General features: G+C 42.4%; 2 protein-coding genes across 7 annotated transcripts; one reads left to right on the top strand and one right to left on the bottom strand.

The window, feature by feature from the left end:
- Positions 1-21,220: 21,220 nt before the first annotated feature.
- EIF2A (eukaryotic translation initiation factor 2A) lies at positions 21,221-74,078 on the bottom strand. 6 transcript variants are annotated; one of them, XM_079764108.1, is made up of 15 exons: positions 73,893-73,918; positions 70,261-70,333; positions 61,389-61,458; positions 52,651-52,725; positions 48,600-48,718; positions 46,725-46,824; positions 46,309-46,391; positions 43,692-43,765; positions 43,421-43,565; positions 43,112-43,228; positions 38,970-39,541; positions 28,682-28,795; positions 26,839-26,967; positions 24,806-24,871; positions 21,225-23,769 (listed from the first exon to the last, which is right to left on the bottom strand). In XM_079764108.1, the coding sequence occupies exons 3-15, from the start codon at positions 61,433-61,435 to the stop codon at positions 23,704-23,706; spliced, it is 1,707 nt and encodes a 568-aa protein (XP_079620234.1). In that variant the 5' UTR covers positions 61,436-61,458; positions 70,261-70,333; positions 73,893-73,918; the 3' UTR covers positions 21,225-23,703. The 6 variants fall into 6 exon arrangements, 5 of the variants coding, with proteins under 5 accessions (XP_079620236.1, XP_079620233.1, XP_079620235.1 ...); XR_013813146.1 differs by lacking the exon at positions 70,261-70,333 and having other exon boundaries at positions 21,230-21,442; positions 21,682-23,769; positions 73,893-74,078; XM_079764110.1 differs by lacking the exon at positions 48,600-48,718 and having other exon boundaries at positions 21,221-23,769; positions 73,893-73,919.
- Positions 74,079-74,264: 186 nt separating this feature from the next.
- On the top strand, positions 74,265-77,970 carry SERP1 (stress associated endoplasmic reticulum protein 1). The gene is made up of 3 exons (XM_079764266.1): positions 74,265-74,675; positions 74,912-74,987; positions 76,158-77,970. The coding sequence occupies exons 1-3, from the start codon at positions 74,592-74,594 to the stop codon at positions 76,196-76,198; spliced, it is 201 nt and encodes a 66-aa protein (XP_079620392.1). The 5' UTR covers positions 74,265-74,591; the 3' UTR covers positions 76,199-77,970.
- Positions 77,971-143,365: the final 65,395 nt, after the last annotated feature.

Consider the following 143,365-nt stretch of genomic DNA (forward strand, 5'->3'; position numbering starts at 1 on the left):
AACTTAGGTAGGGCTGCAAAAGCCCGCCACAAAAGTCTGGAAGTTAGGAAACAAAGAATTTTAGGAATATATATAAGGAGTAATCTCACTGTATATGGTGCTCAGGCTTTGGATCTTCGAACCCCCTGAGCCAGCAGCGCTGCCTTGGATAAAGGTTTCTTCTTTTCCTGAATCTTCTGAGTACCCGTTGTGTGTTTTCCGGTCGCCTGGTAAATTCTGCAACAGTATCATTAGCAGACCATTAAGCAAAATAGATTCTGAGTTCAGTATCAATCCATAAGTAAACAGGCCTTGTTGATGTCTTGGACAGCTGTCTACCTAATGTCAGCAGCTTCTCATGCTAGAAGACTTTGATGGCCATTGTCAGGTGGAGGTATGTCAGAGACGGGGGTAGATGTCTATTCATGGTTAGGTCCTTCACGTGGTCTTTTCCACAATGTTGGAGAGTGTCTTTTATTTGATGTCTTTCAAAGTGCCCCAGATCTCCAGATGTCAGTCAATGATCTTTAAAATTTTGTCTCCTGGGAGATCACTGTGGAAGGAAGCAGTTACCTATTGGGCATTTTCTTGAAGTGACTTTATCAAACCTTGTCAATACTTTAAGATGTCTCCTTTTAATAATTCAGCTCATAAGTTGTTTCATCTCACTTCAGCTTAAATGCACTAAGATGATGGCAAGGGGATGGGAAGAACCAAGCCACCATTTTGAGCATAGTTAAAGGTATAGGTAAATGTAGCTGAAACTGGTTTGGCTCAGTGGATAGAGCATCGGCCTGCGGACTCAAGGGTCCCAGGTTTGATTCCGGTCAAGGGCATGTACCTTGGTTGCGGGCACATCCCCAGTAGGGGGTGTGCAAGAGGCAGCTGATCGATGTTTCTCTCTCACCGATGTTTCTAACTCTCTATCCCTCTCTCTTCCTCTCTGTAAAGGTATAGGTAAATGCAGTTCTCGTCTCCTCCCAAAACCACATCAAAACTACAACCATCATTCAGAACTGCCTGAAATCTGGCTGAAGGGAAGTCCTACAACTAGGGAATTAAAGAAGAAGCCACATGGAGACTGGCCCTCTCAATATCCCCCACCCTCCAAAGATAGAGGCAATTTGCATGATTAAAAATCCTTCCCTTTCTCATTCTCAAAAAAAAAAAACAAAAAAAAACCATCCAGACCAATAATTCTTTCTTTTCTTTTGTTAATAGCTCCCTTGCCCCATCCTGCTTTGTATAAAAACCTTCCATTTTGTACAACCCCCTGGAGTGCCCTTCTAGTTGCTAGATGGGATGGTGCCAATTCATTAATTGTTTAATAAAGCCAATCAGATAATCAAATTTACTGGTTGAGCTGGGGGATACCTGAAACAAAGTAAAGACTCTTCTTTAAGATGAGAGGGAATTGGAATTCTAGCAACTTCTACACAAGGTTGGCTTCATGTGTTGGCAACCTGTGTAGTTGCACGGCTCCATGTTCTTAGAAGGGCACAGCACTTGGTTTAATGCTTTGCAATCACCATGTTAAAATTCTTAATTTTTGAATAAGAAAGTCTGCATTTTTATTTTTGTACTGGGCCCCACAACTGCCCAAGCCTGGTCACTTGTCAATATTACCCAATTCTCTGTCTAAATGCCTTGAGAAAGACTTTCATTGACAGTGTTTAAAATGCAAATGTCTGCTTAAATTTTGTGGTCGAAATAGTATATTACTTCAGTCATTAAATATGAATGGGTAGTCTCCATTATAGATTCAGGACTAAGGGGATGAGGCACAAGCCAGACACTTCAGGTTTCTTTAGTGGGTGTCTGATATTCCTGCTGGGAAGAAGAGGATGCAAAAACAAAACAGGCTGGACACAATAAAAGGTTCTCTCTGTGGTTACCACAATTCTGGGATTTGACCTGTTTAGCTTAAACTGAACGTAGAAAAATAAACAAAATTATGCCTAGAAGAAATTTTGCCTGAGAGTGTGTAAGACTTTTAAAACTAAAAATACATATGACTATATCACATGATCTCACTCATATGTGGGATATAATGATCAACATAAACTGATGAACAAAAATAGATCCAGAGACAAATGGCAGGGGGTGGGTGGGGGGGCAGTTAGAGATCAACCAAAGGACTTGTATGCATACATATTAGCATAACCAATGGACACAGACACTGGGTGGTGGAGGCTTGCCCTCGAGGGTAGGAGTGGTGGCGGGGGGTCAATCGGAGGGAAAAGGAGACATATGTAATACTTTAAACAATAAAAAAAAATCTCTATATATAAAGAGCTAGGGTCTGTAACGTCCAAAACAACCAAAGAGACGACTGAACACCAGGCTGCACACGCAGCAGGCTCGGGTGGGCAGGGACTGCTGAGCAGGCTGAACTGCTTACCTCTTAGAGAGAGAGGCGGGGCTGATCAGCAGCTGCCGAGGCTGCTGGCAAGGCCTGGAGACAGAAGCAGGGTCTGATCCGCAGCCTCTGTGGTAGCTGTTGATCAGCCCTTGCCTCTCTCTCTCTCCGGGCCTCGCCAGCATCTGTGCCTCTCTCTCTCTCTGAGAGGTCAGCAGTTCAGCCATCTCACCAGCAGCCTGGATGGCTGCTGATTAGCCCTGCCTCTCTGATCAGGCCTGGAGATAGGCCCAGAGAGGCTAACTGGCATAGAAACCAACCAATCAGAACCTAATCTGGGTGAACTGCGAGGAACCAATGGCTGCCTTGGAGGTGGAGCTTTTGACGCTGACTGGCATAGAAACCGACCAATCAGAACCTAATCTGGGTGAATTGCAAGGAGCCAATGGCTGCCTAGGAGGCAGAGGTTTTAATGCTGACTGGCATAGAAACTGACCAATCAGAACCTAATCTGGGTGAACTGTGAGGAGCCAATGGATGCCCAGGAGGTGGAGCATTTGATGCTAACTGGCATAGAAACTGGCCAATCAGAACCTAATCTGGGTGAACTGTGAAGGCAGAACCTAAGGTGGGAGCTGAGGAGGGGTTTTAAGGGCAATAGCTGTTTGGTGTAAGGTATAAGAAAATGGTTCAATTTTTTAATGACTGGTTTGGCAGTATAGTGCATATGACTAGCTATCAGTCCAGATATAGGGATTATGTATTTTTGTCTGCCAAGAAAACCTCCTGCTGAAAAAGGCTTTCCCCCTCCATTTAAGCAATCCTAACATATATAATCTATCTATGCTAATAAAAGGGTAATATGCTAATTAGACCAGGTCGACCAGCCATCTTCCAGGCGTCCAACTTCCTTCCGGATAAAGCCATGGTGGTGGGGGCTGAGGCAGAGGCAGTTAAGGGCGATCAGGCCAGCAGGGGAGGGCAGTGGGGGGTGAAATCAGGCCAGCAGGGGAGGGCAGTTGGGAGCATGATCTGGCCAGCAAGGGAGGGCAGTTGGAGGTGAGATCTGACCAGCAAGGGAGGGCAGTTGGGGAAGAGATCAGGCCAGCAGGGGAGGGCCGTTGAAGGCAAGATCAGGCCGGCAGGGGAGGGCAGTTGGGGGCAAGATTAGGCCAGCAGGGGAGGGCAGTTGGGAGTGAGATCAGGCTGGCAGGAGAGGGCAGTTAGGGGTGATAAGGCAGGCAGAGGCAGCTAGGGGCAATCAGGCTGGTAGGGGATAGCAGTTAGGGGCGAGATCAGGTTGGCAGGGGAGGGCAGTTAGGGGTGATCAAGCAGACAGGGAGAGACAGTTAGGGGCGATCAGGCAGGCAGGCAGAGAGGTTAGGGGTGATCAGACAGGCAGGCAGGTGAATGGTTAGGAGCCAGAGGTCCCAGATTGCGAGAGGAATGTGCAACTGCCGGACATCCCCCAAGGGGTCCCCGATTGGAGAGGGTGCAGGTTGGGCTGAGGGAACCCTCCCCGCTCCCGTGTACGAATTTCATGCACTGGGCCACTAGTCCTATATAATAAAAGAGTAATATGCAAATTGACCGTCACTCCAACACACAAGATGGCCACCCCATGTGGTCAAAGATGGATGCCCCCATGTGGACACAAGATGGCCACCACAAGATGGCCTGCAGGGGGGGCGGCAGTTGTGGGTGATCAGGCCAGCAGGGGAGGGCAGTTGGGGGAACCAGGCCAGCAGGGGTGGATAGTTAGGGCCAACCAGGCTGGCAAGGGAGGGCAGTTAGGGGTGACCAGGCTGGCAAGGGAGGGCAGTTAGGGGCAATTGGGCCGGCAGGGGAGCAGTTAGGCATTGATCAGGCTGGCAGGCAGAAGTGGTTAGGGTCAATCAGGCAGGCAGGTAGGCGAGCGGTTGGGAGCCAGCAGTCCTGGATTATGAGAGGGATTTCCGACTGCCCACTTAGGCCCGATCCCACCGGGATGGGGCCTAAACGGGCAGTCAGACAGCCCTTGAGGAATCCCAGATTGGAGAGGGTGCAGGCTGGGCTGAGGGACACACCCCTACCCACCCCCCCATGTACGAATTTCGTGCACTGGGCCTCTAGTATATATATAATAGGCTGAGGGGAAAAAATACATATGACTTTTCTTTGGAAAAAAAAAAGAAAACCACACACACACCTTAATTCCTAAAAGATTTGTGCAGGTATTTCCAAGTGCCTGATTTGCAACTATTCCTGGGTTCCATAGTACTTTTTCTTATTGCAAGAGTGCTCATCATCCCTGCATTCCTCTCTAGCTCAGGAAGCTGAGATGGTATCCTAGGTGTGATGCTCCAGTCTGTTTCCTTCACTTGTCTCTTTCTTTCCCTCTTTCTCTGTCCATCTCATGTATTATCATTTTCTCTAGAATGCCATTGTCTCTTTCCTTCCTGTTTCTATAGTTTGCTCAGTGATCTTACGAAAATCTTTCTTCTTTCCCTCTCTTCATTTTATTTGTAAACACAAAATTACCTCAATTATGGTTAAATTTAAGAATAGTGAAAATTTATATCAAGGGAAAGAGAAGATAAGTTTATATGTATGTGGTAAAGAACCAATAGCTAGAGCACACAAAAATGACCAAAAGCACCCTCAGGAATCTCCTAAAAATTCTTTATTTTCTTCATTTAAATTTACTTAAATAAAAGTTAACATTTAAATTTTCAAAAAAATTCTCATTCTATTTTCTTATATTTCTTATTCTGGCATTAATTTTAAAAAATTAAATTCTAAATTGCCTTAAAAAAATCAATGTATACCTAGTTCTTTTATTTAAGACTAGAGGCCCAGTGCACGAAATTCATGCACAGGGGGGTGGGGTGGTGTCCCTCAGCCCAGCCTGCACCCTCTCCAATCTGGGATCCCTCTCACAATCCAGGACTGCTGGCTCCCAACTGCTCACCTGCCTGCCTTCCTGATTGCCCCTAATTGCTTCCACTTGCCAGCCTGATCACTGCCCTAACCACTCCCCTACCAGCCTGATTGATGCCTAACTGTTCCCCTGCCAGCCTGTTTGCCCCTAACTGCCCTCCCCTTCAGGCCTGGTCACCCATAACTGCCATCCCCTGCAGGCTTGGTCCCCCCCAACTGCCCTCCCCTGCAGGCCTGGTCACCCACAACTGCCCTCCCTTGCAGGCCTGGATCGCCCCCAACTGCCCTTCCCTGCTGGCCATCTTGTGGTGGCCATCTTGTGTCCACATGGGGCAGGATCTTTGACCACATGGGGGCAGCCATCTTGTGTGTTGGAGTGATGATCAATCTGAATATTACTCTTTTATTAGATAGGATAGAGGCCTGGTGCACAGGTGGGGGCTGGCTGGTTTGCCTGAAGGGTGTCCTGGATCAGGGTGGGGGCTCCCTTGGGGTGTGGGGCGGCCTGGGCAAAGGGCCAGCCATGCACCCTGGCGACCCAAGTGAAGGCCCTGGTATCTGGGGTTTATTTATCTTCTACAATTGAAACTTTGAAGCCTGGAGCAGAGCCAAGCCTTCTGCTCCATGGCGGCAGCCATTTCTGTTGCGACTTATGTATCTTGTATAATTGAAACTTTGTAGCCTTAAGTGGAGGCCTGAGCCAGCCAGGGCTGCAGAAGCTTGGCTTCCTCCATTGCCGGGGGCAACCCTGGCCTCCTGCTCTTCCAGCTCCGTGGCTGCCGCCATTTATTTAGCTTCTATAATTGAAACTTTGTAGCCTTGAGTGGAGGCCTAGGCGGGCAAGGGCAGTCGGAAAGCTTGTCTTTCTTCATTGCTGGGGAAACCCAAGCCTCCCTCCTGCTCTCTGTGGCTGTAGCCATCTTGGTTGGATTTATTTGTATATTTGCTCCTGATTGGCTTGTGGGCATGGCTTGTGGGCGTGGCTTGTGGGTGTAGTGAAGGTACAGTCAATTTGCATATTACTCTTTTATTAGATAGGATTTTTATGGGCTCACCTCAGCACCAATAACCACTTATAGTATTACGTCTATGAGAAATACATTTCATTTTGTAAACAGTTAACCTACAAATAAACTCTTCAAACATAGTTCATTTGCAGCCAATAGGAGATCACTGACAGAACTCAGAGGAAGTGTAGAAATAAGGCTAAAGAGGATTAATTCCAGAAATTTGGCAAAAATAAAACACACACACAAACACACACACACACAAGAAATCTGGCAATGAAAAAAAAGCAGCATCACAGGCTATTAAATTGGCAAGTTTTAAGTAAGTGAACATACGAGTGTATGTGTATTTTCCAGATATGTTCTAAAATTTCTAACTATTTGTTAATTCTCATATACCCTGATCTTTGGAATCCTCTAGTGGCCATATCAGGAATAGTGTTTTGGGTAAACCTATTAAATGCTTTTAACTTTCAAATTAATTTAAAATATAAAGATATCATATATTATAAAATATAAAAAAACATCGGACATGTGCTTTTCTGACTTAAATTTAAGATAGCAAAATAAGCACATGCATTTGCCTCTCTCCTTTCTCAGCAGCTCAGAGACACGTCAGGAAAGTGCTAGAAGCAATGAATCCATCACATTGGTAAGAAAGCAGTTGACCAGAGACTACAAACTCTAAAAAACAGAAAGTAGATGGAACCATACTAATTAGTTTACTTATCATTTCCAAAACATACTAGGAAAAAGGTGCAGACAGAAGCTGGTGAAGCCCTAGAGGGTCTCCAAGAACCAAATAAAGCAATATAAAGGGAAGGAGTGGGCTGTAAAGTTGAACTTGAGTAACTAATTAGAATAGGCAGTTGGCCCCCTTTCAGGAGTGGCCTTCAGTGTAAACAGGTCTCCACAACTGCAGCAACATCCATGCCTGACAACCTTAGAGATTCTGCAAAGCTGAGCTGTCCCTATGGAATGGCAATCTTATTGCAGGGGCCTGGGACTGACACCTGAATGATGGTAGGACTACAGGCAGTCTCAGGACAATGGCTGTTAATGGAGGGTATCTTTAGGTAACCAGCTGAAGAGCCATAAATAATATGCACACCTTTCTATTTATTTTTTGAAAACTCAACATCTTTTTTCACATGTTTCTTAGACTTTCTGATATAAAATTTCTTTTGAAACAGGTATATTATTTTTACTTGGTAGGGGATATAAGTTCAGGAAGTATACAATTTAGTTTTTAAAAAGTGGCATAACATGTTATCTGAAGCAGGTTGGCCCATGAACTTCTCTCATTAATGTTTTAAGCAATAAATGTTCAATCTATATAAAAATTAATCTGGCCTATTACCTTATTTTTTATATATTTTATTGATTTTTTGCAGAGAGGAAGGGAGAGGAATAGAGAGTTAGAAACATCAATGAGAGAGAAACATCGATCAGCTGCTTCCTGCACACCTCCTGCTGGGGATGTGCCTGCAACCAAGGTACATGCCCTTGACGGGAATCAAACCTGGGACCCTTGAGTCCGCAGGCCAACGCTCTATCCACTGAGCCAAACCTGTTAGGGCCTTATTTTTTAAAAAATATATTTTTAGATTTCAGAGAGGAAGGGAGAGGGAGAGATAGAAACATCAATGATGAGAGAGAATCATTGATTGGCTGCCTTGTGCACGCCCCACACTGGAGAGCAGGCCCACAACCCAGACATGAGCCTGGACTGGGAATCGAACTGTGACCTCCTGGTTCATAGGTTGATGCTAAGCCACTCAGCCACGCCAGATGGGGTACCTTATTTCTTTTTTTAAATAGAATTTATTGGCGTGTGATTGGTTAATATAATTACATAGGTTCAGGTGTATAATTCTATAAATACATCATATGTATATTGTATTGTGTGTTCATCACCCCAAAGTCACCAGTTATCCCCCTATTCCCTCTCTATCTGCCCTCATCCCCATTTCCCTCTGGTAATTACAAAACTGTTACCTGTGTCTATGAGTTTGTTTGTTTGCTTAATCCTTTCACCTTATTTCTTTAAAAAAAAAAAGTTTAGGTGTCAAAATGCCAATTGGCACACTCACCTAATAAAAACAATAGTCTCAATAATAGTACCAAATGTGAAAACTGGCTCCAGCTGGCTTGTTCAGTGGGTAGAGCATCACCCTGCACACCAAAGGGTTGTGGGTTAGATTCCTGGTCAAGAGCATGTACTTGCATTGCAGGTTTGGGTCAGGGCACCTGAGGAGACAACTAATTGATATGTCTCTCTCACATCTATTTTTCTCTCTCTCCCCCCTCCCTTCCTTCCATTCTCTCTAAAAAAATAAAATAGAATCAACGGAAAAAAATATCCTTGGATGAGGATTAACAACAAAAACAAAAAAGTGAAAACTGATTGAGAAAAAATTATCAAACAGGTGAGGTTACTGAAGAAAAATATAATAAAGGAGTATTTGAAATTCTTACTATGATGTGACCCAGCAATTCCACTTCTAGGAATTTATGTAGTGAAGAATATAAGAAGCAAAATAACTATATATTATGATTATTTCCTTGTTACTTTGTATTATTGTACCGTGGGGTTAGCAAACCTTTTTTGTAAAGAGCCAGAGAATACATGTTCTAGAGTTTGCAAAGCAGATGGGCTATTGCAACTATTCAACTCTGCAGTTGTAGCCTGAAAGCAACTGAGGTTGTATTCAATAAAACTTTTTTAAAGACACAGAAATCTGAATTTCATACAGTTTTCAGATCACCAAATAATTGCTTGATTTTTCCAACCATTTAAAAATGTAAAAACGAATCTGTGCCACACAGGATTTAGCCTAGGGGCTGTTGTTTGCTGATCCCTGTTCTACAGTATCATATTTTAAAAGGCTGCATAAATTCCATTCTATAATTAAAATAATTCACTATTATAAGCAGCACTAGGATGAACTTTTTTTTTTGTAGTATGGCTTTATACACATCCCTATTTCCTTAGGACAAATTTCTACAGGTGAACTATCTGGGTCAAAGGGATATATAAAGTTGTAAGCAACCCTACCCCTCTTTTTTGATTTCTTCCTTTGACTTAATCTTTCTTGTCTTTTCATCACCCCCATTTTTTATTTCATCCTCTTTCAGTTCAAATTATTTTGTTTTATCTTTTTTAGCTTTCTTTTTAAAATACAAAGCCAGTGAAGTGTCATTGACCCAGATGATTTTGTCCTAGCCACTCAACTGAAGCTGAGAAAAGCTGTAAAGTTGATGGTGTTGCTGTCCCTACTTTCACTGAGTTTACAATGAAAGATAACTACTCTACCCAATATGACTGCATTGCACTGCAGAATAAACATTTTATAATGACACACAAATGAAAGAGAAAAGAACAGGATGGTAAATATTTCCATCACTGTTTATGGAAGGAAAATCCAAATGATTCTGCCTGGGCCTGTCCTCTGCTTAGCTGCCAACCATGATAAATGTGATAAAGCATAAATAAACAAAGCAAACTTTTGTCCTATATAGAGCACCCCAAATAGATATACGTTAAATCTTTTTTTCCATGAAGTCTTCCTGATTAATTGGTTGTCCTTGACTTTTAAACAACCTGAAATTTGTACACCCGCCCTGTATTAGTCTGCTTCGGTTGGGTGTCTTAAACAGTAGAAATTGCTTATCTCTCAATTCTGAAGGCTGAACATCCAAGATCAAGGTGCCTGCACAGTGAAGTTCTGGTGAGACATCTCTTCTTGCCTTGCAGACAACTGCCTTCTAAGTCCTCACATGGCAGAGAGAGAGAGAAGGAGGAGGAGGAGGAGGAGGAGGAGGAGGAGGAGGAGGAGGAGGAGGAGGAGGATGGGAGGAGGAGGAGAAAGAGGAGGAAGAGGAGGAGGAGGATGGGAGGAGGAGGAGGAAGAGGAGGAAGAGGAGGAGGAGGAGGATGGGAGGAGGAGGAGGAAGAGGAGGAGGAGGAGGAGGAGGAGAGAGCAAGCGAGCTTTCTGGTGTCTTCCAAGGGCACTAATCCCATGATGATGGCCCAATCCTCATAAGCTCATCTAACTCTAATTCCCCACCCCCACCCCAAAAGGTTCTATCTCTGAATACCATAACATTGGGCTTCAACATGAAGTTTGGGGGGATATAAACATTCAATTTATAACACACCCCAGCCTATCTTTCTTATGCCAGCAGGAGGCTTGGGTTTCCCCAGCAATGGAGGAAGCCAAGCTTCCCACCACCCCCAACCCCCCAGCCTGCCCTGGCCTCCGCTCAAGGCTACAAAGTTTTAATTATAGAAGATAAATAAGTCCCAGATACCAGGGCCTCCGCTTGGGTCACCGGGGTGTGTGGCCAGCCTGCAAACCACCACAGGCCCCTCGCCCAGGCCACCCCATGCCCCAAGGGAACCCCCACCCTGATCCAGGACACCCTTCAGGGCAAACCAGCCAGCCCCCATCCGTGCACCAGGCCTCTATCCCATCTAATAAAAGAGTAATATGCAAATTGACCATCACTCAAACACACAAAATGGCTGCCCCTATGTGGTCAAAGATGGCTGCCCCCATGTGGACACAAGATGGCCAGCAGGAGAGGGCAGTGGGGAGGGACCAGGCCTGCAAGGGAGGACAGTTAGGGGCAATCAGGCTGGCAAGGGAGCAGTTAGGCATCAATCAGGCTGGCAGGGGAGTGGTTAGGGGGTGATCAGGCTGGCAGGCAGAAGTGGTTAGGGGCAATCAGGCAGGCAGGCAGGCGAGCAGTTGGGAGCCAGCACTCCTGGATTGTGAGAGGGCAGTCGGACATTGCTCGAGGGGTCCCAGATTGGTGAGGGTGCAGGCTGGGCTGAGGGACACACACCCCCATGCATGAATTTTGTGCACCGGGCCTCTAGTATACTAATAACAAAATATCAGTAATAGAAAAGAAATGATCCCATTTACAATTGTAACGAAAAGAATAAAATATCAAGGAATAAATTGAACAAAGATGGTCAAGGACCTGTACACTGAAAACTACAAGATGTTGTTGAAAAAAATTGAAGACATAAAGAAATAGAGCCTGACTGGCATGGACCAGTGGTTGAGCATCAAACTATGAACCAGGAGGTTAAGGTTTGATCCCCAGTCATGAGTTGTGGGCTCGATCCCTAGTGGAGGGCATGTAGGAGGCAGCCAATCAATTATTCTCTCTCATCATTGATATTTCTCTCTCTCTCCCTCTCCCTTCCTCTCTAAAATCAATAAAAATATATTTTAAAAATAAGAAATAGGAAGATATTCTGTGCTCATGGATTGGAAGAATTAATATAGTTAAAATGCCCATATTACCTAATGGAATATACAAATTTAATGCAATTTCTATCAAAATCCCAGTGTCCTGTTCACAGAACTAGAACAAAAAATATCCTCAAATTTGTATGGAATACAAAAGACTGGAATAGGCAAAGCAATCCTGAAAAAAAAAAAAAAGGAGAAGAAGAAAGCCAGAGGTATCACACTTCCTGACTTGAAACTATACTACAAAACTACAATAATCAAGACAACATGATATCAGCAAAAAATAGACACACAGACCAATGGAACATAACTGAGAGCTTAGGAATAAACCCATATATACAGGGTGTCCCTAAAAAATGTATACACACTTTGAATGATTATAAAGTCAGTGTTTATTAACATAGTTTATTTTCAATTTTTAAAAGAATCTACAGAAATGAATAATTACTTTTGCCAATGCCTGTTTTTAAACTGATGACCATTCAGGTCCAGGCACTGCTGATAATGTGAAGCAATGGAATCACAAACATCAAGAATAATTTCCTGCCAAAACCGGTTTGGCTCAGTGGATAGAGCATCGGCCTGCCGACTCAAAGGTCCCGGGTTTGATTCCGGTCAAGGGCATGTACCTTGGTTGCGGGCACATCCCCAGTAGGGGGTGTGCAAGAGGCAGCTGATCGATGTTTCTCTCTCATCGATATTTCTAACTCTCTATCCCTCTCTCTTCCTCTCTGTAAAAAATCAATAAAATATATTTAAAAAAAAAGAATAATTTCCTTCAGTATTTGTTCATCCTCAATTGGTTTAACTGTTGCATTTTGTATCGTAAACTTTATCTTTTATGTATCCCCATAAAAAAAAAAGTCTAGCCCTAGTTGGTTTGGCTCAGTGAATAGAGCGTCAGTCAGCAGACTGAAGGGTCCCAGTTCAATTCCAGTCAAGGGCACATGCCTGGGTTGTGGGCTCGATCCTCAGTAGGGGGCGTGCAGGAGACACCCGATCAAAGATTCTCTCTCATCATTGATGTTTCTCTCTCTCCGTCTCCCTTCCTCTCTAAAATAAATACAAATATATATATATATATATCCTCTATAATAAAGATGTAATATGCAAATTGACCGTCACTCCAACACACAAGATGGCTGCCCCATGTGGTCAAAGATGGCCACTCCCATGTGGACACAAGATGGCCACCACAAGATGGCCAGCAGGGAAGGGCAGTTGTGGATGATCGGGCCGGCAGGGGAGGGCAGTTGGGAGGGACCAGGCCTGAAGGGGAGGGCAGTTGGGGGTGATCAGGCCAGCAGGGGAGGGCAGTTGGGGGGGCGATCAGGCCAGCAGGGGAGGGCAGATAGGGGTGAATGGGCTGGCAGAGGAGAGCAGTTAGGCATAAATCAGGCTGGCAGGGGAGTGGTTAGGGGGCGATCAGGCTGACAGGCAGAACTGGTTGGGGCAATCAGGCAGGCAGGCAGGCGAGCGGTTGGGAGCCAGCAGTCCTGGATTGTGAGAGGGCAGTCGGACATCCCTTGAGGGGTCCCAGATTTGAGAGGGTGCAGGCAGGGCTGAGGGACACACACCCCCCCATACACAAATTTCTTGCACCGGGCTTCTAATATATATATATTAGTGACCCGGTGCATGGATTCATGCACATTAAAAGGGATTAATTAGAGGAAATAATTTAATATTGCTATTTGCCCTTTCTCTATAATAGAAGTGTCAGAGATGAAAGAAAATTAGTAAAATGTATATGAAAACCTTCCTCCTGTCAGAGTCTGGGGCACACCATGGGACCCAGAGTCAAGTACCCACCCACCCACATGCACCTCAAAATTGTGTGAGACCCAGACCCGGCCGGCTCCCCCACATTGGGCTAGATCCAGACCTGGCCAGTCCCACACTTGTCAAGCCCCACCAGGGGGCAGGGGACGTAGCCTCAGGTCCCCTGGCCCGGCGCCAGGATGAGGGGCGTGGCCTGAGGTCCCCCAGCCCAGACTGGGGCGGGGGGCATGCCTTGAGGTCCTTTGTCAAGCCCCGCCAGGTGGGGGACACAGCCTGAGATCCCCTGTCAAGCCCCACCGGCAGGGCAGGCGCAGCCTCAGGTCCCCCATCAAGCCCTGCTGGGTGGGGGCGCGGCCAAAGTTCCCCGACCCAGCACTGGGGGTGCATCTTGAGGTCTCCTGTCAAGCCCCGTTGGGTAGGGGGCATGGCCTGAGGTCCCCTGTCAAGCCCTGCCGGGCGGGGGATGCGGTCTGAGGTCCCCTGGCTTGGTGCCGGGGTGGGGGGTGCGGCCTGAAGTCCCCTGTCAAGCCCCACCTGGTCAGGAGCATGGCCTGAGGTCCCCCAGCCTGGCGCTGGGGCGGGGGAGCAGCCTGAGGTCCCCTAACCCAGCACCAGGACGGGAAGTGCACCTTGAGGTCCCCCTTCAAGCCTTGCCGGTTGGGGGCATGGCCTGAGGTCCCCTGTCAAGCCCTGCTGGGTGGGGGACACGGCCTGAGGTCCCCTGTCAAGCCCCACGGGAGTGGGGGAGGGCGTAGCCTCAGGTCCCTGCTGATTGCTTGTTAAGGCTCCTTATGGGAACTTGGCCTCAGCTGTGGGTGCAGCCATCTTTGTGATGGAGTGATGGTCAATTAGCATATTCCCTCTTTATTAGATAGGATAACTAGTGGCACTTTAGGATAACTTTTCTTTGTTCAAAGCTTGGTCTGGCTTCACCCATTATTTCAAATCAGTTAAACCTAAAAAGAAGTGAAAATTAAGTGAGTTATCAGCTGTTAAAGTATGTATACATTTTTTGGAACACCCTATATATGTGCAACTAATTTTTGACAAAGGAGCCGAAAGCACAATGGAGAAAAGAGTCTCTTCAACAAATGATGTTGGGAAAACTCAAAAGGCACATGCAAAAGAATGGAACTGCTATGTGACACCATATACTGAAATGAACTGAAACAGGTTAAAGACTTGAATATAAGACCTGAAACAATAAAATACATAGAAAAAATAGGCGCTAAACTTGTGGACCTTGGTCTCAGAAGAGTTTTTGTAATCTTAACCCCAAATGCAAGGGTAGTAGAAGCAAAAATAAATAAATGGGACTACATCAAACTAAAGAGCTTCAGTACATTAAAACATTTTGATAAGTGGTCAATCTCCAAAATATAAATAACTCATACAAGTCCTAGCTAGTTTGGCTCAGTGGATAGAGCATCAGCCTGCAGTGTGAAGGGTCTCGGGTTTGATTCTGGTCAAGGGCACATGCCCAAGTTGTAGGTTCGATCCCCAGTAAGGGGCATGCAGGAGGCACCCAATCAATTATTCTCTCGCATCATTGATGTTTCTCTCTCTCTCTCTCCCTCCCTCTCTGAAATCAATAAAAATATATATCAGAAGGTGTATGAAAAGATGTTTACATCACTAATTATAAGGGAAATGCAAATATAATCCACAATGAGAAACTGCCTTATACCTATTAGAATGGCTATTATCAATAAGATAAGAAATAACAAGTGTTGGATTGAATATGGAGAAAAGGGAACTCCCATACACTGCTGCTGTGAATGTAAATTGCTGCAGCCACTATGGAAAGCAGTGTGTATGGAGATTCCTAAAAAAAATTAAGAATAAAGCTGCCATATGACCTAGCAATTGGTCTTCTGGGTATCTACCCAGAAAATTTGAAAATGTAATCACAATTTGTTGCTGGTGGAGAAGGGAGCAGGAACAGATGAATAGGTGGAACACCAAGGATTTTTAGGGCAGTAAAAAAGTATTGTTTATAATTGTGGATATATGTCATTATGCATATGTCCAAACCCATAGAATGTACAATACCAAGAGTGCACCCAAAAGTACTAGGTAAACTATGAAATTTGGGTGATTATGATGTGTCAACATAGGCTTATCCTTGGTTAACCCTTTGCACTCACTTGCTTTTTTCTCGATTCCTTTATTCTAATGCTAACCGTGTCGAGTCACACTCGACATCCAAGTGCAAAAGGTTAAAAAAATATACAATTCAGGTGTGAATGATGTTGACACAGGAAAGGCTATGCATGTGTGAGGGCAAGGGATATCTCTCTCTCTGTCTCTGTCTGTCTCTCTCTCTCTCTATATATATATATACACAGTATATATATATCTTCCCTATCAGTTTTGTTGTAAATCCAGAACTGTTCTAAAAAAAAAATCAATTCTTTGAAAAAGAAAAAGATGTATGTACCCCTATGTTCATTGCAGCATTACTCACAGCTAGAGCCCAGTGCATGAAACTGTGCACGGGTGCAGTCCCTAGGCCTGGCCAGCGATTGAAGCACGAGCATCTGGCGTTGAAGGGCAGGTCCCAGCTGACCTCTGGGCCCTGGGCAACGCCTGGGCCCCCGCGCCCCCGCACACCCCCCTCTACCAGAGTCATGGTGCCCGAGTCCTCACGTGGAGTTGTGGTGAGTGTGGCTGGACGCCGCAGGCCGGGGTGCATGCAGCGTGGGCCTCTGGACCGCCCAGCAGCGCCGCACGGAAGCCAGGTGGGCAGCATGCTCTCTCCCAGCCGGCCTCGCAGACTGGCTCCTGTGCGAACCCACGGGGAGCCCAACCAGCCCCTGTGGTCCTGGCGGCTGTGGCCTGGCTCACCCGCAAGAGGCCACACGGGTGCAGGGCAGGCTCCTCATGGGTGCCTGGCACCTGAGCGTGAGGGCTTCCCGGGCACTCGAGCCCTGGCGTCCGGGGGAGGGTAGCAGGGGGAGTGAGAGCAAGCTCAGTGGATACCCCACATTCTCACTGCACCTCTGTCCCCATCACCCCCGCCCCCAGCTAGCTGGTGAGAGGTTGCAGTGCGTCGCTGATGCCTGCCATGTTCCGCACCGCCCTGGTGGTCAACGCACATCATAGGGAGCGGTGGAACTCCTGCACTCCCAGTCGAACAACGGCCCGAGGGGACAATTTACATATTAGGCTTTTATTATATAAGGAGGCTAGCCAAGACATGGACACAACCTAAGTGTCCTTTGATGTTTGATTGCATAAAGATGTGATGCATATGTATAATGAAATACCAATCAGCCATAAAAGATAAAATATTACCATTTATGACAACATGGGTAGATCATGGGAGTATTATACTAAGTGAAATAAGTCAGACGGAAAAGGACGAGAACCATATATGTTATTTCACTCATATGTGAAATCTATACCAATAAGAGAGAAATATGGTAATTGACTCTCACTCCACGACGCCCACAGGCAATCAGGAGGGAATATGCAAATTAGCGGGACAAAGATGGCAGCGGCCACATAGCCAGCTTGAGCGGGTGGGAGGCTTGGGTCGCCCCCAGCAACAGAGGAAGCCAAGCTTCCCACCTGCCCTGGCCGACCGCTGAAGGAGGGGCCTGTGGGCGGAGGCCACGGAGCCAGCCTGAGTGCATGGGAGGTGGGGTTGCCCGGGCCGGCCACTAAGGGAGGGGCCCGCAAATGGCCCTCAGCCCCTCACCTAGGCTGGCCACACCACCATGGGGTGAGGGTCCCCACTGGGGGCATGGCCAGCCTGAAAACTGCCCTCAGCCTCTTACCCAGACTGGCCACACCCCCATGGGGTGAGGGTCCTCACTGGGGGCATGGCCAGCCTGAAAACTGCCCTCAGCCTCTTACCCAGACTGGCCACACCCCCATGGGGTGAGGGTCCTCGCTGATGGCATGCAAAAAGCCATCAGCCTCTCAACCAGGCTGGCCAGGCACCGCAGCGGGGACCCTCAACCTGAAGGGGGTGTGGCCAGCCTGAGAATGGCACTCAGCCCCTCACCCAGGCTGGCCACGCCCCCATGGGGTGAGGGTCCCCGCTGGAGGGCGTGGCCAGCCTGCAAACAGCCATCAGCCCCTCACCCAGGCTGGCTACACCCCACCAGCGGGGAACCTCACCCCATGGGGGTGTGGCTGGCCTGCGGCCTGCAACCTGCCCCAGGCCCTCGCCCAGGCTGGCACTGTCCCCAGTGGGGACCCCCACCCCAATGGGGGCGTGGCCAGCCTGCAAACCACCACAGGCCCCTTGCCCAGGCTGCCCCGCCCCCCAAGGGAACCCCCACCCTGATCCGGGACACCCTTCAGGACAAACCAGCTGGCCCCCACCCATGCACCAGGCCTCTATCCTATATAATAAAGAGGTAATATGCAAATTGACCATCACTCCAACACACAAGATGGCCATCCCCATGTGGTCAAAATGGCCGATCCCATGTGGACACAAGATGGCCACCACAAGATGCCCAGCAGGGGAGGGCAGTTGGGGGCGACCCAGGCCTGCAGGGGAGGACAGTTGGGGGGATCAGGCCTACAGGGAAGAGCAGTTGCGGGGGACCCGGCCTGCAGGGGAGGGAAGTTAGCGGTGGCCAGGCTGGCAAGGGAGGGCAGTTAGGGGTGACCAGGCTTGCAGGGGAGGGCAGTTAGGGGCAATTAGGCTGGCAGTTAGGCATCGATCAGGCTGGCAGGGGAGTGGTTAGGGGATGATCATGTTGGCAGGCAGAAGCGGTTAGGGGCAATCAGGCAGGCAGGCAGGCAAGCGAGTGGTTGGGAGCCAGCAGTCCTGGATTGTGAGAGGGATCCCAGATTGGAGAGGGTGCATTCTGGGCTGATGGACACCCCCTCCCTCCCTGTGCACGAATTTAATGCACTGGGCCTCTAGTATAAAATAAAGTAACAAATGAACAAAAACAAACAAAACAAATCACAAACCTACAGATACTAAGAGAATGATGGTTAGAGGGAAAGGGAATTCCAGGGGTAGGATGAAGATGGTAAAGCAGATCAAATATATGGTGACAGAAGGATACTAGACCTCAGGTGGGTGAGCACATGATAAGAGTATATAAATGTCATAGTATAGCTAGCTGTATACCTGAAATTTACATTATTAACCAGTGCTATCCCAATACATTTTAAAATTCATCTTAACACTGATAAAAGAATGAATTTACTAGGTGTGCCAAAAGTGAAAAATATTTAGCAAACCTATGCTCACAGGTTTGTTGTGTTCAAATGTAAGCAACAGCATACATTAAAATCCTATGAAACATTATTTAATGAATAGTCCACAGGGTAAGATGCAAAACATTAATATTTTAATCTCTATAAGGATGAACACACCCTACAACAGAAAAAAAAATCACTTGACTTCCAGATATATTTTCATGAATGTATTAACACTGTAGGAGATTGAATAGCATAGGCTAGGTATGTGGTTCCCAAACTTTGCTAACACACTGGAATCACCTGGGGAATCGTTAAAGAATATGATAGAAAACAGTATGTATGGAGGTTCCTAAAAAATTAAGAATGGAGCTGCCATATGACCCAGCAACTGGTCTTCTGGGTATCTATGATCAGTCTTTGTTATTTAGTTGGCATGAAGGAGGACTTGGGCATTGGATGTTGTAAAAGTGTCCCACATGACTCTATTGTGCAACAAAACTTGGAAATCACTAGACTAAGTTACCCTGGGGATTTTAAAAAAATCTCCAAACTCTCAATGACTTAAAAGTAAAAGTTTATTTCTTATTCATGCTACAAGTCCAATGTGAAGAGATGCACCATCTCCAATCCCAGGCCTCAGGGTCCACCACAACAGGGAGGCATGAAAACCCATCTATTGGCTCTTAAATGACTCACTTCACTTCTCCCTAACATTTCAGTGGCTGAAGCAAGCCACCCAGCCATGCCGTACTTCGAGGATGTGGAAGTATAATTCTCCACATGCCCAGGAGATGGGAACAAGAAATATCAGAATAATACTGGTATCTTCCATCTTTTAATTTTTATTTATCCTCACCCAAGGAAATGTTTTTATCGATTTTAGAGAGAGGGAGAGATATATTGACATGAGAAACATTGATAGGCTGCCTCACGCATGGATCCTGACCTGGGACTGAACCCACAACCCAGGTATGTTGACCTGATTGGGAATCAAACCCATAACCTTTTAGTGTATGGGATGATGCTCCAACCAACCAGGCCAGGGATCTCCCATCTTTTTAAAATCAGTGTATGCTTGTTTTAATGATTTCCCCTGGTGCTAAAGACTGAATGTTTTTGTTTCCCTAAAATTTACATTGAAACTTAATTCCCAAGGTGATGTTATTTGGAGGTGGGGCACCTGGAGGTGATTAGGTCATGAGGGCAAAGCCCTAATGAATGGGACCTATGCCCTTACAAGAGAACCCAAAGAGCTTCCTCCTCATGGCCACACAGCAAGATGGCTATGAACCACCTCACCAGACATCAAACCTACAGGTGTTTTGATCTTAAACTTCACAGCCTCTAGAACTATGAGAAATGTTTCTGCTGTTTATAAGGCACCCAGTCTATGGTATTTTGTTTTGGGAGCCTGGATGAACTAAGACACCTTGCCACATCTTTTGGTATTAGGCCTCAATTCTTCAATTTCATGAACCTATCTTACATCTACAAATAACTTGACATTACTGAATGGTACATTGTATTTCCTTTATAGCCTGCACTGTACTTGAATTAATCAAGTAGTTTTAAAAATGGTGTGATGGTCATTACTTCTAAATCTGGTTTGACTGCCCTCACCGGTTTGGCTCAGTGGATAGTGTTGGCCCATGGACTGAAGGGTCCGGGTTTGATTCTAGTCAAGGTCAAGGGCATGTACTTTGGTTGCAGGCTCAATCCCTGGCCCTGGTCGGGGCTCACGTGGGAGGCAACCAATCGATGTTTCTCTCTCTGTGTCTCTCCCTCTCCCTTCTACTCTCTCTAAAAATCAATGGAAAAATATCCTTGAGTGAGGATTAACAAAATAAAAAATAAATCTGGTTTGACTATTGTATTGGTAGCTGCAGATGACCCCGAGAAATAGGCACCTGCTGTCAACTTATTCCACTACTAGAGGCCCAGTGCACGAAATCTGTGCACAGAGGGGGGGGGTCCCCCCTCAGCCTAGCCTGCACCCTCTCCAATCCGGGACCACTGGCTCCTAACTGCTCACCTGCCTGCCTGCCTGATCACCCATAACTGTCCCCCCGCAATGGCCTGGTCACCCCCAACTGTCCCCTCTGCCGGCCTGGTCGACCCTAACTGCCCCCCCCTGCCAGCCTGGCCGCCCCACGCAGCCTGCTGTTCAGTCATTTGGTCGCCCCTCACTGCCCCCCTACTGGCCTGGTCGCCCCACACATCCTGCTGCTCAGTCATTCAGTTGGCCCTCACTAACCCCCCTGCTGGCCTGGTCGCCCCATGCAGCCTGTTCGGTCATCCATTTGGTTGCGACAGTCGCTTAGGCTTTTATATATATATATAGATTCCTCCTTCCTTCAAGAACAAAACACTTTAATTCTTGCCAGTTTGCTCTGCTCTGAATATTAATGTATTTACACAGGTGGAGGAACCCAGAAATTGCTTTGAATTCCCCCTTGAATAAGAATTCTTGCTCGGCTGGTGTGACTCAGAGGTTGAGCGTTGATCTATGAACCTCTTTTATCATGGTTTGTTTTCTGGTCAGGGCACATGCCCAGGTTGGGGGCATGATCCCCAGTGGCCAGGGGTGGGGGTGGGGGGGAGGCATGCAGGAGGCAGCAGACCAATGATTCTCATCATTGATGTTTCTATCTCTCTCCCTCTCCCTTCCTCTCTGAAATAAAAAATATATATATTAAACTTTTTTCTTAATATTTCTACCTTTCTAGTATTTTACTAAATCAAAGAAATACAAGAGTCTGCCCTTAATGTTTTTTAAAAAATGTTTTTATTGATTTTAGAGAGGGACAGAGATAGACACATTGATGAATGAAAAACGTCATCTATACGCTGCCTCCTACTGATTGAGTTTGCAATCCAGGCATGCGCCCTAACCGGGAATCGAACCAGTGACCTCTTGGTTCATGGGTCAACACTCGACCACTGAGCCACACTACCAGATCCCCCTTATTCAGTTTTTTTTAAAAAAATATATTTTATTGATTTTTCACAGAGAGGAAGGGAGAGGGAGAGGGATAGTTAGAAACATCTATGAGAGAGAAACATCGATTCAGCTGCCTCCTGCACACTCCCCACTGGGGATGTGCCCGCAACCAAGGTACATGCCCTTGACCGGAATCGAACCTGGGAACATTCAGTCCGCAGGCCGAGGCTCTATCCACTGAGCCAAACTGGCCAGGGCCCCCTTATTCAGTTTTTCTTTCTATGGTTTCAGTTACTTGTGGTCAATTGTGTTCTGAATATATTAAATGGAAAATTCCAAAAATAAACCATTCACAAGTTTTAAACTGCACACCACTCTATCAGTAGGGTAATGAAATCTCACCACTCTGCCTGGGTTGTGAATCATCTCCATGTCCAGCGTATCCATGCTGTATATGCTATAATCCACCCAATCGTTAGCCACTTAATGGCTGTCTTAGTTATCAGATTGGTTATCAGAGAGAAAGAGACCACATTCATGTAACTTTTATTACAGTATATTGTTATAGTTGTCCTATTTTATTATTATTAATAATCTCTTACTGTGCCTAGTTTATAAGTTAAACTTTATCACAGGTATGTATGTGTAGGAAAAAAATGTATACGCAGGATTCAGTACTATCTGCAGTTTCAGGCATCCACTGTGGGTCTAGGAACGTATCCCACTTGGATAAAAGGGGACTACTGTATTTTAAATCTCATTTCAAGCAGATTTTCATTGTCATACACTCTTTTTTATTTTTACCACCTAACTCTTACTCCCAGAGGATAATGTATTTAAAAGAAAAACCAAACAAAATAGGTAGTCAAAGAACACCTCAGTGATTTTTATACTGATGTGTGCTCAGTAATTTTTTACAAAGAATTAAATGGATTAAATCATTACAGAAATAAAGAAAATTCTTTAAAAAAATGAGTCTAAGAATTTTGATGGGAACAGTAACTCTGGTGAAAATAACAAAGTTTCTATGATACTATCTCTGAGATAAACATTTTATAAATGATTAATAAGTTTACTATAAACTGTGCTATAAATGGGAATTAATTAAAACAACTGTTAGGCTTCTAAGCCAAAAAAACATTATACTGTTTCAGAATGCATTATTTAACATTTTATTATAAAAATATTTTTTAAAGTAATATATTATAAAAGTAATCTGTATCAATTTCTAATATCAGAAATAAATGTTGAAAGCAATTATATGTACATATATGCACACATACACTCCAAACACAAAACATTTAAAATGCCAAATTTAATGCATTCGATCTTGACCAAAGCTTGATAGAAACTTTGGGGCATCAGCAAACACAGTCATCTGTTTGTGTGTCTCTCTCAAGGTGTTTCTGGATTCTTTTCCTTTACATACCAGATTAAATATTAGCCCTGGAAAATGAAAACCTATATCAATGCAAATAAAATAAAAATAATTTCAAATGTAAACCTGATGAAAATAATTAACTGTAATATGAATTGGTTTTGATAATCAAATGTCTTGCATTATCATTATATCATTTTTTCATCATATGAAAATACAACCAAAACAATCACAGTCCATGTTTGGAACACATTTACCTCATCCTCAGATCTCTAGGTTTATAATTTGAAATACCAAAATAAAATATTTTACTCTATTTTTAAAGTCTATATTTACTTTAGAACTAAGAAAAACTTTACTTCAGATAATACAAATAATATGAATAACTTAACTCATTTACTATAACATGATTTTTAAGGATTTATTTAAAATTTTGATAATACAGTAATATTTTAGGATAAAAAAGCCATATTATATATTAAATAGCAATTTTCCTAAACTTGCCTTCTAAATTAATAAAGGATTTCTTGAGTGAAAAACTTATAACAAAGCCAAAATTGATTAAATTTAAAATGTCTTTATTCATTTATATGGTAAATACTCTCTCCTCCTAAAAAACAATGACATTTGTCTTTTAATATGTCAAACTTAGCTAGATAATTCATGTGTCTTTTTTTTATTTCATGTTAACATGATCTAAAATGCAAAACACAAAAATCAATTTTAATAGGCATTATTAAATAATTTCACACATATGCAGAACTTTGGAAAATGGTTAAAATTAGAGATGAATGTTAAATGTGGGCACATAAACATTCCGTATACACCAATGAACGTAACAGAAGACGAGTTCCCACTGATTTCTGGTAACCAACTTCCTTTCTGTGACTCTTTAAATACCCAATTCCAAATCTTCCAGCTCCCGGAGAAGGGCTTTTTCTTTTTGAATTTTCTCCAACTATAAAAGTTTAAAACAATAAAGTTATTAAAAAGGAAATAAAATAATTATTGGCTCCATAGCCAAATAGCAAAGAAGAAAATATTTAGAGAGAATATAGCTGACAGTTTATCAGATCCACTGGTAAATAGATTTAAAAATACAGATTGGATGCCCAGCCAGTGTTGTTCAGTGGTTAAGTGTTGACCTATGAACCAGGAAGTCCAGTCAGGGCACATGAGAGTAGAGGACATGCAGGAGGCAGCCAATCAATGATTCTATCTCATGACTGATGTTTCTATCTCCCTCTTCCTTCCTCTCTGAAAATCAATTAAAAAAATAAAAATAAAATAGAAGTGCAGATTGTAAACATGTTCTAATTTATAATCTGGCATGAATCATGGGGGCAAAGGAAAGAAGCTGTCTTTAAGTCCTTTTTTCCCCCCCAATATATTTTTATTTATTTCAGAGAGGAAGGGAGAGGGAGAAAGATAGAAACATTAATGATGAAAGAGAATTATTAATCAGCTGCCTCCTGCATGCCCCCCACTGGGGATCGAACCCACAATCCTGGCATGTGCCCTGACCAGCAATTGAACCATGACCTCCTGGTTTACAGATCCATGCTCAACCACTGAGCAACATCAGCTAGGCCAGAAGCTGCCTTACTTTAGGTCCAGTAAAATTTCCAGTCTACATCTGGGCTTAAAAGTGCTGAGGAAAGGAAGAGGGAAGGGCAAAAAAAGAGCAGTGCAACCTGAGACACAGGAAAGAAGAGAATCTTCTATTTGTCTAACATAATAAATGCTCTTATTTTCAGCAGCAATAGCATTAAAACACCTCTTAGAAGTAGTGACTTTCTCAGTCACCATGATCTACTTCATGCCTCCCTCTATCCCTGTTTGAGAATAAAAACATTAAAAAAATATATGGCATATATTTTCCCAGAGACGTTTTTAAAACCTAAGTGCTCTTTTACCCAGTGAAACAATTGCTTATAATAAAAAGAGGAAGAGTAGTCATGACGATGAGCTCAAATTAAAAATGCAGAAAAGACCTGATTTTTTTCTAGCTGTTTTCCAGTTGCTGCTTGTTCTTTCAGTTGTTCGATTGCTTTCAGTTTCTACAAATATCAAGAGGAAGAAAGAGTAAGTCATTTTAGAATGCAAATGTCCTTATTAACAACTCAATTATATGAATGTGAAACCTGAATAAGGAGAATCAATTATCTTACATTTGTATTAAGAATAGTCTGTTAAAATGCTAAGGTAAACTATTTTTTAAAATTAAATGCAAAATTAGGTATGTTAACAATATAGGGAATAAAGGGGGGATATAAAGTACAGCATAGGGAAAGTAGTCAATGATCCTATCTAATAAAAGAGTAATATGCAAATTGATCATACTCTGCTACACCCATAAGCCACGCCCGCCAGCCAATCAGGAGCGAGTATGCAAATTAACCCAACCAAGATGGCTGTGGCCACGGAGTGAGCAGGAGGCTTGGCTCCGTTCAAGGCTACAAAGTTTCAATTATAGAAGATAAATAAATCCCAGATACCAGGGCCTCCGCTTGGGTTGCCGGGGGGATGTGTGGCCGGCCTGCAAACCACCACAGGCCCTTCGCCCAGGCCATCCCATGCCCCAAGGGAACCCCACCCTGATCCGGGACACCCATCAGGGCAAACCAGCTGGCCCCCACCAGTGCACCAGGCCTCTATCCTATCTAATAAAAGAGTAATATGCAAATTGACCATCAGTCCAACACACAAGATGGCTACCCCATGTGGACTCAAGATGGCCGTCACAAGATGGCCAATAGGGGAGGGCAGTTGGGAGGGACGAGGTCTGCAAGGGAGGGCAGTTGTGGGCAATCAGGCCAGCAGGGGAGGGCAGTTGGGAGGGACCAGACCTGCAAGGGAGGGCAGTTAGGTGTGACCAGGCCAGCAGAGGAGGGAAGTTGGGGGCAACCGGGCCTGCAGGAAAGGGCAGGTGGGGGGGGGGGGGACCCAGGCCTGCAGGGGAGGGCAGTTAGGGGTGAGCAGGCCTGGGTCCCCCAAGGGAAGGGCAGTTAGGGGCAAACAGGCTGGCAGGGGAGTGTTAGGGGGAGATCAGGCTGGCAGGCAGAAGCGGTTAGGGGCAATCAGGAAGGCAGGCAGGCGAGCAGTTGGGAGCCAGCAGTCCTGCCCGTTTAGGCCGGGCAGTTGGACATCCCCTGAGGGGTTTCAGATTGGAGAGGGTGCAGGCTGGGCTAAGGGACACACCCCGCCGTGCACGAATTTCGTGCACCGGGCCTCTAGTATTGTACTAAGTATGCATGGTGGCAGGTGGGTACCATCCTTATTGGGGGGCGAGGAATCACTTCATAAGTTATATAAATGTCTGACCACTATGCTGTACACCTGAAACTAATATAATATTGACTATCAACTTTAATTGAAAAACTTAAAAATAAATAAATAAATAAAATATGCTCCAGCTTGTGGGAAAAAAGAATATACATTTGGTGAAATATTTTCCAGCCTTTTAATTAATGTTATACTGGTATATGTATATGTGTGTGTGTATATATGTACATGATATATGTAAATATATCACCAACTTCACTATTTATTTTAGCACCTCATTGTACTAGGATGACATCTTTGGCTTTAAGGGAAAATTAATAGTGCAACCTGGGAAGGGCTCTAGAGACCTGATTTTACCTCCACATCTGGTTGCAATTTGACAAGCTAATCAACTTCTTTCTGTCTCTATTTGCTCATCCTTAAAACTGGAAATAAGGTCTGTTCCTACTTGTCTCATAAGTGTCTAATAAAATGCTAAGTATAAAAGTATTCAGCATATTTCTGTACAAATCTACATTATTTATTATTTCAAAATCAATAATGAAAAGACTAATAGGCATTAGACAATTGTAAATAGAACTTAAATCAGCGCCATTCCTGTGACAGCATTTCATAGTGAGAAAGCAACAAGAACTGCTATAAACTTCTTAGATGCCTATTTAGGAGTCTAAATATTACTTTCTTTATAGAATCCTCACACATTTCTTTCAATAAACACATCTGACTTGCACTGAATTCTCACCTTCTTTAGGTTCTTGATTTTTTTGTCTACCTCAGGGTCTCCAGAAGTTTGTTGAGAGACAGTATTTTGAGCTGAGCTGTGTGATGTAGGTGTAGGTGACAAATCCAGACTCTTGTCACTTCTTGCTTCCTGCAGGAAAAATTCAATTGTCTAAAATGAAAACATTGTCTTGGTATATAACATGAAGAAACCAAAATGTGATTTTAATCTTTTATGCTACATTTTATATAAAGAAGAGATCTGAATTGAAGGTCTGATAAAATATGTGACACTGTACCACAATAAATATAATGCAGCTTAAAAAAGTACCACAGTACAATGAGACAGACAAAAGGTTTTTATATAATATTTGTCACAGGGAACACTTTGTTAGATCTAGAATTTAAAGTAACATATAAAAATATATTTTTTAAATGTTATGTTATCCTAATATATAAAAACCAAAACCAAGGGTCTGTAACGTCCAAAACGACCGAAGGCTCAACCGAATGCCAGGCTGCGCATGCAGCAGGTTCCGGTGGGCAGGGACTGGCGAGTGAGCTGAACTGCTGACCTCTCCAGGGAGAGAGGTGGGGCTGATCAGTGGCTACCGCGGCCACTGGCGAGGCCAAGGCTGCAGATCAGACCCTGCTTCTCTCTCTCTCCGGGCCTTGCCAGCAGCCGTGTCACTCGGAGAGATCAGTAGTTCAGCCCGCTTGCCAGCAGCCTGGGGTGGCTATTGATCAGCCCCACCTCTCTGATCAGGCCCGGAGATGCTGACTGGCATAGAAACTGACCACTCAGAACCTAATGGGAGTGAACTGCGAAGGCAGAACCTAAGGTGGGGGCTGAGGAGGGGTTTTAAGGGCAACAGCTGTTTGGTGTAAGGTGTAAGAAAGCAGTTCAATTTTTTAATGACCGGTTTGGCAGTATAGTGCATATGGCTGACTATCAGTCCAGATATAGGGATTATGTATTTTTGTCTGCCAAGAGCATCTCCTCCTGCTGAAAAAGGCTTCCCCACCCATTTAAGCAATCATATCCTTTATAATCTACCTACACTAATAAAAGAGTAATATGCTAATTAAACCAGGTCTATCAGCCACCTTCTGGACGTCAGACTTCCTTCCAGACAAAGCCATGGTGGTGGGGACCGAGGCAGAGGCAGTTAGGGGCAATCAGGTCGGCAGGGGAGGGCAGTTGGGGGCAAGATCAGGCTGGCAGGGGAGGGCAGTTGGGGGCGAGATCAGGCCAGCAGGGGAGGGCAGCTAGGGGTGATCAGGCAGGCAGAGGTAGTTAGGGGCGAGATCAGGCTGGCAGTGGAGGGCATTTAGGGGTGATCAGGCAGACAGAGGCAGTTGGGGGCGAGATTAGGCTGGCAGGGGAGGGCAGTTAGGGGCGATCTGGCAGGCAGGCAGAGGCAGTTAGGGGCAATCAGGCAGGCAGGTAGAGAGGTTAGGGGCGATCAGGCAGGCAGGCAGGTGAATGGTTAGGAGCCAGAGGTCCTGGATTGTGAGAGCGATGTCCGATTGGCAGTTGGACATCCCCCAAGGGGTCCCTGATTGGAGAGTGTGCAGGCTGGGGTGAGGGAACTGTCCCCTGTGTATGAATTTTGTGCGCCAGGCCATTCGTACTACATAATACCATTAGGGTTTCAGGTTTTAAGATCAGATCCAGTTTGCTTACTCTCCTATTATATACATAAGAATACTTAAAAATTCATAGTCAAAACAAAGACATTCTAAGTAAGTTTAACTCCAACATTTTTTGACAACATACCAGTCAAATCTTTAGGATGACAAAACTTTAAGGCTTAAAGCTAATTTAACAGATTTTTTTTTAAGAGATCAGTACCCCCAAATACCTGCTTTGCAGCTTTCTTAGCTTCATGTTTCCTTTGATTTTTAAGGGCTGTTTTTGATAATGGCTTATCATTTCCTGGTTGTGGTTTCATATTCTGAGGTGGTTCCTCCTCATGCTATGGAAAATGTAAAAGAAACAATTTTGAAATAGAGTACATATTTTAAAAAACATATACAACAAATTACACAATTTGCTAGTATGGGATAAAGTTACTTAATCAAATTTAAGATTACCAGCAAAGAATATTTCAAAACTTTGATAAGTAGTAGGCACATTCCAACTGTCAGGATGGATTTAATGAGGTTCTTCCTATCAGTTGAGAGATATATATTACATAAGAACTGGAAAAATTCAATTTTGTTTACACAATGGAATTTATTTACTTCAATTTTTTAAAATTGAGTTTTACAGAGAAGAAGGTTGTGAGGGAGAGAGAGACATCAATCAGTTACCTCCTGCATGTGCCCTGATCGGGGACTGAATTCACCAACTTTTGGTGTATGGGACAATGCTCCATCCAACTGAGCCACCTGGCCAAGGCTGGAATTTTTTCTTTTTTTTGTATTACTACTGACACATGACCCTTATGAAATTAAATTAGATACCAACAATAGCTTCTTCTGGAATCTTTTTGGATCTGACTACAGCAAACAGAAACCCAGTTTCCTCATTTATTTTCTTTGAACCAAGAATTATTTGCTAGATCTTCGCTTGCAAAATCAGAGATTAGAAGACTAAAAATAAAAGCAAATAGAAAACCTACAACAGACATCAAGAAAATAGATCAAATAGGAAGGAATAAGTTACTGCATAATTATAAATCTATGATTAACACAATGAAGTGGTCTATAAAAAACTAACTAACTAGTCAGATTATACAATGAAAATAGTCATTTCCATCACCAGATATAAGTATAGGATTGAGGAGCATCTAATGTAGAAGATGGGACTATCAATATATATAAAAAGCCAGCAACCGTAATGCTGTAATGACCGAAACAACCGGTTGCTATGATGCCACCTACGGCCAGCGAACAGGCTCGATCAGGGGGTGGGACAGGCTGGCCAACTGCCTGCGGCCCCTCCCCCAACCGGCCCCACCTCAGATAGGCCCCCACCACCCTGATTGGCCCGCGGCTCCTTCCCCCAGCCAGCTCTGCCCCCAACTGGCCCCCACACTCTGATCAGGGGCAGGGCCAGCTGGCCAATCACCCATGGCCCCTTCCCCAGGCCGCTGGCCTCCGATCACCCCTCCCCACGGCCCACAGCCCCTCCTCAGGGCCGGCACCACCCCCAATCAGCCCCCATCACCCCTCCCCCCAGCTAGCTCTGCCCCTGATTGGACCCCCCCACAGCAATCAGGTGTGGGACTGGCCAACCAACCTCCCACAGCTCCTCCCCTGGCTGATGAACCCCAATCAGCTCCCCCACACCTTCGGTGGAGGGCCAGCTGGCCCACAGCCCACAGCCCCTCCCTACAGCCGGCCCCGCCACCAACCTGCCCCCCCACACCAAATGAGGGTGGGGCCGACCGGCCAATCGCCTGTGGCCCCTCCCCACAGCTGGCCCAACCCTGATCGGGCTCTGATCAGGGTGGGCTGGCCGGCCAACCTCCTGTCGTCTTCTCCTCCTGACAGGCCCGACCCCGATCCACCCCAACTGGGGCTGGGTTGGCCAGAACCCACCTGTGCATGAATCTGTGTACTAGGCCTCTAGTCCTATCTAACAGAAGGGTAATATGCAAATTGACTGTCACTCCAACACACAAGCGGGCTGCCCCAATGTGGACACAAGATGTCCGCCACAAGATGGCCAGCAGGGGAGGGCAGTTGTGGGCGATCAGGCCTGCAGGGGAGGGCAATTGGGAAGGACCAGGCCTGCAAGGGAGGGCAGTTGGGGGGAACCAGGTCAGCAGGGGAGGGCAGTTGAGGGGAACCAGGCCGGCAGAAGAGGGCAGTTAGGGGCAACCAGGCCTGCAGGGGAGGGCAGTTGGGAGCGACCAGACCTGCAATGGAGGGCAGTTGGGGGGGGACCAGGCCTGTAGGGGAGGGCTGTTGGGGGGGGTACCAGGCCTGTAGGGGAGAACAGTTAAGGGCGACCAGTCTGGCAGAGGAGGACAGTTAGGGGTGAGCAGGCCGGCAGGGGAGGGAAGTTAGGGGCAATCGGGCCTGCAGGGGAGCAGTTAGGCGTCGACCAGGCTGGGAGGGGAGTGGTTAGTAGTGATTAGGCTGGCAGGCAGAAGCAGTTAGGGGCAATCAGGCAGGCAGGCAAGTGGTTGGGAGCAAGCAGTCCCGGATTGTGAGAGGGATGTCCAACTGCCCATTTAGGCCCGATCCTACTGGGATTGGGCCTAAACAGGCAGTCAGGCATCCCTCAAGGGGTCCCAGAGTGGAGATGGTGCAGGCTGGGCTGAGGGACCCCCCTGCCCCAACCCCCCCGTGCATGAAATTCGTGCACCGGGCCTCTAGTAGTAAATAACACTGTATTGTATAATTGAAATTTACTAAGAGAGAACGGAAATGTTTTTACCCAAAACAAAAAAAATTATCTAACAATTGATTCTACCTACATTGCTATTATCTTAGTTTTTAACTGTCTCTTTAGGCTTTATCATACTTGCACATCAAAGGACCAGATCTTCATTGAACTTGAAAGTGCTATGAGGAAATGGGCAGGGCTCAAACATTTAAGATACAGAGGAGTAAGTTGGAAACCATAGTGACTTTATCTTAACAGCTTCATTAACTATTTCAGATCAAGTTCTATGCATATACATATCCTACTTGAAGCCATTGAGTATGGAGTGGGGCAAAAGGAGGTTTATAGTGAGTACGTGAAACACATAATTTATTCCTGAATTATTATTATTTATTGTACAAGAGGCACGGTGCACAAATTCATGCATGGGTGGGGTCCCTCGGCCTGGCCGGCGATCAGGGCCACAGGAGGTTGGCTGCAGGGAGAGGTTGCAGGAGGTTAGCCAGCAGGGGGAGGGCCCGCGGGAGGTTGGCTGGCCACTGAAGGATAGCTGTGGGAACGCACTGACCACCAGGGTGCCGCTCCTGCGTTAAGTGTCTGCCCCTTGGTGGTCAGTGAGCATCATAGCAGCCAGTCGTTTGGTCGCTTAGGCTTTTATATATATAGACTAGAGGCCTGGTGCATGAAATTCGTGCACGGGTAGGGTCCCTAGGCTTGGTCGGCAATCAGAGCTGATCTGTCCGGCCCCCGCTTGCACCTGCCTTGGCCTGCCGCCGCCTGCTCACCTGACCCACCATCCTGCTGTGGTCCTGCTCTTGTCAGGCACATTGGGGCTGGCAGCGCCTCCACTGCCGCCCGCTGCCAGCACTGCGTCGCGGCGGCCCGACATGTTCCACACCGCCCTGTTTGTCAGCATACGTCTAGCTCCCGTTGGGCCGAACTCCTGCCCGTGGGGACAATTTGCACATTAGCCTTTTATTATATAGGATTATTTCCTTTTGTTTTTAATTTTTTTTTTTAATTTCAGAGATGCTTTCAGCGAAGAAGGGAGAGAAAGAGAGAAATAGAAACATCAATGATGAGAGAATCATTGATCAGCTGCCTACTGACTAGGAATTGAACCGTGACCTCCTGATTCATATGTCAATGCTGAATCAGTGAGCCACACCAGCTGGGCTATTATATTATTTTCGATACATAAAACTTTAAAAATATGTTTGCCTCACCCTGTATTTAGAAACCCTCATTTGTAGAACAGAGAAATTTGGAGGATAAACCTCTGTCACTTCTGTTTTTGGTCTCCACTCTGAGTACAATGAGAGTTAAGATAAACTACAATGTGCTGAACATTTGTTTTATACATCAGAATCCTTTCAATAAGGGGCTCTTGTATAGTACCTTGCTTCGACAGAAAAGTTTCTACTCAGTTCAAAAAACTTCAAAAAATGACAAAGCTGCCTGGCTGGCAGGGCTCAGGGGTTGAGCATTGACATATGAACCAGGAGGTCACGGTTCCATTCCTAGTCAGGGCACATGCCTGGGTTGCAGGCTTGATCCCCAATGTGAGGTATGCAGGAGGCAGCTGATCAATGATTCCTTCTCATCATTGATGTTTCTATCTCTCCCTTTCTCTCTGAAATCAATAAAAATATTTTAAAAATGACAAAGCAATTAAGTAATGATGAAAGAAGAAAGAATAAGTTACAAATCTCTTCCACACCATGTAGCCACTGACAGACTTTTAGTTAAGACAAAACAAAAATCCACACAGCACTAATGCACCGTGAGCTTTTCTGGCTTTAGTTCTATGTTACCACTGTACATATTTCATCCTTACTAATAAAATGTGTTTCTTTGCCCGGCCAGAGTAGCTCAGTTGACTGCAGGTTTTATTCCTGATCAGGGCACATTCCTGGTTTTGGGTTTGATCCACTGTGGGGGCATGTACGAAAGGCAATCCTATACAATAAAAGCCTAATATGCAAATTGTCCCCTCGGGGGGTCGTCCGACTGCTCGCTATGACATGTGCTGACCGCCAGGGGGCAGCGTGGAACATGGCGGGCATCAGGGACACACTGCCACTTCTTGCCGGCTCTCTGGGAGCGGGGTTGATGGAGATGGAGGTGTGGTGAGAATGCAGGCTGCCTGCTGACCTCACTCTCACTCCCCTGCTACTCTCCACCTGGACAACAGGGCTCCAGAGCCGGGGAGGCCCCTGTGCTCAGGTGCTGGGCACCCGCAAGGAGCTTGCCCCACACCTGCACGGCCTCTTTTGGGTGAGCGGGCCTCAGCCACTGGGACCACAGTGGCTGGTTGGGCTCCCGTGGGTTCACGCAGGAGCCTGTCTGCAAGGCCGGCTGGGAGAAAGCACGCTGCCTGCCCAGCTTTCATGCAGTGCTGCTGGGCACCTGAGAGGCCCACGCTGCACCCCGGCCCGCGGCATCCAGCCGCGCTCACTGCATCTCCGTGTGGGGACTCGGGTGCTGTGACTCAGGTGGAGGGGGGTCTGCGGGGGCCTGGAAGCCCAGGTGCTACCCAGGGCCCAGAGGTCAGTTGGGACCTTCCCTACCATGCCAGACTCGCGTTTCTATCACTGGCCAGGCCTAGGGACCACACCCATGCACAAATTAATTCACCAGGCCTCTAGTTGATGTTTCTGTATCTCTCTTTCTCTCTTGAAGCATGTCCTCGGGTGAGGATTAAAATGCCTATATAATAAAGAGGTAATATGCAAATTGACCATCACTCCAACACACAAGATGGCCAGCAAGGGAGGGCAGTTGGGGGTGACCAGGCCGGCAGAAGAGGGCAGTTGGGGGAGGGGGACCAGGCCTGCAGGGGGGGGCCATTGGGGGAGACCAGGCCTACAGGGGAGGGCACTTAGGGGTGACCGGGCCGGCAGGGGAGGGTAGTTAGGGGCAACCAGGCCTTCAGGGGAGGGAAGTTTGGGGAACAGGACTGCAGGGGAGGGCAGTTGGGAGGGACAAGGCCTGCAGGGGAGGGAAGTTGGGGGGACCAGGCCTGCTGGGGAGGGCAGCTTGGGGCAACTAGGCCTGCAGGGGAGGGCAGTTAGGGGCAATCAGGCCAGCAGAGGAGCAGTTGGGCTGGCAGGGAAGTGGTTAGAGGGTGATCAGGCTGGCAGGCAGAAGCAATTAGGGGGAATTAGGCAGGCAGGCATGAGAGCAGTTGGGAGCCAGCAGATCTGGATTGTGAGAGGGATGTCTGACTGCCTGTTTAGGCCCAATCCCACCATCGGGATCGGGCCTAAACGGGCAGTCGGACATCTCTTGAGGGATCCCAAATTGAAGAGAGTGCAGGCTGGGTTGAGGAGCATCCCCCGCCCCCGTGCACGAATTTCTTGTACCGGGGCCTCTAGTCAATAAATAAAGTAAAATTTATTTCTTCAGTTACATTAATTTTTATGTGACTGTTTTAATGAACACATAATAAAAGTGAAGGTATTTTTTTTGAAAACCAATAAATACTTAAGTATAATCCTATCTAATAAAAGAGTAATATGCAAATTAACCACCACTCCGCTACACCCACAAGTCACGCCCACCAGCCAATCAGGAGCAAATATGCAAATAAATCCAACCAAGATAGCTACAGCCACAGAGAGCAGGAGGGAGGCTTGGGTTTCCCCGGCAATGAAGGAAGCCAAGCTTTCCGCCTGCCCTTGCCAGCCTAGGCCTCCACTCAAGGCTACAAAGTTTCAATGATAGAAGATAAATAAATCCAAACAGAAATGGCGGCAGCCACAGAGCTGGAAAGAGCAGGAGGCTAGGGTTGCCCCTGGCAATGGAGGAAGCCAAGCTTTCCACACACCCTGGATGGCCCAGGCCTCTGCTTAAGGCTACAAAGTTACAATTATAGAAGACACATAAATCCCAACAGAAATAGCTGCCGCCATGGAGCAAGCAGAAGGCTTGGCTCCGCTCCAGGCTACAAAGTTTCAATTGTAGAAGATAAATAAAGCCCAGATACCAGGGCCTCCGCTTGAGTCACCAGGGGGCGTGGCCGGCCTGCAAACCACCACAGGCCCCTTGCCCAGGCTGCCCCATGACCCAAGGGAACCCCCACCCTGATCTGGGACATCCTTCAGGGCAAACCAGCCGGCCCTCACCCGTGCACCAGGCCTTTATCCTATCTAATAAAAGAGTAATATGCAGATTGACCATCACTCCAACACACAAAATGGCCGCCACAAGATGGCCAGAAGGGGAGGGCAGTTGGGAGGGACTTAGGCCTGGAACGGAGGGCAGTTGGGGGCGATCAAGCCTGCAGGGGAGGGCAGTTAGGGGTGACCAAGCCAGCAGAGGAGGGAAGTTGGGGGCGACCAGGCCTGCAGGAAAGGGCAGTTGGGAGGGACCCAGGCCTGCAGGGGAGAGCAGTTGGGGGAACCAGGCCTGCAGCCCTCCCCCTGGCTAGCCCCACCCCTGAGCACCCCCCTGCACCCCAAGGCAGTTAGAGGTGACCCGGCCTGCAGTGGAGGGCAGTTAGGGGCAAACAGGCTGGCAGGGGAGCAGTTAGGCATCAATCAGGCTGGCAGGGGAGTGGTTAGAAGGTGATCAGGCTGGCAGGCAGAAGGGGTTAGGGGCAATCAGTAAGGCAGGCAGACGAGCAGTTGGGAGCCAGCAGTCCTGTATTGTGAAAGGGATCCCCGATTGGAGAGGGTGCAGGCTGGGCTGAGGGACACCTTTCCCACACGTGCACAAATTTTGTGCACTGGGCCTCTAGTCTATATATATAAAAAGCAAGCAACCAGAATGGCATGACGATCGTAATGACCAATCACTATGATACCCACTGTGGCCAGCAAATCGGCCCAATCAGGTACATATGTCTCCTTTTTCCCCCATTGACCCACGAGCTCTCTATGTGGTTCTGTGAGGCTGATCCCTGGCCAGCATTGCAGCTTTACTTATTCCTTTGCTCAAACCTGCTCTTTTCCTATTCTTCCCAGTTACTTTCTCAAAAGTATCCTTTAGTAAGTACTGCCCACTACCAGAATCTCCCACCCCGATCAAGGTCAGGGCCAGCCAGCCAAACGCCCCACCAACTTACCTCCAGCCAGCCCCACCCCTGATCAGCCTGCCCCACCATGATAGGCCCACAGCCCGTCCCCCTGGCCGGCCCCACCCCTGATCGCCCCCCACCCCAATAGGGGGGCAGGGCTGGCCAGCCAACCTCCTGCAGCCCCTCCCCACGGCTGGCCTCACCCCCAATGGGCCACCACCACCCTGATCAGCCTGCAGCCCTCCCCCTGGCTAGCCCCACCCTTGAGCGCCCCCCCTGCACCCCAATAGGGGGTGGGGCCGGCCAGCCAACCTCCCACAGCCTTTTCCCCAGGCCCCTAGTTGGCACCCCCATCCCATTCGGGGGTGGGGGTGGCCAGCCCACGGCCCACAGCCCCTCCCTATGGTCAGCCCTGCCCCCAATCGGCCTCCCAACTCCAGTCTGGAGCAGGGCCCACTGGCCAATTGCCTGCATCCCCTCCCTCCAGCCGCCTGCATCCCCTCCCTCCAGCCAGCCAGCCCTGGTTGGCCCAGTTTGGGGTGGGCCGGCCAGTCAACCTCCCGTCATCTCCTCCTCCTGACAGGCCCAGCCCCAATGTGCCCCGATTGGGGCCGGATTGGCCGGACCCCACCTGTGCACGAATTCATGCACTGCAGGGGGGGTCCCTCAGCCCGGCCTGCCCCCTCTCACAGTTCGGGAGCCCTCAGGGACGGGAGGTGACCCAGCGATCAGGGGAAGGCGACACCCCCATCACACCTCTGCTGCTCTCACTGCCAGCGGCGCAAGCCTTGGCCAGCCCTGGTTAACTCAGCCTCGGGCGGCCCGGGGCGGCTGGTCAGCCGCCATCTGAGGCTTGCCTGCGCCTCGAGCTGGCCCTGGGCAGCTGGGGGTCTGAGGGGACTGGGTGCTGCCATCTTGGAGCTGTGGGCGCCACCATCTTTGAGGGTGGGGCAGTCAATTAGCATATTCCCTGCTCATTGGCTGTGGGCGCCACCATCTTTGAGGGTGGGGCAGTCAATTAGCATATTCCCTCCTTATTGGCTGTGGGCGCCGCCATCTTAGCATATTCCCTCTTTATTAGATAGGATGTTTATTTATAAAAAAAGTTACTTTTTGCCTGGCTGGTTTCGCTCAGTGGATGGAGGTCGAGTTGGCCTGTGGACTAAAGGGTCCCAGGTTTAATTCTGGCCGGGGGCACATGCCCAGGTTGTGGGCTCGATCCCCGCCAGTGGGGGCAGTCAGTGATCCTCTCTCATCACTGATGTTTCTCTCTCTCTCCCTTTCTCTCTGAAATAAAAAAAATATATATATTTTAAAAAGTAACTTTTTTCTTCAAGGGGAAAAATCCCAAAATTTTTATTTCTGTCTGTTATGTAATCCCCTCCTTTTGTGAAGTTATCAACTAGAATATCTTTGTTTCTAGTAATTTCTTTGCCATTTACCTAATTCCTGTAATTAGATACAAACAAAAATTTCTCATTAGCGGTTACTTTGACTAAAATGATTTATTAGGATCACATAATTATCATGTCACATACAAAAGCAAAAGCTTAGTGAAAATCTTAAATGCTGAAAAATTTTGGATTTAAGGAGTTCTTACCTAGTTTTATCACAATTTTCAAAGTATAATCTTTCTATATTAATTTCTTTACCTTCCTCCACCAAAACAAACTAATTTTATGGATCAGAGAATAAAAATATACACCAGTTCAGAATTTCTTCCTCTTGTGCTATCTGACACAAATTTAGAAAGCAGGATAGGTTGGTTATTCCTGTTTTCATTTTAGGTAAGAAAAATCTCAATATACATGGGGCAAATCTGATTACAATATACTTTCTTTTTTGACCTAATAAAAAAATAATAAATAGGACTTATTTGGTTAAATAAGTTTTTATATATATTTACTAAATAATACAACAAAAATTTTCAACAGAACCTTTTAAGAAGTTACAGACCACTGCTACCTTTTAAGGAGGACAGTGGTTCTTTTATTTTTGAGAGGGTGAGGAGTGGCAAAAGGAAAAAGTATTACTTCCCTGAGTGCTTAGTAATGAGGTAGCTGTATAGCACCGTTTACTTGGAACAGTCCCAGCCTGTTGTATTGTCACCTTTCTAATAGATAATAGAAAGACTTACAGAGCACCTTTATTCCTTAATATCACCACAGAAACTTAGGTCATTTACAAATGCCTTCTCCTGAGCTCTGAAATGCTAACATTTTAAAGCACGTAAGAATTTGAACAATACTCTGGTCATAAGTTTACAACAAAGTTGGGAATTGATGGCCTAAGGACAATAAATGTTTTGTTTGAGCAACAGTGTTTCAGAAACTGAGAAATTTTACATAAACATGTAGACTTGTTTAGTCTTGAAAAACCAAACATTTTGGCATAGTGGGACTAAAATCTCCTATGGAAACAATGAGCTACTGCTGTGTGGTTGCTGTGGCCTTTAAAAAGGGCATGATCTCTTCCAGTCACCATGGTCTTACACTGCCAGACTAACTGGCAGGCCTTTGAATCTGAGCCCATCGCCTACAAAGCCGGTATGTTATACTCATAGTTATCTTTCCCAGACATGCAAAATGTGAATTGTTTCAAATTAACTACTCTATCAATCTAATATGAGCTGTTCACCATTTTCAGCAATAGTTTCTCCATGGTTTCTACCCTAGAATTTATATTCTCATCAGGTACTAAGTAACACAAGCATATGCCTGAGGAAAAAGAGGTCTAGACAGTTCCACACACTGGAAAACCTTTTCCCACTAAAGTAGTAAGTTTGACTTACCAGTTTGGAGTTGGTAGTTGGTTTATTTCTTAAAGCTGGGGGTCTGTAAGCTGTTGCCGTTTTAGGTTCTTCACTGGGTACGTCACTTGGAACAGCTTGGTAAGTTATTGTTTTTGCTGGAAATATTCCATCTAAAAATGGCTGCCAAGAAACCTGCCATAATTCCACATTTGATGGCACATCATACTTGTGCAAGACTGAGCCAGTGTAATGCCAAATCTTGTACCCATTATTAACACGTAACCTGGGAGCACATGTAGCTGTTAAAATATGCTCACCATCTGGGCACCAAGCAAAATATGTAGAATCAGAGGCCACTGGTTTAGAAATAAGTTTGTAGTTTTTAACATCCCATACTTCCATCTGTCCCCTCAGATTTCCAAATCCAGCCAGTACTAATATATGCCCATGAGGACTATAGTAGGCTGCGTTACGAGGACCAGTTCCAAAGTCAAACACAGGATCACATTTCAAGTTGAAAATTGTTGCTTTGGCAGGCATAAAACCATAAACAGCACAAAACTCAGTAGAATTAGAATTCCAAACCACATCATAGATGGGGCCACTTTTTGCTGGAAAAATAATATAAAACCCAAATTAGCACTAATTATATGAACATAATATTTATTAGCACTAATTATAAGCACATAACACTCAAACATGTCAAACAGTAAATAAACAAAAAAACTCGAAAATTTCATGGTATGTTAAAATTAAAATATTTTTACATGATATACAGTATATAAAAATTAATGTATAATCATAAATTTAAAAATCCCTAATAAACCTTCATTTTTTTTACATTTTGGCAATGTGGGCTCACAGTAGCATAAGTTATTACTACTATTTATTAACAACTAGTTTTTATTGAACTAGGTAGTAGTATATACATATAGTAGTAAAAATATGAGCTATATAAAAAGACACACCACAAAAATAAACCCCTCTACACTAAAGGCAAACCTCTGGTATATTTCTTTTCTTTTTTTTGGTTAATCTTCACCCAATAGTATTTTTTCCATTGATTTTTAGATAAAGTGGAAGGGAGGGAGGAAGGAGGAAAGAGGGAGAGAAAGAGAGGGAAAGAGAGACACATTGATTTGTTGCCTCCCACAAGCACGTTGACATAGCGGGGGATTGCAACTGAACCTGGGTCTATGCCCTTGGTCAGGAATCTGCGTGGGGACTGACACTCTAACCACTGAACTACATCCACCAGGGCATATCTGGTACATTTATTGCATATGCTTTCTGAATATTTTTGTTGAAATTAAGTTTCTCTCTTAAACACATACAAAAAAACCCCAAAGTTCTATAACTTTTATATATTCAAATGTATCCCTTTCCCCCTCAAAACTTCCATCTTTAGAAAGTCTTTTTCCATTTTTAGAAAAAAAATCACAAATATTTGCTTCTAGTTCTATAATTTTAGATATAATTTTTTGGCCCAACTGGATTTTCTTTTGGTGAAGAGGCAGCATTACTATTTTTTTTTTTTTTTTAAGAGAGGAAGAGGGAGAGAGAGAGAAACATTGATGTGAGAAATATTCATCAGTTGCCTTCGGCAGACCAGGAATCAAACCTACAACCCCACCATTTGCCCTGATTAGGAATTGAACCGGTGACCTTCCAGTGCACAGAAAGAGGCAACACTATTAATGTTTTGTTCCAAATAGCTAGACAGTTGTCCCCATACCTCCTTATTAAAAAATCCGTATTTTCCACCATTGATTCAAATGCTGACTTTCTTACACAGAAGCAGCAATGGAAATGTGCATCTCTTTCCGGGTTCTGTTCTGTTTCATTGTTTACCAGTCTACCAACCAGCCAGAACCAAAGTGCCTTAATTACAACTGCCTTACATCTTACTATCCAATAGTATAAGAATCCCCCCCACTCTATTCTTCTTTTGCAGTTTTCAAAACATTGTTGCAAGTTTATTTTTCAATATCAAGTTTAGAATCAGCTTGCCTAGTTAAATATACTGGCATTTTAATTTCATTTTTAGATCAATTTGGAGAGAAATGACATCTTTATAAAATTCTTAAAGGTTACAGTTTGTTCCTCAGAAGTTTTTTTCCCCATCAGACCTATACTATTTGTTTTTTGTTGCTATACACATATGAAATCTTTCCTTCCATTATGTCTAAGTGGTTGTTGTTTATATGCTGACTTCATCTATGAGCAGAGATGACTTTGTTTCTTCCTTTTAAAATTGCATACTTGCCCTAGCCGGTTTGGCTCAGTGGATAGTGTTGGTCTGTGGACTGAAGTGTCCTGGGTTCGAGTCCCGGTCAGGGCATATGCCTGGGTTGCAGGCTCGATCCCTAGTAGGGGGCATGCAGGAGGCAGCCGATCAATGATTTTCTCTCATCACTATCTCTTTCTCCTTCTCCCTTCCTCTCTGAAATCAATAAAAAAAAATATTTTTTAAAAATAAAATAAAATTGCATACTTGCCTTGGCCGGTTTGTCTCAGTGTCTAGGAGCATGGTCCGTGGACCAAAGGGTCTCGGGTTCCATTCCCAGTCAAGGGCATGTATCTGGGCTGCAGGTTCGATCCCTGGCCCTGGTTGAGGTGTGTGCAGGAGGCAACCAATCTTGATGTTTTTTTCTCTCTCTCCCCTTGTCTCCCTCCCTTCCTCTCTCTTACACACTCTCTCTAAAAATCAATGGAAAAAAATATCCTTGGGTGAGGATTAAAAACTAAAAATAAATAAGACTGCATACTTTATCTTTTAAAAAAAATACGTATTTTTATTGATTTTAGAGAGGAAGGAGATAGAAACATCAATAATGAGAAAGAATCGGCTGCCTCCTGCATGCCCCCTACTGAGGATGGAGCCCACAACGTGGGCATGTGCCCCGACCAAGAATGGAACTGTGACCTCCTGATTCACAGGTCGAAGCTCAACCACTGAGCCACCAGCCGGGCTATATATGTTATCTTTTGATCAGTTACACTAAGTAGATCTTTCAGAATGTTAACTAAGAGTGGAACGGGGAGTCACCCTTGTTTTGTTTGTGACTTCACTAGAAAGTTTTCTTTACATGTTCAATTCAAAATGAAAAAAATTAGGGAGTTGCCAGAATTTTAGATCTGTATTATTCTATAGTTAATTTAGCTCAACAAAACAAAGATGAAGTACTAACATTCTTCAGTACTGAAGATGGTGCTAAACTCACTAGCTCAACTTGCTGTCCTAATAAGTTCAAAGTCCCCAAAGAGCTATAGCAATTGAATTGCCTAACTTAGGAAGTTTCCTACTAAAGAACTAGCATAACTAAATTAACTGGGTTACGGCAAAATCAGGTGTGTCTGGAAATGATTTTAAGTTTCTTAATCAAGAGGAATCCTATCTAATAAAGAGGGAATATGCTAATTGACCCTCACACCATCGCAAAGATGGTGGCGCCCGCAGCCAATAAGGAGGGAATATGCTAATTGACTGCCCCGCCCTCAGAGATGGCGGCTCCCACAGCCAGTAAGGAGAGAATATGCTAATTGACTGCCACCCCCTCAAAGATGGCGGTGCCCACAACCACAAGATGGCACACCCAGTCCCCTCAGGCCCCCAGCCTCCCAGGGCCAGCCCGAGGCGCAGCAAGCCTCGGATGGTGGCTGCCCAGCCGCCCAGGTAACCAGGGCTGGCCAGGGCTTGTGCTGCTGGCAGTGGCAGCAGCAGAGGTGTGATGGGGGCGTTGCCTTCCCCTGATCACCAGGTTGCCTCCCGCCCCTGAGGGCTCCCGGACTGTGAGAGGGGGCAGGCCAGGCTGAGGGACCCCCTACTCCAGTGCATGAATTTTCATGCACGGGGCCTCTAGTTTTATTATAAAGGTTATAAGACATGTTAGTCTTATCACCTGATCAAGAATTTAGGTTTCATCATCTTTTTAAAAAACATTATTTTCACTGATTTCAGAGAGAGGAAGGGAGGAGAGACAGAAACATCAATGTGAGAGAGAATCATTGATCAGCTGCCTTTTGCATACCCCCCACTGGGGATTACGTGACTGGGAATTGAATCATGACCTCCTCCTGGTTCATAGGTCAACACTCAGCCACTGAACCATGCCAGCTGGGCTATATCATCTTTTTCACTGTCCCTGTTTTTATCAAAGGAAGATGGCTGATATACTCACGTAATTGCACCACAGCACTTTCTCCGTTTGTTGCAATATAGTGCAGCGTTTGTTCACCATAGTAGGAAGCTCCTGTCTTGTCAACATCTGTACTAGCTATTACTAACACAGCAGTAGCTGTAACAGTAAAAACTTAAATTAGATTTAAAACCCAAATTAACCTAATGGTGATAAAAAATATATTAAATAATATAACAGAGCCATGTAAAAGTTCATTAAATAAGCATTGATACATTCTCCTATACACAAAGGAATCAAGTCTAAATCAATACTTGATAAACAAAATGAGAGAAAATATATTTATCATACCTTTTTTATTCCATAGCATTGTAACCTTATCTGCCTTAAAGAAACTTTTATTGGCTAAAGCTGCATGAGGCCCATCAAAGTTGGGGTACTGATATAATCGAACAAATGAAGGTGCACCCTTACTTCCTGGAACGTAAACAGCCACCTATGATACACAGACACGAATAATTTAATTTACGAAGCATACAAACTAAGATGGATATCACTAAAAACTAAGAAAAAAGGTAATCTTATAATATTCCACATAAACAAACAAAAACATAGCCATTACCTTGTATGGTTGGGGTCCAGGTGATAACACAAAATCATTAATTTTTTGCAAATGCAATTTATTTGCAATTGTATCTAAGAAAAAAGGAAAAGGTGTTAGATTGATGAGAGATGCTAATAGTGAATGCTAAATTCTGAATGCATTTTAAAAGGTTAGTGTAACTATACACAATACTGCTCATTGTAGTCTCATATAGGTGAGGCGGAGCAAAGTAGTGGAAAAAGCATGGGTGGGAGTAGACAGACTTACACTTGAATTCCTACTCAGTCACTTATTAGCTGTGTGAGTTTGGGCAAGTAATGAGATTATACACCTAATTCCTAGTGATTGATTTTTAAGAGCATAGTATCAGGCACATAGTAAGTATTTAATAAACATCAGTTCCCTTCTCTTCAACTTCTGAAATAAAGTAGTTTTAGAGCCCATTAGATGGGAAAGATTACTTTAGCCTAATGTAAAATGTGGATACAGATATTCTGTAACTAATTACATGACAATAATGATCACAAGAGTAACAATGGTGGACATTTTTTTGAGTTCTAACTCTGTGCCAGGCAGTCAGAACCCATGTTATGAATAATACTGCTTCCCTAGTTAATGAGATCAAGAGCTGTTATTCTTCCTTTGTTCAAATTCAGAGATCAACAGCTCTTCAAAAGTAGCACACCAAACTGCCAAATTGCAGCCTCCTTCTTTTGGCATGCTCACAAAGAGGCTGGCCAGATAAGCCAGGAAGTGAACCCAAAATCAGTGGGGGCTGAAATGAGACTCAAAAGCAAGATAATGAAGTGTACAGCTATAACGATAACGTGAATAGTGCCACCTTTGGTATATGTGAATGGAGTTACCAATTCCTCCTCTATTGTAATATACTCAAAAGTGTACAGTCACTAATAGGATACCCCAAGGACAAAAGAAACTGCAAAACTTTTTCTTTGAATTATTTTCAGTAATCATGTTATTGGTATTACTGTTGGTATTGCTATTCTAAGAATATTATGTGGTTCATGTGAAAAAAAGCAAATGAAATTCCAGAGAACCAGGATCCCTGGTATTGGCAAAAGGTAATACATATATATAAGATATAAAAGAAAGAAAAAGGCCTAAAAACAATGATCAACACAACAATAATAAGAACCCCTATACACCCATATTGTGGTCTCTAAATACCATTTTCCACTCAAAGAAACTAGAGTATTTCAAAGAACTGACTGATTCTAGGTATACAGCAGGAAATAATAAACATGGTAGTCTCAGAACAGCTTGTCTTACCATATAGCAAAATAGTCATTAACAACTAATTGACCAATCATGGGATAATTTGAGCATCAATAAGAATAATAATTGCAATGGACTAAAAACATGTTTAAATTTATAGTTCATAAAGATGAACTATATAGTTCATAAAGGGGAGGGGGGCAGGGGAACAATTGGTTGCAATGAAGATTGCCAGAGAAAGAACTCATTATTTCAAAAGCGATAAAAGGAAAGAATATTGACCCTGCCTTTCCTATATATATAGTACTACTAGGCAATCAAATAGTAGATGAAAAAATTTCTCTTTATAGAAGTAGTACAGCTAATAAATAAGAGGGGAGGAGGATAATCAGAATATCACCAATTTGCAACCACTCATGAAATAATGGATCTAGGCACTGAACGTTAATGTCAGTTAACCCTACAAAATTAAAGACAGTAAGACAGTATGTGCTACTTGATAAAATAATTCAATACTGTCTTATGATGTAGTCTTACCCTCATCTCTCCCAGAAAAGATGCTGAAATTGACCAACACTAGATCCAAATGAGTTACTAATAGGGGACAGATGAACAAGTTAAATTACAGGATGGGATACAATTCAAACTATGGGAAAATATATAGGACAAGTAACAAACTGCAAGAGGGGAAAAAAGAGATGGAGAGAGAACCTGTAGCTTAAAAAAAACTTAAAAGATACATCAGTCAATTGCAATGTGAAAAATCTTATTTGGATCATAAGTTTTAAAAAAACTGTAACATTTGTGATTATTAGAAATTTAACACAGAACAGATATTTTATAGTCTGGGATAATGGTCTTTTGGCTAAGTTATAAAAAATTCAAGAGTCCTAATCTTCTGAGATACATACTGAAATACTTATCGGTAAAATTATATGATCTCTAGGATTTGTTGTAGCAGAGTAAGAGGGATGGAAGATGGACAGATGGATAAGATAGGATTGGCAATGAGTTTATGGTTATTGGAACTAGGTGTCTAATTTTGTGTTTCAAATTCTACACAATAAAACATTCACTTGTATCACAGAATTTCAATAGCAAATAAATACAGAAAGAGACATTTAAAATGTCTTGGTTTAATAGAAATTTAGGGAATAAGAAGTTATTATAAAAGAAAATTTTTGCGTTATAAAATTTCACTAGAGTTTATGTTATTCAAATGAATAACTATAATAGTAATTTTAATATATTTTATGTTTACATATAGTATGTATATAAATATACAGCAATGTATTAATATATTAACAGTATTTTAGAGAACTCTATGATACATATAAAGCAATAAAAACTATATACATTTATAGTAAATAATAAAATTATTTCATAAATATTTCCATACTGAAATTGTTACTTTCAAAGAAATGAACTTCATTGTTAACATTTCGGGCACAAATAGTTTCATCTTCTGACCAGGATGGACACCTACATTGAAAAGAAAATATAAAAAAACATTTAAATAGAATGTAATACCACATGTTAAAGTTTGTAATATTGCTTACTATTTAAGGAAAAATACTTATAATATGATGTTAAGTCAGTTACTAATAGTTTTAGTATATATAATAGACAAAATACTAATAAACAAAAGAAAGATCAAGTGTTTATTACATTCCTATATGCAAATTTCTTAATAGATCTCGATTTTGGTCTGAGAAGTTATTTTCTAAACCAATACCAAAGAAACAAGTATTATAACAATGAAGATATTTAAAATATTTTGTAAATAATAATAAGTATTCTAAAACATTTACTTACCAATTTTGCATCTTTTTCTGGATGAAAGCCTTCAAACATGTTCCAGTTTTGACATCATAAAGTTGTAGGTTGGGAACCCCAGCTGTGCCATCTTTAGAAGCTGAAGTAGAAACAACATTTTTTATAGTAATTGTCTCCTAACACTAGTAAAAAAGATGTCATTTTTAGAAACAATTTGAACAAGATTATACAGATCAAGTAAGAGAGTTGCTTGAAATTAACTTTCTGCACTATCTTTAATATGGATTTACTCACCCATTCCTAAAGCCATAACAATATGACAGCTGTTTGAGCAAAAGTTCAGCATTTCTGAAATGAGGTCATTACTATGGATTTTAAGAATATTTAAAAGAGATTTCTTGTTTAGTCAGGTTTACTGTTAAGTAGATTAAATTGTGTTATATGAAAGCTTGTATCTATAAGTCACACACACAATTATATAACTCATGATTTTCAATTTCCCTTTTATTTACTTGGAAAAAGAAGATTCATTAGAGTCTATGCCTCTTGGAAGAACACACCCAAGAGGTTTACAATCCAACAAGGAACTATTATAATATTTTGCTAAATATCCACATAACTAGAACACATTTCTCTTATTTATTTTAATTAATTTATTTTTATAAATTTTTACTGATTTCAGAGAGAAGGGAGAGGGAGAGATAGAAACATCAAGGATGAGAGAGACTCATTGATTGGCTGCCTCCTGCATGTGCTCCACTGGGGATCCAGCCCGCAACCTGGTTCATTGATCAACGCTCAACCACTGAGCAACACGGGCCAGCTAAAATAAACATTTTAAATAATCATTATAAGTGAAAGAGGAAGTACAGTAGATTCAACATCTAAGAAATGTATATGGTATGACAAAGAATAATGGTGTGCCATTGTCTAACACTTTTAGAGATATATGTGAACATTTTATTAGCTGTGCTTCATAGATGAGTAATAAAATACTGGGAATTGGTATCGGGGTTTATTTTAAGAAACATATTCTAGATTCAGATACACATTATTTAAGAATTTAATAAGATGATGAAAACAAAATACTTACACAGTGTCTGGCACATGAGTATTCAACGTTATCTACTAGAAAAAGAAACATGGCCCAGCCGGCGTAGCTTAGTGGTTGAGCATTAACTTATGAACCAGGAGAGGTCAGGGTTTGATTCCTGGTCAGGGCACATACCCAGGTTGCGGGCCTGATCCCCAGTGGGGGGCATGCAGGAGGCAGCTCATCAATGATTCTCACTCATCAATGATGTTTCTATCTCTCTCTCCTTTTCCCTTCCTCTCTCTGAAATCAATAAAAACATTTTTAAATGCTTTTATTTTGAAGGTTATTATTATTATTAATTTTTGAGATCTTCTCTATCCAGTGTTATTTACTTTCTAAAATTTCCCTTGGCTCTTTCTTTTGCTCTATTTCATGATGGATCGTTTCACTAACCTACTATACCTTGAAATTATTTAAAGTACATTATATTTCGCCGAAACCGGTTTGGCTCAGTGGATAGAGCGTCGGCCTGCAGACTGAAAGGTCCCAGGTTTGATTCCGGTCAAGGGCATGTACATTGGTTGTGGGCACATCCCCAGTAGGGGGTGTGCAGGAGGCAGCTGATCGATGTTTCTCTCTCATCAATGTTTCTAACTCTCTATCCCTCTCCCTTCCTCTCTGTAAAAAAAAATCAATAAAATATATTTAAAAAAATAATAATAAAGTACATTATATTTAGGGAATACAAGATTCACTAATTCACATGTTATTTACTATCATAAAGACTAATTACTTTCTTATAAGTTATAAATTCTCATTGTTTCCCACTGAATTGAATTGGGCCTGTTAGAATATTTTTATAGTTGGAAAATACTTACTAGTGTAAGGTTGCCACGTTGCCAGGACAGTGTTTTTTGGTGAGAATTCAAGGCAAACTGTCTTAGGGAGGTCGAAGGAGTGCAGTAGTCCCTTGTTAGTGACACTGATAATATTTATTCTGGTTTCAAAAGAAATTATTTCAGCAACAAAATACTGTTTCACAATAGCCAGCACTATCAAAACTATTTAACTCTTTCAAATATAGATCACTCTTTAAGTGTCTATTTTTCATAAAATCAATTTTCAGTTAGTTCTAGAAAATATCCAATAAACACCTTAACTGATAAGGCTGGTGTTCAGAAATTACATGCAATTAATAGAAAGATACAATCACAACAGGATTTTAATTGAACAGAGCTACCTAAAGACAAGATGTATCAAACCAAAGAGAAAACAGAGGTGCTAAAACAAAAGCATATTTTATTTAATTTTTATTGTTGGCTTAACTAACATTTATTTCTTAAAGTTCTGGAGCCTAAGAAGTCCATGATGAAGGTGCTAGAGACTTAGGTTTCTGATGAGAGCCTTTGTAGAAAGCTGCCTTCTTTCTGAGTTCTCACATCGCACAGAAAAAGTATGTTTTAAGTAGGTATGTTTTTATTGATATTTAGTGAAAGAGGAAGAGGAATAGAAAGATAGAAACATCGATGAAAGAAAAACATTGACCAGCTGCTTCCTGCATGCTACCCCTCCCCCCACCCACTAGGGATCGAGCCTCCAACCCAGGTATGTGCCCTACCTGGGAATTGGAGTGACCTCTTGGTTTATGGGTTGTTGCTCAACCACTGAGCCACACTGGGTGGGCAGAAAAAGTATATTTTAAAAACTGAGTAGTCCCTGAGGAAATCAGCAGAGACTTTGAATGCCTATTAAAATTTTACAACCAGTCTTGAAAAGATAGACTGTAAGAGTTATTTTGGTATGATAATGATAAATATTAGAATAATTGTACCAGACTCCATTTTCTATGATGCTCTCTATGTACCCTGTTCTAGTCTAATCACTTTATGCACATTTTCTTATTTCATCCTCACAACACCTTATAAAATAGCTATTATCATCTCAATTTTACAAATGGTGAAACTGATTTGACGAAAAATTAAATGATTTGATGATTTGTCCAAGATCATACTACTGATAAATGCCAGAGCTAACCTTTAAAACCAGCTTAGTGACTTGCTATTATGTATTCTTTGGGGTTAAAAAAAAGAGAGAGAGATAATCCATTTTATTCCAGAAATTCCTTAAAGTTACTTTGTTCTACTCAAGTTTGAGGACACTGTGTCAGGATAAGCAGAAATTGGTAAGAATGCGATTACTGCATATTGTTTTAACACACAGACACATGAGATTTTTTACAACTTATTGTGAATTTCATATTTTAGAATACATAAAGCTTTCTTTTTTGTAGTTGATAACCTTGAATAGTTATTCTTAGCATGTTTAATGAAGGGTGTTTATTTTGAATTTTTTTAAAAATCACATATTTAAGGAAAAATCACCTAGAGTTTCTGACTTAGTTAACCATGAATTCAGCAAAGACCACATACACTACATGTTTTTCCTGCCCCAGGAACAGGATATGTCTTTGACCCACAGCACTTTAAGGAAATAAATGCTAGAACCAGGTACAGAAACTATCTATTAAAAAGATGGCCATAACATATGGAGACATATTAAAAATATTCAGGGTTGATGCCCGGCTGGTGTTTTCCCTTCCTTTCTGAAATCAATAAAAAAATATATTTTTTAAATATTAAAAAAATAAAAAATATTCCGAGTTGAACCCAATAGAAAACCAAGTGGAGATGTGAAATAGATAAAGTAATTATAATAACTACCAAGGTAAAAACAGATTTATTCAATAAACTCTAAGATAACAGAATAGGGTTACCAAAAAAAGATAACAGACAACGAAAAGAAGTATGGTAGGTCCCATTAGACAGTAAATTTCTATGAACTCATTACTTAAATAGCATAAATTAAAATATGGATTTAAAAAAATAAAAGCCAAATACCCACAACAGGTTCACCAAAATATAAATAAGTAAAATAAATAATAAAATCTTGAGAGTACATTTTTCATTGAGGCTGAGATTCAGATTGTCAACATTGTAGATAAGACTCAACATGATTATATACTTAATAATTTGAGAGTAGTAGTTTATTGGTTGGATTTAATAACTTAAAAAATAAAAAAACTGATTAATATTTTTAATAAAAGCTAATTCTGCCAGCTTAGAGTCATAAAAAGTGAATCAACTAATGTAATACAATCTTTTTAGCATTAATTTTTCAAAATCATGTGTTTAATCCAATCTGACCTGATAGTTGAAAGACTTCAGAATATATTACCACTGTGTAAAAATCATTTAAAATGTACTTTTGGAACTAATGTATGTATTTTCCCCATTAAAAAAATAACACGCTAAGATATTATATCTGGTTAAAAACAACAAAATAACTTCAAACCAAGCAACAAATATTTGGGCATCTTTCTGATTCTGTTAACTGATATTTTATACTGACTCTGGAAAAATTCAAAAGGACTGGTTTTCTTAGTAAAATATGAGCATTTCATCAAAATACTGTTTTTTGCAAGATCAATTTTGTAATCTGATTATTTTACGTAATACTAGAGGCCTGGTGCACGAAATTCATACACGAGGTGGGGGTGTCCCTCAGCCCGGCTTGCACCCTCTCCAATCTGGGACCCCCTCGGGGGATAACCAGCAGTCGGACATCCCTCTCACAATCCGGGATGGCTGGCTCCTAACCACTCGCCTGCCTACCTGCCTGATTGGCCCCTAATTGCTTCTGCCTGCCAGCCTGATTGCCCCCTAACCGCTCCCCTGCCAGTCTGATTGACGCTTAATTGCTCCCCTGCTGGCCTGATCGCCCACAACTGCCCTTCCCTGCCGCGACCCGCCTCCTCCTCCTTGACCCGCCTCCTCCACGGGAGGTGGCAGAAATGCCGGGACCAGCCTCCTTCACGCCACGTAGAGCCGTGGGACCCCAAGGTCTTATTGTGTGAAGTGGCCGCCAGGCCCCACCTCTGCTGTGCGTGCAGCCATCTTGTGACGACCATCTTGTGACGACATGAGGGCGTGACACCATCTAGGCCAGGCGTCCTCAAACTAGCGCCCGTGGGCCACATGCGGGTGTTTTTGCCATTTTGTTTTTTTACTTCAAAATAAGTTATGTGCAGTGTGCATAGGAATTTGTTCATAGTTTTTTTTAAACTATAGTCCGGCCCTCCAACGGTCTGAGGGACAGTGAACTGGCCCCCTGTTTAAAAAGTTTGAGGACCCCTGATCTAGGCTATTATTAGTATAGACTATACTAAACATACTTTTGATTACTTATGTATATTAATATAAACTATATTAAACATATTTTTAATGCCTTACAAATCCTATATAATAAGAGGCTAATATGCAAATTGTCCCCTTGACCAGGAGTTTGACCAGGTAGTGGAGCCGGCCGGCCAACCACTCCTGGCCCCTCCCCCAGGCCGGCCCCGCCCCTGATCGGCTTCCCCCACCTCAATTGGGGCAGGGCCGCTGGCCAACCTCCCACGTCCCTTCCCAAACCCCCCTCCTCCCCCGCAGGCCCGGCCCAATCGTCCCTGATCAGGGTGGGCCAGATGGACCCCACCTGTGCACCAATTCATGCACCAGGCTTCTAGTACTTAGATAAACAAGCAAGAATTATTTTCTAAGTGTTAGTGCGGAACTTAAAAAAACTCAATAACCAAAAGAACTATTTAAAACAACCTCTCAGGTTATTCAGCATTAAATTAATTTCCCTTTCTCATATGTTACTTTTAAATTCTAAGTAATTATATATCTCAAATGAATCAGGCATATATGTATAAACAAACAACTTTGGAGGTAGGCCATGGAAGTTATGTTGGAGGTAATACCTAACTGCATCATGACATCAAAAGATGGACTTTATTAATGATACCCAAATACATATTACTCTAATAATGCTGGTTATGTTTCACATTCATGACACACATAAAATTTTACATAAATGAACACTAACTTTTCTCCGTTGCCCCAGGCAAACAAGGTCCCATCCTTACTAAAGGTATAGACTTTGCAATTTTTCCCAGATTCCCTGAAAAGGACAATAAAAAAAAGTTTAAGTTAATAAGCATTAATACTTAAAAAAACAACTGATTAAAAATTCACAATCTTACTACTAATTTAATAACTAAGAACACATATAAATTTTAGAAAATAATTCCAAAATGCTTTTGTCTACCAAAATACTTTATCTCTTAAAATGCAGGTTCAACAAACACTGTAAAGTAAGCTGGAAATTTATTTTATACCAACAGGTCAATATTAAGGGGGGGGGGGGGGAAGCTCTTTAGGGTGAATATCTAGTTTGTGTGACAACCCTAAAATGTAAATGAATGTGGAAGTTTCAGCTATCAGCCCTGAAACTGAGAGGGTGAAGGATTTCAAAAGGAAGACTTTGTGAAGAAGGTCCCAGGCCACTTGCATAAAAAACAATGGTGAATAGAATATCCTCAAGTGGCTAAGAAGTGCCCCTGGATTTAATATGTAGAGACAGAAAGTATAACATGACGATCTTCACATTAAATAAATGCAGATGCAGGATTCCGCAGAAAACACTGACTTTTTGGCAATATTCTACCAAATGGTCAACACTCTAAGTACTGTATCTCTCAACTGGAGATGGCTACTATGATTTCCCAGTGATAGTGAGGATCCAAACAGAAATTGTATGTGTGTACATGTTGATGTCCATGGTTAGTCATATTAGATTAGAACTTCATGGCTAATAAATATTTGAATTATTAAACAACAGTGCATTGAAAATTAACCACGACACCCCTTTTAAACAAGGTATTATCTTTGCATTAATTTATCTGAACATGACATTTGTGTTTCTGCAATCACACATTAATGGCAGCTTATACACATTTTGTGGTTACCAAAATATTATTTTTTATCTCTTACAATAAACAGCTATGACCAAGATGTCCTTCATCCTATATTGCAAAAATCATTTCTGAATCTTAAGCAGAACTTTACAATTATCATAGTCAATTCCACACAGGTTTGGGTCTATTATTCCAGCCTACAGAGATGTATTTACATCTTGATTTTTCTTTTTTAGGACACTAGTTATTCCTTACAGCTTTATGGAATGTATAAAGTATAAAACATCATCCTAAGCTATCATTTAAATTAAGTATTAAGAATGCTGAATGAGCTCTTAAGATCCTGTGGCTCACCAACAGTCCTTCCCTCAAACTAAAATCAACTCACTAATCAGCTGATTTCACAGCTCTTAACCAAAGACAACTTTGTCATTACCATCATATAACCAAAAAACTTTTGTCGACCTAGCAGGTTTGGCTCAGTGGATAGAGCATTGGCACGCAGACCCCGTCCCAGGTTAAATTCCGGTCAAGGGCACATACCTTGGTTGCATGCTCGATCCCTGGCCCTGGTCAAGGGGCATTCAGGAGGTAACCAATTGATGAGTCTCTCTCACACTGATGTTTCTCTCTCTCTGTCTCTCCTCCCTCCCTTGCACTCTCTAAAATTCAATGGAAAAAATATCCTTGGATGAGGATTAACAACAAAAAGACTATCATTTCTCAGATACTTTGCCAAAATCATGTTCATAGTTCTATTCTGATGTGTCTGGAAATTCTACTCAGAAAGGAAATGAGTTAAACTTAAAACAATTTGTTCTTAGCAAGCTCATTTTGATTCTAATAATCAGTCCTTTATATCATGATTATAAATTGTCCTTTTAATAACTTATTCTAGAATAGTGTTTAAGGTTGAAAGCAAGCTTACTAGATTACAGAATTCAGAATTTAATTATTTTTCAATCTTGGCTATTGGGAAATTTTGTCTATTTCTTTCTGATATAATCATTTATTTTTAACATATTTTACTGATTTCAGAGAGGAAGGGTGAGGGAGAGAGATAGAAATATCAATGATGAGAGAATCACTGATTGGCTGCCTCCTGCACACCACCCCCGCAACTGGGGATTGAGCCCACAACCCCGGCATGTGCCCTTGACCGGAATCAAACCCCAGACCCTTCAGTCCACAGGCTGATGCTTTATCTACTGAGCCAAACTCGCTAGGGCCTTCTGGTATAATCTTTTAAATGAAAAACTTAAAATATATACACAAAAAAAGAGAAAGAGTATGATAACCCACCCATGTGCCTATCACCAAGCTTAAATAATTAACTCATGGCCAATTTATTTTATTTACTCCCTACCTTTATATTTAATGCCAGAATATTTTTTTAAATTTAAAACAAAATCTTTATTTTTAAGAGTATTAGAGATGTCCCCATTGCCCCCTCCACCCGGTTCCCACCCTGCCCCAGGCCTTCACCACCCTATTGTCTGTGTCCATAGGCAATGCATACATGCATATAAAATAATTGGTTAATCTCTTACTGCCTCCCCTCCCCACATCCCTCTGAGATTTGTCAGTCTGTTCCATATTTCCATGCCTCTGATTCTATTTTATTCACGTTTATTTTATTCATTAGATTTCTTGTTCATTTATTTTGATTTTTAGATTCAACTGTTGATAGGTATGTATTTATAGTTATTTTGTTATTCATATTTTTTATCTATTTTTGGTTCTTCTTCTTCCTCTTAAAAGAATACCCTCCAACATTTCATGTAATACTGGTTTTGTTTTGATGAACTCCTTTAGCTTTTTCTTGTCTGCAAAGCTCTTTATCTGACCCTCAATTCTGAATGATAATTTTGCTGGGTAGAGTAATCTTGGTTATAGGTCCTTACATTTAATCCCTTTGAATATTTCTTGCCACTCCCTTCTGGACTGCAGTTTCTGTTGAGAAATAAGCTGACAGTTGTATGGGCACTCTCTTGTAGGTAACTAACTGCTTTTCTCTTGCTGTCTACTATGTGCACTGGCTCTGGGTCCTCTGGGAGATGCAAAGTCAGCCACTGCCTGGGGCCACATGGCAGGAGCTACAGAGGGATCTGCAGATGGCTGCTACTTGTATTGAGTTTGGAAGTGCCTAGGTGAGGTCCAGCTGTTAAGCAATACAGGCTGGTGCTAGTGCTGGGTCTTGGACCTTTTATTGATAGGTTTGGGGCACACTGTCGCCAGCTGCTGCTTGTTTGAGAGATTTTAGCAAAGTCTGAAGCCTGAGCCAGGACAGGCCATTCACATGGAAAAGGTTCTGCAAAGAGCTTGGGTGGGGCTGAAAATTGGATGGGGTGGGGGGTCTCAGGGAATCACTAGGGCAGAGCAAACAGTGTGGGCCACGCTAATGGAAACTCAGATATGGCTGCCAGTCAGCTCTGTCACAGGGTAGGTCCCAGCACAGAAACAATGACCCCTGTGAACACCCCCATTTGGGAGAAAGTCAACCCCGAGTTCCTGCCCTGATGCCAGGCAGTTCAGTTCCTCCTCATATGTCCCTGGATCCCCCAAAGCCGCTACCTGGCACTGGAGCTCAGAGGAAGCAGAATCATGTAAGAACTGCCTGAGGTTCCAGCATTTCTGTGTCACTCATCACAATCTGTGCTGGTTTTTATAGCCTGAAGTTATGGGGACCCTTAACTTCCCAGCTCTGGAATCCTGGGCTGGGGGTCTGGTATGGAGTTGGGACCCCCTGCTTCTCATGGGAGACCTCTGCAGTGGGGATATCCCTCCCATTTAAAAACATACCACACATGGGTGACCAGCCCATTCTGTGCCTCCACCCCTCCTATCATTCTCAATGTACTCTCTTCTTTACTTCTTTAGTTGTACGACTTCTATTCAGCCAGATTTCAGGTGGTTCTGAATGATGGTTGTTCTGTATTTTAGATGTAATTTTCATGTGGTTGTGGGAGGCTGTGAGTACCAGCATTTATATATGCCACCATCTTGGTTCCCTCTCCTCAATGCCAGAATATTTTAAAGCAAAACCAATTTCATACCATTTTACACTATAGTTTAGTATACATCTCTAAGTGATGAGGACATTTTAAAAAACATAATCAGCTTCATGCTACTTCATCTCACAATATCAACAATAACTCCTTATTCTCATTTAACTAGAGGCCCAGTGCATGATTAAATCATGCATGTGTAGGGTCCCCTAGGCCTAACCTGCCATCCAGGCCATATCCACTGCCCCGCAAAGCCTAGCACGCTCCGCGGACACTGCTAGCAGCCTGCTCCCCGCTTTTGATGGCAGGGGGTCTGCTGGTGCTGGAGCAGACACACAGCTCCCCGCTTTCGATCGCGGGGGAGCTGGCTGTCTGTCTGCTGGTGCACCAGGCCTTTTGAAAGCCTCCGGCACGGCGGAGGCTTTCGAAAGGCCTGGTGCCAGAGCGGACAGCCAGCCAGCTCCCCTGCTTTCGCTCCCCGCTTTTGATGGTCCGCAGCAGGACGTGGGCTCACTGCCCCAGAGGCCCCTTCTGTGCCGCAGCACAGCCATGGCTCAGCATCCTGCCGGCCCAATTGGCCAACCCGGCCATCCCAAGTTCCGCCCCCTGCGCCTCCCGCTGGCCCAATCGTGGGCGTAGCGGAGTGATGGTAATTTACATATTACCCTTTTATTATGTAGGATACCCAGTACTGGATATGTGGTTTTTTCATAGCTCCTCATGTCATTCTAATGTCCAATAAATTTGAGACCCATTCATCCAAAAGCTTGATTAGAGCCAGTTTTTGTTGTTGTTTTCTACCTTCATAGAAGGTAAGTACCATGTCATACTGCTTCCTTATTCTACTCTTAATGATGCTGAGATTGTACTGGACCCATGGTCGGCAAACTGCGGCTCACGAGCCACATGTGGCTCTTTTGGCCCCTTGAGTGTGGCTCTTCCACAAAATACCACGGCCTGGGCAAGTCTATTTTGAAGAAGTGGCGTTAGAAGAAGTTTAAGTTTAAAAAATTTTGGCTCTCAAAAGAAATTTCAATCGTTGTACTGTTGACATTTGGCTCTGTTGACGAATGAGTTTGCCGACCACTGTCCTAACACCACTGGTTGTCTCAGACTCTTCATGAGTGAGGACCATATTTTAGCATGGCTTCCATTATGCCAAGTGCAGTAGCAGAAGAGCAGCTCTGGCATTCAGATACACCCTAACACACCAAGAGAAGCTGTGGCTGCAGATATACTTCTTACTCTTCCCCACAGCAGATTGTTTGGAAGCACAGTGGTTCATATAGCCTCTCTGGAGACATTCTGCATGACCAAGCAACCTGGCTGTACTCTGGGAATCTGTGGTTAGCTCAGTGTACCCCATACCATATTTGCTTTTACTTCTTCAGCTCATTTCCGATCCCCCTCATTCTTGAAGCCTTAGGCTGCATACCGCAATGAAGTCCAGCACAAAAGTTGTGGCACAGATTCCTGTTTTCTAGAGTAGTGCTTTTCAAATCACCTGAGGACTAACAACAACAACAACTCCACTTCTTGGCCCCCACCTCAGATTTAATAAGTCAGAAAATCTGGGGAGAACCAAGATAAACACATGTACTCACAACCACAGTGCCTCTCACAAACACATCAAAATTACATCTAAAATACAGAACAACCATCATCCAGAATGCCTGAAAGCTGGCTGAATGGAAGTCCTACATCTAGAGAAGTAAACACTCTGAGAATGGTAAGAGGGGCAGAGGCACAGAATGGGCTGGACCAGTACCCACGTGTACCACTTTTTTAACTGGGAGGGAAATCTTCTCTGTGGAGGGCCCCTGTGAGGAGCAAGGGGTCCCAGCCCCACACTAGACCCCAGCCCAGGATCCCAGCACTAGGAAAAGAAGTCCCCATAACTATGGGCTGTAAAAACCAGCAGGGATTGTGGCTGAGTGACACGGAGGATGCTGGAGACGCAGCTGTTCCTCTTAAAGGGCTAGCACATGAACTGAACTTACAAGATCCTGCTTCCTCTGAGCTCCAGCACCAGGGCGAGGCTCTGGGGGACAGACACATATAAGGAGGAACTGGATGTCTGGCACTGAGACAGGAATTCAGGGGCAGCTTTCTCCCAGACGGACATGCTTGCAGGGGTCATTGTTCCTATGCTGGGACCTCCCCAGCCACAGGGCTGGTTGGCAGCTATTTCTGTTTGCTCCACCCTGGTGATTCCCTGAGACCATGACCCATTTAATTTGCAGCCCCTCCCAAACTGTGTGCAGTGACTTTTGCATATAAATGGCCTGTCCTTGCTCAGGCTACACACTTTGCTAAACTCTCTCAAACAAGCTGCAGCTGGGCCAGGAGCCCCAAATCTATCAATAAAAGGCCCAAGACCCGGCACTAGCACCAACATGCATTGATTCACAGCTTGGCCTCCCCTGGGGACTTCCAACATAATATAAATAGGAGGAATCTACAGATCTCTCTGTAGCCCCAGCCACATGGCCCCGGGCAGTGGCTAACTTTGCATTGTCCTGGAGACTCAAGAACCAGTGCACCCAGTGGCCAGCATCAGACCATACCAGATTATAACTCTACACACCCACAAGCGACACTCAAGGGGCAGACTCAGTGAGCACAAAAGCCCCACTGAAGAAAGTCCTGCTCCATAGGAGTGTCTCCTGCACAGAAGTTCTTCCACTGTAATTGCAGTTGGTCCTCACAGCCAATTGGCTGGGAGGTCAATTCCTCCCAGTGACACCAACAGCAATCAAATCTCAACTACAAGACTCTGCACAGAGCCCACAAAGGGGTGCACCTAGAGTGCCCAGCTCAGGTGATTGGGGAGGCTGAACCATTGGGCCCCATAGGACACCTACTACACAAGGCCACTCTACCAACTCAAGAAGACATAACAGTTCTACCCAATACATAGAAACAAACACAGGGAAGCAGCCAAAATGCGGAGACAAAGAAACATGTCACAAATGAAAGAAATGGAAGAAAGCAAACTACTGGATGTAGAGTTCAAAACCACGGTTATAAGGTTACTCAAGAATCTTCATGAGACCTTCAAGGGACTAAGTGAGACTTTCAAGGATCTTAGTGAGAATGCCAAAAAAATGGAAAAATGAACCAGTCAGAAATTAAGCATACACTGACAGAAATAAAGAATAATATACCAGGACTCAACAGTAGAGTAGAGGATCCCAAAAATCAATGATTTGAAATATGAGGAAGCAAAAAACACCCAATCAGAAGAGCATATAGAAAAAAGAATCCAAAAATATGAAGATAGTGTAAGACAAGCATGTCAAACTGAAAGGCTAACACGTCCAGAAGTCATCTGGAAAGACGTCCGGTCTAATTAGCATATTATGCTTTTATTATTATAAAATAGATTTTAAAAGTAATGACCGAGAACCACATCAATCTTTAATTGTTGACCAGTAAGTTTTAGAGGAAGGGTTTTGAGGAAAGTGTTTACTATTATATACTTGACATGTCTTAATCCTTTTAGTCATAATTCTTCTTTTGAAAAAAATGTTTTTTAAAATTGATTTTAGAGAGAGAGAAGAAGGGAGAGAGAGAGAAAGAGCAACACTGATGTAAGAGAAAAACATTAATCGGTTGCCTCCTGCACATGGCCAACCAGGGATCAAACCTGCAAACCCAGGTATGTGCCCTGACCGGGAATCCATCTCGCCACTTTTTTGTATGGGAGGACACTCGAACCAACTGAGCCACCTGGCCAGGGCAGTCATAATTCTTTTGAATGCTCAAACTTTCCCATCTTAGGCTAGTGTGAACCCCTTCAAGTTGACTTCTGTGATCCTTTAATAAAACTCTATTACTAGCTTTCTGGCATTAGATGTCTCTAGCTCAACTTATAAATTTTCTGTCCTAGACCTGGAGTTAGCCACTTCTCCAAGAGACTGGTTCATTTTAGTGAAGAATGGTGTTTAGAGATAACATCAGAATACCTGATGCAGAGGTATTCTCCGCCGCTAGGTTATCGCTATTTCTAGACCTTTTCAGTGGACAGAACTAGAAAATACAAGTGATTTTATGGGGAAAAAAAAAATCATGAATAAAGTTAATTTTTTAAAAATCATGAATTCATATTGACAAATGCTGTTTTGTTGGAAATCTTGGTTCCTTAATGACATTGTTTTATCTTATAATAGATTTAAAATGATAGTATCAATTTTGTGTTCATAAAACTATTGAATGCATTTAAGAATTTTTCAGGTTATCATTTAGTTATGCTACCCACTTAACATAAAAGCAATGTTCACTTGTTTCCATTTTATTATTTTTCTTAAATTTAAAACAATATCATGGTCCAAAGTTAAAACTATATCTACACCAAAGTTCATTCACAGACATGTCCCTTGAGTCCTGTAATTCTCTTCCCTCCTATAGATAATCACTTTGGTTCATTTTTGGTTTGCCCATTGTTCCTTTTGGAGAAAAATACATCTATACCTATTTTAGTTGTATATTATATAGATATATTCATTTTTTCCTTCCTTTTTTATACCTTTTTCATCTGTGACTTCATTAAAATTACAGGCAGTGTTTTATTTTAAGTTTTTCCTCATTCTCTAAGACAAAATTCTTTGAAGGTATTGGTTGACCTCAATTACACTACTGTCTACACCTTTTCTTTTAAACATGCTTAAGCTATTACTTTCAAATCTAAAGATCATTTTTCTTTATAGAATATATGCATTCTTTCTAATTTCTGTTAACATTATACAATATACCACAAGAAACTAGCCATTTTTTCTCCTTCTCAGAATATAACAACAACAAAAATAATTTAGAATGTATTACATAGTTCCAGCTAACATCACTCAACTAAACCATACCTTGGAAGCACTGTACTCTCTGTAAAATGTGGTGGTCCATTCACCATGTACAGTCCTTCTGATCCTCGGACTAAAAAATAAAATGAAAAGAATCACCGTGACTCTGTTAATAAATAGTTACCACAAACGTCTTAAAAAACAAAAAGCTTTCAGTCAAAATATTAATAAAATTATGAAACATTTCTTAGACTTATAGAATGTTAGTGTGAAAAGGGCACATTTTTCTTACCCTAATGCATGAAATCATATAACTGCTGAGAATAAATAGGTAATGTAATAGACCGAATGTTTGTGTCCACCCCAAATCCTCAAGTTGACACCCTAATCCCAATGTGATATTTAAAGGTGGGCTCTTTGGGAGGTAGTTAGATCACAAGGGCAGAGCTCTCATAAATGAGATGGATTAGTGCTCTTATAAGAAGAGCCCAGCAAGCTAGCTAGCTCTCTGTCATGTCAGGACACAGTAAGTAATTGGTAGTCTACAACCTGGAGGAGGGCCCTCAGTGGAACCCAACCATGCTGGCACCCTGATCTCAGACTTCCAACTCTAGAACAGTGAGAAATAAATTTGTTGTTTATAAGTTACCCAATTTGTTATAGCAGTCCAAACTAAGACAGGTAATACCCCTGATTTCTTTTCCTATAAAGCATATTCATTTAGTCTCTAAGGAGACTACTTCAATAAATCCATTTTTACTATTTTATAAGAAATACTAGAAGCCCGTTGCACGAAGTTTCATGCAAAAGACCTTCCTTCACCTGGCTGCTGGCACCAGTTTTCCGCCAGCACCAGTTTTCCTCTGGCCACCCGCTGATCGGAGCGCCGTTTCCTCTGGCCGCCACGATCGGCCACCCTGAGTTCCTCCAGCGCCGCCGGTGGGGTGACCAATCGTGCTGGCGGGAGGCACTCCGATCGGCAGGTGGCCAGAGGAAAACTGGTGCCGGCAGCCACGCAATCAGCCACCCCGAGTTCCGCCACCGGTGCCTTCTGCTGGCCCATGGGTTCTCCCGCAGCACCGGCCGTTGGGGCCGGCAGGAGGAACGGGGGGCGGGAACTCGTGAGTCCACCCCAAGTCCCGCCCCCAGCCTCCCAACGGCCCAATCATGGGCGTAGCGGAGTGATGGTAATTTGCATATTACCATTTTATTAGGTAGGATATGCAAGTATACTGAGATATAACATTCATTCTTATATTCCTTCATTCAAATGAAAAAAGTGATCTTGGTGTTATATGTTCACATTTTTATTTACTGACTAGTGGTCTGGTGCACGAAATTCGGGCACATTAAAAGGGATTAATTAGAGGAAATAATTTAATATTGCTATTTGCCCTTTCTCTATAATAGAAGTGTCAGAGATGAAAGAAAATTAGTAAAATGTATATGAAAACCTTCCTCCTGTCAGAGTCTGGGGCGCACCATGGGACCCAGAGTCAAGTCCCCGCCCACCCACATGCGCCTCAAAATTGTGTGAGACCCAGACCCGGCTGCCCCCATCCCCCATTGGGCTAGATCCAGACCTGGCCAGTCCCACCCTTGTCAAACCCCACCAGGCAGGGGACGTAGCCTTAGGTCCCCTGGCCCGGTGGCAGGGCGGGGGCATGGCCTGAGGTCCTCCAGCCCAGACCCAGGCGGGGGGCGGGGGGGTGCCTTGAGGTCCCCCGTCAAGCCCTGCCAGGCGGAGGGGGGGGCGCAGCCTCAGGCCCCCCGGCCCGGCACTGGAAGGGGGGCACAGCCTCAAGTCCCCCGTCAAGCCTCACCGGCAGGGGGGTGCAACCTCAGGTCCCCTGTCAAGCCCCACTGGGCGGGGGGCGCGGCCTGAGTTCCCCCGACCCAGCACTGGGGGTGCACCTTCAGGTCCCCTGCCAAGCCCCGCCAGGCAGGGGGGCGCAGCCTCAGGTCCCCTGGCCCAGCACCAGAACGGGAAACGCACCTTGAGGTCCCCTGTCAAGCCCCGCCAGGCAGGAGGGTGCAGCCTCAGGTCCCCTGGCCTGGTGCTGGGGTGGGGGGCGCAGCCTGAGGTCCCCCAGCCTGGCGCTGGGGCAGGGGAGCAGCCTGAGATCCCCTAGCCCAGCACCAGGACGGGAAGCACACCTTGAGGTCCCCTGCCAAGCCCCACGGAGGCAGGGGAGCGTGTAGCCTCAGGTCCCTGCTGATTGCTCGTTAAGGCTCCTTATGGGAACTTGGCCTCAGCTGTGGGTGCAGCCATCTTTGTGACAGAGTGATGGTCAATTAGCATATTCCCTCTTTATTAGATAGGATTGATTTCAGAGAGAGAGGGAGAGAGAAACATCAATTTGTTGTTACACTTATTTATGCATTTATTGGTTGCTTCTTGTGTGTGCCCTGACCAGGAATCAAACCTGCAACCTCTGCATATTAGGATGATGGCTCTAACCAACTGAGTTACCTGGCTAGGGCTATTTTCACATTTTTAATCTCATTTTCAGAATGTGTTGATGTTGGAAACAGAATTAGAAGCTGAGTCTAAGTTCAATCTTCTTTGTATCAGCTTAATTTTTCAAGTAACTTTTACAAATAAAAACTCAAAATCTTAACTGCTATCAGTGAAAATGTAGCTGTGCTATAATAGAAAGGACCTGAACTCAAAGGCAGACTTTTGTTTCTATCTGGCTGTGAATCCCTGGCTACATCACCTCTAAATCTGTTCCCTAATCTATAAAAATGAAAACATTAGAACAGAGGGTGGCTGTGTGCTTTATATAGACTAAAGGCCCAGTGCACTAATTCATGCATGGGTGGGATCTGACCAGCCAGGCCCCAGGGGCCGATCAGGTCCGCGCCAGCCGGGGTGTGTGGGGGGTGGGCGCAGAAGGTCAGGCTGGTTGGCCGGCCACAGTGCTCATCATAGCTACCGGTCGTTCCAGTCGCTTGGTTTTTATATATATAGATAATGACATAAAAATACAGCATATATTCAAAGCTCTTAAAAATGTAAGGCATGCCTGGGCGGCATGGCTCAGTGGTTGAACATCAACCCATGAACTAGGTCACAGTTCGATTCCTGGTCAGGGCACGTGCCCAGCTTGCAGGCTCCATCCCAGTGTGGGATGTGTGGGAGGTAGCCAATTGATGATTCTCTCTCATCATTGATGTTTCTAGCTCTCTCTCCCTCTTCCTTCCTCTCTGAAATCAATAAAAATGTAAGGCATTATTAATATATTTATACTTTCTCAAACTAAGAAAGCAAGTGGGATTAGACACATTCACTTACAAAGTCTCCAATGATAGTAATGTCCTAAAATATTGTGTGAACAAAATTCAAGATTTAATAAGCATAAACATCTATAGAACTAGATTATACTTTTGAAAATGGCTGAATTAGAAGCTTCTAAAGCTGAATCAACTAAATTCATTCACTCTTCAACAAATGCTTATTGGGAGAAAACAACAAGAAGAACAAAAAACTACCTCCCAGAACCTATGTTGAAATACTAGAAAGATACAACAGGGAGAAAAATCAGCCTTGTCCCTGACCTCATTAATCAAATAATTAGTCAAATATATGGACTGCTATAACTGTGTGTAGTGCTACAAAAAAAAGATATAAGGGGCTAATAGAGTGAATATTCTATATAATAGAGTGAACTGTTCTCTTTGCTTCTTAACTGCTATTCATCTTTCAGATGTCAGCAGACAAATTACTTAATCAAGGACATGTTCCATAACATTCCATTAAAAAAAAAAACACTCTTTATTATTCACTCTACTAGCCCCTTATATCTTTCCTTTGTAGCACTACACACAGTTATAGAAGTCCATATATTTGACTAATTATTTAAAACTCCATGGCAAGAGAGATGACCAAGCATCAGAGGAAGGGAAAGAAGGCATGTGTGGCTAGAAGGAGATGGAGGTGGGGAATAAAACAGGGCTCAGACCAAGGAGAATTTTGTGGCCTAAGTTAGGCAGTGCTGGTCTCTCACCATAGCCTAAGAATGGTGGGAGACTTTAAGAGGATTTTAAAAACCAGATTTGCATTTTGAAAAGGTCAGTTTAAACTAGAAGGGAGTAAGAGTGGACATGAAGAGACCAATCAAGACAGTTCTACAGTAGTCCCACAGGAGAGATTAAGAAAACTTGGGCTAGGGTGGGGCAGTGGAAATGGAAGGTAGAGAATGAGTGTTCAATATCCTATCTAATAAAGAGGGAATATGCTAATTGACCGTCACACCCTCACAAAGATGACGACACCCACAGCCAATAAGGAGGGAATATGCTAACTGACTGCCACGCCCTCAAAGATTGTGGTGCCCACAGCCACAAGATGGCGGCGCCCAGTCCCCTCAGCCCCGCTGGGGCGGCTCCACGCACCTGCCTCCGGAGTCCCCCAGTTCCCTCAGCCCCCCAGCTGCTCAGGGCCAGCCTGAGGCACAGGCAAGCCTCGGATGGCGGCTGCCCAGCCACCCAGGACCGGTCGAGGCTTGCGCTGCCGGCAGTGGCAGCAGCAGAGGTGTGATGGGGGCGTCGCCTTCCCCGATCACTGGGTCACCTCCCGCCCCTGAGGGCTCCCGGACTGTGAGAGGGGGCAGGCCGGGCTGAGGGACACCCCACCCAATGCATGAATTTTCATGCACCGGGCCTCTAGTGTAAGATATAAAATAAGACTTATCCTAGAGATTTACTATTTTATGAGCTAGAGTTACTATTTTATGAGCTAGAATTCAGCAATAGCAGAAGAGCTGAAAAGAACAAAAGTTTTACTGAGGTCCATGGCCACAATTACAGCTGCTTTCTTTTCTGCTAGCTATTCACAAATCTTCCACTCTTCTCTTGGTTACTGGGAAAACAGCCAAGTTGGTAGAGAGGGGCTACTCTTGGCTCCAACTCTAGTCCATATTTCCTTTTCCTTCTCCAGGGACAGTTCTCAGATCACTAATATTCTACCTGAGAATTAATTAACTCAATTTTTAGCTATCAAAAGTAATATAATTTTCACTCCCAAAGAAAATAATTTAAAGTTAGAATGAAAGTAAAAGAATTTGCCTGGCTGGTGTGGCTCAGTGGTTGAGTGTCAACCTATGATCCAGGTCATGATTTGATTCTCAGTCTGGGCCCATGTTTGAATTGTACGCTCGATCCCCAGTGTGAGGTGTACAGGAGGCAGCTGATTAATGTTTCTCTTTCATCATTGATGCTTCTATCTCTCCCTCCCTTTCCCTTCCTCTCTGAAATCAATAAAGAAATACATTTAAAATATTTTTAAAAAGCTCTATCTGGTTTGGCTCAGTGGATAGAGCATAGGCCCATGGCATGAAGGGTCCCAGGTTCGATTCCAGTCAAGGGTATGTACCTCGGTTGCAGGCTTGATCCCCAGATCTGGTTGGGGCACATGCAGGAGGCAACGAATGGATGTGATGTGTCTCCCTCATGTTATGTTTCTGTCTCTCCCCCTCCCTTCTATTCTCTCTAAAAATCAATGGAAAAATATCCTTGGGTGAGGATTAACAAAAATAATAATAATAAAAACGATGAAGTTCAATTCTTTAGCATGAAAACTTTTTTTATAATATATTTTTATTGATTTCAGAGAGTAAGGGAAAGAGAGATAGAAACATCAATGATGAGACAGAATTGTGACCTCTTGGTTCATCAGTCGACACTCAACCACTGAGCTACACTGGCGGGGCTAGCATGAAAATTCTTAATCACTTCTTGGCCTTTTGACTATTCTCACTACACAGGCAAAACAATGCTATTTCGTATCATCAAAATCAATCATCTGCTGCAATGTCATGTATGATACAGTTTAAAAGAGAACAGGACATCCTTTTCTTAATACTGTAATTAATTTTTTAACAAACATTTATTTGAGGGATTAATAAAAAATGCACTTCCCAAACTAAGGAGTTCAATTACCAGATTTCACTTTAACTAGGTTATTTAACATTTTGTTAGTCTAATGAGGTCCCTCCCACAAGCTGCAGTGGCAACTGCACACACTGAGAGCTCTCTTTCAGAAACCACGTGCAGGCATAGGAAAACAAAATGGCGTATCACCAATGCAGTCCCAGTTAAGCTGCAAAGTAATTAGAAAATATGCCATATGGTGATATAATCAAACCATGTTATGGTCTATTGACTTAACTGCTGACCCCATATGCTTGAGGTAACTGGCAAAAAAGAAAAAAGCTTTGCTCAACTTGGCTTCTTATGTTCTCATGGCACTTGTAACTAGTAACCTTGGTCCTCATACTTGTATTACCATTATCACTGACCACAATGCTTACTTGGGGAAAACTGAAATTTCAGGGTTTTCAAAACAACCAGTATAAGGCTTTCTTTCCTTTTCTAAATTCTTATTTCATACCTACACCCCAAACTAAGATAGGCAAAAGACCCTACAGGAGTTGCCAGACTAAATGCTTGTGTACTCCACCCCTCAAATTCATATGTTGAAATTTAACCCCTAATTCGATCGCATCTGGAGGTGAGACCTTTGTGAGGTAACATAAGTGTCCTTATCAAAGAGACTCCAGGGAGGTCCCCTGCCTCTCCCGCCATTTGAGGACACAGAGGAAACTGGACATGAGTGCTCACTAGACACTGAATCTACAGGTGCCTTTATCTTGGACTCCGTGGTCTCCAGACTGTGAGAAACAAATTTATATTGTTTATAAGCCTGTGATCTTTTATTCTAGGAGACCAAATGGACTAAGACAGAAATAGGGGGGGAGGGGAGTGGAAATCCCACCTAACCCACAGTCTTTCATGTAAATTAATCCAAATCTTAAAAGGCAACACTTGACAGAGAAGTCAGTGTGAAAAGGGTCGTGTTTTTCCTGCTCAATTAGCATTCAGTCTCATGTGGTTTTCAATTCCTGGTTTGAATATGTTTCTGGAAAAGTGAAAATCTTGAGTCAAACTAATCAACTGCTTTTCAACACGCACATATTCCCATTCAACATAGAGAACACTTTAAAAACAAAAATACAAAGGTTACATGTGCTATGATTCCATTTATATAACACTCTTGAAATGGACAAAAGTATCATGATAGAGGACAAATCAGTGGTTGCCACGGGTTAGAGTTTGAAGCAGGTGATGGAGCAGTTCTATATTCTGACAGTGGCGATTACATCAATCTACACATGATAAATTTTCTTAAGACTATACACACATACACATAAACTGGTGAAATCCAAACAAAGACTATAGTTTAGTAAATACTACTGTGCTAGGGTCAATTTTTTGGTTTTGATAACATACTATGATTATATAAGACTTCATTGGGGAAAACTAGGTGAAGGGTCCGTGGAAAGTCTATTTACTGTTTTTGCAACTTCTTATACTTAAATTATATCAAAATAAAGGGTCACTAAAAAGCCTATCTTTTTTGGTAATGCTTTGTTCACAATACAACAAGAAATTAAACTAATTAAAAGTTTTGCAACATTCTTCAAAAATTTTAAGTTAAAATGAAAAATTGAATAGACCAAGATTTTTGTAATAAGGTAAAGAACATATTCGATGAGACAGAAGAACTCATTAAATTAGACAAACCTTCTTTGTACATGATGCTTTACAATAGATATACCTATTTTAGGGGGACTAATTATCCATTGAATCCATCACAAAAATCACACAAAGTTGTTCCAGTTTTGTTTATACATATAAACATTATTCAAAACAAATATTTTACTTCACACCTCCCTTCATAGAAGCGTAACTATGAGAAAGTACTGCAAGATATTTTGGTACCACTAAAGATACTTTACTGTATTTAATCATTTTGAGCAACTTTTTATACAAATTTGAATAAACAGATATACAAAGTTTATTAGAAGAAACACAAAATCAAGAATCATAACAGAATATAAACTGTATTACAAGTTAATAAAAGCAAAATAATAAATTCAAAACAAATTCTTCAATAATTAGAAGTGACTGAAACAATGAATAGAATGTGGAGCTAACTTAATAATGTATTGAGACTTGATATGATTTCTTATTTTTAATGATTTCCCTTTTCAATCAAAGGGAATGTGGCAATATGTCCAATTAGAAAGAAAAATCAAGAATGTAAACAGTTTTTGTCATTAAACAAATAAGTGCCAGTTTCACAAAAAATAACGATTTAAAAATAATTATATTAAATATTGTACATACATATTTTCCAAACTTACTATCCTTTCCAGATACGCATGTACAATTTTAATATATTTTATTGATTTTTTACAGAGAGGAAGGAAGAGGGATAGAGAGCTAGAAACGTCGATGAGAGAGAAACATCGACCAGCTGCCTCCTGCACACCCCGCACTGGGGATGTGCCCGCAACCAATGTACATGCCCTTGACCGGAATCGAACCCGAGACCCTTCAGTCGCAGACTGACGCTCTATCCACTGAGCCAAACCGGTTTCGGCCGCATGTACAATTTATTGCTCTAGGCCTGAGTTAATATGAGAAAACTACTGGGCTTCAACTAACAAGAGTCCTATGGCAGGGATATGGTGATTATTATAATACTAGAGGCCTGGTGCACAAAATTCATACACGGGGGTGGGGGGGGGGTGGGGAAGGAGTTTCCCTCAGCCTGGCCTGTGCCCTCTTATAGTCTGGGAGCCCTGCAATCAACTGCCCCAAAGAGGGGGTCCCCGCCCACCTGCTGCAGCGCCCCCACCACTGGATAGCCTGGACCTCCCTCTTTGGGGCAATCAACTGCGCCCTGCAGAGGGAGGCCCTGCTCACCTGCTTCAGCCCACCGGCCAGTGGAGTGGGCCTCCCTGTTTGGGGCAATTGTGGAGCTCCCTGATTTACTGATCACCCTGAAGGCCGGTGGCCTGGGCTACTCTCTGCAGGGCGATCATGGGGCGATGGCCGGGCCCCTGATCAATTGCATTGCACCCACCTTGGCTGGCCTGGCGCCAATGGGTGTCATAGCATGGTCGTCCGGATGGTCACCAGATGGTCGTTCCGCTGTTCTGCCGTTTGGTCGATTTGCATAATACGCTTTTACTATTATAGATAACTAGAGGCACGGTGCACGAAATTCGTGCACAGGAGGGGGGGTCCCCTCAGCCCAGCCTGCACCCTCTCCAATCCGGGACCCCTCGGGGGACGTCCCTCTCACAATCTGGGACCACTGGCTCCTAACTGCTCACCTGCCTGCCTGATCGCCCCTAACTGCCCCCCCCTGCCAGCCTGGTTGCCCCTAACTGCTCCCCCGCTGACCTGGTCTCCCCTTACTGCCCCCCCCCTGCTGACCTGGTCACCCCCAACTGCCCCCTCGCTGGCCTGGTCGCCCCCAACTTCCCCCCCACTGACCTGGTCACCCCCAACTGTGCCCCCCTGCTGGCCTGGTCACCCCACACAGCCTGCTGTTTAGTTGTTTGGTCGTTCCCCACTAACCCCCCTGCCAGCCTGGTTGCCCCACACAGCCTGTTGTTCAGTTGGTCGTCCCTCACTGCCCCCCCTTCAGGCCTTGTCGCCCCACGCAGCCTGCTTTTCGGTCATTATTGTTACTGTGACAGCATCCTGGATAATTTACATATTACTCTATTATTAGTATAGATACTCTTTTCAACCTTTACATTCACTGAAGTACATATCAATTTAGAAAAAAAATGACTTAATTTTTAATAAATTATCTCAATGGCCTCAATTAAGCAAGCTGACTAGACAATATGGGTTTCATGTTCTTTGGCATCCAAACAACATGAAACCCATATCAATCCCCCCTTTTTAGATTACTCTAATTTTCCTTTGAAAACTATCCAGGGGTGAGAATATAACTTGGTCCTGGTGATCTGATTTAAAAATGACCGAATCAAAGATGAGCAAGAGCCAAGCCAAGCTTAAGACAGCCAGCCTTGTGACTAGCAACAATGTGCTCTTTCCTTTGGGGCTACTGGTTTAGTTGAATGTAGACCTTGAGCTATCATGTAGAATGTTAGCCTCAGAATGAATTTAGTTGTGAAGAAATCAAGAGCACAGGGATGAAGAAACACAGATTTTTGGAGTCATGCAAATACCTAGATGCATCAATACTGAAGCTTGAAGGTTACATAAAGTTTTCTAAAAAAAAAAAAAATCCCTTTGTCATTTCCAATTAAGTCATGACTAATAAAAATTTACTGAATAATCTCTAAATTATTCACAACTACAAATCCCGTGAGTCTAAGTTTTTAAAAGATTCTGGAAGTAAAATAACCTATTGTTAACTAAAATATCTATATTAAAGTGTTTAAAGATTAATCATGTGGATGAAAAAGAGGGGTCCTATGGAAAGTAATCTCACAGGGTGATCAGATCATAAATTGCTAACTGGGAAGTCATGGTGGGTAGTCATGTACAGACATATAACATTTTAGTAAAAGGTTTATCTCTGCCTTAAGCAATCCCTGCCCACTGTTTCTGTGCATCTATGTTAGCACACCTTTGAAATAAGCACCCCTAAGCATTTAGTATTCTCAAATTGTGAGTAGCATACAAGCTAACCTTTATAAAGCTAGAGGAAAAAAACCTAATCTATATATATAAAAGCCTAAGCGATTGAATGACCGAATGACCAGTTGATAGGTCGCTATGACGCGCACTGACAATCAGGGGGCAGATGCTCAATGCAGGAGCTTCCCCCTGGTGGTCAGTGTGCTCCCACAGCCAACCTTCTGCAGTCCCTCAGGCCAACCGGCTCCGACAGGGCTGGCTGGCCAACCTCCCACAGTCTCTCTCCCCAGCCGGCCAACCTCTTGCGGCCCTGATCAGCCCCGATCGTCGGCCAGGCCGAGGGACCCCACCCATGCATGAATTTGTGCACCGGGCTTCTAGTTTAATTATATAATTATGCCTTTTAAATAGTATCTGCCTGGCATATTACCTAACAAATTATAGTCAGTATTTGATAAATGTTTGATGAATAAACTATAGTAGACAGGTTGAATGTGAGTGGGCACAATGCATAATAACAAAGATCTTAAAATGTAGTATAATGTAGATCAAGCATGTCAAACTCGCAGCTCACAGGTCGCATGCAGCCCACAATGAATATTTTTGTGGCCCAGCCAATAGAACGGTATGTAAGAAATGTTTTAATAAAAATGTCGTTACTTAATTTTTACAATATCCTGTTATACATAATTAATAACAAACTACGTTTACTAATGACTGATTACTATATTTATTACTATAATCATGTTGCATTCATTTCCCTTAAGCACTTTACACGCAAGCGCACCATTTCTCTCCACTAATAGTAGCAGTAGGTATTTTAGCAGCAGATTGCCACATCATTAGTCTTGTTCTGACTTGTTTGGTGTGCGTAACAGGAAATATTTTGCTTTTGGAGAACAAGAAAAATAGGTTTATTTGCGTTACACTTATTAATTTGTGCAGTTATTCGGTGTCTGGTAAGTTAATGTTCAAGAAAAAATAGAACTTTCTATTAAAATGTTCTATTATTTTATGTTAACCATTACTCATTTATTTCAGCCCTTTGTATTCAGCATGTCTCTATCGAAATAAACCTGTTTCTATGAAAATTGAAGCTTTTGTTTTTTTGCAGCCCACATAAACTTAAACCTTGTTTATTTGGCCCGTGTTAGCCTTTGAGTTTGACATGCTTGATGTAGATCTTAAAATGTAGAAGAATGCAAAAACTAAAAAGGTTTCTTTCAAGTCTCAGGAGCAAATAATCCTTTTCCATAAAAGTAAACATCCTGTCTTTTAATGACTTCCTTTTCCTTCTACATAAGTTATTAAGCCGCTGGTGATTTAATCAAAGCCTTCTTCACCCCGCCCCCCCCCCCCAATTGTCCCCTTCTTATTTGATGCTCACATGAGACTCCCAGCCATTACCCTAGTCCAGAGTCTTCCCTGACACTGTCCAAGACTAAGTTTATTATCTTCTCCAACATTATAAACTCTGCCTCAGCTTCAAAATCTCAGGAATCCTCTAACATTCTAATGCTAAAATGCTCATAACCATTTCAACGCCAAACACTGCTATATTATCTCTTTAATGCTCACTGCTACCATCCCAGACCACACGCACTGCCACAGTTCCACTCTTTCAAGTCCTACAAATTTCATCAAAGCAGGGAGTACAAAACTCGGTATTATTTTAATTCACGTGTTCTTCCTGCGTGGTCAGGCTAGTGGACTCAGTCACGTGTTTATAAAGCTAAATGATTTCACTGTCAACAAAGCCTGTCAACAGGTAAGGGTTCCTACAATACTAGTATTGCAAACCCAGGGTGTAACAAATCCAACTAGCATTTTCAGTTCTTATCACGCTTCCTCTAATCCCGCAGAACTTTAAACGGCAGGAAAGAATGATGGATAGGCAAAAGGGAAAGGAAACGCAGAAGCGCAGAGGCGGGGACTTCACTTCCGATTGCCACGCAACACGAAAAAAAACCCAACGGTCCCTCCGGCTCTTTCGCAATCTACAAGAAAGGGCCGGATCGGACTCCAAGCCCACGGACAAAGACACGAAAAATAAACGGCTCTGAAGGAACAGACCCTGGCTCGTTCAGAACTCACCTGTTAAAAGCGGCGTGTACGGCGCCATCTCGTCCCGGAAAGAGAAACCTATGCACTCGGGTCAGAGTTCACGAGGGCCAAACCCGGCCCCTACACGTCCACTCCGGCGTGGGCACGGCAACTTAGTATTTCCGGGGTCACCAGACTCGGGGCCAATCACTTCCTTTTAGAGACCGCAGCAGCGAAGGAACCTCAAGGCGCACGCGCCACGCTGGGGGCAGGGTGGGCGGGACGCATTTTTACAGAACTCGGGAGGGCCGGGCCAGGGCCCCTGCGCCCGCCTTCACCCTCGCTCTCCCCCTCCTGCCGGCGGGGCCCGCACTTCCGCGGGGCGGAGTCCTCCCAGTGCTGACGTTGGCAGCCGAACCGAAGTAGTTCGAGCTGACGGGTTACGAGGTCCACTTGTTTCGTTTCCTCCTCTTTCACTCCGCGCTCCCGGCGGCGGCGGTGCGAGCCTCCTCCGGGCCTGCTGCCCTCCCGCGCTCCAGCCTCGCTCGCCGGCGCGCCCGGGTTCCCAGGCAGCCGGCGCCCCACGCCCGCGGGCGCTCCGCACCGCGCCCGCCGCTCAGGCCCAACCGAGCGCCCGCCGGAGACCCTCCCCGTCCCCGCGGCGCGGCGCCGGGAGCGGGGCGTCGCAGCGGCCCGAGGGGGAGCGAGCGAGGCCAAGGGGTGGTTTGGGGTAGTGGTGGCGCCGCGAAGATGGTCGCCAAACAGCGGATCCGTATGGCCAACGAGAAGCACAGCAAGAACATCACCCAGCGCGGCAACGTAGCCAAGACCTCGGTAAGCGAAGAGCGGACGCGCCTCGGTGCCGCCGTCAGGGCCACGTCGAGTCCTCCCCGACCCGGCCGGCTGCGGGGGCCCGAGGCCGCGAGCTGGACACCGCGTTGGGGGTTTCGGGAGGGGGTGCGGGAGCTGGCGGCTCGGGAACGGGGGAGACTCCGCCGGAGAGCGGGCTGTGGGAGTCCTGGGTCGCAGTGGTTTTCTGCGTGTGAAACGGTGGGTTTTCCTTTTTGCAGAGAAATGCTCCCGAAGAGAAGGCCTCTGTAGGACCCTGGCTATTGGCTCTCTTCATTTTCGTTGTTTGTGGTTCCGGTAAGTGCCGTGGGGGCCGCCGTCGGGTGGGCTGTTGGATGGCGGGTTTGGGATGACGTGGTGACCTCTCAGTGGTGAGTCTTCGCCGCGTAGTTCTCAACCCACCTGCCGCGAGCTCCACATACTCTGTCTCAGCTGAACAGATTTACTTGTCCCACATATGCACAGAGGGTGGTGCTCCAGAAACTTCTCCCAGCTTGGCTGTGCCCACGGGATATTAGAAAAGGAGGTCGTCGGGTTCTTAGCAATGATCAAGCTGTTAGAAATGTAGACCAAAACAAAAAAGCAAAAACATCTCAGAGAAGGAAATCGGATGCTTTGCAATTCCATTATCAATACCTTTGCAAAAAAAGAAACTTTTGAACATTATGTACATATGGATTTCTAACGTAATGTAACATATCCCGGAATCTAACATTATGTCAAAAGCTGGGTATATTTTAGGGTAAAGCTAGTGCGAAGAACGGATTCGCTATAAAAGAAACGTGGCAATTTAATATGTGACAAATGGTTTTAGATTAATAAAAGAAACATTTGACATATGGTAGAAAAATTCGTTATCAGGGCAGCCTGCTGTTATAGACTCATGCCTCTGCAAATGTATTACAGAATATCATTTGTTTTCTTATGTAAGCTGTTGATATTGAAGCACATGTTTCTGCATTTCAAATTTTGACATTCTAACTTTATTGAGGTTTCTTTTAAACATTTCACTTTGCCTGTCTCCTAAACTTACCAGTTGGAAGCTTTCCTGATAGATGGCCAAGAGCCAAGCAATTTATATAACCTAAAGATGATTGGATTTCAGCCTTGTGAGAATGAGGAAACATGCATGTTATAGGCCAGGCCTTCAGGGGACATGTAATATTTAGTGATAAACCAAAATAATTCTGTGCTTGAAAAACCTGTTTGCTTTGGTACTTTAAATCCTTTCTAAAATGATTGCTACTGTCAAACTCTCTGGGACATTAAAATATAACACTCAGAAACTGAGATTTTAAAAAATAACTTCTGAACATTTGTTTAATATGGTAGGCCTGTCTACATTATTACAATGAAGTTACATAGCATTTGCAAGTTATTATTTAAGGGTACCCTACCTTAATATTTGCCCCTTGCCAGACCAATTTATTCAAAGCATGTTTTAATATTTGCTCTTTCTCTTTACAGCAATTTTCCAGATTATTCAAAGTATCAGGATGGGCATGTGAAGAGACTGACCTTAAGATGTTTCCATTCTCCTGTGAATTTTAACTTGAACTCATTCCCGATGTTTGATACCCTGGTTAAAAACAATTCAGTAAATCATCCTGCCTCAGAATTATTTTTCATATCATCATTCATGTGTCATTCCAAGGTTTTTTCACAAGTCATTCCAAATTTTCTAGTCCATACCACAGTGCCTTGCAAAAGCACCACATGAATAAAGCAATAAAATTTTGATTGTTAAGCTACATTAGTGGACCCTACTTATTCAGTCATTAAAGAGTAAGTTTTTTAATGTGGTTATTAAGACAGTATACAGTATTGGTAATTAGATTAAGTCTGTGAGGACAGGGTCTAGATTTTGTTAACCCTAATGAGTACATGCAGTTAGCTTAATTTAAAATTTGGAATCTTACGGTTTTTATATAGCTAGGCACTTATTACAATATCTTGAATTGAAAGCACACTCCCATATAGGGTCATGGACCTGTGCTGTAATAAGGTGCTTTTAAGTGGAACAACTATACAGTTAGCCTAGTTTTCCCATAATCTATAGCACCTAGGAAATTCCAAAAGCTTCTAAATGCCTAATGTAAAAGATGCTTATAGCCATGTTTACTTTAATATTATTTCTGTTACACTACCTTGGATTTTGCATGAGTGAATATACTAACCTGAGATATCATAAGAAAACAACTTGGTTGAGCATTTTGTAACTTAGTCACTTCAGTTTCACTAAAAGCTATCATGGTGGAGTAAAGTCAGGGAAGGTTTTGTTTATCTCACCAATGATTTCATCAGAATTACTTTAATGTATCAAAGGGGTCTACTATGGTAGACAACGTCCAAGGGGGAAAATACTACTAAAAATGGATGCCTCATCAGAACACACTGTTGAGCCCAATGTGCCATAAGACGTCTTAGCATGTTATTAGCACTTTTAGCATCAAAAAGGCACAAACTAAAAAGTTACACCTAGTTTGGAAATGCTTTTTCTAGATTTATGATTAAAATTGTTGGGTTTCTAGATACATCAGACTAATGTATCATCTGGAATTAAATGGATGTACTGATAAGGGATCAGTCCTTAGTTTTCCCTTTGTTGTGTAATTTTATAGGTTATGATCAGACTTCCATTGTAATAATGGTAAGGGTAGTAAGAAGGCAGATTTGGGGTTTTCTGGTACTGTTAAAAACTGAAATTATTGGCTATTTAAGTACTTAGTCATAACTTGATGAAAAAAAGCCTGAGAGATGTCTGTTAATTGGAAAGAAAGCTGCTTGTTTGCTTTGTTTAATTGCCTCAGGATATTTCTTTTAAAATAAGCTGTTTTAAGAGGAACAGAAAGGGAAATCTGCTACCTAGTCTATACTCAGTGTGAACCTCAGAGAGAGCTTCTGATGCCCCAAGGTATGGGAGAGAGTGAGGGAGGGGAGTGGTAAGGATTGTCAGGAATTTGACTATAGAATAGGAAAAGCATCAGCTGACCTGGGGCAGCAGGTTTTATCTTCATTGTTACCTGCCTTTCTCACCCAGGAAGTCAACTCCTATACTTGTTTCCCTCTTTGAAACAAGTATCTTGGTTAATTTCTAGTTTATTGTAACTTTTAAAATGAAAGTTATTGTTCTAAGTTCATAGCAGGTGCCTTATTCTTTGCTTTGAGTCAAACCATTCCATATCAGAATTTCCCTTGGTGTATCATAGATAATTGACTTTTAGATGGTGGTGGTGTCTTTTAATGTACAATGTCTATTAATTTGACTGTTAAATTACTATAGCTAGCAATCATTTTACATATGTAAAGTTGCATTCCCTTTGTATTTCATGTGTAATTTTCCAATTGAGTGCATTTTATATTAAGGATGGATTATGCATGTTTGGGTCAATGAAAGCTATGTCTTAATTGATTTTTTCTTTAAAAATAAAAGTTCCCTGGATATTTTATGCCTTCTAAAAGAAAATGATTTTACAGAGTTCTTTTTTTTAATAAGAATTTTTTGAACCAAATTGATTGCTGGAAATCAAGATCACAAGTGCTCTCCAGAGTTCTTATCTGAGTGCACTTTTTACAATTAATAGAAAATGATTTTAAAGACTGCCCAGTATTATGTTGTACTTGAGATAAAACAAATAGTACCCAAATGCACAGATTTAAAGTTTATAATTAGGAATAGGTAGCAAGAAAAATATATAAAAGCACAATTAATTAAATACTTCCCCACCTAGGGTTTACCCTCATCTAATGTTTATCCAAGTCTGATTCAAGGAAGAAGCACGGTTCTTTTGAACTCCCTTTCCTAATTGAATTTTAAAAATATATATTTATTGATTCCAGAGAGGAATGGGGAGGAAGAGAGAGAGAGAGAAACATCAATGATGAGAGAGAATCATTAATCAGCTACCTCCTGCACACCTCCCACTGGGGATGGAGCCCACATCCTGGGCATGTGCCCTGACCAGAATTGAACTGTGACCTCCTGGTTCATAGGCCGACCCTCAACCACTGAGCCACACTGGCTGGGTTCCCAATTGAATTTTATATGTCATCTAATATTGAGCACAGTATGAGAGTGAATGCTTTGTTGCAGTTGTCTACATTATCCAATTACTCTGTACTTTAGCTACAACATTTCAAAGAGTTGTCAAGGATTACATTGTATCTGTTGGGTTGTATATAATGCTCAAAATAATTGAGTGAGCTTCCAGATTAAGTAAAAGATTTTCATTGTAACAGGATACACTGTAATGGGCTTTTGACTTACATTAAAGAAATATGTATACTCAAGTGCAAAGCATCCTTTACAGATAAATAAAAAAATCCATGGTTCTTCTCACCAAGTTTTGTTGGTACAAAGGACTACCATATAGTGCTGGATTATGTTCTTGGAGGTTCAACAAACTTATTGTGCGTTAGCACCTGTAAAATTTAGAATATCATCAAATTTTATACTTAAAAATTGTTCTGAAGTTTGATTTGCCTTTACCTTTTTAGTTCTTCACTTGTTTTAGACACAAACCACAACTTCAAGATGTAGGAGTTGGGTTCAACAGCATGCGCAATATCACTCCCTCAGAATCCTTCCTTGTCTAGACATAGTCCTTGTACTGCTTTATCTTCAAGTTGAATTTAGACAAAATGTCCTAATTTGGAAAAGTACTAGTATGCAATAAAAGGCTATAAAGTAAGCTGAAGGGGAAAAGTCAACTGTCTGGACTTAGATAATCCAAAGTAAATTCATATCTATTAGAATCAAAGATGGAAAGGACATGGGAAATTCTGTCCAACTGCCTCACTTTACAGATATATAAAAAAAATTAATTCAGTGAATATTGAGTAACTTACATGCTGGGTAGAGAGCTATGAATACAGAGTCCTGACACTTAGATCTTGTAATCCAGTAGTGAGGGAAAAGACAATGATGACCATAATTGTGGTAAGTATTTCAAAGGAGAGGTAAAACCCGATAAATGGTTTCCGCCCTCACAGAGCTAACCAAGGTAGAGCAGAAACTAGAAACAAGGTTTTCTGCCTCAGTGTACCCTGCGGAAACCTAGGGATGACTGCGAAGCGTCCACACAGAACACTTCTGTTTCCATGACTCTTCTGTTCTTAGAAAAGCTCTTAATTTTTTTTTCATGTTGCTAATTCAAAGGAAGAGAGGGGGAAAAAAGAACTTGTCCCTTTATGGATGCAATTTCTTTTGAAAATGAGTTTGTGACAAATTTAGTGCTGGCATTTCCTGTGCAGCACAAAAATACAAAGATCAAGTCAGTAGTGTTATCCACTGTAACATTCAAGCGTACACTTTTTAAAATATTTTGCTATAATTTTATTGTAATTTATTTTTAAAATGTTCATCTGTGATGTTGAAAAATATTTGATAATTTAGTCAAAAAATGCCTTCATCTGCTCTCCATAGGTGCTTTTTATAACAAAGGTTCAGTGAATAAATCAAAGGTTCAGTGACTTCCAATGTGCAAATTTCTACTTTGCAGTGCAGACAGAATTAGAACAAATCTGCAAATTTAAATAATTAAAACTGTGATTTCAGTGTCATTAAATAGGTTATAACAGGTTTTTCTTCTTTCCTCACTGGAGAAAGTCTCTAACAGGAGAATGAGAATAATTGATTTTAGAGCTGGAAGGAACTTTAGAAATGATCTTGATTAACCCTTTATTTTAAAGTTGAAATTATGGCCTAGAGAAGTTACCTTTCCCATTACCAATGAGCCCGTAGCAGAGCAAGGATTAGAAAACTGGCTCTTTAGTGTTCTGAGTGCCAAGGAATTATTGTTGTGTAGGAATGTCTCCTTTTACTTTAGGAGATTATATATTAATCTCAGGAAACCCCATGAGTATTCCATTAAGGTAAATCGGAAGATTTACTAAACTTCAATGGATTCCCACTGCCACTGGGATGGAAATAACTCTAGCTTGGTTTTCAGGACACTTCCCAGTACGGCAACAACCTACCTTTTCAGCCTTGTTCCCCACGGCTTCCCTCCATAGACCTGTTCCAGCCCAGAGTCTGCTTTCATTTTTCAGATATCTTGAACTTTAAGTGTTTTTATTCAGTTTACCTTCATCACAATACTACCTATCCCTCAAAGTCCAGCTTAAATCTCGCCTCCTCTGTGAAGTTTTCCCTGGCCATGGAAATCAGAAACACTTTCTTTGGGATTTATGACTCTGGATCAGGTAGTATTTATTATATTGGCATGTTTATTCGTTTTCTTTTTTAATTTTATTTCTTAGTTTCTCAGAGAATGGAATCCTTAAGAACAAGTGCGCCCTCCCTCCCCCCCCCCCCCCATCTCTCATCTACTCTCACCACCCTCAAGGTTAGTATGAAACTTTACACACATAGAGAGAGCTCACCTTTTTAGTTGAGTGATCAAGTGTAAGAGAATGAGGAATGCCCTATTATATCAGAACCTTTAAAATAATAACATGTTTTATAAAATCTACCACTGATAAAACCATTATCTCAATGTTTTCCAATCCTGACGACCTCTGCTTAATGGCTGGGCTCAGCACCAGAATTCAGCCTGCCCTTGAAACGAACTCTCCCAGGATATGTTTGATATTTGGAAATATATCAATTAGAGGTATTTGTCCTTCAGTCATATTTGAGGACCTGTTCATAGTTGGTGCCACTGAGAAAACCAAAAGGTGTTTTATAAAGAAAGCTGACACCTCACCACACCGGTCTGTCCAGTTATAAGGAAAAACTCAAACAACCATGCTTGCTATTTACAGCAGGTGTTTGGGGCTTTCAACTGGCTCTGTGCTGCCTTATCCTAGGTCGCAGGAGGGGCAAGGATGCTACAATATGTGCCCTTCACACCAGACCATGAAACCAGAATGGCTCGGTACTCCCAGATCCAGATCCAGTCTCTGGCAGGGATAGCTTGTTCTGTCTTCAGAAAGGAATTTTCTACAGTAAGGCCACGTTGGCTGGCATTTAAGATGTGACAGGATTACTAAATTTTAGATTTCATACATTGTGCAAAGGAGATTCCCAGGGCCTGTCTGGAAAAATGCCATCCACATACACATGCAGAGCTTGGAAAGAGCACTTAGTTTGGGAAGAGTGCTTACCTCCTGGCACCTGGGAGTGCCCCTTAGACCAGATTCTAAGGCTCAAGTTTCATCTGGGATTGAGATAGATTATAATTTCTGACAAAACCCAAATCATAAACACTGGGAGTACCCAAGCATGTTTCTGCCTACCTCCAGCCTTGGTTACTCCTGCACACCCGACCTGTTAATTCCAGGTGGATGACCTGAAGAAGGAAGGTGCTACAGAGAATGAAAACCATCTCAGAACCCTGAAGTCATTTCTGCTTGATTGAGAACAACAATCAGAATGTTTTTCAAGGTGAAATCCCTTTCTTTTGCTAAACATTACATGACAGTCCGTCTGACTGACAGGAAAAGCAGACCAGTGCAGTTTAACACCCAGCCTGTGTTGGAGGTCTAAAAGGAGTACTCTATGGCCAGAGGACCAACAATAACCTGGGATCCTGTTAGGAATGCAGAATCTCAGGCCCCACACAAGCCATTAAATTAGAATTTTCATCTTCACAGAATCCCCAGGTGAATTGTATGCAAATTAAGCATGGAGCAGTGTTCAAGAGGGCTCAGCATTCTAGTTCCAGGGCCTTAAACAAATTCCCAAATTCCGCAGGCTTCTCTGTGACATGCAACTGTTATGAAACCTAATGACAGTGACTTTGTGAATTGCCAAAACAAAGGGTGGAAGGCCTTCCTCACTGAAAACAAAAAGGACCTGCAGCCTCTGTATTTTATTTGGCAGGAAGGGCATTGCCAACTTCCTTAGGATCACTTGCTACTTATACATCTTGTGTCCTAACATGTGACCTATCTTTGAAAATGTCCCCTGTGCACTTGAGAAGCATGTATATTCCTTAGCTTTTGGGTGAAATGTTCTGAAGATGTCAATTAGTTCCATCCGAACTAGTGAGTCCTTTAGGATTGCTGTTTCCTGGTTGATTTTTTTCTAGATGATTTCCAGTGAATTCCTATGATTGTATTGTTGTCCATCTCTCCCTTGATATCCTCCAGAAGTTTTTTTTTTATATACATTTGGATACTCCTGTATTGGGTGCATATATGTTTACCAGAATTATAGCCTCTTATTGTATCGATCTCTTTAGTATTACGAAGTGGCCTTCCTTATCTCTTGTTATGGCCTTTGAGATCTACTTTGTCAGATAGAAGGATTGCTTCCCAGTTCCTTTTTTAAATTTCCATTTGCCTGAAAAATTTTTTCCCATCCCTTCACGTTCAGTCTGGGTGGGTCTTTTGTTCTGAGGTGGGTCTTTTGTAGACAGCATATATACGGGTCATTTTTTCTTATGCAATCAGCTACCATATGTCTTTTGACTGGAACATTTAATCCATTTACATTTAAGGTTATTATTGATAGGTACTTGTTTGTTGCCATTTTTATTCTTTAAGCCTGTGTTCCTTCCTTCTTTTCTATTTCTTCTTTTTAGAATAGTTCCTTTAGCATTTCTTGCATTGCTGTTTGGTGGCAATAAACTCCCTTAGCCTTTTTTGTCTGTGAAGCTCCTGATTTCACCTTCAATTTTGAATGATAGCCTTGCTGGATAGAGTATTCTGGATTCAATTCCTTGCTTTTCATCACTTTGTATACCTCATGCCATTTCCTGATGTGTTTCTGTTGAGAAACCAGTTGATAGTCTCATGGGAGATCCCTTGTAGGTAACTTTCTGCCTCTCTCTTGCAGTCTTTTAGATTTTTTCTTTTTATTTTACATTTGCCAATTTAATTATGATATGTCTTTGGGATTCTCTGTGCTTCCCAAAGTCAGGGAAGTTTTCTGTGGTTATTTCTTCAAACAGGTTTTCCACTCCTTGCTCAGCTTCCTGTCCTTCTCTGCTTGGGTGTTTTATTCTACCTTGACTTCTAACTTGCTGATTCTGTCCTCAGCTTCTAGTCTACTGTTGAAATTTTCTATGGTTTTCTTTATTGCAGCTATGTCATTTTTCATTTCCTATTGATTCTTATTCATGTTGGCGTATTTCTCATTCAGCTCCTTATAATTCTCATTGAGTTGCTCTTCCTTCTCATTCAGAAGTTTGAGCATCCTTATAACCATTACTCTGAATTCTTTCTCTGACAAATTACTTGCCCCTATTTCATTTAGTTCCTTTTCTGGTGATTCTTTTCTTTTTTGGCAGGAGGTTATTTCTTTGTCTACCCATTTTTGCTGTTCCTTTCTATTTGTTTCTATGTCTTAGATCAAACTTCTATGCCACCCAGATTTTTTTGGTTGGTCTTATGTAGTATATGTTTTGTGAAACCCAGTGGTTCAGTCTCTCAGGTCTCCTGGGCTGGGTTCTAGGAAGGCCCCCTACTTGTGATGTTTGGGTTCTCCTGTTGTAGCTGGGTCTTGAATGTAATTGTCCTGTTTGTGGATGGAGTCTCCACTCAGGGTGTCTGATTATGTGGCTCACTCTGTATCATGTCATGCCAGCCATTGTGGAGGTGCTGACCGAACAGCACAAAATACAACAGGATAAGACACAACACAGAAAGAACAGAAAAAGAATCTACACAAGAGCCCAATAGCCACAACAAAAGTGACCCCCAGAAAGAGAAAATTAGGAAAGAGAAAATAGAGCAAAAATGATAGGAGAAAAAAAAGAAAAAAATATGGGGAGAAAACACAACAGAACAAACAAACAAATAAACCAAAAGGCACAAACAAAAAACACCCAGAAAAGGGGGGAGGGGGAAGAATCTATAGGTGCAGAGCTTAAATAAAGAAATTAAGGTTAAAGAATTAGAGGAATGGGGAAAGGACCATGGTTTAGAATAGAGGAGGGAGAAAAGAAATGAGAAGACAAGGGAAAAAAAGTTTGAAAAGGAGAATAGAGGAGAGAGCAGATAGGCCTAACTTTAGGAAATGAAGCAAGTTAAAACATTAGGAGAAGAAGAAATGAGCCAGAGGAGGAAAAAATTGAGTAGTGATGAAAAAGAAAAGAGAAAGGGAAATTGAGTAAGAGTAGGGAAGATGAAATTAGATATATTAATAAACCCAACAGAGACTAGAATTATAACAAATCAATAAAGCAGATAAAGAGGAGCAATTTTTAAAAAGGGAGGAAAACTAAAAAGGAGAAAAGAGAAGAATACAGGAGGGAAAAAAGAGAAGAGAGGAAGAAAAGGTGTAAAAAATAATAAAAAAAATAATAAAGTGAAGTGTCATTCACTTCAGCTGAGTTTTAATGCCCCATGGGAGCTGGCTTAGGACCCCACTCTTCTGTTCAGTCTGCCAATTCGGGGCTTCCAATTAGGTACATAGGTCCTAACCACTGTCAGGCACTGTCTTTTGGCTTTTAGCACTGCTTGAAGCTCCAAGCAATCCACTGGCCCACTGCTGTGTCTGTCTCCACAGGCCTTGGCTACAAGCAGGTGGGGCCTATCTGCCAGCTGTCAATCTTAATCACTCAAGCATCTGTTTCTGACAGGGGTTGGTGCTGTTTTGCTTTCAGGGAATATAGTGGGTGTTTTTTCCTGTCCCAGAGCTACTCCTCCTCGAGTGGCCCAAAATATTACTCTGCCTTTGGTTAGTCAGAGATCCTTTTATGGAGACCAGTGGGATCAGCTGGGACCCTGGAGTTTTTATCAGTCTGGTCCCCAGAATAGCAAAGCGGATGGCCCCTCTTTCAATCCAGTCACTGAAGATTCCTTAAGACTGTTCAAACCCATAAGCTTGGCCTCAGCCTTTGTTTCCTCTGTAAAGCTCAAAATGTAGGGTGTAGCAGGCTGTATCACCTGCCCTCAGGCTATTGGGAGGGGCTAGCTCCTCTGCAGAGAAATGGCCATTTAGCTTTGGAAGCCTATGAATGTCCCAATGCAGAACTCCTGGCTACTGCTTTTCCACTTCTCCCTGCCCTGCTTCCCTCCCCTGCCGCTCCTCAAGCACTTCAAGTCTGTGCCTTCCTCTCTGCACCAAAGCCTCAGGTGAGTAGTTGCAACGGAAAACTCCCGTGTTCTGGGTTTAGAGATTAAAAACAAAAGCAAAATAAAACAAAACAAAAACAATCATGAAACATCAGCTTTCTCTCCCACCAGCACCGCGCTGCTTTCCCCTTTTGTGGGGGCCGCCTTTCGTGGCTGTGGTCTCGGGTCCACGGGTCCAGACTCCCCGGAAACCAGCAGTTGGCTGTTACGCATGCCACTGCAGGACGTAGTTCTGGTGATCAGCCTGGGCCAGGCTTCTATTTTTCTGAGGGAACAGATTTTCCTGTAAGGCAGCTTCCCTCTCAGCCTGCCAGCCTGCCAACCGCTCACAACCTAGCAGCCCTTCCTACAGGTCTCCAGGTGTTTTCTGTCCTTCCTAACTATAGGTCACCTCCTCAGCTGGGCCTCACTTGTTAATTCCAGATGAATATTTTCCATTTTAGTTGTATTTCCAGTCTAGCCCTGGGATAAGGTGCACTATTAGGTCTGCCTATTAGGTTGCCATTTTCTCCCTCCCTCCCCCCTCTCTATCCCCCCCCCAACTTTATATTTATGTGACCTTGGGCAATCTATTTAATGCTGTTTTCTCAGCTATAAAATGAAATAAACGAGTGAATACAAGTAAAGCACATAGAAAAGAGACTGGCATAATAAGATGCCCCCAAATCACCTGATATATTTTCTCCCCTAGACTTGGAATCAGCAATTTTTCCAAGGAGCTGTGGATCTTTTTTGAAAACATGGTATTTAGATCTCACAGTCTGAATGCTAGGGGAGATCATTGCTACTGTGCTCTCACTGCTTCTAAGACTTTTGTTGAACAAAGCTAGAAAAAAAGTATTTTTAAGAAAAAATACATCATAAGTTTATATTGATATTTCCAATTCAAATGTAAAATTACAGGTTTTCATTTACTTCTTGAACATTATATTTATACTAGAGGCCCGGTGCATAAAATTCTCAAAACTGCCTGGTACTGGCACAAGAACAGACATATAGACCACTGGAACAGAACAGAGAACACAGAAATTGATCCAAGCCATTACGCTTAATTAATATTTGACAAAGCAGACAAGAGCATACAATGGAGTCGAGAAAGTCTCTTCAATAAATGGTGTTGGGAAAATTGGACAGATACATGCAAAAAAAAAAAAAATGAAACTAGACCACCAACTTACACAATACACAAAATAAACTCAAAATGGATAAAAGACTTAAACGTAAGATGGGAAACCATAAAAATCTTAGAAGAATCCATAGGCAGCAAAATATCAGACATATGTTGTAGCAATATCTTTACCGATACAGCTCCTAGGGCAATGGAAACTAAGGAGAAAATAAACAAATGGGACTACATCAAAATAAAAAGCTTCTGCACAACAAAAGAAACTACCAACAAAACATCAAGAAAAACCAGTGCATGGGAAAACTTATTTGCCAATGTTATATCCAATAAGGGCCTAATCTCCAAAATTTATAGGGAACTAATAAAAAGAAGATAAACAATCAAATAAAAAAATGGGCAAACGACCTAAATAGACACTTTCCGAAAGTGGACATACAGAAGGCCACGAGCCATATAAAAACATGCTCAAAGTCACTAATAATCTGAGACATGCAAATCAAAATGACAATGAGATACCATCTCACACCTGTCAGAATGGTTATCATCAAGACATAGACAAAGAACAAGTGCTGGCGAAGATGTGGAGAAAAAGGAACCCTCGTGCACTGCTGGTGGGAATGCAGACTGGTGCAGCCACTGTGGAGAACATATGGGGTTTCCTCAAAAATTAAAAATGGAACTCCCATTTGACCCAGTGATCCCACTTCTAGGAATATATCCCAAGAAACCAGATACACCAATCAGAAAGGACATATACATTCCTATATTCATAGCAGCACAATTTACAATAGCTAAGATTTGGAAACAGCCTAAGTGCCCATCAGCAGATGAGTGGATTAAAAAACTGTGGTACAGCTACACAATGGAATACTATGCTGCTGCAAAAAAGAAGGAATTCTTACCATTTGCATCAGCATGGATGGAACTGGAGAGCATTATGCTAAGCGAAATAAGCCAGTCAGAGAAAGAGAAGTATCACATGATCTCACTCATTTGTGGAATATAATGAACAACATAAACTGATGAACAAAAATAGATACAGAAACAGAGAAGCATTGGACAGACTGCCAAACTTCAGTGGGAAGGCAGGGGAGGGGTGAGGGAGTAAGAGATCGACCAAAGGACTTGTATGCATGCATATAAGCATAACCAACGGACACAGACACCAGGTGGGTGAGGGCATGTGCTGTGGGTACGGGTGGCCCAGGAGAGGTCAATGGGGGGGGGGGGGGGGAGGAGACATATATAATACTTTAAACAACAAAAAATTTTAAAAAAATAGATGAATGGATAAAGAAGATGTGGTGCATGTATACAATGAATTATTATTTTGCAATAAAAAGAATAAAATCTTCCCATTTGGGAAAACATGGAGGGACTTAGAGGTTATTGTACTGAGTGAAATAAGTCAGACAAAGACAGACACCATATGAATTCACTTATATGTGGAATCTAAAAACAAAACAAATGAATAAACAAAACAAAATGGAAACAGACACATAGCTATAGAGAACAAGCTGATAATTGTCGAAGGATAGGGGAGGAGATGGCTCCCGGTACCCCCGGAGGCCCGGGCGGGGGATGGAAGGCAGGTGGAGGGGACACCCCAGAAGCACATCATCCACGGCCCCTCCGCACTGACCGGAGGCACCTGTGAGCCCAGAAATCCGAGAGTGGATAAGACACCGCATCCCCTCCAATCCCCGGAAGCACCCGGGGCTCCATCCTGCGCCGGAATGCCTCCGCCAGCCCCTCTCTCCACTCTGCACTGCAGACTCAGCCGGAGCAGACTTCTGCACTCAGCTCTGCAGGGAGGGGAAGGGATGGAAAGACAGAGAGAAACATCCATGTGAGAGAAACATCCATGTGAGAGAAACACGTCCACTGGTTGCCTCCTGCACAAGCTCGGACCAGGGTACGGGCCAGGGAGGAGCCTGCAACCGAGCCTGCTGGAGAAGCCCCGAGATCCTTTGCCCCTTTTATTTGAGGAACTCCTTTGGATGACACAAAACTACTTGATCACTCAAGACAAAACCACTCTAGGGCAGCGGCGCCGACCTTTCGGAGCTCACGGACCCCGGTTGGGATCGCGGCTCTAGAGGAGCCCTGGTGATGGCCAGAGGCCAGCAGTGCCTGCAGGCCGTGCCCCGCGGGTGAGCCCGCAGTGCGCGGGTTTGCCGGGGCCGGCCTCCGCGCCGTCTAGGCTCCGGGCTGTGCCGGCGCCTCCGGCCGGGGCCTGCTAACCGGCCTCTCCCTCCGGCCGGCCCGCCGCGCCCGCTCTCGCTGCTTCCTCCTCCTGCTGCTCTTCCCCCGGCTCCCAGGACGGCGGGTTCGATTTTGCCGAAACTCTCCTGGACGAAAACAGCTGTGGCCAGCGGCCTGCGCGCCACCTGCGCGAGGGCTTCTGCAAGGAGCGCGGGCAGCGGGCCCGCCAGGACCTGGGCGCGCAGGGCGGCGGCGGCAGGACCTACGTGCCATCTATGAGGCCACCCCGTCCCCGGCATGGGCGGCCTGCTGCCGTCTGCGGCCAAGCAGGGAGCCTGCTTCGAGGTGATTCTCATCTCGGATGCCCACACCGTGGTCGCGGAGAGCGCTCTGCGCCGCCACGTCCTCAGCAACCCGGCCCGGCCCCTCGCGCCGGGGCTGCTGGCGGCGGCCCTGCCACACGCACAGCTGCGCGGTGCCCCCCGCGTGTGCCAGCACCAGGGGCTCAGCGACTCCCTGCGCGTGCGGGCCCGGGACGGCGTGCACTTCGAGCGCCTTTTCTTTTTCTTCTTTTCTTTTTTAAATATATTTTATTGATTTTTCACAGAGAGGAAGAGAGAGGGACAGAGAGCTAGAAACATCGATGAGAGAGAAACATCGACCAGCTGCCTCCTGCACACCTCCCACTGGGGATGTGCCCGCAACTGAGGTACATGCCCTTGACCGGAATCGAACCTGGGACCTTTCAGTCCGCAGGCCGACGCTCTATCCACTGAGCCACACCGGTTTTGGCTTCGAGCGCCTTTTCTACGTGGGCGCCGGCGCCAAGGACTTCAGTCCCACGGGGCTGCTGGCCAGCGGCGACGGGGCCTCCTGCGCCCCGGCCACCCCAGGCACCGCCTCACCCCGGGGGCGCAGAGGGCCGAGCCCAGCTCGTTCCGCCCGCCCCGGGGGCCCTGGGAGACCGGCCGTGACGGCGCCTCCCGTCCGCGGCGGGTGCTGACGGCGAGCTGAGACGGCTGCCTGCAGGGGGCGCCCCGACGAGGCGTGGGGAAGGGAGAGCGGGAAAGACGATCTAGTTTTACAGCTTCCGTCCCCTTTCGCTTTGGTATGTCCCTCTGGGAATTTCTAGAATTCCAGCCCGTCCATTCGGGGGCGGAAGGAGGGAGCTGGGAGCCGTCCCTATCTGTGAAGTTAAACCAGCTTGGCTGCCTCTCTCAGATCCACGGCAAACAGTTACATTCTGGAGTCTGACCCAATCCGGGTGCTGGGCGTGCCTGGGAAGGCAGCATCGTTTCCTAAAAGCTTGTCCTCTGCACCGAAGGAAGAGGTTCCCTTTCAGGCGAGAGAACTTGAACTGCTGCCCGGCCCCGCAACTTCCCCTCTCCAAGTCCTAGGTCAAGGAGAAATCCCTCACGCAGAGGACTGCCCTCGGAAAGAGAGGAAGCTTTCCGGCGACAGCCCCGGGCCTCGATCTCGCTGCACCTACAGCGATCCCACACCACATCCCTTTTCTTGTCTCCCTTCCCCCGCCCATCCGGCCAGCAACCCCAAAGGAAGAAAAGCCAGATGGAACAGTCGCCCCCTGGTGGTGGAATGCGGTAACACACTGTCCGGCTTGGGTCGGACCAGCCAGGAACCTCGCAGCTGTGCCTGGGTGCTTTCTTGTAACCCAGCCTCGTCTATGCAGCAAGGTCAGGGACTTAACCAAAGTCACCTCCATGGACTGGGCCCTCTGCGGCCCCCTCCTCTCACATGGAACAGAAAGCCATGATGTTTTAAAGCAGAGCCAAAGAAACCCAAGCCCCTCCTCATTGGTGTTTTAGAGCTATTAAAGCAGGCAAGGGGGGAAAAAATGGAGGGACAAAATATAAACAAATAAAATTAATAATTAAAAAAATAATGCTGCAATGAACATTTGTTTTTGTGTGAACATATGCTTCTATTTCTCTTGGATATATGCTTAGGAATAGAATGCTTGGTCAAATGGTAACTACGTTTAAATTTTTGAGGATTGCCAGATTTCCAAAGTTGCTGCACTACTTTACATTCCCACCAGCAGGGTATGAGAGTTCCAGTTTGTCTACATCCTTGTCAACATTTATTATTCTTTGTATTTTTTATCCTAGTGGATGTGAAGTGGTATCTCACTGTGGTTTTAATTTGCATTTCCCTGATGGCTAGTGATTTCCATGTTCTTATTGGCCATGTGCATATCTTCTTTGGTGAAATATCTATGTAGATCCTCATGCTCATTTTTATTTTATTTTGGTAAGAACATTTAATACAAGATCTCTTTTGACCATTTAAAATTGAATTATTTATTTTTATTATTGAATTGTAAGAACTCTTTATATAATTCTAGATACAACTCCTTTGTCAGATAAATGATTTGCAAATATATTTCCCAGTCTACAGATTGTCTTTTTAAATAAAAGTTTTAAATTTAGGTTTTTTTGAAGCACAAAGTTTTAAATTTAGATGAAGTCCAACTTATCTATTTCTTTTGTTGCTTATGCTTTTGGTGTCATATCCAAGAATCCATTGCCAAATTCAAGGTCATAAAGATCTATCCCTATGTTTTCTTCTAAGGGTTTCAAAGTTTTGGCTCTTAGATCTTTAGTCAATTTTGATTTAATTTTTGTATATAGTGTGATGTCCATTTCTGAGATGGTTTAACAAGCATCCAATTTTATTCTTTTGTGTGTGGCTATCCAGTTGTCCCAGCACCATTTCTTGAAAAGGCTATTGTTTCTCCATAGAATTGTTTTGGCATCCTTGTTGAAAACAATTGACCCATTTATACATGTTTTGTCCCCCCCCCCCCCCCGGACTTTCCATTGATCAACATGGCTAGCTTACAACTTACTCTTGCTTTAGAATAAGTTGTGAAATCAGGAGGTATGAGTCATCTAACTTTGCTCTTCTTTTTCAAGATTATTTTGAGTATAATGGGTCCCTTGAGTTTCCATATGAATTTTATGATCTGTTTGTCAATTGCTACAAAATAGCCAGCTGGCATCCTGGGAGGGATGGTGTTGAATCCATAGATCAATTTGGGGAGCATTGCCATTTTAGCAATATTAAATCTTCCGATTTAAGAACATGGGATACATTTTCAGTTATTTAGGTTTCCTTGCATTTCTTTGAACAATGTCTTGAGTTTTTGGAGTATACATTTTTCACTTTTGTTACATTTATTCCTAAGTACTTTATTTTTTATTCCATTTAAATGGAATTATTTTCTTTTCTTACACATTTCATTTATTTATTGATTTTAGAGAGAGAGGAAGGGAGGGGAGGAGGAGGAGGACGAGGAGAGAGAGAGAGAGAGACATAGACTTGTTGTTCCACTCATTTATCATTCACTGGTTGACTCTTGCATGTGCCCTGACCAGGGGTTGATCCCACAATCTTGATGTATCCGGATATGCTCTAACCAACTGAGCTATCTGGCTAGGACCAGAATTCTTTTCTTTTTTAAAAAAATTTAACAAATCTTTATTGTTCAGATTATTACAGTTGTTCCTTTTTCCCCCCATAGCTCCCCTCCACCTGGTTCCCATCCCACCCTCTTCCCTTACCTCCCCCTCACTGTCCTCATCCACAGGTGTACGATTTTTGTCCAGTCTCTTCCCGCACCCCCCACACCCCTTTCCCCCTGAGAGTTGTCAGTCCACTCCCTTTCTATGCCCCTGATTCTATTATATTCACCAGTTTATTCTGTACATCATATTTTTAATTCACTTGGTTTTTAGATTCACTTGTTGATAGATATGTATTTGTTGTTCATAATTTTTATCTTTACCTTTTTCTTCTTCCTCTTCTTAGAGAATACCTTTCAGCATTTCATATAATACTGGTTTGGTATTGATGAACTCCTTTAGCTTTTGCTTATCTGTGAAGCTCTTTAGCTGCCCTTCAATTCTGAATGTCAGCTTGGCTGGGTAGAGTACTCTTGGTTGTAGGTTCTCATCACTTTGACTATTTCTTGCCACTCCCGTCTGGCCTGCATAGTTTCTGTTGAGAAATCAGCTGACAATCCTATGGGTGCTCCCTTGTAGGTAATTAACTGTTTTTCTCTTGCTGCTTTTAATATTCTCTCTTTGTCTTTTGCTCTTGGCATTTTAATTATGATGTGTCTTGGTGTGGTCCTCTTTGGATTCCTCTTGTTTGGGGTTCTGTGCGCTTCCTGGACTTGTAAGTCTATTTCTTTCACCAGGTGGGGGAAGTTTTCAGTCATTATTTCTTCAAATAGGTTTTCAGTATCTTGCTCTCTCTCTTCTTCTGGCACCCCCATAATTCTGATGTTGGTACGCTTGAAGTTGTCCCAGAGGCTTCTTACACTATCTTCAAATTTTTGGATTCTTTGTTGACTAATGAGTTTGCCGACCACTGCATAAGACATTACCCTTACCCAGAAGTTTTGACTTCAGGTTAAAGACATTAGTACATTATTAAAATGTTTTTAAAGTGTTTTTCCCTAAGGCAGTGGTCGGCAAACTCATTAGTCAACAGAGTGGCAAACCGCGGCTTGTGAGCTGCATGTGGCTCGCAAGCCACAGTTTGCCGACCACTGCCCTAGGCTCTCCTCCTGCTTTTTAATATTTTTTCTAGAAGCTGCTCTACTTGGGTATTTTTTCCTACCTTGTCTTCTAGCTCACTTATGCGGTCCTCTGCTTCTTCTAGTCTACTCTTGATGCTTTCTGTTGAGTTCTTCACAGCAGCGATGTCATTTTTCATTTCTTCTTGGTTCTTCTTCATTTCCTCTGGGTTCTTACACATATTGTCGAATTTGTCTTCCATTCTTTTCAGCCACCTTATGACCATTTCTCTGAATTCTTTCTCTGACAGGTTGCTTGCCTCCATTTCGTTTACTTCCTTTTCTGGTGAGCCTGCTTTTCTTTCATATGCGGGCTGTTTCTGGACAAATTCAAAAAGAGCTGTAAGCACTTGAAGACATTTTAAAGGTAATTAAAGCTTAACACATCCAATAGGACAATGAAACAGTTCAACAGAAGAGAATATGGACAGTCATGGCCAAGTTCATGAAGGCACAGGCAAAGCGATGCCACAGCTACTGACTGGAAGACTGAACACAGGACACAGTCAGGTTGTATGACTCATCCAGATTTCTCTTTAATATTAAATATGAAAAATATATGTAAAGTATAATTATGGTATATTAAAAGAACTATAAGAACTGAAAAAAATGATGGCGGAATAAACAGACGTGTCCAGAGCCTTGTCCCGGAGCAGAAAGAAAGAACAGCTGAAGGTCACACGGGGAGTGTTTGTTGGCGAGTTAAGGGACAGTTATACTCAAGGAGAAGGTGGGAGGGTGCTGGACAGGGTTTCCCTGACTGGGCAGCCCCCACTGCTGCTGGGTTCCCTCCCAGAGCCACTGGTTCAGATGCGGAGACTGCACCATCTTGAAGGGGAAAGTGGATGTTATCGGAAGCCTGAAAATCTACAACTGCGGCACCCACTGAACAGCTGCGAACCCCAGAATACCGGTCCCCAATTGGCGCAAACACGCGGATTCAGAGGAGCTCAACACTCCACCACGGAAAGGTCAGATTTCTCCTGGAATAAGGAGAGAGAGAACTACATAACCAGACATCTGAAGAAGAGAGACCATGGGGAGACAAAGAAACAGCCCGTATATGAAAGAAAAGCAGGCATCACCAGAAAAGGAAGTAAACAAAATGGAGGCAAGCAACCTGTCAGAAGAAGAATTCAGAGAAATGGTCATAAGGTGGTTGTAAAGAATGGAAGACAAATTCGACAATAAGAGTAAGAACCAAGAGGAAATGAGGAAGAACCAAGAAGAAATGAAAAATGACATCACTGCTGTAAAGAACTCAATAGAAAGCATCAAGAGTAGACTAGAAGAAGCAGAGGACCACATCAGTGAACTAGAAGACAAGGTGGGAAAAAATACCAAAGTAGAGCAGCTTCTAGAAAAAAAAATTAAAAAGCAGGAGGAGAGCCTAAGGGAACTTTGGGACAACATGAAACAAAACAACATCTGCATAATAGGGGTTCTAGAAGGAGAAGAAACTGAGCAAGGAATAGAAAACCTGTTTGAAGATATAATGACAGAAAACTTCCCTGATATAGGAAAGGAAAAACCCACACAAATCCAAGAAGCTCACAGAGTCGCAAGCAAAATGAACCCCAAAAGACCGATGCCAAGGCACATTATAATTAAATTGGCAAACACCAACGACAAAGTAAGAATCTTAAAAGCGGCCAGAGACAGATAGAAAGATAGAAAGTTACCTACAAAGGAACCCCCATTATACTAGTGACTGATTTCTCAACAGAAACTCATCAGGCCAGAAGGAAATGGAATGAAATATACAAAGTCATGCAAAGGAAGGGTCTGAATCCAAGAATACTGTACCCAGCAAGGCTATCAATCAAAATTGAGGGTGAAATCAGGAGCTGCACAGACAAAAAAGGACTAAGGGAGTTTATTACCACCAAACCATCTATGCAAGAAATGCTAAAGGGTCTGCTGTAAAAAAAAGAAATAGGAAGCGAAGAAGGAACACAGGGGTAAAGAATAAAAATGGCAACAAACAAGTACCTATCAATAATAACTTTAAATGTAAATGGATTAAATGCCCCAAACAAAAGACATAGGTTAACTGATTGGATAAGAAAACAAGACCCATATATCTGCTGTCTACAAGACACCCACCTCAGAAAAAAAGACGCACACAGACTGAGGGTGAAGGGATGGAAAAAGAGTTTTCATGTGAGTGGAAATGAAAAAAAAGCTGGGGTAGCACTATTTATATCTGACAAATTCGATCTCAAAGTGAAGGACTTAACAACAGATAAGGAAGGCCACTTCATAATACTAAAGGGAGCAATCCAACAAGAAGAAATAACACTGGTAAACATATACGCACCCAATACAGGAGCATCCAAATACATTATAAAAAAACTCCTGCAGGATATCAAGGGAGAGATTGACAGCAATACAATCAGAGTAAGAGACTTTAATACCCCACTATCACCATTGGACAAATCCTCTAAACAAAAAATCAGCAAAGAAACATCAATCCTAAATGACTCACTAGACCACATGGAATTAATTGACATCTTCAGAACATTTCACCCCAAAGCCACAGAATATACATTCTTCTCAAGTGCACATGGGTCATTTTCAAAGATAGACCATATGTTAGGTCATAGGCAAAGTCTCTTCAAATTTAAGAAGATAGAAATCATATCAAGCATCTTCTCAGATCACAGTGGCATAAAACTGGAAATCAACTACAATAAAAACAATCCAAAGAAATCAAACACCTGGAGACTAAACAGCATGCTATTAAATAATGACTGGGTTACCAGAAAGATCAAGGAAGAAATAAAACACATCATGGCAACAAATGGCAATGAAAACACAACAATCCAAAATCTATGGGATACAGCGAAAGCAGTCTTGAGAGGTAAGTTCATAGCTCTAGAAGCCTACGGCAAAAAAACAAGAAACAATAGTAATAAATTACCTAATGCTACAACTCAAAGAGTTAGAAAGGGAGCAACAAGAAAAACCCAGTGTAAGCAGAAGGAAGGGAATAATAAAGATTAGAGCGGAGATAAACGACATAGAGACCAAAGAAACAATACAAAAGATCAACAAAACCAAGAGCTGGTTCTTTGAAAGGATAAACAAGATTGATGAACCTCTAGCCAGGCTCACCAGAAGCAGAGAGGACCCAAATAAACAAAATCAGAAATGAAAGAGGTGAAATAACAACAGACCCTACAGAAATACAAAGGATTGTTAAAAAATACTATGAACAACTCTATTCCAACAAAGTGGACAACCTGGAGGAAATGGTCATATTCCTAGAAAAATATAACCTTCCAAAACTCAATCAGGAAGAATCTAAACATCTCAATAGGCCAATAACTATGGAAGAAATTGAAGCAGTCATCAAAAAGCTTCCAGCAAACAAAAGCCCGGGGCCAGATGGCTTCAGAGCGGAGTTTTACCAACATTCAAAGAAGAACTAAAACCTATCCTCCTCAGACTATTCCAAAAAATTCAAGAGGAAGGAACACTTCCAAGCTCCTTCTATGAAGCCAGCCTCACCCTAATACCAAAACCAGATAAAGACAACACAATGAAAGAGAATTACAGGCCAATATCCCTCATGAACATAGATGCCAAAATCTTTTACAAAATTCTAGCAAATCGAATTCAGCAGTACATCAGAAAGATCATGCACCATGACCAAGTAGGATTTTTCCTAGGGATGCAAGGATGGTACAATATCCGCAAATCAATAAACGTGATACATCACATAAACAAATTGAGAGATAAAAATCACATAGTCATATTAATTGATGCAGAAAAAGCATTTGACAAAATCCAACACCCTTTCTTGATAAAAACTCTCAACTAGGTGGGAATAGAAGGATCATACCTCAACATAATAAAAGCTATATATGATAAACCCACAGCTAATATCATACTCAATGGGCAAAAACTAAAACCATTTCCCCTAAGAACAGGAACAAGACAGGGAATCCCACTCTCACCACTCCTGTTCGACATAGTACAGGAAGTATTAGCCATTGTAATTAGACAAGAAGAAGAAATAAAAGGCATCCAAATTGGAAAAGAAGAAGTATAGCTGTCCTTATTTGCAGATGAAATGATATTGTACATCAAAAACTCAAAAGACTCCATGAAAAAACTAATAAACTTAACAAATGAATTTGGCAATGTAGCAGGATACAAAATTAATGCCAAGAAATCTATGGCATTTCTATACACCAATAGTGAACTTACAAAAAGAGAGACTGAAAAAGCAATCCCATTTACCATCGCTCCAAAAAAATTAAGATACCTGGGAATAAACTTAACTAAGGAGGTAAAAGACCTATATGTGGAAAACTACAGGACACTGAAAAATGAGATAGAGGAAGACATAAACAGATGGAAGAACATACCATGTTCATGGATTGGTAGAATCAACATTATTAAAATGTCCATCCTACCCAAAGCAATCTATAGATTCAATGCACTCCTCATTAAAATACCAACGGCATATTTCACAGACCTAGAAAGAACTCTCCAAAAATTCATCTGTAATAAAAAAAGACTCCAAAATAGCTACAGCAATCCTGAGAAAGAAGAATAAAGTAGGTGGGATCTCACTACCAGATTTCAAGCTGTATTACAAAGCCACTGTTCTCAAAACAGCCTGGTACTGCCACAAGAACAGACATATAGATCAATGGAATAGAATAGAGAATCCAGATATTGACCCAAACCACTATGCTCAATTAATATTTGACAAAGGAGGCATGAACATATAGTGGAGTCAAGGCAGTCTCTTCAATAAATGGTGTTGGGAAAATTGGACAGATACATGCAAAAAAATGAAACTAGACCACCAACTTACACCATACACAAAAATAAACTCAAAATGGATACAGGACTTAAACATAAGACGGGAAACCATAAAAATACTAGAGGAATCCACAGGCAGCAAAATCTCAGACATATGACGAAAGAACTTCTTCACTGATACTGCTCCTAGGACAATGGAAACTAAAGAGAAAATAAACAAATGGGACTACATCAAAATAAAAAGCTTTTGCACAGCAAAAGAAACCATCAACAAAACAACAAGAAAGCCCACTGTATGGGAGAACATATTTGCAAATGTCACTGATAAAGGTTTAATCTCCAACATCTACAGGCAACTTATACAACTTAATAAAAGGAAGACAAATGATCCAATAAAAAAATGGGCAATGGACCTAAATAGAATCTTTTCAAAAGAAGACAGAAGGAAGGCCAAGAGACAGATGAAAACATGCTCAAAGTCACTAATTATCCGAGAGATGCAAATCAAAACGACAATGAGGTACCATCTCACACCTGCCAGAATGGCTATTATCAACAAATCAACAAATGACAGGTGCTGGCGAGGGTACGGAGAAACAGGAACCCTCGTGCACTGCTGGTGGGAATGCAGACTGGTGCAGCCACTGTGGAGAACAGTATGGAGTTTCCTCAAAAAACTAAAAATGGAACTCCCATTTGACCCAGTAATCCCACTCCTAGGAATATATCCTAAGAAATTAGAAACACCAATCAGAAAGGATATATGCACCCCTATGCTCATAGCAGCACAATTTACAATAGCTAAGATTTGGAAACAGCCTAGGTGCCCGTCAGCAGATGACTGGTACATCTACACAATGGAATACTATGCTGCCATAAAAAAGAAGGAATTCTTACCATTTGCAGCAACCTGGATGGAACTGGAGAGCATTATGCTAAGTGAAATAAGCCAGTCAATGAAAGAAAAATTCCACATGATCTCACTCATTTATGGATAATAAAGAACATTATAAACTTGAACAAAAAGATAGATACAGAGGCAGTAAAGCATCAAACAGTCTGTCAAATTACAGCGGGAAGGTTAGGGAGAGGTGGGGGAGATAAGAGATCAACCAAAGGACTTGTATGCATGCATATAAGCATAACCAATGGACGCAAAACACTGAGGGGTGAGGGCATGTATGGGAGTGGGATGGGGGGGGGGCGGCAATGGTAAGATATGTACACATATAATACCTTAATTTAAAAAATGGGAAGAAAACAAAAGATTGAAAAAAAAAGTACTATAACAATAGGAAAGACATTAGAAATGGAACTGTGTAAAGTGCCTTGTGTCGATTTGTTGGTTCACAGTACATTTGTTGTAGACTACAGGCAAGGCACTGTGCCCTGAGGAAACAGCAGTGAACAGGCAGATCCACAGACCCTGCCCTCGTGTGGCTTACAGTCCAGCAGGGATACTGACATTAAAGAAACACAGTGTACCCTCATTATTTGTGGATTCTGTGTCTGCAGAGAAACTGAAATGAGTCTTTTTTCCAGTTCCATTAAGGGCTTGTGTTCTGATTTCCAGCCACCAGGTGGAGATCAAACAAAACTAATTAATGTATTCCCTGTATGTCTTGCCTTTTTTTTTTTTAAAGTATATTTTTATTCATTTCAGAGGGAAAGAGAGATAGAAACATCAATGATGAAAAAGAATTACTGATTGGCTGCCTCCTGAACACCCCCCCCCCCCCCCCCCCACACACACACACACACCACCCCGGGGATTGAGCCAGCAACAGGCATATGCCCTTGACTGGAACCGAACCCAGGACCTTTCAGTGCACAGGCCAACACTCTTATCCACTGAGCCAAACCAGCTAGGGCTCTTCTTCCTTAACTGAACAATTCCTTAAGCTAAGTCAGGGGCACAGAGAACTCCTCTTTTGTCTTGTGAGTGAGCCACTGACCTCGCAGGGAATAAAACCACGTAAATCAAAGCCACATACCAATTCAAAACAAACACCATTTTCAAAGGGAACCATAATGTGTTGAAATCAATGAATGATTTGAAATTGGGAAACCTCTGTATTTTTAATAAGTTTAACAAAAGTAAACATATTTCCGTGTTACATTATTGCCGGTTAGAAGATGGGTGAGATGAAGAAAAGAGGAAGGAAGAAAAGCAGACATAGACAGGCCTACACAGAGTGACACACAGGGTGTGGGGAAGGCTGAGCTGGGGTGCTGAGGAGACTGTCTGTCCGGGGTCAGCACCATTGGACCCTTCTTGTCCCTGTGCATCGAGGGGATATGGGTCAGCAGCCCCACAGAGCTCTTTCTAACTAACCTCCAAGCATCCCCTTTCTGGACTGGGAATTGGGTCTGCTTTTATTTGCAAACTCCAAAGTTTAATTTTAAAGCAAAAATTTCCTTTTCCTTACACGTGAAAAATTTCTCACCCTATATAAAGAAATCACTTGAGTTTTTCAAGTCCCCTCTTTGTAACTTTACAAGTGCTTGCTTTGGGGATGAGCTATTTATTATTTAGTAACAGCCAGGCAGCCTTATGTCTAATTTTTTTTAAGTTAGGGATTTTCATTCCATTGGAAGTTATAATAATTCTAGTGGCCATACATTGCCAATCAAATCTATTGTCTATGTGAGAGCACAGCCCATGCCAGCATACTTAATTAGAACCCTGTGAAGATGTTCCTTGATTGGAACAAAGAATTTCCCTTTGGGGAACAGGGGAACAGCGGACCCTGCTTCCTGCCTCTTGAGGGATCCCAAAGTTTGTTATTACAACTCACCACAAAGAGGGGAAATGGCCCCGGGTCTGTAGCTCACTTCTCCTTCTTTCCCAGGAACTGGATGCAGTGAAATGAGGAGCCAGATCCCAGGTGTGCTCAGAACTTCTCTGGGAGGGTCTTACTGTTCCCGTGAAATGTCTAGCAAACTATCTGGCACAGCTATCTCTGTAACTAGAAAGTGAGGAGGGTACTGGAACTAGACTCATCGTTTCAGGAAAGCCCATCTCATAGGTAATGTGAGGCTTCTATGAGGTTACATCACATGAAAGTTGGTAGTCTTTTGACAAAAATGCAACAGTATTCACATCTCGTCCTATACCAACTGGGGATTTTAAAATATGGGACAAAAATCCCCCAAAAAGCTAACACTGTCTTTTTATTTAACAAGTACCTATTTACTTGTAAGAGCTTTAAAACAAGACCAAAATTTCCTCATTGTAAGCAGCTGTGTGACCTTGAGATACTCATAGAGTGTCTCTGGGTGTCTGAGTCTTGATGCTGGAACACGTGTCTCTGGAGCATGAGTCCCTAGAACACGTGTCTCTGGAGCATACATTCCCTGGAGCACCTATCCCTGGAGTGTGGTCCCTGGAGCCTGTGCCAAGATGAGTCACTGGCAGCTGGAGGAAATGTTAGAGCCTTTACTTATATTTTTCCCCATCTGAAATGTAAGGAAAAATATTAAGCTTTACTAATGTTGGATATTAGGACCAACAGAATACAATTACATCATTTATAAATGTACATTTTTGGAAGTGTATGCTCAAAAATGTTATACCTTTAATGACCAATGGACAGAGAAAATAGTGTGGGGAAGGCCTGGGGTTGGGTGGGGTTGGGTGGAGGATGGCAAAGAGGGTAAGAAGTGGGGGACATCTATAATGCTGTCAACAATAAAAAAAAGTGTGATTACAGATCTATACCTTTCAAAGATTAGGCTAGATTTGGTGTTTTCAAATTACTGGTTGCAACTTATTTTTTTTTGGTTTGTGATAAATTTAGTGTATCTTTTTTATTTATTTATTTATTTATTTATTTATTTATTTATTTATTTTATTTCTTTATTGATTAAGGTATCACATATTTGTCCTCGTCCCCCCATTCCCATCCCACACCCCTCCCCACACATGCCCCCACCCCCCTGTTGTAATTTAGTGTATCTTTAAAGAGTGAAATAAGCCGAAACCGGTTTGGCTCAGTGGATAGAGCGTCGGCCTGCGGACTCAAGGGTCCTGGGTCCAATTCCGGTCAGGGGCATGTACCTTGGTTGCGGGCACATTCCCAGTAGGGGGTGTGCAAGAGGCAGCTGATCGATGTTTCTCTCTCATCGATGTTTCTAACTCTCTATCCCTCTCTCTTCCTCTCTGTAAAAAATCAATAAAATATAAAAAAAGAGTGAAATAAAATATTAGAGTGTATTGCCCACAGTAAGAATTAAGTATTATTCTGTAAAACTTTTCAGATGAATATGTGTGAATACTAGGTAATGATATAAAATCTTTCTCCTATTGTAGCTTGTGGTTAAAAAAAAATTGAGAAAATGTGGACTAGAACAGTGGTTCTCCAAGTGACATCCTCGGGCGAGCAGCAGAGACCTATGAGAATTTGTGTAAAAGGCAAATTCTTTTATCCCACCCCAGACTCTCTGTATCAGAAAGTGGGGTGCAGCCCAGCAATGATGGCTCAGCGAACATTCCTGGGGGGTCTGCCAAGTGCTGGAGCCTAGGACCTCTGGCCTAGAACATTCCACGACTCATCTGGTTACAAAGGCTTAAGATTCTGTTAAGATATTTCTTTAAGTAAGGCAATATTTTTCAAACTTACCTGATCATGAGAATCACTTGGTGACTTAAAGTACCTTGGAGATCCTAAATAATCAGGTCTGGCTGGGGGGCTGGGGGCTTGGAATCTTTATTTATTTATGACAAACATCTTTGGTGATTCTTGTGATCAGACAAGTTTGGGAGACACTTTAACCAAGAAACATGGAAATTAGAGAGTCTGTAGAATGTGACTGTTACAGAGCAGAACCCCTGTTGCAGAGAAAACAAATTTAAGGCTGGGAAATAAGCAATTCAAATCAGAAATTTAGAAGCTAAGAACCACTCAAACATTTCTAAATGGAATGAAATGAACTTCCTTTTATTTTGAGTGAGCTGAGCCTGGGATTCTCTCCTGAAACGCTTGCTCTGCAGTCCTGCCCAGCACTTCAGCTCTGGCACACTGGCTGCTCGAGAAGCCCTGCATACCCACAGTATTGCTCCTGGCAGCGGGACACCCACTGGACTCGGAGAATTGGGGGCAGGCCTTTGAGTAGATGTCCTCAAATTCCTTCAGGCAAGTTTCAAACACACTGGTGGGGTAGAGACTCCACTTGTAAAAGTGACTTGTTTGTGTTACTGATAAAACTACATTCCCAATCTACACTAATAAAAGAGAAACATGCAAATTGACCATACCGCTGCTACGCCCACAAGCCATGCCCACCAGCCAATCAGGAGTGAGTATCAAATTAATCGCAATCTTGGTTGGGTTAATTTGCATATCCAGGCGCAGAGCAAAAACTGAAGACAGCTTAGAAGGAAGCCAAGTGCTGCAGAAGGGAGTGAAGCTGCAGAGAAGCCAGTGGAGTGGCGGAGATGGGAGGGAAGCAGGTGGGGTGGTGGAGATGGCAACAGGAAGCCCTATTCTTGCAGGAATCTTCCTGCAATGGGCCTCTAGTTGACTATAATTAAAAATAAAATCTTAGACAAATAATGTCTGCACATTGTAAATATATTCAACAAAAATATGTATAAAAATCTGAAAACCTGACACCCCACTTCCATTCTCAGCCTCAACCCCCCAAATAACCATTACTAACAGTTTTGAGGATATTTTCTGATTTTTAAATATCCAGTCTTTAAAAAACAGAATGATTATTGATGTTGTGCTACAATTTTTCTGTAGACAACAGAGCATGGTTGTTTTGCTGTGTCATTACATATCTAGTCAATTCTTTTGAATACTGGCAGATTTTAAATGTTTAATTTAATGTCTACCAAACTTAACTTACCTCTGAACACTTTGAAAATGAGAATGTATTTTGACTGCATATCCACAAGAACTCAAGGCACACAATGTGTGCGTAGATTAAAGGAGACAGCTAAACAATGTCTCCTGAAGAGATTAATACTGCAATAAATGATGTAAATTTAATTTATTGAATTTTTAATCTTTCTAACAGGAAGAATAATAAGGATGTAAAATTAAATCATTGTATTTTACTGAAAATATACAAACATATTCTCGACCAAAAGTTAATAAAGGAATATTTTCTATAAATTTGACTTGGGATCCTTTTTACATTTTTTGCCCAAATGATTTTCCTCTGGCTTGTTTTGACACCATGTGTGTTTTTCATGGGTGTCTTGCTATTAGCATTACAAATGAAAGTTAATTTTCTAAAGTACAAATTTTCTAGATGTAATTTACTTACAGGATATTTTTCCTTACATGATATTCTTCTACTATCACCCCCTTTTTTATTTAAATATTAGGAGGCTTTTGGAAATTTTATAATGTAGTCTTGATAGCTTTTACATTTTAACTTTTTGCACTAAAATATGACTGCTTTAGGTTCATTACATGTTATACAATTTTACCATGAGATGAACTGCCAATAAAAATTTTTGTTAATACTTTAGAAACAGGTTTTTGTACATTACAATCAATTTTTCTAGAATATTCACTTATTTCAATTAGCCAATTTAAATTACTCTGAAAACTTGACTACTATTCTACTGTCAAACTCAACACTCTAACAACAATCTTATTTTACCCTGTGTATATTAGTGGAAAGAATTATTTGCCTTCTTGGGTAGGCCCTGAGCATTCCTGGTACTAGGCTGGATTTGGATATCAAAAACCCACTTCCCCTCACCATGGGTACAAGACATCTCAAACAAGTCTTGTTGCAGTGAGAGGGCAGATGCTGTCGGCCAAGTCTCTGTCTGTTACTTGGGTCTCGATTTGAGCTGTGCATGGGAAGCAAAGCAACCATGGGGGCAGGAGACCTCCCTCAGAAGGGGTGAAGGTTCAGGTGCCTGCAAAGTTGGGGGGGGGGGTAAGGGTCTCTAAGACCATGTGGATTCCTGCAACAGAGAGGAATTGACAGGACTGCTCCAGCCATGAAGACAGAAGAGAAACAGTCCAGAGATGGAAGACGTTGACAACGCCTTGCCATACTAGCAGACAACAGCTGTGCGTCACTGAAGGATGCCCAGGACCAAACCAGAGACGGTCGGACCTGCATCACCACCATTTGTCCACCATCCAGAACTGAAATATCATTGCTGACATGTACACATAAGGAACTATTTGACATTGAAATTGGGACTCAAAAGAACTGTTGGCCCAGAAAGAAGCTCACTACAGATTGATTCATTTGCCTCTCAGCATAACCATTATGGCTTGTCTCATTTTCGGTTCTTATAAGTGTATTTCTTGTATCACATGATCTCACACATCTAGGGGAAATAATGAACAACATAAACTGATGAACAAAAACAGACCCAGAGACAGGAAAGCATCGATCAGACTGTCAAACCTCAGAGGGAAGGTAGGGGAGGGGAGGGGAAAGGAGGAGAGATCAAGGACTTGTATGCAAGCATATAAGCCTAACCAGTGGTCACAGACAACAGGGGGGTGGGGGCATACATGGGTAGGGGTTTGGGATGGGAATGGGGAGATGAGGACAATTATGTGATACCATAATCAATAAAAAAATCATTGTATTTTACTAAGAACAAAGTATAGTGAGATTAAGTAAAATGTTTTCATTTTATATTTTGTTATAAAATATAACATTAAAAACAAACTCTTAAATTAAAAACATTTTGAGTTATTTTATCACATAGCTTAATAGCTGCCATATTGTCTTGGGGTAAAAACCTTATGTGTGATAAAATATCAGGTCTCTTGTTAAGTTTTGTCTTAGCACAATATTTTAAAAATCCCATTTTTATGTAAGAACACTATAACAAAGGAAAGAAGCACATAAACAATACAGACACTTCATGATTTCATGTATTCTTGATTTAGATGCTCTAAAAATCCTTAATTATAGCCTGTTTGATAGCTCTCTGCTGATTTTTCTAGAATCTGATGGCTACATTCATTCATTATTATGTTAATACTAGAGGCCTGGTGCACAAAATTTGTGCACCGGGGGGGGGGTGTCCCTTGGCCCGGCCTGCACCCTATCCAATCTGGGACCCCTCAGGGGATGTCTGACTGCCGGTTTAGGCCTGATCCTGCAATCTGGAATCCCTCTCACAATCCGGGACTGCTGGCTCCTAACTGCTCCCCTGCCGGCAGAGCTGCAGGACCCCCCAGGCCTCACCACACAGAGCAGCCACTGGGCCCCTCCTCCACTGTGTGCGTGGCCATCTTGTGATAGCCATCTTGTGGCAGCCATATTGGGGAGATGTCACGGAGGCCATCTTGTGACGACATCGTATGAGGGTGTTTGCATGAGGGTGTTGCACCTAGGCTTTTATTATATAGGATGTTCAACTATTTTCCTTTTTTAATTTGCACAAAGCTCTTGAACTACAAGACTGCTTTTCACTTAAAACTTTTTTCTTTCAGTCTTAGGTCCATGAGGAACAAATTCATATATTTTAAGTACAGTAAAGGGCTGGTGCACGAAATTCGTGCAAGGGTCTCAGCCCTCGCAGCCCCAGCTTCGTCCAAGAGGTTGTCTGGAAGGTTGTCCAGATGGTCATTCTGCTGTTCAGCCATTTGGCCAATTTGCATATTACGCTTTTATTATATTGATAGAAGTGTCATAAACCTCAAGTGGTAACATCAAAGGTGCATAGCTATTATGTGGTAAGACACCTGCTGTGGAGCAGCTGTCATACAGGAGAGGTGTGTAACAAGACGGTGTTTGTGTTTCCCAGCATGCATTTCATGCACTTACATATGAGTATTTTTCTTCTGCAATTTCTTAGCATTCTGGGGTAGGAAGCTGCCATGCCAGCACAGCCAAGGGTTCGACGAGCCTGAGCGGGGGCGACGAAGGATGGAGAAATGATAGACAAAGAGAAAAAGCTGGGCCTAGGTGGATCTTCTGTGCCTTGCTGAGGCCACAGAACAGATCCAGATTGCAAAGTTGAGGCTTTATTTATAATCAGGTACAAACAAAGTAATCTACAATGTTGTTGTAAGTTTCACTTGTTTTGGCAGCACTTGCTGCCCCTCCCACAGCCCCCTAGCTACCCAGGAAAGATCTAGGGAGCAGTTACAAGATCAAGCTTAATTATGCTTAGAGGACTGTGCCCTCCAAGCTGGGACTTATTGGCGACTTTGCCAGCAGGTCAGTCCGAGGCTTAACCCTATAACCGCTTCCTACATCTCGCCCTTTCTTTTAAATTTAAGCTACTAATAATGGAAGTAAAATTTAAACATCAAGAACAAATTTCTGCTATTAACACATTAACAAAACAATGCCAATGCAAAACCCAATTACAAAACAATGCAAATGCAAAATCTAGACATGGCTATTAATAAAACAATGCCAATGCAACACAACAATAATGCCAATGCAACACAACAATAATGAAATCAAACTACAGTAACATTTTCCTACTAAATGAAAGTTTCTTTTGCTGATTTACTCAAGAGTCCTCGGACTTGGCTGTGCCAGAGTTTGCAGAAGACTGGCAGCTAACCAATGCTAGCATGGCCAGAAACATGGTTGAGGGAGTAGCTTCTACTTCCTGCTTTTCTGCCATCTGCTAGGCTTCAGTTGTTAACTTCTTCAGCTGACCCCATGTTGGCACCTCGGTCTCTTGTGTAGCCTTCATCATCTTCCTTTTCTGCTTTGCTGTCATCGGGGCAACTTTCAGTCTTTTGAACGATGGGACAAGGAGCTTCTCTGGGTCCACTGTGGTGACATACGTAACGCTCTGGCACCCAAATTGGCTGTGCTGCTCCTTCTGGAAAAATATAAACACAACCTCTTCCCCACATCATTACTGGATCTGGTCCAAACCACTGTCCAATTTGTGCATCCTTCCATCGGGCTAACCCCATGGAGGCTATTGTACAGGAGGTCCGATGCCTTTTGGCTGCTGTATGACCCTCTGCATCATAATTCAAAAAATTTAAAGTATAAAGAACATGACTGAGGTTGTTTTGAGGTGACACATAACATCCATCTCCCCCTTTCTGTTTTAGTAATACCTTAGTTGGATAATGAGCCAAATATAGCCATTCAACATTTCCAGGAGCTTTCAAAATGACCCCAGTGGGTGTATGTGTATATTTATTAATTTTTATTTGATAAGGCTTTCCATGCAATTTCAAGTATATTATATCTGTTAAATTTAAAAGATTTCTTTTAAGAAGAGAGAATAAATTTCTTGTATTACTCTGGGCCCTTGGAGCTTTCCAGGAATCATCTCTGTTAAAGCCTTGAAATTTTAACATGGAAAAAAACCATCAAACAAACATCTATATATGATTTAAATATTATAATAACTTTTATAACTATCTTAAGATATTAATTAGATTTTAAACTAGTTTTTGCATAGAAAAATTTGGTTGGGATCACAGAATTAATCCTCTTTTTTAATTAGACAAATAATAAGCAACTTATTTTGAATTCCTAATTATTAGAGAAAACACAATATCTTATTTTCTTAAAAATAAGTTCTTATACTTTAGGCATTTAATTACCACAACTATATAATTTCTCCCAATTTAATTTGCACTTTGAACTTTTAAAGCTGGCAGAACAAATATTTTTAGCATTTTCTAGATTAATAACACTATATTTTTAAGAAAAATACAAGACCATCAATTAGTAGCTTCAATTCTGTCCTCTAGGTTTTTTATGAGGCAAATTTAAACTTTACTTTTTATTTGCCAGTGGCTCTGGAAAACCAGGTTTGGAGACTCAAATCCAATTCCAAATATTTTAAGGCATTTACTTTGGATAAATTCTATAACAGAGAATTTACTGGTTTTCTTGAAGTCCTTAAAAGTTAACTTTTTAACAAGGTTCATTAGTATTTTGAAAACTACTCTTTATTATTGAAATGCGAATCCTGTTGCTGGAATTAGCTTGAATTTCTTTGGAGAATACTTTTTCACCGTTTTTTTTTTTTTTTTTTTTTTTTTTTTAGGAAAGAAAAAAAACTCAGTTCTGGGTTTTTCATTTTCTATAGCTTTTGCGGAGAGATTCCAGCTTAAACAATCTAAATGTCCCAAATCGGACCATGTGCACATTCTATCTTACAGCTAGGTTCTCTCCCCAGGAGCACAGAAATTCCAGACACATTTCTAAATTTTTAAGACTTTTTTATGGAGAGAAAGGAAACTTTAAATTAGCATACTGAGTGGGCTTCCATATTGGATAGCCAGGTGTTTCCCTTCCCCCACATCCTGCTTATTTCAGGGGAAGTTTCAGCAACAGATCTTAAATTTTTTCTTTCTTTTTTTCTTTCCAAAGTAATAACTAATCACCCAATTTGGCCAAGATTTGCATTCCCCTGCCACATTCCTCCACTCCCCTTCTGGAGTGGGCTCTAACAGTCCTGAATCAGGGACCACAGACTGAAAGCAGAGGCAGGTATTTCCTCGGGACCTTCAGTTATATAATGATCGCGAAGTTGTTTTCCTACCTTCTCCCATGCCTCTATATTTACCTTTTCATCCTTAGAAAACCATGGGCAGGTTTTACTCACAAAATCCAAAAAATCGAAAAGCTGTTCATACCTCACACAACAGCCCCTTGTTTGTAGCACAGCATTAAGCATGGATACACATACATTCTTTCCCTGCGATCCTGAATTTCCCATGTTTTACACCTAGTCTAGTACAGTACCCCTTCCTTACTTACTGCATGCACACGCCTTAGGGGCTCCTTTCGCCTGACAATTGAAGTTCCCTCACACTCAGGTCCGCATTGAGTGCCACTTGGGCCGAACTCAGCACCGCGTTGGGTGCCACTTGAGCCGCGCCAGCACAGCCAAGGATTCGGCGAACCTGAAGGAGGTGGTGAAGGATGGAGAAATGATAGACAAGGAGAAAAAGCTGGGTCTAGGTGGATCTTCTGTGCCTTGCTGAGGCCACAGAACAGATCCAGACTGTAAAGCTGAGGCTTTATTTATAATCAGGGACAAACAAGGTAATCTACAATGTTGTTGTAAGTTTCACTTGTTTTGGCAGCACTTGCTGCCCCTCCCACAGCCCACTAGCTACCCAGGAAAGATCTAAGGAGCAGTCACAAGATCAAGCTTAATTATGCTTACAGGGCTGTGCCCTCCAAGCTGGGACTTATTTGTGACTTTGCCAGCAGGTCAGTCCAAGGCTTAACCCTATAACCGCTTCCTACAGGAAGCAACCTTAGTATTTGCTGAATCTTTATGGTTTAGGACACAATTATTACATTTAGCAAGGAAATCAGGTGGTGTTGCCAATTTTCAGATGAGGAAACTGAGGCTCAAAGTGGCAAAGCAACTGACTTGTGCAAGGTCCCTAGAATTCAAATTGGTGCTTGCTTGATGTCAAAGCCTGTGCTGTATTCACCATGGCAAGATTTTTTGTGCTTCATTCATCACTCACTGCTCATATTTGCCACATGTAGCACCACTTTACTTTTTGGTTAAGGTATATTTTTAAATCCACTCTTTTTGGTTTTACATAAGCATATTGTAAAAAGAAATTAGTAATCTTCAAAGAAGGGAATAATGACTTCACAAAGGAAATCAGGCAAGGATAGATTTTAGGCAATTGCTTTTCAGAGCCTAAACTTCCATAGGTTCTTTTTTCCTAACAAGGAGAATGTGCCTTTCTTTCTCCCTTCTCCCTAATCTGTTTTTAATGTGTGGACTTGTCCTGGGAATAAAAATCTCCAGGGTCCAAACAAATGGGCAATTGAAAATATCAGCTTCAGTATTAATGGGTAATGAGTCATTTTGTAAAGTAGGAGTTTCTCCAGTTTTGGTTTTGGCAAAATTGAAGAGAGACCTAATTGAGCTTTCAGCTTTCTGATCAGAGGAGACGTCACTATGTGCATTTTGGGGTAGAATTCAAATGAATTCAAAGGTCATCATTACTGTAAGAAAATTCTGATTCTCAATTAGGAAGATGGCTGCCGACAGGAAGGCAGACTGCAAGATAGTGCATGAATGAGAGAACGAAAGGAGAGTGTGTGGTCGCACGGGGAGTGTTTATTTGTGAGTTGAGGGACAGCTATACTCCAAGGGACTGTTGGGGATTGCCAGACAGGGTTCCCCTGACCGGGCAGCCTCCACTGCTGCTGAAATCCCTCCCCGAGCAACCAGCACTGATGCAGAGACCGTGCCATCTTGAAGGGGAGAGAGGCTGTTATCAGAAGTCTAAAAATCCCGGGAATCTACAACACCACCACCCAGGGAACAACTGCGAACCCAGGAACACCGGATCCCAAGCAACGCGAATACGTGGACTCGGAGGAGCTCTGCACCTTCTCACAGAAAGGTCAGATTTCACCTAGGAAAAGGTGAGGTCTGCGATCCAGGCAGGAGAGAGAAACGTGCACAATGGGAGCTAGAGGATCTGGGAAAGTCTGCGCCCAAAAAATCCACGGCGGTTGGGGCTAGCGTGACCCGTGAATGTGGAAGGGGATCCACAGGGCTGCTAACAGAAGGGAACTCTAAAAAGCAACCCATAGCTGAACTGGGCACAAAAAGGCAGCCTAAAAATTTTAACAGTGTGCCGGCAGCTTAGAACCAGGGGGGGGGGGGGGGGGGGCGGAAAGACTGCACAGACTTGCACGCAGCCCCGGAGGGTAAAAACTGTGAGTTTGTGCACTTACTCTGGCTCTTTTTTTTTTCTTCTTTAAATCCTTGCTTTTGATTACTAAGCCCAAAACATAGCATCACCCAATTGGGGACACTCTAAGAGACTGCAGAGGAAAGTTGTTTTTCTGGAATCTGGGGATCAGAGTGGGGAATAACGATCAGAGAACCAGCTCTGGGGCAGCCCATTCCCCCAAACCGGTATTAAGTGAGACAGGGAAAACAAAATATAAACACTAACTAGAGAGGACCTATAGACCCGGAGGTCAATCCAGAAACACTGCCACCCAGGGGTTGAAACACAAATTGACTCTTGTGTAAACACAAATAAAGGAGTAGAAGAAACACAGAAGTACTGTCTGCTGGAAAATCAGGGCTGTGGCTTACAACACTGAGGAGCAGTGGAACTCAGGGAACTTCAATACTGTCCTGACTAGGAAACAGGCGTGCCAAACAGAACAGTAGAAGTGAATGACCTTCACTACTGCACATTTTTATTTTTATTTATTTTTTCATCTTTTTCTTAAGAAACTAATTTTTTTCTTTTTTCCTCACTTGATTTTACCTTTTTAATTATTACATTTTTATTTTTAATCAGTATTATTACTACTACTATTTTACCTTTTTTAAAGTGTCATTTTATTTTCTCTTTATTTTATTTTGTGATTAGTGTTCTACATTCTATTTTCATCTTTCCTTTAGCATCGTTTTACTCTATCTCAACTTTACCTTTATGCCATCACTCTCTTCCTCACTTTTCCCCTTTTGTTGTCCTGTTTCTCTTACCCTATACCTGCTTTAGATTTTCCCTATTCCTTCTTTTTACCCTCTGTTAAAAATTCATCCTACTTATATATCTAATTTCCAATCGCCTGCTCTAAGTCCGTACACACCTCTCTCTTGTCTTTCTTCAAGATCCAATTTTTTTTCTCTCTCTCCTTTTGTTGTTGTTTGCTTGATTGTTGATTATATTGTTTTTTATGCTTGTTTGTGAGATTGTTTCACTTTTTCTTTATTTTAGTTTGTTTTTTGTTTCTGTTTTTCCTCACCTCACTTGATATTAGTTGTTGTTTGTAGTTTGCATTCATCTCTAGGTATTTGTTGCTTACATTTGTTGGGATTAGTGGCTGTTCTGTTGGAGATTTCTCCCCATATAAATAGTTTTTTTTCCTCTTCTTTTTTATTCTCTTTTTTTTCTCCCTTACTTTTTTTTTCTTTTTCTCAATTTCATTTTTACACTATTTTTTTCTTCTTTCTTTCTTATCCCCTAATACTCTTTTCTCTGGTGGTCACCTTTATTTGGGGTTTTTAATATTGTGAATACATTTGTGTTCAGTGCCTTGTGTGTTATGCCTTGTTGTGTTTTATTTTGTGCCTTTAAACCAATGCAGGAGAGAGAGAACTACATAACCAAACACCAGGAGAAGAGAGATCATGGGGAGACAAAGAAACAGCCTAAGAAGAAGCAGGGGACCGCATCAGCGAGCTAGAAGACAATGTAGGAAAAAATACCCAAGCAGAGCAGCATCTAGGAAAAACAAAAACAAAAACAGGAAGAGAGCCTAAGGGAACTTTGGGACAATACTAAACGAAACAACATCCACATAATAGGGGTGCCAGAAGGAGAGGAAACCGAGCAAGGAATAGAAAACCTGTTTGAAGAAATAATGACAGAAAACTTCCCTGATACAGGGAAGGAAAAACTCACACAAATCCAAGAAGTTCACAGAGTCCCAAACAAAATGAACCCCAAAGACCAATGCCAAGGCACATTATAATTAAATGGGCAAACACCAACGACAAAGTAAGAATCTTAAAAGTGGCCAGAGACAGATAGAAAGTTACCTACAAAGGAACCCCCATCAGACTAGTGACTGATTTCTCAACAGAAACTCATCAGGCCAGAAAGAAATGGAATGAAATATACAAAGTCATGCAAAGGAAGGGTGTGAATCCAAGAATACTGTACCCAGCAAGGCTACCAATTAAAATTGAGGGTGAAATCAGGAGCTTCACAGGCAAAAAGGACTAAGGGAGTTTATTACCACCAAACCAGCAATGCAAGAAATGCTAAAGGGTCTGCTGTAAAAAGAAGAAATAGGAAGAGAAGAAGGAACACAGGGGTAAAGAATAAAAATGGCGACAAACAAGTACCTATCAATAAGAACTTTATATGTAAATGGATTAAATGCCCAAATCAAAAGACATAGGGTAACTGAGTGGATAAGAAAACATGACCCATATATCTGCTGTCTACAGGAAACCCACCTCAGAAAAAAAGACACACACAGACTGATGGTGAAGGGAGGGAAAAAGGTTTTTCAGGTGAATTAAAATGAAAAAAAAAAAGCTGGGGTAGCAATATTTATATCTGACAAATTAGATCTCAAAGTGAAGGACATAACAACAGATAAGGAAGGCCACTTCATAATACTAAAGGGAGTAATCTAACAAGAAGAAATAACTCTGGTAAACATATACGCACCAATACAGGAGCACCCAAATACATAAAAAAAAAAAAACTTCTGGAGGATATCAAGGGAGAGATTGACAGCAATACAATCAGAGTAAGAGACTTCAATACCCCACTATCACCACTGGACAAATCCTCTAAAGAAAAAATCAGCAAAGAAACATCAATCCTAAATGACTCACTAGACCACATGGAATTAATTGACATCTTCAGAACATTTCACCCCAAAGCCACAGAATATACATTCTTCTCAAGTGCACATGGGTCATTTTCAAAGATAGACCATATATTGGGTCACAGGCAAAGTCTGTTCAAATTCAAGAAGATAGAAATCATATCAAGCATCTTCTCAGATCACAATGGCATAAAACTGGAAATCAACTACAATAAAAACAATCCAAAAGAATCAAACACCTGGAGACTAAATAGCATGCTATTAAATAATGACTGGGTTACCAGAGAGATCAAAAAAGAGATAAAAATCATCATGGCAAGAAATGACAATAAAAACACAGCAATCCAAAATCTATGGGACACAGAGAAAGCAGTCTTGAGAGGGAAGTTCATAGCTTTACAAGCCTACTGCAAAAATCAAGAAAGAATGGTAGAGAAAACGAAGATGGTGGCATAGGTAAACACCTGAACTTGCTGCCTCACACAACAACTTCAAAACTACAACTAAAAGACACAATGGACATCATCCAGAACCACAGGAAGGCTGGCTGAGTGGAAATTCTACAACTAGAAGGAAAGAGAAAAGCACACTGAGAATCAGAGGAGCTGTGGAAGCAAAGTGCAGAGGTACTGAGGCGCAAGCGTGGAAAGGGCTGGCAACTGAGTACGTGGATGTCTTTTTTATTTTAATAAATCTTTATTGTACAGATTATTACAGTTGTTCATATTTTTTCCCCCATAGCTCCCCTCCACCCAGTTCCCACCCCACCCTCTGCCCTTACCCCCCTCCCACTGTCCTCCTCCATAGGTGTACAATTTTTGTCCAGTCTCTTCCCGGGGTGTGCGGGAAGAGACTGGACTAAAATCATACACCTATGGATGAGGACAGCGGAGGGGGGGTGACATGTGGTGGGGTGGGAACCTGGTGGAGGGGAGCTATGGGGGAAAAAAGAGGAACAACTGTAATAATCTGAACAATAAAGATTTACTAAATTAAAAAAAGAAACAATGGTAATAAATTACCTAAGCCTACAACTCAAATAGTTAGAAAGAGAGCAACAAGAAAAGCCCAGTGTAAGAGAAGGAAGGAAATAATAAAGATCAGAGCAGAGATAAATGACATAGAGACACACACACAAAAAAAAAACAAATCAAAAGATCAACAAAAACAAGAGCTGGTTCTTGAAAGGATATGCAAGAATGATGAACCTCTAGCCAGGCTCATCAAGAAGCAAAGAGAGAGGACCCAAATAAACAAAATCAGAAATGAAAGAGGAAAAATAACAACAGACCCTACAGAAATAAAAAGGATTGTTAAAAAATACTATGAGCAACCCTATTCCAACAAACTGGACAACCTGGAGGAAATGGACATATTCCTAGAAAAATACAACCTTCCAAAACTCAATCAGGAAGAATCTAAATATCTCAATAGGCCAATAACTATGGAAGAAAGTGAAGTCATCAAAAAGCTTCCGGCAAACAAAAGCCCAGGGCCAGATCGCTTAATAGGGGAGTTTTACCAAACATTCAAGGAAGAACTAAAACCTATCCTCCTCAGACTATTCCAAAAAATTCAAGAGGAAGGAATACTTCCAAGCTCATTCTATGAAGCCAGCATCACCCGAATACCAAAACCAGATAAAGACAACACAATGAAAGAGAATTACAGGCCAATACTCCTCATGAACATAGATGCCAAAATCCTCAACAAAATTCTAGCAAATTGGATCCAGCAGTACATCAGAAAGATCATACACTATGACCAAGTAGGATTTATTCCAGGAATGCAAGGATGGCACAATATCCGCAAATCAATAAACATGATACATCACATAAACAAACTGAGAGATAAAAATCGCATAGTCATATCAATTGATGCAGAAAAAGCATTTGAAAAAATCCAACATCCATTTTTGATAAAAACTCTCAGCAAGGTGGGAATAGAAGGATCATACCTCAACATAATAAAAGCCATATATGACAAACCCACAGCCAACATCATACTCAATGGGCAAAAACTAAAACCATTTCCCCTATGAACAGGAACAAGGCAGGGATGCCCACTCTCACCACTCCTGTTTGACATAGTACTGGAAATATTAGCCATTGCGATTAGACAAGAAGAAAAAATTAAAGGCATCCAAATTGGTAAAAAGGCATCCTTATTCGCAGATGACATGATATTGTACATAAAAAACCCTAACGACTCCATCAAAAAATTATTAGACTTAATAAATGAATTCGGCAATGTAGCAGGATACAAAATTAACGCCAAGAAATCTATGGCATTTCTATACACCAATAGTGAACTTACAGAAAGAGAGACTAAAAGAGCAATCACATTTACCGCACCAAAAAAGTTAAGATACCTAGGAATAAATTTAACTAAGGAGGTAAAAGACCTATACGCGGAAAACTACAGGACACTGAAAAATGAGATAGAGGAAGACATAAACAGATGGAAGAACATACCATGTTCATGGATTGGTAGAATCAACATCATTAAAATGTCCATTCTACCCAAAACAATCTATAGATTCAATGCACTCCCCATTAAAATACCAATGGCATATTTCACAGACCTAGAAAGAACTCTCCAAAAATTCATCTGGAATAAAAAAAGGCCCCAAAATAGCCACAGCAATCCTGAGAAAGAAGAACAAAGTAGGTGGGATCTCAATACCAGATATCAAGCTGTATTACAAAGCCGCTGTTCTCAAAACAGCCTGGTACTGGCACAAGAACAGACATATAGACCAGTGGAATAAAATAGAGAACCCAGAAATTGACCCAAACCACTATGCTCAATTAATATTTGACAAAGGAGGCATGAACATACAATGGAGTCAAGACAGTCTCTTCAATAAATGGTGTTGGGAAAATTGGACAGATACATGCAAAAAAATGAAACTAGACCACCAACTTACACCATACACAAAAATAAACTCAAAATGGATAAAGGACTTAAACGTAAGACGGGAAACCATAAAAATACTAGAGGAATCCACAGGCAGCAAAATCTCCGACATATGCCGAAGCAATTTCTTCACTGATACAGCGCTTAGGGCAATGGAAACTAAAGAGAAAATTAACAGATGGGACTACATCAAAATAAAAAGCTTTTGCACAGCAAAAGAAACCATCAACAAAACAACAAGAAAGCCCACTGCATGGGAGAACATATTTGCCAATGTTATCACCAATAAAGGTTTCATCTCCAACATTTACAGGAAACTCATACAATTTAACAAAAGGAAGGTAAACAATCCAATAAAAAAATGGGCAATGTACCTAAATAGATACTTTTCGAAAGAAGACAGAAGGAAGGCCAAGAGACATATGAAAACATGCTCAAAGTCACTAATTTTCCGATAGATGCAAATCAAAACGACAATGCGGTACCATCTCACACCTGTCAGAATGGCTATCATCAACAAATCAACAAATGACAAGTGCTGGCGAGGATGCGGAGAAAAAGGAACCCTCATGCACTGCTGGTGGGAATGCCGACTGGCACAGACACTGTGGAGAACAGTATGGAGTTTCCTCAAAAAACTAAAAATAGAACTGCCATTTGACCCAGTAATCCCACTTCTAGGAATATACCCCAAGAAACTAGAAACACCAATCAGAAAGGATATATGCACCCCTATGTTCATAGCAGCACAATTTACAATAGCTAAGATTTGGAAACAGCCTAAATGCCCATCAGCAGATGATTGGATTAGAAAACTATGGTACATCTACACAATGGAATATTACGCTGCTATAAAAAAGAAGGAATTCTTACCATTTGCAGCAGCATGGATGGAACTGGAGAGCATTATGCTAAGTGAAATAAGCCAGGCAATGAAAGAAAAATTCCACATGATCTCACTCATTTATGGAAAATAAAGAACATTATAACCTGATGAACAAAAAGATAGATACAGAGGCAGTGAAGCATGGAATAGACTCAAATTACAGCGGGAAGGCTGGGGAGTGTTTTGGGGGCGGGGGGGAAGAGATCAACCAAAGGACTTGCATGCATGCATATAAGCACAACTAATGGACACAAGACACTGGGGGGTGGGATGAGGGCATGTGCTAGGGTTAGGGGAGGTTGGGGAAAGGTCAATGGGGAAAAAAGGAGACATATGTACTACTATTTGAATACTTTAATCAATAAAATAATATTAAAAGAAAAAGAAAATTCTGATTCTCATCTACGTATGTTAACAAGGTTTTTCAGAGGTAACATCTATAAAAGTGAAAAACAGAAGTAGAATTGGTGCTAAATCTGTCTCATTCGAGCAGTAAACAATATTCATCCATGGATATGTGAATTAACTTAAAAATGTTACCAGCCATATTCATCTTTTTTAAAAAAATTATTATTTTAAAAATGTGACAGTAATTTAGCTACAGAACCAAAGTGTCACTATTTTGCTAATTAAACTTGACCCAAGTCCTCACATATTCCGAAGGTTACATAGTTCAGTATCAAATGGCTTGACAGGAATGGAGGCAAGGGTTTCGCCTTCCTTCCTGCTCCCATTACACAAGAACCCGGGGCCAGGCAGGACAGTCAAGTGGTAGGTGCTAGACATCTCCAACCGACATGGATGCTGCTCTTTTCCAGGTCAGCATGGCCCATTTGCAGGCACGCCAAGCTTAGCCTCAGAAACACTGACTCAGACCTCAAGGTCACAAGCACACAGTGTATCGGTGAGCTTTGCTGTGTAACAAACACCTTCAAAGGTTAGTGATTTGACAACAATCACCGTTAGTTCAGGATTCCCTGGGTGATGGCTGGGGTTTGTTGAGCCCGGTTTGCCGAGCAGGTCTCTGTCTCGGTTGGGCACACACACCTGTGCAGCAAGTCAGCCGAGGAGCTTCGCTGGGCTGCTGACCGGCGATGGGAGAGGGACCACACTGTGTGTGTCTGCCGCCTCCTAGGTGACCTCGAGTCTGTACCCAGAGCAGCTCTTCCGGGCTCTAAGAGAAGGAGCAGAAACAATCAGGCCTCTAGGAGCCTTGATTCGGAACAGGCATAGATTCCTTTAGCCAGAAGTCACATTCAGCTCAGAGGCAAACGTGGAGAAATAAACTCGACTTCTTGATGAGTGGAGCTGCAAAGGCACGTTCAAAACCACTCACATATCTGCAGGCTGTATTTAACAATCACAGGTAGGGAAGGGTGGGGGTAACGGGGGAGATCAACCAAAGGACTTGTGTGTAAGCATATGAGTAAAGGACAACAGGGGGGTGGGGGCATGTGTGGGGAGGGGTGTGGGATGGGAATGGGGGGACGAGGACAAATATGTGATACCTTAATCAATAAAGAAATTAAAAAAAAACCACAATCACAGTTCAATATTTAAGTTGGTGCCAGGCACTGTGATGACAGCTCAGCACCCGCATAGGAGGGATTCATGCCTTGTGCTGTGATTACACAGAACGAAGTCACCTCCCAGGTGTCTGAGGGCACAGGAGCTTCTGCTGCTTCTGCTTTGCTCCGGCTGCTGGCCTCCCCGACAGCGGTGGCCGGGCCCGCAGGAGGCGTGGCCGCTGTCATCCGCCAGCCTTCCCCTGGAAGTGTGGGCTGGGCCGCAGAGGGCAGGGTCTCAGGCCCGTGGTGAGGGGAGTGGCAGCTGCTACTCCCTTCCCGGGGGTGGCCCGACCTGCTTCTAAGTGGTCCCCGGGCCACCGTCGCGCACCCATTGCGCTTCGGAAACGTCCCGCGAGGGGGCGCCCTTGCCCCGCGCTCGGCCGCTCGCTGGGCGGAGGCCGCGCTGGGCGGCGGCGGGGGCCGGGGGAGCAGGGGAGTGCCGCCCAGGACGCGGGCTGTGGGCTGCGGGAGGGGCTGCGGGCGCGGGGCCGGGACACGGCGGGGGCTGAGCCTCGACCCCAGAAGTGGCGACGGCCCGGGGGGCGGGGCCGCGGTCCCGGGGGCGCGGACATCACGGCCGCAGTGGTCGCCCCTTGGCCCCAGCTGCCCGGCCACATTCATCTCAGATGTGTGTTTCCAGTACAGCTTTTCTTTCTAAGTCTGAAATGTATCATGCTTTCCAATACATTTAGTGTTTTTGATCAATTGTATACTTATAATTGTGCTGATATAATTATAATTAATTGAGAAAAAAATTTAACACCTAGAACTGTATGGTCTGGGGCAATAAAAAGTGTCCGTCTGTCCAGGCTGCTGTAACAACAGGACCTTGGACTGGATGGCTTGTGAGAAACAGAAATGTGTTTGTCACCGTTTGGAGGCTGGGACGTCCAAAAGCAAGCCGCTGGCAGGTTTGGTGTCTGGTGAAAACTTGCCTCTTGGTTCATAGATGACCATCTTTTCGCTGTGTAGAAGGGGCGAGCGATCTTTCCCGTGTTTTTAAGGATAATTAGCAGCATTCTGGCCTCTACCAACTAGATGCCAGTAGCAACTCCCCCTCAAACCCTACCAAGTTACAGCAACCGAAAATGTATCTAGATATTGCCAAAAGTCCCTTGTGGGGCAAAATCACCCATGGCTGAGAATCACTGCATTAGGCTATAATATTGTGGGGGGAGTGAAATAGAAAATGGAAATAGAAGGTGAAAAGGAACCATGTGCAATTTCTGCCTGTTAAAGGAGAGCTTGTTGCCCTGGCTGGGTGGCTCAGTTGGTAGGAGCATCAGCCCCAAACCAAAAGGTTGTGGGTTTGATTCCCGGTTAGGGCACATACCCAGGTTGCAGGTTTGATCCTTGGTTGGGGCACATATGGCAACCAATACTAGTAGATGTTTCTTTCTCACATAAATGTTTCTCTCCCTTTCTCCCTCTTTCCCCCTCCCCCCTTTCTTCACTCTCTAAAATCAATGAACATGTCCTCGGTTGAATATTTTTTTTAAAAAGAGAACTTGTTCATTTTTAGTCGATAATGGATATTTAGTCACTATGGGATTTCAATTCTGCTGCTCTATATCAACATCTAAGCGGAAAACCAATTTTCGTTGTTATAGATTGAATTGTGACCCCTAAAAAGATGTTTTAACCCCCACCACCCCAAAATTTGACATTATTTGGAAATAGGGTCATTACAGAGATAATTAAGTTAAATGGAGTCATTAGGGTGGGTCCTGATCCAGTTTTACTGGTGTCCTTATGAGAAGGGGACATTTGGACAGACACAGATACGCACAGAAGGAAGACAATGTGAAGATGGTCCTGCGATGACACAGGCAGAGAGTGATTGGAGGGATAAAGCTGCAAGCAAGGACGCCAAGGACAGCCGGTCACCACCAGGAGCTAGGAAAAGGCACAGAAGGACTCTACCGAGAGTCCTAGGGGAGCACGGCTCTGCCAATACCTTGGTTTTGGACCTCTAGCCTCTAAAACTGTATGGCAATGTATGTCACTGAAATCCTTAAGATGAACTGAACGCCGCAACAGCTGCCCTCTCGGGTTTCGGTGTGGTTCCTTCATGGAACCCACGCCTGAATCTGCGGTGCACAATTGTTAGTGCCTCCTGCCATCAGTTCTGGTGGTGCTTTGTCCTCCGGCCCTGGCACTCCAGTTACACTGCCTCGTGCGCTTGCCTCGCACTTGCCCGGCGGCCTTTGCAGGTGGGAGGCCGTGGAGCCACCACTGTGTGCTGGACTTCATCTTGCTTCTGCCCCTGAAACAAAAAAGCTACATTTGTTTTCTTATGCCACCCAGTTTGTGGTTTTTATTTTTATTTTTGTTACGGCGGCCCTCATAAACTAATATGCTTGCCATAAAATAAAACCATAAAAACATATGCAATAAAAATAAGACAACGCAAGGGTTTAATCTCTAGCATTTACAGGGAACTCATACAACTTAACAAAAGGAAGATAAACAACCCAATCAAAATAATGGGCAACGGACCTAAATAGATACTTTTCAAAAGAGGATGTAAGGAAGGCCAAGAGACAGATGAAAACAGGCTCAAAGTCACTGATCATCCCAGAGGTGCAAATCAAAGCGATAATGAGATACCATCTCACACCTGTCGGAATGGCTATCATCAACAAATCAACAAATGACAAGTGCTGGCGAGGATGCGGAGAAAAAGGAACCCCCTTGCACTGCTGGCGGGAATGCAGACTGGTGCAGCCACTGTGGAGAACAGTATGGTGTTTCCTCAAAAAACTAAAAATGGAACTCCCATTTGACCCAGTAATCCTGCTTTTAGGAATATATCCCAGGAAAACAGAAACACCAATCAGAAAGGATATGTGCACCCCTATGTTCATAGCAGCACAATTTACAATAGCTAAGATCTGGAAACAGCCTAAGTGCCCATCAGCAGATGAGTGGATTAAAAAACTGTGGTACATCTACACAATGGAATACTACGCTGCTATAAAAAGGAAGGAACTCCTACCATTTGCAACAGCATGGATGGAGCTGGAGAGCATTATGCTAAGTGAAATAAGCCAGTCAGAGAAAGATAAATATCACATGATCTCACTCATTTGTGGAATATAATGAACAACATAAACTGATGAACAAAAACAGATCCAGAGACAGAAGCATTGATCAGACCATTAAACCTCAGAGGGAAGGTAGAGGGTGGGGGTAAGGAGGGGAGATCAACCAAAGGACTTGTATGCAAGCATATAAACATAACCAATGGACACATACCAGGGAGATGAGGACATGAGTGGGGGGTGGGGTGGGGGAGCAATGGGGGTTAAGGACACATATGTAATACCTTAATCAATAAAGAAAAAAAATAAGACAATGCTCTAATGTTCAATTCCAGCTAGATGTTTAGGAGTTTACTGAACACCCCATCTCTTCATTAAAAGAGAAGAATGGCCAATGTTACCACTATGTTCATAGCAGCATTAAACAGAAGGTCCGAATGCCCCTTGATAAATGGATAAACACAATGGAATATTATTCATACTTAAAAAGGAAGTAAATTCTGACACATGCTTTCAACATCAATGAACCTTGAGGACATCATACTATGTGAAATAGGCTAGTCACAAAAGACAGATACTGTATGATTTCACTTAGGTGAGGTACTTAGAGTAGTCACATTCATAGAGAAAGAGAGAAGAATGGGGGTTGCCAGGGGCTGGGGCGGGGGGCGGGGTGGAGGGTGGCGAATGTGGAGTTACTGTTTAATGGGTATGGAGTTTTATTTGTTAAGGGGAAAACAGTTCTGTGGATGGCTGGTGGTGATGGTAGCACAACAATGTGAATATCCTGAACTGTGTGCTCTTAATGGTTAACATGGTAAAATGTATGATGCGTGTTTTATCACAATTAAAAAGAAAAGAGAATAGCCAATGTTAACAGAGATGCTAAAATTGAGGTGATCTAATCACACAAATTGAGAATTAATGAAATTTGGATAACTTTCTATATGAGTCAATATTATTTTTGCTGGATAAATGTCAACACAGGTCATCCCTCAGGGTGGGATACTCTACCCTATATCATCTAGTAACTTTCCCTAGAAAACGTTTAAGCCACACAGAGCTGAGCCAGGGCTTGAACCTAGGCCCTTTGACTCTTCGTCCAGTAGTACACTTTTCTTATGATACAAAAGAACTTTTATTTTGAAATAATCCCATCTGGTCCTTAGGTGTTGGACCAGAAAACAAATTGGGCCCAGCAGCCTTGTTGGGGGGTCGTCAGCAGTGAGGTATTTTGAGGTGAATAAAAGAGAAAGAAGAACCTGTTGGATTTTTGAGTTTCCAGGGGGAAGTATGGAGATTTGGAGCAGAAATAAAGTGCCAAAGAGAGATATAGTGATCAGGCCATCTCTATCGTATCATTACAATGTGACTGAGGAGGAAATGTGAAGATCCATACTCGAGCCTGGCTGGTGTGGCTCAGTGGTTGAGTATTGACCTATGAACCAGGAGGTCACAATTCGATACCTGGTCAGGGCACATACCGGTGTTGCGGGCTCGATCCTGAGTGTGGGGCGTGCAGAAGGCAGCTGATCAATGATTCTCTCTCATCACTGATGTTTCTCTCTCCCTCTCTGAAATCAATAAAAAAATATATATATATTTTAAAAAGTATTGGATTTTAAAGAGCAGCTCCAAACTTAAAAAAAAAAAAATCCATACTTGAAAGTTGCAAACTGTAGGCCTCTTGAAAAATGGAATTTATTTGATAGTTGTCTATTTTATTCCTACTTTATTTGATTATTCTGAGGGCCTTGGAGCATGGGTAGTTATTCAGTGATAGCTGGAGACAGATGCTTAGAGGCATTTAATCTAGAGTTAGAAGCAAGAAAGGCTGGGGGTAGTTTTGGTAAGTGTGAATGGAATAGTTTTCCAAACCAGATATTATTTGAAACACTATGTTTATTTATGCTTGGACTAGAGGACACATTTCATTATTTTATTTATTTATTTTTTTAGAAGACACATTTTAAATGTGGGTTTAAAATTAGTTTGGGAATTGTCTTTAAGCAGGAATTGTATAATTTATTTGAAAGCTGGGCCTGATTAAAAATGCATTAGGAACACTCAGAGCCTGTGAGCTGCTGATGTGAATGCAGCATGAGGCCCCGAGTGTCACAGAGGAGCTTCTCGCCAGCAGTGGAGCTGGAATCCAAACAGGCCCCTGGAGGTAATGCCTATTTACAGGAAGTGGGGGTGAGAGGAGGGAACAAGAGGTTAAATGATAACATTTGAGCGGGTATTTGCTTTAAAATACTTCAGCAAGAAAAAAGAAGTAAAAGGAATATGCATTAGTTCCCTGTGGCTGCCAAAACAAATTACAACAAATTTGGTGGCTTAAAACAGCAAAAATGTGTTCTCTTTTAGTTGTGAAGGCTGAGGGTCCAAAATCAAGGTGTGGGTAAAGCTATACTTCCTCCAAAGACTCTAGGGGGGAATTCATTCCTTGCTCCTTCCAGTTTCCATGGACGCCAGGCATCCTTGGCGTGTGGCTGTGTCACTCCGGTCTCTGCCTCCGTGGACACACTGCCTCTTCCTCTTCTGTGTCAGAACTCTGCCTCTTTCTCGTAAGGACACATAGGATTGCCTTTACAGCACATCTGGGTAATTTGGGGTAAGTGCCTCCTCTCAATCTCTTTAACTTAATCACATCTTTTGCCATATAATAGTCAGTTTTGTCATATATCACAGGTTCCAGGAATTAGGGGGTGGACATATCTTTTGGGGAGCTACCATTCAGTCCACTACAAAATGAAATGCAAAATCTTAATAACTGATCAATTCAATTAATTAATTTATTTTTCCAACTTTATTAAGGAATAATTGACAAATATAGTTGTATGTATTTAAAGTGTAGAACATGATGAGTTGATATAAATATACATTATGGAATGATTAACAAGATCAAGGTAATTCACTCATCTGTCATCTCACATATTTAACTTTGTGTGTGTGTGGGGGGGAGGGCTAAGAATGCTTAAGATCTACTCTCAGCAATTGTTAAGTATACAATATTGTATTATTAACTATTAGATTCTCAGAACTTATTTACCATGATAATTGATAAGCTTATGTAATGGGCCTATACAGATTTTAGTTTGGGTAAATTTGTAAATTTTCAAAAAAAGAAAAAAAGGATTTCCACGTTAGGCAATGATGGAGTAGCTGAAACCAGATTTAGCCTTCTACCGTAAACAGGTAGAAAACTGGATGAATAGATGAAACAACCGTCTTCTAAAACTGGACAGAAAACAATGCCGATCTGTGGTCACTGACAGACGGAACACAGGTGAGATGAGCCCTGTCGCCTTAGCTCTCTGCTTTAAGGTAATCTCCGACCACGGCACAGGGAAGGGCGGCTCAGAGAGGGAGCAGAGTGCCACTGAACTGAGGAGATGAGGCTGGAGTTTGGGGAAGCTGAGCTGATTGAAATTAGTAATAGAGCAACGTGTGTGCATCTCCAAGGACACTGCACTCAACAAAGAAGCCAGACCCAAAGGATTAATTCTGCATGATTCCTTGTATGTGAAATTCAAGGAACAGGAAATCGAAAGTGTCAAAAAAGCAGACGAAGGCTGGAATGGGAGGGACTCAGCTCTAAAGAGCAGAAGGGCCGAAACCGGTTTGGCTCAGTGGATAGAGAATCAGCCTGCGGACTCAAGGGTCCCGGGTTCGATTCCGGTCAGGCAGCTGATCGATGTTTCTCTCTCATCGATGTTTCTAACTCTCTATCCCTCTCTCTTCCTCTCTGTAAAAAATCAATAAAATATATTAAAAAAAAAAAAGAGTAAAAACTCAAGAACATTTAAAAAAAAAAAAGAGCAGAAGGGAACTTTCTGAAGGGACAGAACTGTTCAGCTCGGCTGTGGTTGTGGTTGCATGACTACAGACATTTGTCAAAAGTCCTCATTTTAAATGGTGCATTTTCTTGTATAGACTAGAGGCCCAATGCATGAAAATTCAGGCAAGAGTAGGCCTTCCTTCCCCCGGCTGCCGGTACTGGCTTCCCTCTGGCACCCGGGACCCGTGCTTCCTTCCGGCTGTCGGCAGGCATCCAGGACCCGGGCTGCTTTGGTCCGGCTGCCAGTAGGCACCTGTGCTTGACTCCGGCTGCCGGCAGGCACCTGGGACCCAGGCTTTGCTCCGGCCCCGGCTTTGTCCAGAATGACATCCAGAAGGACATCTGGTCTAATTAGCATATTACCCTTTTATTATTATAGACTAGAGGCCCGGCGCACGAATTCATGCACAAGTGGGGTCCCTTGGGGTGGGCTGTGGGGATAGGGCCAAACCGGCAGTCCAACACCACCTACCACCCCTGCCTGCTGCCCCTGCTCATTCCGGCCCTGCTGTGCCTGCTGTGGGTCCGCACCTCTGCAGTGTTGCCTGCCAGCTGTGAGCCCTGTGTCTGGCACCCCTCCTGAGCGGGGGAGGGACCCAGGTAGCGATCGGCCCTCTGGGTGGACATGGGACACCCTTCCTGGACAGGGATCCAGATCTGTCCTGCTGACATACGCGCTGGTTGTCGGGAGCCACCTGGAGGCCGCTTTTATGTCATTTCTTCCTAGTGGAGCATCTAGGGAGGAGAAGTGGCCATGGTGCCCAAGGCTAACTTCCAGGAGGCCAGCGACACTGTCAGGATCATGTCGGTGGCACCGGTTAATGGGTGCCTGGCCCGTTCTCCAGAGACTGGACCTGCAGGACTACTGAGGGAGTGAGTGGCTGCCGCTGGGCTGGTAGGCCACCGGGACGGTCAGTCAGCTGAGTGGCGTTCCTGCTGTGGGAGTGCACTGACCACCAGGGGGCAGCTCCTGCACTGAGCGTCTGCACCCTGGTGGTCAGTGCGTGTCATAGTGACTGGTTGACCGGTTGTTCGGTTGTTCGGTTGCTTGGTTGTTCCGTCGCTTAGGCTTTTACATACCAGGTGTACCGGTTAATAAAGCGGATTTTTTTCAATAGATGGAGTTACACATATGTTGATATATATGCGATTTGATATGTATGCTATTTTGTTGTATTGACAGCAAGCTTCAAAACTTCATATGTCAAATTTGCTGAAGGTGTTAACATCATAGATATTTTTACACTTAAAAATGCCGAATTTCGTGCCAAAAGAAGAGCATTTGCGGGAAGTTTTAATTCATTACCTTATTTTGAAGAAAAGTAATGCTGAGAGTTATCGTATACTTTGGGAAGCTTATGGTGAACATGCTCCATCTCAAGATACTTGTGAACGCTGGTTTAAACACTTTAAAAGTGATGATTTTGATGTGAAAGACAAAAAGAACGTCCAGTTCAACTGAAAAAGTTTGAAGACCAACAATTACAAGCATTATTGGATGAAGATGCACATCAAACTCAAACACAACTTGCAGAAAGATTAAACGTTGCTCAGCAAACAATTTTCCAACAGTTTACAAGCAATGGGAAAGATTTTAAAGGGAGGAAAATGGGTGCCACATCAACTGAACGAAAGATAAATGGAAAACCGAAAAGTCATCAGTAAAATGTTGCTTCAACTACATGAAAGAAAGTCTTTTTTTTTTTTTTTTGCATCAAATTGTGACTGGTGATGAAAAGTGGATTTATTTTGAGAATCCCAAATGCACAAAATCATGGGTTGATCCAGGTCAACCATCAACATAGACTGCAAGGCCAAATCGCTTCAGAAAGAAGACAATGCTCTGCGTTTGGTGGGATCAGGAAGGTGTGGTGAATTATGAGCTTCTAAAACCAGGTGAAACCCTTAATACTGATTGCTACTGACAACAAATAATCAATTTGAACCATGCTTTGATTGTAAAATGACCAGAATGTGCCAGAAGACACAGCAAAGTAATTTTGTTTCATGATAATGCACCATCACACACTTCAAAACCAGTTAAAGACACGTTAAAAGATCTTGCCTGGGAAGTATTAACCCACCCACCGTATTCATCAGACCTTGCTCCTTCAGATTACCACTTGTTCTGATCAATGGCACATGCACTTTCTGAGCAGCACTTCAAAACGTACAAAGAAGTGGAAAATTGGATCTCTGAATGGTTTGCCTCAAAACAAGAAAAGTTCTATTGGGACAGTATCCACAAATTACCTGAAAGATGGGGGAAATGTGTAGCTAGTGATGGACATTACTTTGAATAAAGCACTTTTGATGTTTCTCTTGAAATTATCGTGTTTTCTTTGATTACAAATCCGTATTTTTAACTGGTATGCCTGGTATCTAGATTATACCTCAATGAAATTACTAAAATATCTATATATATATAAGGCTAAGTGACCAACCGTACATGTGTCCATCTGACCGTCTGACTGTTCAGTACATATGACGAAAACTGGCAATTTAAAAATAAACGTTGACTCATGCATGCGCGATACATATAAAGCTCTCACTGGTGCCAATTGCATGTGTGTTTTAATTTTATAATACTACATTATATATACTATTTTATAATATATTTTTATTGATTTTAGAGAGGAAGGAAGAGGGAGAGAGAGCTAGAAACATCAATGATGAGGGAGAATCATTGATCGGTTGCCTCTTGCATGCTCCCTACTGGGGATCGAGCCTGCAACCTGGGCATATGCCCTTGACTGGAATCGAACCCAGGACCCTTCAGTCCACAGGCCAATGCTCTATCCACTGAGCCAAACTGTCTAGGGCTTATATATACTATTTTGACATGTAATATTTTGCAGTAATATAATTACTGCATGAATCTTTATTCTGATTAATTTCCTTTCAATGTGGATGAATCCATGCACTGGGTCACTAGTCTTATATAATAAAAGGCTAATATGCAAATCATCCAAACGGCAGAACAACTGGTCTCTATGACATGCACTGACCACCAGGGGTCAGATGCTCAACGCAGGAGCTGCCCACTGGTGGTCAGTGCGTTTCCACAGGGGCAGCTCAGCCAGAAGCCGGGCTCACGGCTGGTGAGCGCAGCAGCGGTGGCCGGAGCCTCTCCTGCCTCTGCAGCAGTGCTAAGGATGTCCGACTGCTGGCTTAGGCCCGGGACTAAGGATGTCCGACTGCTGGCTTAGGCCCGAGGGCTCCTGGACTGCAAGAGGGTGCAGGCCGGGCTGAGGGATCCACCCGAGTGCACAATTTTCATGCACCAGGTCTCTAGTATTACAATAAGAGGCTATTTTAAATTGTGTTTCAGTGAGTCTTCTGGGAGTACCATTTTTGTTTTTTATTCACTCAGCTTTTCTCCTGGATGCAAGCAGTTGTGAAGCTAAGAGGGATGAAGGGGGACAAGGGGTTCAAGTAACATGCTTTTTGACATGCTATCATTAGAATGTCAATTTTTTGGAGGATAAAGGGAAACTAGGTTTTGGAACTAGGAAACTGATTACTTATCTGCTCTAATTAGTTATCAAAAAACTCTGGCTTCACCCTTTATGAGCCTTAGTTCCTTACTTTTTTTTATAGTGAAATGATCTTACACCCATGGCTCAGCCATCCTCTTGTCTTTTAAAAAATTTTTTATTCATTTAATTTTTATAAAATTAAAGGGGAATAAGAAGTATAAACCTCCACTATAAAAAAAAAGTAAGTCATGGGGATGTAACCTACAGCCATCTTTTTGTCTTATGTACATGATGTAAAGGCAAAGGATTCAATAAATGTTGGCTAATGCCATTATTATTGTGAAAAAGTTCTCATGCAACCGGACAAAGATATATGAAGAAACAATTCTGGTTATAGAAAAATGAGTGTAATCTAAGTGTCCATTAGTAGGGGCATGCATGGCCCTAGCCAGTTTGGCTCAGTGGATAGAGCGTTGGCCCATGGACTGAAGGATCCTGGGTTTGATTCCAGTCAAGGGCACATACCTGGGTTGTAGGCTCATCCCCAGCCCTGGTTGGGCATGTGCAGGGTGCAGGAGGTAACCAATTGATGTGTCTCTCTCACATCGATGTTTCTCTCTCTCTGTCTCTTCCCCTCTTTTCCACTCTCTGTAAAAGTTAATAGGAAAATATCCTCAGATGAGGATTAACAACAACAACAACAAAAGTAGGGGCATGCATGCCATCATGAGGCTTATTATATGATACTATGCAAACATTTAAGAGAATAAAGATGATCTCTGTGCTGCTATGGAAGGATGTCCATTACTGTTGACTTGTAGAAAGCAAGTTGAAGAAAAAGATATTTACTACTAGTATAATCCCATTCATGATTAAACAAACAAACAAACATGGACATGTGTGTGTATCTCAATTATATGCAGAGAAAATTCTGATTGCAGAGTGGGGTTGAAGATGAGTAGGAAGGAGATGTTTTGCCTTTAAAAAAACTTAGAATTTTTCAGCAAGCATGTACTACTTATTAAGAAAATACACATTTCATAAACTCAAAATGGATAAAGGACTTAAATGTAAGACAGGAAACCATAAAAATATTAGAGGAATCCACAGGCAGCAAAATCTCAGACATATGCCAAAGCAATTTCTTCACTGATACAGCACCTAAGGCAATGGAAACTAAAGAGAAAATAAACAAATGGGACTACATCAAAATAAAAAGCTTCTGCACAGCAAAAGAAACCATCCACAAAACAACAAGAAAGCCCACTTCATGGGAGAACATATTTTCCAATGTTATCTCCGATAAGTGTTTAATCTCCAACATTTACAGGGAACTCATATAACTTAATAAAAGGAAGATAAACAACCCAATCAAAAAATGGACAATGGACTCTAAATAGATACTTTTTGAAAGAGGACATACAGAAGGCCAAGAGGCATATGAAAACATGCTCAAAGTCACTAATCATTCGAGAGATGCAAATCAAAACGACAATGCGGTACCATCTCACACCTGTCAGAATGGCTATCATCAACAAATCAACAAATGACAAGTGCTGGCGAGGATGCGGAGAAAAAGGAACCCTCATGCACTGCTGGTGGGAATGCAGACTGGTGCAGCCACAGTGGAGAACAGTATGGAGTTCCCTCAAAAAACTAAAAGTGGAACTTCCATTTGACCCAGTGATCCCACTCCTAGGAATATATCCCAAGAAACTAGAAACACCAATCAGAAAGGATATATGCACCCCTATATTCATAGCAGCATAATTTACCATAACTAAGATTTGGAAATAGCCTAAGTGCCCATCAGCAGATGAGTGGATTAGAAAACTGTGGTACATCTACACAGTGGAATACTACGCTGCTATAAAAAGGAAGGAACTCCTACCATTTGCAACAGCATGGATGGAGCTGGAGAGCATTATGCTAAGCGAAATAAGTCAGTCAGAGAAAGATAAACATCACAAGATCTCACTCATTTGTGGATTATAATGAACAACATTAACTGATGAACAAAAACAGATCCAGAGACAGAGAAGCGTAGACCAGATGTTCAAACCTCAGAGGGAAGATAGGGGAGGGTGGGGGTAAGGGGGAGAGATCAACCAAAGGACTTGTATGCATGCATATAAGCCTAACCAATGGACACAGACACCGGGGTGGGAGGGCGGTGAAGGCATGAATGGGAGTGTGGGGGTTGGGCAATGGGAGGATAAGGACACATATGTAATACCTTAATCAATAAAGGAAAAACAAGAAAGAAAATACACATTTCTAACAGATAAACAGTTAGTACTCCTCTCTTGCACTGAGGCTGCAGAACTTGGAGCTATCAGTAAGCTGATTACAATCTGTTTGGCATTCTGTGGATGGAAACTTACCTTTCTTCATTCCAAAGACGATATATTGTCATATATTGTTCTCATTTTGCCTATCCCAAAAGTTACCTTTTGAATCACTGAGCTGCCTCAATGAAATCAAATAGATGAATCAACGATTAGGAATAATTTGTGTACACTTTCATTGTAATTTGTTCCAGAAATGGAATTATTTTGCCCTTGTGACCTCTAACCCATTTGAATACAATAGGGGAAAAAACACATAGGCTATGGTGTCTGTCAGCCTGGAATCTAGTCCTATCACTAACCAAGTCTGGCTCTCAGGCAGGTTACATGCTTTCTGGATTCCATGAATCTGTCTGTCAAATGAGTAAAATGCTTGCTTTCCTGAGACTAACTATGGCAGTTGTGAGGATTGAATGAGATAAAGAGGGGAAAAAGATTTTGAAGAAGGTGATTTAACTTACTTAGGTTACCTGAATTACCATAGGTGGCATTCCCAGGGCCTAAAAATCACCCAATCTTTCCCTAGAGCTTTTGGTCAAAAAGTGATGAGGAAGAAGAGCATGACCTCAACCAGGTGCCTAGAAAGAGGTAGAAAGACCCTGGCCGGGTAGCTCAGTGGGTTAGAGCATTGTCCCAATACACCAAGGAGTAACCAATGAGTGCATAAATGATTGGAACAACAAATAGATGTTTTTTCTCTCTCAAATCAATTTTTCAAAAAAGAGGTAAAAAGGAAAGCCATAACAAGCATTTATTGCATGCTTACTCTTATCCAGGTGCCAGTTAAGTGATATATATTTTTTATCTTATTTAATCCCCACAACAAACCTATGATTTAGTTATCTCAGGCTACATTTACAGATCAGAACACTGAAGAATAAATAATGGGTGACATAAATGTGAACCCTCATCCATCCACTTAATAATAGTACTAGGTATCAGGAATGCAATTGTGCATAAAAGTAGGCGTTCCTGCTCTCACAGATCTTACTTGCAAGGCAACATGGTTTGAAGTTTCCCAGCTATCAAAGGGCAAAGGGGACTCTCATTCAGTTTTATGCTACTCAGCTTCTGGCTCTAGCACTGGCACCCTCCCTCCCCACGCTTCCTACACTGGTCACTTTAAGTCCCTCATGTAGCTCCCAGAACTCTGATGCCCGTCTCTTCCTCCCCTGAGACGCCCCACGCAGTGCCAACACTGTATTAACCAGTTTTTCCTCCCAGGGTGGTTATCTGAGCAAAGGAAACTTCCAGGAAAGCTGCATTTCTGTGTGAGTCAGCTGTCATCACAGCCATTACCTAATACTGAGCCGGGCGAGTTCGGGAAGCTGACGTCAGTGAAAAAGCAAAGCCTCACAGGTTTGGAACTCGGCTTGCAGCCGCTGGCCTTGTCTCTGCAGCCCGCGCCAAGTCTTTGCTTGTTCTTTCTTTCTGGAGAGAGGATAGGGTAGCTTTAAAGAATCCCATTTAAAAAAGAGGGTGATGTTCCCGGGAAGGGAGGCCTTCTTTTCAGTCTTTCTCAGTGAGTGTTTAACAAGGACAGTTGGCAGGATGTGCTGGGGAAAAGAAAGGGCAAGAATTCGGGCTGGAGAAAGGTGGGTATGAGAGGTGGCTGCTGTAAGGACCACACAGACCGAGATTCTTGTGCCAGACATCTGGGTTTAAAGCTGATGTCCCAGCACTGAAACCTCTTCTTGTGTCCAGGGCAAGACCAGAGGAAGAAACCCATCCTCCCGGAGTCAAGGCCTGGTTAGCAAACGCAGTAGTACACATGGTAACTGTGCTGCTCGTCTTCATTGCTTTGCTTAGAAGTAAAGCTGCATAAGCTAAATTGTTACCCATCCCCTGCTGGTTTCTTAGGAAACTTCCTGGCTTGTCAGCTTCTCAGGAGAATATCTCCAGTCTCCATTTGACAGAAATTAAGCACACGAAAAGGATGCTCATTTGTATAACTCTTCACTACCTGGATCCTCAGGGCACCCTGGCCTGCTTTTTTGGGGGCTGCTGATGCTGCTTCTGAACTAGCTCCCACTTTGCCCAGATGTGGATTTCCTACCCTCAAGGTATTCTTGACTCAGAAGTTACTCCCAGACTCAGCACTAAACAGACAAGTCTTCATGTTGCCATTTCCTGTCATCAACTTTTTAGGGGTTATAATTTCCTGGCATCTTCCCAATAATACCTGAAATATAGTATCCTAAATCAACTCGCTTTATTCTCTTTCTCATTCTCAGAGTAAAATACTAGAGTAAGTTTTCTTCAATCGCTCCTTATTTATTTTTATTCCATTTTGGCTACTTAATTCAGAAATAAATTAGAAATAAAAGGAAAGGATTAAGCCTCGCCTTCCATATAGGAATTATAGCTCAAGGTCACTGAGCAGTTGATAAAGGCAAGTTGCTCTTTAGAGAAGTATTTCACTAGTGATTGAGAAGGAATGATACAATTAATAGGCTACTGTGTCTAGGCAATGATTATCAATGCTGCCAAAATTACAAAATTGAGATAACTGGACATTATGTGATGGAAGCATACACCATTACTTATGAATTAATATTGACAAAATATAAACCCAAATCTGATTAAGCTTCTAGATCTAAGTAATTTACAGAAAATACAGCCCAGCCAGTGAGGCTCAGTGGTTGAGCATTTATCTATGAACCAGGAAGTCAGTGTTTGATTACCGGTCAGGGCACATGGCCAGGTTTCGGGCTCGATCCCCAGTGGGGGCATGCAGGAGGCAGCCTATCAATGATTCTCTTTCATCATTGATGTTTCTGCCTCTCTATCCCTCTCCCTTCCTCTCTCTCTAAAAAAATCAATAAAAACATATTAAAAAAGTAAAGATGATCATTTAAAAAAATAAAAATATAAGAGGCTTTAAAAAAATAAAAGAATATCTTTTAGAGGTATATACTGAAATATAATATAGTATATATATATATATATATACACACACACACACACACATATATATATATATATATATATATATATATATGAAATATTATGATATCTTGAATTACTTTTGCAATAATCCAGAGGACAGTGGGGTAAATGGGTATGAGTGTAAGTAATACAAGACTGGCCATGACTAGGTAATAATTTTTTTTAAAATATATAAATATATGTATTTATATAAAATCAATATATATATATTGATTTCAGAGAGGAAGGGAGAGGGAAAGAGAAATAGAAACATCAATGATGAGAGAGAACCATCCATTGGTTTCTTCCTGCATGCACTCTACTGGAGACTGAGCCTGCAACCTGGGCATGTGCCCTGACCAGGAACAGAACTGTGACCTCCTGGTTCATAGATCGACACTCAACTGCTGAGCTACACTGGCTGGGCTAGGTAATCAGTTAAGCTGGTTTATAGGTACATAGGAGTTTCTTATACTACTAGGGGCCCAGTGCATGAATTTGTGCACCTTGAAAGGAACTGTGAGTCCCAGGCTGCGGTGGGCACGGGGCAGATCTCGGTCCATCCTCCGCACCCCCGCCCAGCCCTCAGTCCCCTGTCTGCAGGCAGCCCACTGCCACCACCGCTGCTCCCACACACTGACGGAGCGGAGCGATTGGGGCCGGCGCCATCAGTGGGTGCAAGCGGCAGCTGCTGCCCCGATCACCCCTCAGGATCAGGGGAAGGTGGAGAAGCCCTGAGGGGCGATTGGGGCCCGCAGCCACAGCTCGTACCCACTGACGGCACCAGCAGCAGGTGCAAGCGCCAGGCGGGACTGTGGCACGCGGGAGCAAAGAATTTTCAGTAACCACCAGAGGCTCGCCCCGATGACAGTGACTGGTGCCCTGCCTTGGTGTGGTGCCCTGGCTCACCTGCTCCACCATTCCACCACGACCAACACCTTCCATGTTTTGCGCACGCCCCCTGGTGGTCAGTGCATGTCATAGCGACTAGCTGTTTGGTTGTTCCACTGTTTGGTCTATTTACATATTAGCCTTTTATCATATGGGATTTACTTTTGTATATGATTGAAAATTTCCACAAAATGATACATCATAAGATTAAATCACTGGGAGAATGGACATGGAATGTATAATTCCCCTACCATTAGAGGGGTAAAAAAATGAATAAGGAAAAAAATTGAATAAAAGCCAGAAAAAGGAAAAAAAAAATCACAGCATTTTGAGGAGATAACAGAAAATAAAATGGCAAAAATACATCCAAGTATGCCAGTAATGTTAATAAATGGGAACAGATTAATCTATTAAAATACAGATTGGTTGAAAATTTCAGATATATATATATATATATAATTTTTTTTACAAGAGAAAAACCCTAAAAATGAAAAGGAGGAATATGAGATAAAAAACGATCTATTAGACTAAACAAATGATAAATAGAAATAGGTAAAACAGTAAATACAATAAGAATGGAAACATATCAGATGAAATGAGCACAAAGTTTGGTGGCACAGTGGGAGCCCAACCAGAATGTGTGTGACAAGCAGAGTGGAAGCGGAAGTGGAAGGGAAGAAAAGGTAACAGGAAAAGCAAGTGGAAGGAGCACATTCCCAGTTAGGAGAGGAGGGTTGTTTGTCTTTCTATACTTACTGAGCCTGCATAAATACCAATGAGATGAAGCCAGAGGAGGTGGCAAAGTAGAAGAAACAGGAGAAAGAGGGAAAATATCTTGGCGAGTGGAGAGGGCTGAAGACGATGAGGCCCAGAGCACCAGGGGAAACATCAGGGCATACAAGAAGAAAACACCCTCTATTTTATTTTATTTCTAATTTATTAATTTTGTCATTACACAAACAATACATGAATGCATATTCAAACACATCAAATGTTATAGTTAAAGCTAATGCACTCCATCAAACTACTCTTAGCTGTTTGGGTTTGTCCTTCCCGGCCTTCTCTATACATTTTGATTATACACAAGTAGGTACTGAAGAAGTACACGCAACAGTATCTGTGTGTGTGAATATGTGCAGTATGTATTTTAACAGCAATGGTGTAATAAATAGTACATGTATTGTCCTTCAATTTTCCCCAAAACTTAAAAAAATTAACATTGTATCTTAGAGATCTTTTCATGTTAGTATAAGTAGGATCTCATTCTTTTTCATTGATGCCTAGTATTTTATAATGTATACCATGCTCCCTCTTCTTGATGGGTATTTTGGTTTTTTCAATTTTATACTATTACAAAGGTGTAATCGACATCATTGTACAAGCTACCTTGTGAACACAAGTGAGTAAAGTGTGTTTCATTAAAAATTGGAATTGTTGAGTCAAAGGGCATGTGAATTTAAACTTTTAATGGATACCACTTAATTGCATTTAAAGTGGCCGTGCCAATTTATACACTCACCAGCAATGTCAGACCCTATGTTTCCACACTCTGGCCAGCTCTTGATTGATACATACTTGAAATATTTTCCAATTGGGTTTGAGATAGTCTTTTTTGTGTTTTAATGTGCATTTCATTTATTTTTCTGAGATTGGACATCTCTCCATAACGTTTTTGTAAAACTTTTTTGCCCAACCGGCATGGCTCAGTGATGGAGTGTTGACCTTGAACCAGGAGGTCATGGTTCGATTCCAGTCAGGGTACTTGCCTAGGTTTCAGGCTCGATCCCCAGAGGGGGGCATGCAGGAGGTAGCCAATCAATGACTCTCTCTCATCATTGATGTTTTTCTCTCTCTCTCCTTCTCTCTTCCTCTTTGAAATTAATTAAAAGAAAAGAAAAAATGAATGAGCTTCTTAAAAAAACCCCACAAACTTTTTATGTGCATTTCACAGGGATATTCCTAAAAGGGATATGTGACTGAAAAGCTTAAGACACACTGCTAATATAGCTGAAATAATTTTTATGAGTTAGAGACCTAAATTTATTTTCCTCCCAAGTGGTTGTTTCAATACTATTTGTCAAATATATTCTTCTTCTGCTATTGCTTTGACATGTCACTTTTGTCATTTACTCAATGTATATTTTTGCTTCCAGATTTCCACCTCTATCAGATTTATTTTTGGCATCAGGCACCTGAGTTTCCCTTCACTTGGTTCATTGAATGGTAGCTGATTTTGTCGGCCATGAAGATGTGTTGCTCATTAGACAATAGATGATATAATTCATGACACAAATTCAGTTCCATTCTCTACAAACTTGGAGTATTTTAAAAAAATGTGTAAACTTCTCTCTCAGATTGGTTCCTCTTTTTTAGAGGACACCTCATAGGCTCAAAGCAGAGATGGGGGAGGCTTTTTACCAGGTCCCCTCTTTTAAAAGCATCTTTTGATATTAAAGCTTCTTGGCGAGTTAAAGTTACTTCCTCACAATGTCAGAGTTTCACGTGGCATGACAATTTTACTGTTGAGTTATTTGAACCCTCCATTCAACGAATATGAGGTTCACAAACTATGACTTAGACTTTGAATAAACAACATGGCACTTTAACCTTTACTTTTATATTGGGCTGCAAGCTCCTGAAGTGCACAAATCATGTTCCATCCATCTTTCCGTCCCCAAATACATAGCACAGTGTGCATCTGAACAGAAATAGGATTCCACTGCATTTCAATAGTGTTTCTACAAAGTAAAATATAAAACCCCAAACTCTCAAAAACAAACCCTGCATGTTTTTTAGTAGGAACACTAGAATTATACACTGACCTGATATTATTTCATGGCCAAATGTGGGGAAATGTCCCTTTGCTGTCCGTGAACTTCCTCAGGTACAGTTTATCGATAGATGTGTCACATGCTTGTGAAATGACAGCAACAATTGATCTGGAAAACATTTTAGATTTCAGGGGGCAAGAATGCTTTACGGTTATTATGTAGAAATTTCTCAGGCATGCAAAAGAATGAAATGAAAAGGGAAACTGAGTTGTTTATGGGAAAGAAGTGTGGCATTTGCTTCAGTTATTTTTATGGAGTAACTTAGCACACCTTTTCCTTCCCTCTTTTAAAGGGATACATTTGGCTTCTGTGGTCTTAGTCCATAAACTTACATGCTGTGTTTTATAGCTCAACCCATGACATCAGACTATGGCAAAATTCCTCAAACTGCCTTACCTATCAGTTTCTTCAGTTAGGAGAAGGAAAAATAAAGCAAATTCGCCATCTAAGCATGTTGAACAAATGCTATAACCAAGTAGACTATGCCAGTGCAGAATACCAGCTTCTTACTTTACCATTGTCAATTTTGAAAGGCTGTCTTTACTTTATGATGATTCTGTTAAGAAAAAAAAAATGTCTATGATCTTGATTGCTTTGTATAGCCTCACTTAGCCTTTTTCATGTGACAGCATGTCATACCAACTGTAGTCCACTAAGAAAATTGTAAAATAGCACTCTCTCCACTTACAAAGGAAATACATATATACATTCATAGAACAGATCTTGCTATAGAAATTGTGACCTGGTACAGAAATACTAGTATATGAAACAGGTGCATTCTGGAATGTTGAAAAGGAGAAAATAGGATTCAAATATATGTGACTAAATAATAAACTATTAGTATTGCTAGAAAATAGAAACATGGATTACTAGGCTTGAGGTAGGAGCAGGTGGGAGAAAAGGTCCAGTCTCACATAGGTGAGAAAATTGAAGGAAAGAAAGCAGCTCTCTGAATCGGACTATGGCAAAGAAGGAAAGGTTGGGGCCTAGCAAAAGCGATTCGGACTTGGCTGCCAGCACCTGCAATGGGGACAGAGCCCGTATTATCCTTTCTGGGGAGGAAGGGACAGCTCTGAGGGACAAGCTTTGGACTAATGCTTCTGGGCCACTCTAAAGCCAGTCACCATGAAAGTACTACATTTGGCTTACCTATATGGCTGAATTTATGCAGAGGCATAAAGTGACAGCCAAGACTCATCTAGTCCTCACTCCCACTCCCCTTTTGCTAAATTCTGGAAATTAATTTAATAGGAAACAAAGGTTTTCATTTCCTAGAGATATATGACTATTAGAAGGAAAAATCTGACTCAGACTTTCTAAGACTTACAGCTCTCTGATCTTTCCTTGGAGCAATAAAGAACAGGAACCTGATGCTGGGAATGGAATGTTCATTGTGGAGGAAAAAATGGAACAGAAAGACCCGAGACAGACTTCCTTCATGAGCATCACGAGATTGCCTATGTAATTTCACTTGCTCATCACTTTTGGATCATTGTCCCTCCTCAATTAGTTCTCAGCTTCCAGTTTCAGCCCCCAATCTACCTTCCGTTACTGGAGTGATTAATTTTTCTAAAATGCAAATCTGATCACAATCCCACTTCTTAAAATCATTCTTACTTTCTGAATGACTAGAAGCCCAACTACTGAGGTGGGGGAGGCAGTCATTGCCAGTCTGCCTCCAGTGAAACAAATCTGTGGCTAATCAGGGAGCTCTATGTTCTACAGTGAAACTTTGAGCAGTTTTCTTACTTTTGTAAAAGCCAATCAGGTGTCACCTCTTGAGGAAACCTTTCCTGACAGACATCCTTGACTGTGTATGTCTTTATTATTATTGCATTGTACCTGATGATTTGTCTATATCCTCGATTAAACTGTGAATTTTGAGGGCCAGGTTTTGTCCTTTCAGCAGGATTATTTAAGAAAATGGAAATGGAGAGCATTATGCTATGTGAAATAAGCCAGTCAATGAGAGAAAAATACCACATGATCTCACTCATTTATGGATAATAAATAACATTATAAACTGATGAACAAAAAGATAGATACAGAGGCAGTAAAGCATCAAACAGTCTGTCAAATTACAGCAGGAAGGTTGGGAAGGGGTGGGGGAGATTAGAGATCAACCGAAGGACTTGTATGCATGCATATAAGCATAACCAATGGATGCAAGACAATGGGGGGTGAGGGCATGTATGGGAGTGGGTGGGGGGAGGGCAATGGGAAGATATGTACACATGTAATACCTTAATCAATAATAAAAAAAAAATGGAGTCATCACAAAGTGCCTGCCATTCAACTACAAAGCTGCCATTAAAAAAACACAACAAAGACATGACTTCAGATCTTGACAATTTGTTTCCAGAAAATTAGCTATTTCTGGGTCCACAGATATATTTCCATGAAGAACAGATATTTTGATTATTCTAATCTTGAGGCATCTTCCCTCACCCCTTCCTTAAAGGTCTAGGAGTGACTATAGTTTGGAGGTTGGAGAAATAGCACAATCTCTGACCTGTGACAATTCTTGAATGATGGCGTCTGTGATTATCCATAATTGGGGGCTAGATGATAAAGCATTCTTAATACTTCTACTTGACTGAGAACTTTGAAAAATATCCAGCTATTTGGGAGATACGAGTTAAAACAACTGCATACTTAATACCTAAAGGCGGGGAGGACTGTAGCAAGCTGTAATATCATTGTAATTAGCTAAAATGAATTTTCTTTGGGGAAAGTTAGGTTTGTATTACAGACACATTGCCATATCAAAAACAAAATTTTCTGCCTATGATTTTCTGGTTGGCTAGAGAAAAGTAATAGAAAACTTATATGGCACCCTGGCCTATGCACCTTACACAAAGAATTATTTATAGATGGCACTCCTATAAGACTATGCCCCAAACTGGCATCTCAATAAATTAATATTCCAGCTATACGGAGCAGAAGACCCTAAACCTCTGAAGTAAAACTGAAATTTACTTCAGATTCTAAACAAACTAATCCATTGGGAGAATGCCTGATATTTCCAAATACAGTGTATCTGATGCTGAAAAGTACAATAGTTTTCCCATCTTAAGTTTGACCCCGACTTTGGAGTGGGGGCGTGCCTTATGAGTAGGTTTGGATGTGAAGGCTTCCTTTCAGTGACTTTTGGTGTGTGTGTGGGAGAAGTTGGATTCAAAGGGAAGAGAGGGATAAGAGCAGAGGACTATTATAATTTTGCAATTTTTGAACATTGAGCCATGAGTTGAGAAACTTCTCATGTCATTAAACTGAAAAGTGTATTAATATTTAAAACTCTTGGTACATGTTGCCAAATTACTTTCTAGAAGTACACAGGAAAGTTTCTTTCTACAATGGGTCCTGTTATCTAACAATTTGCTAAATATTAACTTGCATGTCTTAGGTTACTAGAAACTGCCATTTCTTCTGTGAACTATCCGTTTTTTATTTTTTATTGTTATTTTTTAAAATGTAAAAGTGGTAATAATTGCTTCTAATTACCATTTTAAACCAACATTAATCATTTCCTTTGTGACTATGACTTTTATGTTTATAAAGTGTTTTTCTATCCCCTGAATCAAAAGCTGTATTTTCACAAATTCCTAACTTTCTAATACTAGTTTTCCTCCACCTGTATTAAATATCACACTGTTCACACTTGAGGGGCACAACTAGTGAGCCTTTTAACATTCCAACATGGAAATTCCACTTTCTATCTCACCTTATTCCACTCACATCTTCAAGGTTGCTTTTTCAAGCCTGTGTACTTAGTTCCTTTATTTTTAATGTTATCCATTAACATTAAAATTTGTTTATACTGAATATATCCTGCAACACAACTAGAATATAAAATATTTGGTAACCCCACATATACCCGATTTTATACATTTAGTTTGTGGCTAATCTGATTAAGTTTGTATT

Source organism: Cnephaeus nilssonii, assembly GCF_951640355.1.
Source record: "Cnephaeus nilssonii genome assembly, chromosome: 3".
NCBI lineage: Eukaryota > Metazoa > Chordata > Mammalia > Chiroptera > Vespertilionidae > Cnephaeus > Cnephaeus nilssonii.

Coding starts and splice junctions, on each gene's coding strand:
- EIF2A (XM_079764106.1), bottom strand. CDS start 73,920: ATGGCGCCGTACACGCCGCTTTTAACAG. Junction 43,766..46,308: donor CTTTGAAAGTAACAATTTCA/GTATGGAAATAT, acceptor CTTTTTTCTTAG/ATACAATTGCAAATAAATTG. Junction 28,796..38,969: donor CAACTACCAACTCCAAACTG/GTAAGTCAAACT, acceptor CATTTTCCATAG/CATGAGGAGGAACCACCTCA.
- SERP1 (XM_079764266.1), top strand. CDS start 74,592: ATGGTCGCCAAACAGCGGATCCGTATGGCCAACGAGAAGCACAGCAAG. Junction 74,676..74,911: donor GCAACGTAGCCAAGACCTCG/GTAAGCGAAGAG, acceptor TCCTTTTTGCAG/AGAAATGCTCCCGAAGAGAA. Junction 74,988..76,157: donor TTTCGTTGTTTGTGGTTCCG/GTAAGTGCCGTG, acceptor TTCTCTTTACAG/CAATTTTCCAGATTATTCAA.